At 35.7% G+C, this 114,689-nt stretch overlaps 6 protein-coding genes across 8 annotated transcripts in view; 2 read left to right on the top strand and 4 right to left on the bottom strand.

The window, feature by feature from the left end:
- The first annotated feature begins 18,157 nt into the window (after nt 1–18,157).
- Nucleotides 18,158–21,277, top strand: LOC128216293 (uncharacterized protein K02A2.6-like). Its single transcript, XM_052922858.1, has one exon. It carries the CDS (start codon nt 18,158–18,160, stop codon nt 21,275–21,277), a length of 3,120 nt encoding a protein of 1,039 aa, XP_052778818.1.
- Nucleotides 21,278–24,514: 3,237 nt separating this feature from the next.
- LOC128218213 (uncharacterized) lies at nt 24,515–35,678 on the top strand. Of its 3 annotated transcripts, none has more exons than XM_052925813.1 (6): nt 24,515–24,633; nt 25,427–25,502; nt 26,097–26,228; nt 29,818–29,937; nt 33,399–34,074; nt 35,120–35,678. In XM_052925813.1, the coding sequence occupies exons 1-5, from the start codon at nt 24,611–24,613 to the stop codon at nt 33,795–33,797; spliced, it is 750 nt and encodes a 249-aa protein (XP_052781773.1). In that variant the 5' UTR covers nt 24,515–24,610; the 3' UTR covers nt 33,798–34,074; nt 35,120–35,678. The 3 variants fall into 3 exon arrangements, with proteins under 3 accessions (XP_052781773.1, XP_052781772.1, XP_052781774.1); XM_052925812.1 differs by having other exon boundaries at nt 29,815–29,937; nt 35,120–35,674; XM_052925814.1 differs by having other exon boundaries at nt 24,576–24,696; nt 29,815–29,937; nt 35,120–35,676.
- An 804-nt stretch (nt 35,679–36,482) lies between these two features.
- LOC128216294 (dual serine/threonine and tyrosine protein kinase-like) lies at nt 36,483–68,207 on the bottom strand. The gene is made up of 13 exons (XM_052922859.1): nt 68,192–68,207; nt 67,229–67,314; nt 58,174–58,257; nt 57,450–57,476; nt 51,919–52,016; nt 49,854–50,062; nt 49,026–49,182; nt 47,986–48,138; nt 47,217–47,307; nt 44,904–44,982; nt 43,949–44,119; nt 43,252–43,370; nt 36,483–42,399 (listed from the first exon to the last, which is right to left on the bottom strand). Exons 1-13 carry the CDS (start codon nt 68,205–68,207, stop codon nt 42,283–42,285), a joined length of 1,407 nt encoding a protein of 468 aa, XP_052778819.1. The 3' UTR covers nt 36,483–42,282.
- Nucleotides 68,208–77,990: 9,783 nt separating this feature from the next.
- Nucleotides 77,991–79,816, bottom strand: LOC128216295 (uncharacterized). The gene is made up of 2 exons (XM_052922862.1): nt 79,722–79,816; nt 77,991–79,636 (listed from the first exon to the last, which is right to left on the bottom strand). Exons 1-2 carry the CDS (start codon nt 79,814–79,816, stop codon nt 78,259–78,261), a joined length of 1,473 nt encoding a protein of 490 aa, XP_052778822.1. The 3' UTR covers nt 77,991–78,258.
- Nucleotides 79,817–101,784: 21,968 nt separating this feature from the next.
- Nucleotides 101,785–105,569, bottom strand: LOC128216296 (uncharacterized). Its single transcript, XM_052922863.1, has 2 exons — nt 105,170–105,569; nt 101,785–103,162 (listed from the first exon to the last, which is right to left on the bottom strand). The coding sequence occupies exons 1-2, from the start codon at nt 105,502–105,504 to the stop codon at nt 101,785–101,787; spliced, it is 1,713 nt and encodes a 570-aa protein (XP_052778823.1). The 5' UTR covers nt 105,505–105,569.
- Nucleotides 105,570–112,784: 7,215 nt separating this feature from the next.
- The window catches only part of LOC128216297 (uncharacterized), a 3,625-nt gene continuing 1,720 nt past the window's right edge, over nt 112,785–114,689 (bottom strand). Inside the window, exon 3 of the mRNA XM_052922864.1 lies at nt 112,785–114,165. Within this exon, the coding sequence (XP_052778824.1) occupies nt 112,785–114,165 (1,381 nt within the window). The remainder of the gene's footprint in view (nt 114,166–114,689) is intronic.

Raw genomic sequence — 114,689 nt, forward strand, 5'->3', positions numbered from 1 at the left:
GTCATGGTCGTTAAAACGCCGGGTCGTGTGATGAGAGACGTGGTCGTTGGAGCGCTAGGATCCGGAAATGTAGTCATGGTCGCGGAAACGTTTGGTCGTGTGATGAGTGACGTTGTTGTTGGAGCGCTAGGTCGCGGGATTGGAGTCATGATCGTTGAAACATAGGCTCGTGGGGTTTGAGTCATGTTCGTTCCAGCGCCTGGTCGTGTGAAGACAGACTTGGTCGTTGAAGAGCTGTATCACTGGTTGGGGTCGTGGTCTTTGAAGCGCTTGGTCAGACTATGCTGTCAATATACAAGATAACACTGGGCGGACACTTATTCTTAGTAAATCAATTAGGTAATTGTCCAGATAAGGCGTTGTACGTATGTAAATCAAACAGTTCAATGGAATTTCGCTAGATTTCGCTTATGTTTATTTTATTTAATCAAGTTCTGCCCGTAATCATTAGCTGCATTATGACTTTGAACTGCCATGATGCTATCACTACATGTGTTGTGGTTAATGAACTTAGTAAGATGAGATAGCAGTGACTGCACTTCTCAGTCAATTTATATGAACATTTGAAGAAACAGAGTGATCCGTGACAAGAGATCCGTGTGCGAAGCATGCAACCGCTTGGTTCTTTAAAGCACCGGCACTTTCCTTTGTATCACCAGAACAAGGCAAGAAATGTTTATTTGTAATACACGTGTGTTAACAAATGAGCTATTTTCCGACACGTTTAACATCATAATAAGCAACATCATAAAAAAGTGCACAGCGGGAAAGAAATACAAGATATTAAATTTAATGCCGAAAATAGAATGTCACAAAGGCAATCATAAAATTGATTCCTAAATAGTGGGTGATTAGGAATTAATTGATTCACACAAATAGAAAAATTATCATTTTGGGCCAAGGCATAAGAATAGCTAGCATAAATATAGCCGTGATCCATGACAACTTTATAAATATTCTTATATATGGTTGACTTCGCCAGCATTCTACGATTTTGAATAATATATTTCCTTAACTTTTTTCTTAATTTCGAAATAAATTTAGATAAAACAAATAGGACCATGGGATATTCATTTGAAAAACTTTGTCGCCAAACACTGTGAAATCTACGGTCATTTTTCAAACTTGCATATTTTAAAGCATTTTAATACTGTAATTTGATAGCTGTATTGGTAGGGAATTTCTTATGCATTTTTTTTTCTTTTCATAAGCCGAACTTCAATGAATAAAGATTTTTTTTTTCAATATATCTATAGAGTCGTATATCACCCAATAGGGCGGTGTTTTACCCTATACAGTTATTCACACTATTACCAAATAAGTTTACGGTCGGAACGCTCGAACGAAATTTAACAATGAATTAAGAAATAATAAACATTTTATATGATCCCCGCAAGGGCCGTGTTTTCCGTATACAAATATCATAGGGCCTTACTTGGGCCGCATTTTACACTAGTTTACAATCGGAACACCCTGACCATCTCCGCCATAAAACGACGGCCGAGGTGTTCCGATTGATTACTGTAAAAGGTTGCGTTGCACTAAATTTGTGATGGTTGGCTTATACCATATTTATCGAGTACCGCGATTGATTTGTGTTTATATACGAAGTCGATACATGTGTATTTATTGCAAATATTTACACCATAATAATAACTTAAAAGGTATAAGTTTTAGGTAGGCAAACAAGCTCTGTCTCCGGTCACCTGCCTTAAAGTGACACTCTTATTCAAAATCAACTCATACCCATGTATAAGAAACATACATTTTAAGCGGTAAACCTTTAACTACTTACTGAATAATACATATATGGAAAGTATAACTTACTGATAGCACGATTGTTATCGTGTATTTAATGGCTAAAAACGCAAAAATATTAAATGATTGGTGAATGCTAAAAGATTTCCTGTGATTAACAATAGTCGTATCAGGTTGGAATACCGTGTTTTCTGCAACTTTCTTTCAAATATAACTCGGTATCCTTCATAAGAACCATTGTTTTGACATTTATTCATCCTTTTTGGTATTTTTAAACAATCGTATTAGTTATGGTAAATCTTACATGGGTATAAGAGTGCATCTTTAAAAAAGGGTAGGTTTGACGCCAAATCTTTTTTCAAGTTATTATTTTTATTACCAAAATTTACCCTTTGTGACCCAAAACCATAGATTCTGTGCTTCAAAACATCAGAAATTCCAGCATTAGAATCTTTGACATTATCTAAAGCCTAAAATACTTCAGTGTCCTACTTATGGTGAACCCAAGCATAAATGTATAATGAAACTATGTACAATCCTCCAATGTATATCATTGTCATGGCAAAGGGTTACTTCATTTAATGGAGCGATATCTTGGTAAATTATCGTTAGGGTGCATGTAATGTAAATTCATGCATATAATTATGTATGATTATTAAATTAATGCAAATTAATAACCAGTTCTCTTCATTATAATAGCAGGGTTGCAGACCCTTTAATGCTAAGAAATATCAGCCTCGACTATAGGCAGATAAATTACCCATTTTTTACTTTCAAAAATCCATTGTTCGAGTGCTCTACACTTATTCGAAAAATCATGTAATGTTTGTTCGAGATTTTCTCAGTTTGTTCAGGCGCGTAGGAGCTGGTACCACATGGGCCGTGGCCGCGGTCCCAATATTCTAGCTAGTAACGGCAATTGGGCCGCCAAATTTGATACCATTTTTTTTTAAATTGTATTTCAAATGAAGCTACGCGCATATATATTAATACATGTCTGACACGATATTGAATATACAGGTCACCATGGCATGATTACTCTAATTGATTAAAATGAATTTAATGTGTGTGATTTATTAATTTGTGACTATTTGTGACTGTTTGTATTTGGTACAGAAATAGAAAATACTAGTATTAAATGTGTGCTTACAAACGTGTCCATAACATGTGTATTACTGTTTTATCATATTAGCATTTTCTTTCTCAGTGAATAAATGTTACCAAACGATATTAGTTTTAGATCTAACACCTATTTGAAATGTAAAAAGGTTTAGAGAAAAAAACATGAAAACAAAACCTGAACTCACTGGAAATCGAGTCTTTCAATGCTTACAATTGAAAAAAATCACCCGGGCGTGACACGAGCCCACCCCTTCCGCGGACCAAATGTCATTTGGAGTCCTTTGCGCCTGATGTGTTCGTTTCGAAAGATACCCCGCTTGGTATTTTCCTAACTGTAAACTTTATTTCTATTTTTGTTCCTAGATATGATCGTAAGAAGAACACATGGATTGATTTGTTCGGCCCCTACTCACCCCCCCCCACCACGCCCTTCCATCCGGACTAGTCAGAGCCATTCATGTATCTTAGTTCTGGTCCATAAACGAAATTCAATCCACCAGTGTTAAGTAATGTTGAGGCTCTTTGCTACTTGAAATATTTTTTGTCTTCGGCGAGTAGGATCTGGCTGCCTTCAAATGGATGGAACTTGGAAAGGGTGTTTTAATGTATTTGTGAAATGCTTTTATTATGTTGTTGTTGCTATTCATTGAATATATGATCAGACCATACTTTTTGCATTTTTGATGCATGAAAAATGCCTAATTTAGCGACGCCGACGGGTATCAATCCAGCGAATTCGTACGGTACTACAGAACAGAAATGTTGTCGGTGCGTTTATAGGTCAAGCTGGTAAAATCTTTCTCACTGTTTCTTTCTAAAAAAGTAACACCTCTGCATATTGTAACTCTTATATGGAAGTAAAACAGATAGTCATACTAACTGCCCTTAATTTCAATGGCTATTTCAGCGTGTGATAACGACTGCGTTGAAACAACTGAATCACCCAGTGTGTTACATCGGACTAATACTGTAATGTAATGCGAACAACGCATCATCTTGTGGAACTAAAATGACTCCTTTGCACTTTAAGGATGTGACACAGATATCTGTTTGCATATACATCAAGGATAATGTCAGCAAGTCAGTAAAGTTTTCAGAAGTATTTTATTGGTCTGATTGTAATACTGTAATAGTTAAGTGTCAATTAACAGAAACTTCAGATGGATGGATATATTTATATAGCTGATCATTACAAGACAGGTATTAAATACGAATATATCAATACTAAGTAATCAGTATAATGTAGACAAATGGATACAAATACATGTCAAAAGAACCTCGGATACATAACATGCTCGGATATGTGAAATAAGTACATAATTATCAATAGCCGGAAAGTAGATGATTTTTATCTCCAAAGAGCAGAATTCATACTTTTATTTATATGATAAAATATGTTGAAAGTCCACTTTACACAACAATCACTATTAAAGCTATTAAAGTCTAAACTTGATTGTCAGACTTTCCCCTGTTAGTTAAAATAACTTACAAGGCATATCTTATTTTAACATTGAACCTTGATCTTGCCAAGGTCAACAAGAGCGCCATGAAGAGAACACCAGCGCTTGTCTGTTTTTTTCTCCTTCGAAAATGAGGCATAACTCAATACAAACTAAAGCCAGAGTTATGCCCCTTGATGTACACATGCATATTGTCCCTGGCAACATCTTAACCAAGTTTTATTTAAATATGAAGTGATTTAGTTACTGTCCTAGGTAAAATACTGCATGATGCCCACAGCCCTGACAGGTGCCAAGGCATATCACAATACCAAGATACTTGTTTCTGAAAAATTTTCTTTTACAAAAATTAATGCATATCAAATTTCAGAAATAAACAAATCTTCATTCATTGGCTCTAGATACAATTCAACCAAACAAATACTAAACGTTTTGATAGCAAACAGAAGAAAGTTAATACATTTTTGTTTGACATGTTCATACATGATGATATTTCATTTGCATTTCATCAATTTATCCAACAACACGAAAAACATCACATCACTGAGAAGTGACAGAAGCATTCAATACAAAGCAATACCACACACCATTATTTACCATGGAACAAAAAAAAACAATTGATTACACTGGAGTGTAAATGACCACAAACATCATGGACAATTCTAGCAAAATCACCTCCAATTGAGGACAAGTTATTACCATATTCAATTTCAAATTTTTAATTGTTAAAAAATAAATAAAAATAGAACAATATCCAAAGAAAATGTCAATCACTGATGGTATTTAGATATAAAGCTTAAATCAAAATGCAATCTAGTCTATTCTATAATTTAAAGTATCTATTTGTTTAATTGTTTGCTTTTTGATGAGCCTATTGCAAGGCCAGTTGCCTTGTTCTAATGTACCCTTTCACCATTGTCCTTGATCGCCTGGCAAGAATTGGATACTTCTTTATAAGTTCTTTATAAGTTCAAGACATTCTAACTTATTTTTGGTGGAGTATTAAGCTTAAAACACTTTTTAAGGCCATTTTCTACCACGTCTTCTTCAGCCTAGCTCCAAGGTGTTCTGACTGTGGCTGTTCGTTTTTCCTAAAACACAGAAATACAGGCTATTTTATAGACAAAAAAATCACTATATTTTCATCTATTTTGAGCACTAAAATATGAAAGTGTGTTCTTGATAGTCCACTTTAGGACAAATAACCATAAAATCCTATATTAAAACATGTTTTATCAATTGAAGTTGTCTAGGAATTAGCAACAGTGCCTCTGCAAGTCAATATATAAATATGACCTGTATTCAAGATGATGTGTTTTCACTGATAACCTTTATATTATTTGATTTCTTAATTTGTACAATAAAATGGGCACGGTAAGCAAACTCATTTTTCTGTAGCACTGACCTGAGCAACATGTCTAACAGTGCTATATAATATACATTGTTGTCCATGTTAAACATGTTTGACTTCAGGATTTTATTTGATATGTAGAAATTCAATTCAAGGCCTTTCTGTTAAATACAATTAGATATTTTCACTGTAACTTTTTACACTGATCAGTAACATGACACACATTCTGGCTAATTTAAACACTGAATAGGTTTTTTTAAGATTACAAGTATGGTTGTTACACAAAATTAATTGTACACTAAGGAAGACAACAGAAAAGCCTGATCACAAAAGTGCACTTACTCCTTTACAGAAACAACACTTTTTAAATCAAATTTGCTTTAAGAATAGAAATTTCTAATTGTTACAAATTTCAATATGATTCTTACATGGTTTGTGCCAATTCCAGCATTTACGACTGCTTCGAGTTGACCTATGGAGACAAAAACATATTATATATGCAAATAGGTCTGCTATGTTTCTTAACGCTAACAATTAATGCTATTTATAATAATGAAACAGGTGTCTCTCAACAAGTATTATTTGAATGAAATTGATGTACATTAACAAAACCTCTTTCTGAGGACTTTTCTAAAAATATCACCTCCAATGGAGGCCAGTTACTTTTATTAGACACCATGCCTGTATTGAGATCTCAGGTATTTCAAATTTCCTTGATGCCTATTATTTAAAATGCAGTACTGGTTCTGAAATATTGAAGGTGTAGTGTTTTTAATACAGGAGATAATTTATCTCAAACACACACACACAACTATCTCTACACAACTAGGCTAAAAGAGACATGTTGCAACAAAATGACATAGTATTTTGTCTTTTGAACCTCTGGTATTTTGATTTTGTTCTGTGGTAAGCATAATACTGAAAAGAAGTATTCAGCTTTACTGATTGTAAGCACATACAGGTACATATATTAAACATTTCGGTTAATGATAATGTTATTTACATACAATGATGTACAACCAAGATTGTGAAATGACCTTCAACCTACGACTAGAATGATGTCAAACTGATTTTAATATCTCTGGTGGTTTGAATTTGTTAAGCAAATTTCTACATGTAGTCATCACCTCAAAAGACAATGAATTTGGTCGAACACCCATTGATGTCCAAATGAAGACACTTCATTCCAATCACTTTTAACCCATTATGAAAACTACATTCCAAGACTAATTCTTTTACAACAAGGGCAAATCTATACATGAAAACATCAAATATCAGGCACCCGTTCATCTTATATTATAAAAACGATAAGTGTACCTATTTCAGTCCCTGGTTGATCAACGGAGGCATCAACATTATCAACATCCACATCATCAGCATCCACATCATCAGTATCAACAGTATTCACATCATGGCACTGTCCAGCTGCAATACAAAAACATCACATCACTGAAAAGTGACAAAAACATCAAAAACAGAACAAGATTATACATTATGGTATTTACCATAGAAGAAAAACTACTGAATATAGTGCAGTGCGAATGACCTCCAACTGAGGACAATTCTAGCACAAACACCTCCAATTGAGGACAAGTTATTACCTTTGGACAACACATAAAACTATTTCATAAATATCTCTTGTTTCAAATATCATCCTTATCTAGGCACTTCAAACAATTTAGTCTTTAAGACAGGAGGCACGTTTAAAGAAAGTATTTTAAAGAAAACCCACTGACAACCAATATAAAAAAACTTCTGCAACTTCTAGTTAAGAAACAAGAGCTGTTATAAGACAGCGCGCTTGACTACGCCGCTTTGACTTAGAAGTGAAAACAATAACAATGTTATATGTGCCTGTCAAACACAATAAAACAATCAAATTAAAAAAGTGAACAAGAAGCGGGATGTGATAAAACCAGGTTTTTAATGATAGGCAGAAGAGATTCAGTTTCAACTGCTTTCTTCTATCTTTAGTAGCAGTGACCTTGATGACATGGGCCCCAAACACAATCCCATGGAAGTCCTCCATAAACTCTTCCTACATATTAAGTTTGGTCACAGTATGTCAAACATAACTGAAACAGTAATCTATTTTTAGTAACAGTGACTTTGACCCAAGAGGGCCGAAAGGCAATCCATCAAAGCTCTGCATATTGTCCTATATTCCAAGTTTGGTCACACTATGTCAACCCTTACTTGAGATATTCAGTACCGGTACTTAGCATATTTCTATTTTTAGTAGCAGTGACCTTGATTCCATGGGCCCCAAACACAATCCAATGGAAGTCCTCCATAAACTCTCCCTACATATTAAGTTTGGTCAAAGTATGTCAATCATAACTGAAACAGTAATCTATTTTAGTAACAGTGACTCTGACCCAAGGGGGCCGAAAGGCAATCCATGAAAGCTCTGCATAAACTTGTCCTATATACCAAGTTTGGTCACACTATGTCAACCCTTACTTGAGATATTCAGTACTAAGCATATTTTTATTTTTAGTAGCAGTGACCTTGATTCGATTGGCCCCAAACACAATCCAATGGAAGTCCTCTATAAACTCTTTCTACATATTAAGTTTGGTGAAAGTATGTCAACCATAACTGTTACTACATTTTCCTGTTCTACAGAAGTTCATTACTTTTATTTGGATTGGTTTTTCTTACTCAGCTTAAAGACCGACTGAATTAGTTTCAGTAAGTTATCTGTCCTCTGAAGGTACCTTCACCATTTTTACTTTCCTGGGCTCTGTTAAGGTAGTGCGTGGATTCCCTGTGGGCCACTCACATTTTTTCATATAGGTTTTCCAATTTAAAAACTTGATTATTGTACCTGAGATGTTAAATTTCTCTGATTTTTGATAGTTAGAAATAAGTTACTTGGAGTTTTTTTATACTGTGTTTGTCAATTTTGACACTCGACAGAATTGTTTCAAACTTACAGCCTAAAGTTGCATTATGGCTTGCCTGAGCACCTAGGTATATCTAAGGCATTTATTAATTTCATAGTTAGTTTGGTTTTTACAGTGTTATTTCCATTTGAATTTAATTAATGAACTTGAATAGATTGTATAAAAAAATGCAAACATCTCAGTTGTTCTTCACACCCAACCTCCCTGCCTTTGCCCTGTGTCGAACCTGAGGGTTCTTGTAACCGCCCGTGCGGCTTACTACTACTTGTTGAGGTTCGGTTACACAGTAATCTATTTTTAGTAACAGTGACATTGACCCTAGGCGAGCGAAGTCAATCCATGAAAGCTCTGCATAAACTTGTCCTATATACCAAGTTTGGTCACACTATGTCAACCTTTACTTGAGTTATTTAGTATAAGCATATTTCTATTTTTAGCAACAGTGACATTGACCTAGACCATAACTCTAGGGGCCCAAAACACAATCTCAGAAAAGGTCTCTATAAACTCTTCCTATATACCAAGTTTGGTCTATTTATTTCAAACCTAGCTAAAATTATTCCATTCATAAGGTGACTTTGACGCTGCCTCCCACCAGCCGCCCGAACAATGACGCAAGTTGACATTCAAATAACTGGTTTTCCCTTTATGAAAATGTGGTTAAGAATATATATAAAAATGTGCCTTTCAAAAAATATAAAAAGAAAAATTGAAAAAAAAAATCATTCCCATAATTTGTATTAAGGGTTAAAATGGAGTTATGTTCCTTGTTCTAAGATGGTCGTCAATAATTATGCAAAGTATTAAGGGCATTGAATGAAGGGTATAGACGTTTTTTTTATTAAAATCCCAACTTGCCCTACAACTTTAACCTGCCCTTTAACTTTAACCTGCCCTAAAACTTTAACCTAAGTCAATCAGGGGCCATAACTTGTATTAAGGATAATATGGAGTTATGTAACCTCATTGTGTGATAGTCCTAAACAATTGTGTGAAGTATTAAGTCAATTGAATGAAGGGTATTGGACTAATAAGTGAAAATCCCAACTTGCCCTAAAACTTTAACTTGCCCTAAAAGTTTAACCCAAGTCAATCAGGGGCCATAACTTGTATTAAGGATAATATGGAGTTATGTAACCTCAAAGGGGTGATGGTCCTGAACATTTGTGTGAAGTATTAAGTCAATTGAACAAAGGGTATAGAAGTTGTTAATAAATATCCCAACCTGTCCTAAATCTTTAACCGCAGTTCAATAGTCATTCAGGGGTCATAATTTGTAAAAAGGATAATATGGAGTTATCTAACCTCATTGTTTGATGGTCATGAACAACTATGTTAAGTATTAAGTTAATTGAATGAATGTATTGGACTTCTCTAAGTGAAAATCCCAACTTGCCCTAAATTGCAATTTCTAACCGGACACTGACACTGGGGTGAGTAGTATAGCCCTCCTAATTCTTCGAATAACCAAGCTAAAAACTATATTCCAAGGCTTATCATAAAACAATTTTTTTTTGCAATTTTGCTCAAATATCAGGCACAAATTTATCTCATATTATAAGAAAGATAAGTGTACCTATTTCAGTCCCTGGTTGATCAACAGAGGCATCCACATCATCAGCATCCACATCATCAGCATCCCCATCATCAGTATTCACATCATGGCACTGTCCAGCTGCAATACAAAAACATCACATCACTGAAAAGTGACAGAAGCATCAAAAACAAAACAAGACAATACATTATGGTATTTACCATGGAAGAAAAACTACTGAATACAGTGCAGTGTGAATGACCTCCAACTGAGGACAATTCTAGCACAAACACCTCCAATTGAGGACAAATTATTACCCTTGGACAACACATAAAACTATTTCGTATAAGTCTCTAGTATCTAATTCCTTTAACTCTAGGCACTTCAAACAGTTCTGTCTCATAAGATAGGAGGGACCTCTACTGAAAGTATTTGATAGAAACCCCACTGAAGACCAATATCAAAACACTGCAACTTAAACACTGCAACTTCTAGTTAAGAAAAAAACTATATTCCTCTAGGCTTATACTAGAACAAAAAATAATTGAAATATTACTTTAATTACAGGCACCCATTCATCTTATATTTTAAGAAAGATTAAAGAACCTATTTCAGTCCCTGGTTGATCAACGGAGGCATCCACATCATCAACATCCACATCATCAGCATCCCCATCATCAGTATCAACAGTATTCACATCATGGCACTGTCCAGCTGCAATACAAAAACATCACATCACTGAAAAGTGACAAAAGCATCAAAAACAGAACAAGATTATACATTATGGTATTTACCATAGAAGAAAACTACTGAATATAGTGCAGTGTGAATGACCTCCAACTGAGGACAATTCAAGCACAAACACCTCCAATTGAGGACAAGTTAATACCTTTGGACAACACATAGAACTATTTCATAAATATCTCTAGCATTTAATTCCTTTTATGCTAGGAACTTCAAAGTCAGTTCCATTTCATAAGACTGGAGACACCTCTACTTAAAGTGTTTTATAGCAAACCCACTGACGACTAATATTTAACACTTTGCAACTGTTAGACCTTTAAGAAAAAAACTAAATTTCAAGGCTTATAATGGAACAAAATTAAATTGCAATTTTACTTAAATATCAGGCAACCATTCATCTCATATAAGTAGAAAGGTAAGTGAAAAAGCGTACCTCTATTAGTCCCTGGTTGATCATCCGGGGCATCTACATCATCAATATCCACATTATCAGCATTATATCATCAGTATGAACAGTATCCACATCATCAGTAAGAACAGTTTCCACATCATGGCACTGTCCAGCTGCAATACAAAAACATCACATCACTGAAAAGTGACAGAAGCATCAAAAACAAAACAAGACAATACATTATGGTATTTACCATGGAAGAAAAACTACTGAATACAGTGCAGTGTGAATGACCTCCAACTGAGGACAATTCTAGCACAAACACCTCCAATTGAGGACAAATTATTACCCTTGGACAACACATAAAACTATTTCGTATAAGTCTCTAGTATCTAATTCCTTTAACTCTAGGCACTTCAAACAGTTCTGTCTCATAAGATAGGAGGGACCTCTACTGAAAGTATTTGATAGAAACCCCACTGAAGACCAATATCAAAACACTGCAACTTAAACACTGCAACTTCTAGTTAAGAAAAAAACTATATTCCTCTAGGCTTATACTAGAACAAAAAATAATTGCAATTTTACTCCAATAACAGGCACCCATTCATCTTATATTATAAGAAAAATTAAAGTACTTATTTCAGTCCGGAGGCATCAACATTATCATCATCCACATCATCAGCATCCACATCATCAGTATCAACAGTATTCACATCATGGCAATGTTCAGCTGCAATACAAAAACATCACATCACTGAAAAGTGACAGAAGCATCAAAAACAGAACAAGACTATACATTATGGTATTTAACATGGAAGAAAAACTACTGAATACAGTGCAGTGTGAATGACCTCCAACTGAGGACAATTCAAGCACAAACACCTCCAATTGAGGACAAGTTATTACCCTTGAACAACACATACAAAACTATTTCTTAAATATCTCTGGTATAAAATTTCATTTAAGCTAAGCACTTCAACCAGTTTTGTCTCATAAAACTTGAGGCACGTTTACTGGAAGTTCTTTATAGCACACCCACTGACAACCAATATTATAACACTTTGCAACTCCTAGTTAAGAAAAACACACCATATTTCAAGCGTATCAAAGACAACAAAAATCTTCAATCACTTATGCTTTCTCAAACCAGGGGACAATTCAATCCAATTTAACAGAGCAACCTTGGAGTTTACCAATTGCACTGACGGCAAATAAAAACTTTCTAGTAATCTTAATTGTAAACAAAACATGTACGTTATACCAAAGAATTAATCTTTATTTAAAATAAAGGTCGGGGCATGATGGTGAACAAGCATGCACAGTTTCAAAGCCAGATGTCAATGGACTTTGAAAATATTTGAGGTGGTACGTAAACTTTAACGTAAATTCTAAGAAGAAAAAGGGGCATAATTTTCTCAAAATGCTTGATCAAGTTACCTCTTCCTGTGTACAGGTTGGGGGAATGATGGTGAACAAGCGTGCAAAGTTTCGAAGCCATATGTCAATGGACTTTGAAAATATTTGAGGTGGTACACAAACTTTAATATAAGTGGTCACGCCGACGCTGCTGCCGACGCTGCTGCCGACGCTCGGGTGACTAGGATAGCTCTCCTTATTCTTTGAATAGTCCAGCTAAAAAATCATTGGTTAACACCTTATGCTGGGGCCTGAACTATAACTTTCTGCCAACAAAGTTATGTCCTGTTATACATGTTAAATAGGTGAGTATGTATTTTCCCCAATTCTGCGACAATATTTTCCTTTAGATTGTCCTATTTATGAAAAAAACATTTGATAGAAATCAGGTAAGAATTGGCCAAGAAAAAAACTTTGTCTGCAATAAAATAATTTATTATGCCTCCACTAGAATATGTGAATGCAAATGTTTATATGGCACATTATCACTTACATTCATTTCTACTTTAATAATAATTATATTTTGCATTTTTTTTTAATTATGCTTCCTTGTTTTAAACAGTATTCTATTTTACAATCAATTATTGGTTACAATCAATTGATTAGATATTGGCTGTAATTGGAAAGCTGTTGCTATTTATATACTGTTTAACTGTTATATATAACAGTAAGTCACTCTAAGATGAATTTTATGTATTTTATCGGATATACATGGTAAAGACTGATTTAGACTCTTAGATTGTTTTTTAAAAGAAATAAAAAATAAACATTATATCATATCTTGCTTTCAACCGGCTAGTGGTAACATTCAATCGTATTTGGAGTTTTTTTATAAAGATGAAATTAAACAAAATGTACGCCGTTAAATATGATATTGTTTTGGACTTCTGCTACATTAACAATAAATCTGACTGCAAAACAACCATGTATCTTAAAGATAAGTGTTTAACATCACATCAGTTCACATACAACTTCTGAGCATAAGCGACAGTAAATTTTGGACATATAGATCTATATTATTTTTGATTTTGATTGTTTTAATTCCTTATGACCACACTTGACTTAAACATTAACATTAGAAAGTTAAGGTTAGTCACTGTACCCTAAACAGAATAATTTTGCATTCACAGTCACCTTAACATAAAAAAACATAATCCGGTCATGATTCTTTGTTGGTAGGGTTTGGTTGTCTTGAAAACCTATTCAAATCATATTGTAGTTTATTTTTCAGAGGGCTACAAGTTTGCTAACAGAAGTCGTACCAACACAAACTCGCACCAATACGAGTCGTGCAATATACGGACAGGTCGCCCCACATATGTATTATATAGGCGGTATGGGTAGATTCATATAAGTAGCTTGTCATATAGACTTTATATTAATTTACCATCATCAATTATCAATAAAATACCTTTAAAAAAGATATCCAATAAATATTGTAAAATTTGACAGAAATAATACGTACTACCGTATATAATCCATATGCGGGGCGACTTCTCTCTATATATGGGGAGACTTCATAGAAGTACTAGATTGTGTTGGTACGACGGCTCTTGTAATCACGTGTTTGATGAAGTTCATGCATGGTTGTTAGCTACAAGCATGATTGTATGCTAGTCTAAAAAAATAGACGTGTTATACAGGATTCTTCCAATACCTAACGTCTAAACGGGTTTGTGCAAAAACAGGGGGGTTTTGACACATATTGAAATTTTATTTCGAGAAGAATTTTATGTTTGAAATAGGTAATAAAGGTTTATATTCATATTTTACCATGTAACTTGTGCAAATATATTTTGCACAAAAAAGCATTAAATTGCAATAAAACGAAACTTGACTAACACAGACTACAATTATGCCAAGCTTAACAACAATGCGTTGTTAAATTAAACCACAAAGGTTACACTTGAATTATTTTTAGACAATACCATTCTCTTATTACACTTAATGCACCAGTCAATTGTAACCTCGCCCCCCCCCCCCCAGGTCCGGGGGTATACCGGGGATAGCCGGGGAAAAGGGTTGTGTTTTTATTTTCCAGGTGCCCCCGCAGGGCCGGGTGAGGGCCGGGTGATCGCGATGGTTTAGTCATAACGGCAAATTTAGCGGAGATTGGGCCTTATATAGAGTCTCTGGGGTGCGGGGGCATTTGGTCGGCGTTTAACAATCAGTTCGTCCCCGCAAGGCGGTGATTTTACCCGGGGTTTGCTGAAATGAAAGTCAAAGTCCCGGCTATTCCATTGGACCTGGGGGGGGGGGGGGACCGTGGTTACAATTGGCTGGTGCATAAGTGTTTCATGAAACCAGTCATCAATATTAGACTTTTGGATGAACAAGCCCGAATTCTTAAACTTTGGCTTGGCATCAATTTTTTTAACAAGCCCTGCGCCCTGTATATAAAATTCAGAATTTTAACAAGCCCGGAAGACATTTTTCCAATGCAGGGGTTGCTAATTCATATTGATCTGTCAACAAAGCATCACCAATTTAAACTACCTAGCAGGTGCCCTTTATCTTTCCGCTCAATAAACTTAGCGCTGGGCTCTGTCATTCTTGGCTAGGAAAACAACAGGTGGGACATGGACGCTTAGAGTCGCCAAATAAAAACTGTCTCTGAAGACTGAAGCTATCATTCATCAACGACAACGTACAATTATTTGGACTAAGATGTATGCTATTAAGCATAATGCTTTAATGCACTGCTTTTGTAGATACATAAGCTTTAATAAATTAAACCATTCAAAAATAACTACTGGCGAATAGCTGGTGTTTAAACATAACAGCTGACCAACTTAAATCTTGTTTTGTTCATTTTTACAAGAATACTGTACACTGAATGTCTCCGAAAACTCGTCGTGTTGACATAATTCTTTAAATTAGCATAAAAAATGTAATACATTTCTATTTCAAAGAAAAGTATATAGTTTCTTATATAAACAGCTAATGGGCACATCATAACTGTAGAAACCATCACTGTATCTTCATTTTAATGAAATTTTCCGTTTCCGGGTCAGACATCGCGAAAACATATGACATTCTCAAAAATCAATCGAAGTAAACAACGTATGGTCATGACCGTATCATACTGATAAGATAACACCTTTAAACATATATTTTACGATAAAATATTGTTATAAAGTAAATTAACAATTGAAAACAGATGTTTCACTCACTTGATGATGCGCGTAACACCACCAATCGAGACCACTGGAGTGTGACCAAAAAAGAGGCAAAAAATGGAAATTTACGGACGGTCACGCACTTCCCATACACTTGACCCTTTTGACCTCCAACTGAGGACAGTCCATTTTTATGATATTATTTTTCGTTTCAAGTCATAAAACGAACTTTGAGACTACCTTAAAAAAATGCCAAATGAGACCGTCCTCAGTTGGCGGTAATGGTCTCAATCGTTGCTGTTATTTCTAAGGATTGTCCTCAGTTGGCGGTGTGTGCAAACCCAAACACTCACTCACTCACTCACTCACTCACTCACTCACTCACTCACTCACTCACTCACTCACTCACTCACTCACTCACTCACTCACTCACTCACTCACTCACTCACTCACTCACTCACTCACTCACTCACTCACCAACCCAACTACCCACCCACGCACCCAAACGCACGCACGCACGCACGCACCTACCCACCCACCCCAAAAAAACTTATAATTTCAATAATATTTTTTCCTTCTTTGTCTATATTGTTCTATTATGAAACAGACTATAGATCTATTAATACTTGTACCCTTGTTTAACCACTGGACTTCACTTGTAGAATAAACTTAGTAGCAGACTCACGTCTTGTGTTTGTCTTTCACTGCTATAAGTAAGTAAGTAAGTAAGTAAATTGTTTATTATAGTGACATGTGTATATAACATAATTACATTTTCAATACAAACATATAGTACATTCTACACCCGGTCCATCGGACCTATAAGTCACCTAAATATTAACGTTATGTAAAGCATATATTTATAGATATACATTTTTAAATTTGTATGTTACAGTGCAGTTAATCTGGTATAGATAATCAAGTTTATACATATGTAGCATCTATGAGTTATAAATATGGAGATTGTTCAAAGAGGTAATAATTTCATTCGATAAAGATTAAATGAAAAAAGCGAAAGCAAACGTGTACATGTGCAAAAATATGGAGGCAAAATAAATAAACATTATCATGTATATTGAATAGAAACACAATGTCATTCATGCGTTAAGAATATAACGTATTTCTCCTTATGGTGTATGCCTTCACAATATATTTTGCTAACTGTCTGACATGTTTTTGCATGAGATATGTGATTTTGCCTGTATCAGAGAGGTTTACAAATTCATCGTTGGACATAAGTGGTCCTAAACATGTAGTTCTTGGAGCATTGTACAATTGACATTTCAGGACAAAATGGCACTCGTTTTCCACTTCTTGGGAATCACAAAGTTTACAGAGTCTGGAGTTGACTGGTTCACCTAAATAACGACCTGTTTCTATTCGTAGTGGCAATATACCAGTCCTAAATTGAGCAAGTAATGAACGTTCGTTCTTCTTAAGAGCCGAGCTCAAATACGTTTCACATTTAAATTCTTGTTTAAATTCACGGTATGTTCGTAGTTTTGGCATGGATCCTACATCTGTTGACCAAATGTTATTAATGTAATGATTTCGCACAAGCATATGCACAGTCGGGATTTCAACAGGTAGCTTAGCATTGAATTTATCCAATAATCCGATATGCATCATGATCTCCTTGACCTCGCTTGACCAGTTTGTAGTACATCTGTTATAGTCCGTTTCAAATACTTGCGCGCATAGCCGGTCTCGGTCCATTAGCACGAGTCTATTCCAGAGGCGTAGCATATTACTCCATCTGCGGTAGCGGGTGGGAATCCATCCGGTGTCCCCGGTTAGGGCGGGTATTGGAGCAAATCGATGAACACCAAGAGCGTAACGTAGGGCACGGTTTTTGGACGTTATCCGATGATTGAAATTGCTTGTATCCCCACACCGAACTACAGTAATCCATGACGGGCACAACACATGCGTTATACAATTTTTCATAGGGTTTAAATCCAAGGTCCTTCAGTGTGTGTACTTTACTGATGACACTTCCAAGTGCTCTGCCGGCCCCTTTTGAGAGACCTTCACAAGTGAACGAGAAGTCGCCTTTATCTTGGAAAACGATACCGAGGTATTTGTATTTGTCCACGATTTCAAGGACATTTTCACCGATGTGAAAATTAAACTGTGTTCGTTGAGTACGTCCTTTCCGGAAGTGCATGCATTTTGATTTTGACGTATTAATCATCACACGCCAACGTTTACACCAGCTGTTGAGAACAACTATAACTTGAATACTTGTCAACCAAAACATAAAACATGGTGTCAGAAATTATCGAATTCACGTCAACAAAAATGGATATTATAAAATAAAAGCTCTTATAAGTGAACACTAATCAGCAAAATGGCTCTATCTGGAATATCTCCACCTGTGATGAATTGGGACAGTACAAACTTGCCGACCACGTGGGAAAAATTTGAAAGGCACATAAAACTGATATTCGCAGGACCTTTAAAAGACAAGACCGAAGAAGAAAAAGTAGCATTCTTACTTATTTGGGTCGGAGAAAAAGGACAAGATGTTTCACAATCATGGACATTAACAAATGAAGAACAGAAACAACTTGACACATACTTCACAAAATTCAAGAAACATGTTCAGCCGAAACTAAACCCAGTATTCGCCAGATTCCAATTTAACAACGAAAGGCAAGGAGAGGATAGCATAGAACAATTCGTTACCAGACTAAAGTTAAAAATAACGGAATGCAGATATCAAGAAAATACTGTGGACGAAATGATCAGAGATAGAATTGTATTTGGTATTAGTAATCAAAAACTAAGAGAGAAACTAATCAATGAGGGCGAAACACTCACCTTAGAAAGGGCCATTCAACTATCTCAAAATTTTGAATATTGTAAACAACAGATGAATATTCTTAATGCAAGATCACCCCAAGATGTCAACTACGTCAACAGCCGAGGTCGTGGACGTGGACATGGACGCAGACCTGAGATGCCAAGAGCGCAAAATTCGCCGCAGAATAGGAGGAAAGAACCGACTTGTGGAAAATGTGGGACAATACACAACCAATCAGACAGAAGGAAGTGTCCAGCATATGGAAAACAATGCATACGGTGTAAGAAATACAATCACTGGAAAATTGTATGCCGGTCGAAGAAAGATGTGCACCAAGTGACAAATAACGTGTCGCAGATGAGTGTGCATGACAATTCAGAGGAGGAGGATTCGTGGATGGATAATTACTTTTTAGATACGGTAAGTCATACACAATCGTCCGCCCCAGATCGTGCATTTGTAAATTTACGCATTGGTCCACATTTTCAAAACGTTAGTTTCAAAATTGACACAGGAAGCAGCGTAAATACTTTGCCAAAACGCCACTTTGAAAAGCTCAATGTCAAATCGCCATTAGAGGCCTCCGAATCAAATCTAACGTCTTACTCTGGTAACAAAATACAAGTCGACGGTAAAATTACACTCGCGTGCAAATATCGTTCGAAAACCGTGAACACAACGTTCTATATTGTAAGCAGTGATGCACCGCCGTTAATCGGGCTACAGACATCTGTAGATCTAGGATTAATACAACTGACTTACGCAATTGACCGAGAGCATGGCCAGCCAGTTAACAAAGAATACGTCATGTCAGAATATAGTGACCTATTCAAGGGCGTAGGTATACTACCCGGAAAAAGCAAACTGTATTTACGTGAAGACGCTATACCGGTAATAACGCCACCCAGACGCGTACCGGAAGCTTTAAAGTCGCGTTTAAAAGCCGAACTTGATCAAATGTTCAAAGACGAAATCATATCGCCAGTTACGGAACCTACCGACTGGGTTCATCCAATTGTAGTGGTTGAAAAACCGAACGGAAAGCTACGGATCTGCCTGGATCCAAAACCTCTCAATGACTCGATACGCAGACCGAACTACGCAATGTCAACGCTAGATGATGTGACCGTTAAACTCGCCGGCGCGACACAATTTAGCCTATTAGATTTGACACATGCATACTGGAGTGTACAATTAGACGAAGAATCTTCTTACCTAACTACATTCGCAACGCCGTTTCAAAGATATCGATTCTTACGTTTGCCGTATGGATGTAAAGCATCGTCTGACATTTTTTGTCAGAAGGTCAACGAAATATTTGAGGGATTATCAGGCATTCACCCGCTGGTAGACGACATTTTGATTTGGGGACGAACCCCTGAGGAACATGACAAAAACCTCAATCAAGTCTTGCTACGCGCACGCGAACGCGGGATAAAATTCAACGCACAGAAATGTTCAATCGGTGTGAAATCAGTTCCATTCTTTGGTCACGTGATCACCGACACTGGACTCATGGACGATCCTAAGAAAATCGAGGCAATTACGCAATTGCAAAGGCCGGATTGCCGCGAAAAGGTTGAAACACTATTAGGATTAGTTAATTACCTATCAAAATTCGCCCCGAACCTAGCAGAGGTTACCGCGCCTATCAGAAGCCTCCTGAAAAAGGACGTAGAGTTCCTGTGGGACGCCCCACAAGAGCAAGCATTCTCAAAGGTCAAGGAAATAATAACACAGGCCCCAGTGCTAGGTTATTATGACCCTAAAAAGCCGCTTGTCGTCGAAACGGATGCAAGCAAATATGGACTAGGTTGTTGTCTCATGCAAGACGGAAAACCCATCGCGTACGCAAGTAAGTCATTAACGCAGACTGAAATAGGTTACGCTGTCATAGAAAAGGAACTCTTCGGGATCTTATTTGCATTAAAAAGATTCCATCAATTAACTTATGGCAGAGAAGTTATTGTGCACTGCGATCATAAACCAATCTCAGCGATAATGAAAAAGCCATTGTCGGCTGCCCCGCCGCGCCTTTCTAGAATGTTACTCGCACTGTCAAAATACGAGGTAAATGTTCGCCACGTACCCGGCAAAAACATACCTGTAAGTGACTGTCTCTCGAGACAATCATTACCCGATACATTTCCCGGAATGATCGACGGTTTGGACTATCATGTTCATACAGTGCAAAAACAATTACATGTCACAGACAAACGACTCGAGATCATACGCGCCGAAACTGCTAAAGACCCACAAATGATAAAATTGAAACGGGCTATAAGTCAAGGCTGGTCAGAGAGTAGGTCAAACTGTGATCCAAGTATCGTGGAATTTCATCGCGATGAGATAAGCACAGAGGATGGTCTGATATTTCGAGGTCATACGCTTGTTATCCCGAAATCAATGCGAAATGAGCTTGTAGAAAAGGTTCACTCATCCCACCTGGGAATTACAAAAACGCTTGAACGAGCGAAAGACTCATTATTCTGGCCAGGCATGTCTAAACAAGTTACTGATTATGTAACAACCTGCCCAATCTGCCTTGCCCACAGGGATGCGAATGCTTCGCTACCATTGATCACAACTGAATTCCCGGACAGGCCATTTCAAAAAATCGCGACGGATCTTTTCCATTTTCATGAAAAAAAGAATACCTATTGACAATAGACTACTACAGTAGATTCTTTGAAGTAGATTACCTACCAATCACAAGGTCACAGACAGTAATTCTAAAATTACAAAAACACATGTCGCGAATGTCAATTCCCGATGTATTGGTATCAGATAATGCTAGCCAGTACACCAGCGCTGAATTTAAAAACTTCGCGAAAGAGTGGGGTTTCGAACACCGAACCTCATCTCCAGGTGTTCGGCCTTGCCGAAAGTAACGAAAGTAACGACCTTGCCGAAAAAGGTGTAGGTATCGCGAAAAAGTTAATGCAAAAAGCCAAGGACACTAAATCTAATCCTTATTTAGCGTTACTAGAATATCGCAATACTCCGTTGAAATGCGGATACACACCAAGTCAATTATTGTTAGGGCGCCGAACAAAATCAATCGTGCCGATAACAAACAAAGCATTAAAACCAACTTTGGTGAATGATCATGAAGTACGAAAAAGAATGATCGAATCGAAACAAAGACAAAAGTCAAATTTTGATAAGTCAGCACGATCGTTACCACCATTATGTGAAGGTCAATCTGTCCGTGTAAAATTCGGAAAAATCTGGAAATTAGGAAAAGTTGTGAAAGTTCACAGTGACCGATCATATCAGGTTCAAATGCCTGATGGCAGCAGTTATCGAAGAAATCGGTCAGTATTACACAAAACGCGCGAAAACACGAATGACATTGAACCGTTCCAAGCGCAAGTTTTGCAACATGAGCAAATACCTGTTACCCCTGTGTCTCCCCCAAAACACTCAAATGTTCCAGATAACAATAATGACCCGCCAGTAAACTCTGGATATTCAACAAGGGCTGGACGATTAGTGCGTGACAACCGAAAATATGTAGGAAGTGAATGGGTGAATTGAGAATGAACAATAACATCAGATAGTGAAGTCTAAATAAAAAGACAATGTTTTACTTAAAAATATATTTAGATATAACACTTTAATTAAAAGACACATGTATATGTATGTATCAAATTACAAAGAAGGAAGCTCTTTAAAACACTGTTGAATACTGTTAGTTGATAAAACATATAAATAATGATTTGATGAACATTATGAATATCATATATGTTTTCCTTTTTAAAACAGGGAGATGTTCTATTATGAAACAGACTATAGATCTATTAATACTTGTACCCTTGTTTAACCACTGGACTTCACTTGTGGAATAAACTTAGTAGCAGACTCACGTCTTGTGTTTGTCTTTCACTACTATAACTTGAATACTTGTCAACCAAAACATAAAACATATATGGTCAGCAATTGGTCAGCAAATATCCTCTTTTTCTATATCGTCAGCTAATAGGTCAGCACTTTAGCACGACCCCTCAATATCGGGTGGTGCTAAAAGCTGTTACCCGGTATCCGGTATCGCCCGGTGTCCGGTACCACTTGTCGATACCGGATTGAGTGCTACCGCAATGTTATCAGATGACTAATCTCATTATGACATGACCCGCTTTTGTATTGCCTTCTGAAGGTATCATTATCGGATAATGATCTTTGATGTTGGCGGTATGCTTGATTGTTCTATTGTATCTTGATTGTATTTTTTTGAGTTATAAACAACCATTTAAAATCGTTTACTGTCATATTTTTGAATTGCAAGATAGGCAAACTAGCGACAATAACAAATAATAGCGAACTCTCACACAAAATGCATAGGTAATTGCACGGAAAAAGATGTGCACAACGCATGTTTAATTATTGTTATAATTTAAACACGCATGATTGATATAAGTTCGTAAGCATATAATGAAAATATCAACAAACACAAAAAACATAGGTAATTGCACAAACCATTATGTGCCAAACGCATTTTCAATCAATGTTATAATTTAAACATGCATCACGAGACCATCGGTGGACATTGGATAACGGGCCTATCGATACCGGGATTTCTGAAGATAGTATTTTATTATCCGTTACCGATTGTGATGTAAATCCCGTATGTATAATGATTATACAAGAATTGGATATGTATTAGTCAGACAATGATATTGTCACATCTGAAAGTGTCAACTTTAAAAGGCACTGGACCAATAAACAGATACACAGGAAATTGACCCCATGCCGTGAGACAAGTGCAATAAACAAGGGGAAATATCTTGCTGCTCATGCTTGAAGTTAACATATTATAAGAAATGTATACTAAAAAAAACATGTTTTAAAGGCTTGACAGACAACAAAATTGGAATTTTCTTTTTTACGATTTTTCATACATATAAGATTTAAACCTACCGAGAAAAAACGAATAAGCACGTCGGCGTTTTGAAGATCAACACTGGATGTTAATTCAAATGAATTATTTCTATTCAAATATCACAATAAAAACCAAAAGTCATTTATTATCAAATTATAATGTATTATATTCAAGATTTACAACTTGTTAAAATTGTGAATATTAAGGGGACTGTCAACATATTAATACAGGTTAATCATACTATTCTTCGTTCATCAAACTAACTATTATGTTGTATTTGTGTAACATAATCAACGATTCAAGATTCAAACATATTTATTAAGAAACGTAAACATATTTTTTCTTTTTACATGATAAGTTAAATTTAGATTATATATCATGTGACATAGTAATAATTATTTCTAATCATGATTAATTGCATATTAATTAAGCATATTTAAGTGAAAGAAAAAATAAATAAACATGCATGCATAAATAACAATTTTAAAGGCCATGGTTGATTGTTGGGGACATTGATACCGGGCCTATCGATACCGGAATTTCTTAAGGGAATACATTCGGAGCTCCTCGGCCATTTTTTTCAAAAACAACCTCGGATGTATATGGACGGTTTACATACTTAAAAAGTGGTACGTTTAAGTCCGCTGCAAATAGATCGCGTTGTAATCTTATTTAGTAGTTAAATGTTATGACTTAACTCTTGGGAATCGTAACTATGTTTGCAATAATACACTTCACTGGCAATCAATTTAAACTGAGAGCAATTAATACAACTCTTAAACACTACATTTAATTAATGCTTTTATTAAAAAAAATACGGACTACTTCAACAGATGTACCGGCATACATCCGTGGTTGTTTTTGAAAAAATGGCCGAGGAGTTCCGAATGAAGGGAATATTATATTACCCGGTACCGTTTGTGACGAAAAACCCGGTATCAACATACTCTGGTAGATATCATAAACAGTCATACCGGCTTTTCTCAATATCGACACCGGGTCTCGGCTTTTAGCACCACTCTCAATATCATTCAATTTCGCGAATATTTATTTTCATCATCTGTCAGGATGCTTAGCAATAAGTATAATCCACTGCGGGTCCGTGGTCTGGTGGTATGAAAATTGACTCTCAACCCAGGTAAAAAATAACCATCTGCCTGTAGTGTGGTAACCACAAAAATCGTGTTATTGACGATACCATGTAAGGGAACTTTTTTATTATTTGAACATGCATTATACATATATATATTCCCTTAACATAAGAGTTGCCAAAACCAAAAATACTCTGAAGTACTGGCTTTTTTTAAATGGAATAGTACTTTTGGAGAAACTCACAGGGCAGGTTGCTGCCTAGCTACACTAATGAGAGAACAGGGATACATTTTTATTACTTTGACATTTCTTTTGTTGCTCTGTAACGTCTCAAGTCTGCCATAGTGATAAAATTGTCAAAAGACTCGTTGATAGCCATTTAGGTGGATGAGGCTACAGTCATGCCACTCTACTCTAGCCATGCTTCTTCCAGTGTTGGTATTGGCAGACTTGTTGCATTCATCGCCTTTGTCATTCAATCCAGTTTTATCAATATTCTTAAGCCTTTCAAAGTTAAAAGAGTTAAAAGTTGGATATCAGTCACTCTACTGATCTTCTCAAAAAATCAATACTTATTTCAGTCATGTAAAAAAAGGACTGATGCTTGTCAACATATGCCTGTTATGTGGTTATAGCTACAATAATGTGCCTTCAGGGATACTTTTTTTATTTTGATATAAATATATACATGTATGTACATTGAGGTTGCACATAACTTTTTATTTAATTTGTGGTAACTCTTAATTTGTTATCATTCACCATTTCTGTGTAATAAGGTATACTTATCACTACCCAAGGGAAAGTAAGCAACGCTGACAGGATTTTCTGATATTTTTCAGACTTGAGTCCAATATGTCACTACTGTCTGGAGCAAAATCTGGACCGAGTTTTCAAGTGTATAAAACATTAGTGAAGGTATTTCACTTGTTATTTTCAATTAATTGAGATATATATATATAAATGCATAACTATATAATTGCTAATTTCTCAATGTATGACAACTAATATCACATTGTTTTAAACTTTTAATCTTGTATTTATATACCAATCGGACCCCCACCCCCACCCCCCTCCTTTTGGTCCTGGGAATAGTGGGGACTTTTGGTCCAGCCAATCCCAGGTAAACCTCGCCCTGCGTGGACAAACTGCTGGTCAAATCTCCGCCAAATGCCCCTGCACCCCAGGGACATCCTAGCTAAGGCCCATTCCTTGCTATTTTTTGCGCACCCCCCCCCCCCACCACATTCACTTGGCAATGCAGTGCCACCTGGAAGATAATAACATGGCCCATTTCCCCCTTTATCCGTGGTATACCCCGATCCTGGGGGGGGGGGGGGCATGGTTGCTATTGACTGGTGCATGAGTGGAAACAAAGAAGTTATTTGTTTCCCTAATTTCAAATTTACATGAGTGGTCTTTTAATACGTAATTAATTCAGCTGGGCAATACAACTATATAACATTGATAAAACGCTTGTTTGACTTTATATTTCTTTTCATGTTTCTCCAGTTTGTTAGAAGCTGTCGAAATGAAGCGTTTGATCGATACCCACTGTTGTTTCACGAACAGTTCCAAACTTCAAAGGACAGGCATTTCAGCTACATGCTGCAGAAACTGCGACCCAGAAGAAGAACATCCCAGGTATATGTTCACTAGAGAGTGTGTGAAATATTATGTTAGATAATAAGTATCTTCATTGGTCGAGAGTGTAAGAAAGGTTCATCCCAACCCAAGCATAGGTTTTTTTACAAAAAAGATGTTTACTGATTTTCCGGAGAACACCCTTTTGCAAGAGTTGGTATGAACTATTTTACACAAGCGGCCATGGTGGATGCTATTATTCCCACCTCAGTTAAACTAAATACCGTATAGTAAAAATGTATTTTTTATGCTGGAACTCTTTTTTGTGTTACAAGTGAAGAAAAGGTTGTTCCATGTGGGTATTTTTTATCTTTGCCATTGGGCAAGGTAAGGATATCCAGCAAAAACATTTGGAACTACTTACTGTTTATAGAAATATATAGGGCTACAGACAAGCATGGACATCCTATCTTTTGAAGTTAGTTTGATGGCTATATCCCCCCCCCCCCCCATTCTGTCATAAATTTAACATTTAAATCAAATTTTCATGAAACTTGTCAACATTTAAATGCACAAGTTTTTTTTTTTTTATAAACATAAATCCCAATTGATGCAAGTTAATTATTTCTGCTCCATATACAATTAATGAAAGTAAAAAGCAATTTTTAATTACTGCCCACTATCTATGTAATCTATTAAAAAAATCCATTGTCGAATAAAAAATCTATTTTACTAATATATGGTGTGCCGATTGCCTCATATCTAAAAATATTTTGAAGGCGACTATAAATTAATTTCTAGATTTTCATCCCCGCCCCCTGCTCTTTTTATTCGCTGCTTTTTAGTTTTATTGACTCAAATAAAAAATGTTGAACTCAGTCTGTTTTTGCATACCTGTCTGGTACTGTCTGGAAGTGGTGTTTATTCATACCTACGGTGTCAATGTATAACATTCACATTTGAAAAAGGAGAAATGTTACTATTGTGTTTATGGCTCGTCTGCACATGTTTAAAGTTTTGTATGCAATAAGCAAGAACATGAACACATTTTCAAAGGTGAAACTGTCATCAAAAAAAAAGAAAAAATGTCACCCCCCATCCCCCATTTAAAAAAAATGGATGAAAATCTAGCAAATACTTTTTTTTTTTAATAAAACAGCATGCTCTCACTAAACTCATCATACTGTTGATGTTGCTTCCTTTCTCTGATTGTTTTTTATCCTGTCACTTGTAAACATGTATATTTTTGTCAACTGATGATGTAATGCAGAAGGGTTTAGATAATATTGTGAATGTTTTAAAAAAAAACAATGTGTGTGTGTTTTTAGCTCACCTGTCACTTTGTGACAAGGTGAGCTTTTGTGATCGCCTTTTGTCCGGCGTCCGTCGTGCGTAGTGCGTCGTCCGTCAACAATTTACTTAAAAGACATCTCCTCCTTAACCGCTGGGCCAATATTAATAAAACTTCATAGGGATGGTCCTTGGGTGGTCTTCTATCAAAGTTGTTCAAAGAATTCAATTCCATGCAGAACTCTGGTTGCCATGGCAACCAAAAGGAAAAACTTTAAAAATCTTCTTCCCCCAAACCACAAGGCTTAGGCCGTTGATATATGGTAGGTAGGATCACCAAATGGTCCTCTACCAAGATTGTTCAAATTATGGCCCTTGGGTCAAAATTGGCCCCGCCCCGGGTGGTCATGGGTTTTCTCTATATGTTTATACTGAAAACTTAAAAAATATTCTCCTCTGAACTTACTTGGCCTAGAGCTTAGATATTTGGCATGATTCATTGTCTAGTGGACCTCTACAAAGATTGTTCAAATTATGGCCTTGGGGTCAAAATTGGCCCCGCCCCGGGGGGTTAGGGTATTCTCTATATGTTTATAGTGAAAACTTCAAAAATCTTCTCCTCTTAACTTACTTGGACTAGAGCTTAGATATTTGGCATGATTCATCGTCTAGTGGACCTCTACAAAGATTGTTCAAATTATGGCCCTGGGGTCAAAATTGGCCCCGCCCCGGGGGGTTAGGGTATTCTCTATATGTTTATAGTGAAAACTTCAAAAATCTTCTCCTCTTAACTTACTTGGACTAGAGCTTAGATATTTGGCATGATTCATCGTCTAGTGGACCTCTACAAAGATTGTTCAAATTATGGCCCTGGGGTCAAAATTGGCCCCGCCCCGGGGGGTCATGGGTTTTCTCTATATGTTTATAGTGAAAACTTAAAAAATCTTCTTCTCTGAACTTACTTGGCCTAGAGCTTAGATATTTGGCATGATTCATCGTCTAGTGGACCTCTACAAAGTTTGTTCAAATTATGGCCCTGGGGTCAAAATTGGCCCCGCCCCGGGAGGTCATGGGTTTTCTTTTTATGTTTATAGTGAAAACCTTAAAAAATCTTCTTCTCTGAACTTACTTGGACTAGAGCTTATATATTTGGCATGATTCATCGTCTAGTGGACCTTTACAAAGATTGTTCAAATTATGGCCTTGGGGTCAAATTGGCCCCGCCCCGGGGGGTCATGGGTTTTCTCTATATGTTTATAGTGAAAACTTCAAAAATCTTCTCCTTTGAACTTACTTGGACTAGAGCTTAGATATTTGGCATGATTCATTGTCTAGTGGACCTCTACAAAGATTGTTCAAATTATGGCCTTGGGGTCAAAATTGGCCCCGCCCCAGGGGGTCATGGGTATACTTGATATGTTTATAGTTAAAACTTCAAAAATCTTCTCCTCTTAACTTACTTGGACTAGAGCTTAGATATTTGGCATGATTCATCGTCTAGTGGACCTTTACAAAGATTGTTCAAATTATGTCCTTGGGGTCAAAATTGCCCCCGCCCCGGGGGGTCATGGGTTTTCTCTATATGTTTATAGTGAAAACTTAAAAAATCTTCTCCTCTGAACTTACTTGGCCTAGAGCTTAGATATTTGGCATGATTCATCGTCTAGTGGACCTCTACAAAGTTTGTTCAAATTATGGCCCTGGGGTCAAAATTGGCCCCGCCCCGGGGGGTCATGGGTTTTCTTTTTATGTTTATAGTGAAAACCTTAAAAAATCTTCTTCTCTGAACTTACTTGGCCTAGAGCTTAGATATTTGGCATGATTCATCGTCTAGTGGACCTCTACAAAGATTGTTCAAATTATGGCCCTTGGGTCAAAATTGGCCCCGCCCCGGGGGGTCATGGGTTTTCTCTATATGTTTATAGTGAAAACTTCAAAAATCTTCTCCTCTTAACTTACTTGGACTAGAGCTTAGATATTTGGCATGATTCATCGTCTAGTGGACCTCTACAAAGTTTGTTCAAATTATGGCCCTGGGGTCAAAATTGGCCCCGCCCCGGGGTGTCATGGGTATTCTCTATATGTTTATAGTTAAAACTTCAAAAATCTTCTCCTCTGAACTTACTTGGACTAGAGCTTAGATATTTGGCATGATTCATCGTCTAGTGGACCTTTACAAAGATTGTTCAAATTATGGCCTTGGGGTCAAAATTGGCCCCGCCCCAGGGTGTCATGGGTATATAATGGAAGAATGTGCAATATATGACAGGTGAGCGATTCAGGGCCATTTGGCCCTCTTTTTTTATTATACAAAAATTTTTATACTGGTATATTTTTTTTACATATATTATTTTAGAAGTTCAAAAAGAGCAGCGCAGATCCTAAAGTATACAGACATGACATTAGTCCAGGACAGAGAGACCCTCTTGAAGTCCTGAAAATTCAGTACGAGGTTATGAAGGCTACGGGAAATATACAGGTACATGTATACATGTTCACATCTATTTTATTTTGACTAGAATGATTTCATAAATAATGGCTCCATAGGTAACTCCATAGGTAATAGTTAGCAACCATATTATACTATGTATAGGACGCAGCATAAATAGGACGGGGGCAAAATTAAAATACCTGAACAATTGGGTAAAAAAACATTAATACCATAGGTAGAACTCATTGAAAAATGTCCAAATAAGCAGACACCATTTTTGTTCTTTACACAGTATAATATGCTATTATTTTTATCTTCTAAATGATTAGGTTGCAATTGGCAGGCCAAACACAGCCTGGGGCTGGCTTATCTTTTAGAAGACCAGAAAGAATTGCCTCTTTTCTTAGTGTTCATCATGAATTCCCTATCGAATGCCTCTATTCTACCCATGCGCCAGCTTCTTTGAACATTCACTTAAAATAAAACTTAGAGCCAAATAAAAAATAGGTTTGTTTCTGGTCACATGCCCAAAAAGGTTTAGGTTGAAGGATTTGTTTTTTATTCTTCTAAAAAGGCATGTTTAAAGAAATACTGATTTTTTTTCTATGAAAAATAAAACACAAACAGTACTGATTAAAGTTCCAAATTTGGCATCCAATCTGTAGACTGAATATGTTTGTAAATGACAGTATCTGTATATACTAAGATTTATTTGAATCTTTAATAAAAGCAGGACTAAAGTTTTAATTGGTCCTTTAAATACCAACACGGTCCTGCAATGCAAATTGTGTTGCATGACCTCAAGGCCTGCAATGTCATAAAGACTTATATTAAGACTGATATTACTTCTCCCCCATTCATGGGGAGACATATCGTTTTGGTCCTGTTCTTCATTCCATCAGTCCGTATGTCACACTTTGTTTCCCCTCTATAACGTAGTAGAATGCTTTGACCCAGGAGCTTCAAACTTGTTATGGAGGTTGGTCATGACCAGTAGATAACCCCTATTGGTTATGAGATCAGTAGGTCAATGGTTGCCGTTACCAACAGGTTAAAAAAATATTTTTTTGGTGGGGACCATAAGCTGGAAGATGGTTTTCCTTCTTTTATAAGCTAAAGAATGCTTGCTACCAGGAACTTCATACTTGGTATGCCAGCTGTTCATGACTAGTAGATGACCCTTATTGATTATGCGATCAGTAGGTCAACGTCCAAGGTTGTGATGACATAAGCTGAAAAATGTTTTCAGCTCACTCTAAAGAATGCTTGTACCAAGGAACTTCATACTTGGTATGCCAGTTGGTCATGAGCAGTAGATGACCCCTATTGGTTATCAGATCAGTAGGTTGATGGTCAAGGTTGCCGTTACCTTCAGGTAAAATATGATTTTTAGGCGTTGATCATAAGCTGAATAATCAGGTTTCCGCTTTATTATATCCTGAAGAATTCTTGCACCAAGCAACTTCATACTTGGTATGCCAGTTGGTCATGACTTGTAGATGACTCTTATTGATTTTGAGATCAGTTAAACAAGATGGTACTTCTTATATCCATTAATTTTAAGCTCGACTATTCGAAGAATAAGAAAGGAGAGCTATCCTAGTCACCCGAGCGTCGGGGTCGACGTCGGCGTAACCACTTATGTTAAAGTTTTTGTAAGAGTTTTTGTACCACCTCAAATGTTTTCAAAGTCCATTGATATCTGGCTTTGAAACTTAGCACGCTTGTTCACCATCATGCCCCAACCTGTACACAGGAGGACATAACTCTATCAAGCATTTTGACATGATTATGCCCCTTTTTCTACTTAGAATTTATGTAAAAGTTTGCGTACAACCTCAAATATTTTCAAAGTCCATCGACATCTGGCTTTGAAACTTTGCACACTTGTTTACCATCATGCCCCCAACCTGTACACAGGAGGAGGTAACTTTATCAAGTATTTTAACAAAATTATGTCCCTTTTTCGACTTAGGATTTATGTTAATGTTTGCGTACCACCTCAAATATTTTCAAAGTCCATTGAAATATGGCTTTGAAACTTTGTACACTTGTTCACCATCATGCCCCCAACCTTCACACAGGAGGAGGTAACTTTATCAAGCATTTTAACAAAATTATGCCCCTTTTTCTACTTAGGATTTACGTTAAAGTTTGCGAACCACCTCAAATATTTTCAAAGTCCATTGACATCTGGCTTTGAAACTTAGCACGCTTGTTAACCATCATCCCCCCAACCTGTACACAGGAGGAGGTAACTTTATCAAGCATTTTAACAAAAGTATGCCCCTTTTTCGACTTAGAACTTACGTTAATGTTTGCGTACCACCTCAAATATTTTCAAAGTCCATTCACATCTGGCTTTGAAACTTTGCACACTTGTTCACCATCATGCCCCCAACCTGTACACAGGAGGAGGTAACTTTATCAAGCATTTTAACAAAATTATACCGCTTTTTCTACGTAGGATTTACGTTAAAGTTTGCGAACCACCTCAAATATTTTCAAAGTCCATTGACATCTGGCTTTGAAACTTAGCACGCTTGTTAACCATCATCCCCCCAACCTGTACACAGGAGGAGGTAATTTTATCAAGCATTTTGACATAATAATGCCCCTTTTTCTACTTAGAATTTATGTTAAAGTTTGAGTACAACCTCAAATATTTTCAAAGTCCATTGACATCTTGCTTTGAAACTTAGCACACTTGTTCACCATCATGCCTCCCAACCTGTACACAGGAGGAGGTAACTTTATCAAGCATTTTAACAAAATTATGCCCCTTTTTCTACTTAGGATTTACGTTAAAGTTTGCGAACCACTTTCAAAGTCCATTGACATCTGGCTTTAAAACTTAGCACGCTTGTTAACCATCATCCCCCCAACCTGTACACAGGAGGAGGTAACTTTATCAAGCATTTTAACAAAAGTATGCCCCTTTTTCGACTTAGAACTTACATTAATGTTTGCGTACCACCTCAAATATTTTCAAAGTCCATTGACATCTGGCTTTGAAACTTAGCAGGTTTGTTCACCATCATGCCCCCAACCTGTACACAGGAGGAGGTAACTCTATTATGCATTTTGACAAAATTAAGCCCCTTTTACGGCTTAGAATTTACATTAATGTTTGCTTACCACAAATATTTTCAAATTAAATTTATGTAAATTTCTCAGCACATTAGATTGAAATCTAATTTAACAGTGATCCTTGCATGTTTCCCCAAAACTTTTCAATCCATACACCAAAAAGCGGCAGAATAGTCGAGCGCGCTGTCTCTGTGACAGCTCTTGTTAATATTTATAGGATCATTGATCTCATGCAGTAGATATTCACTATTGAATAGGGGTGAATAGGTCAAACAAGGTCACTATAGGTTTGTCCCAAGTTCAAAATTACCAATTTCATGTCCATCAACGATTATTTTTCAGCTACGACCACACAATGGGGGAGGCAAGCACTTTTACAATCCAACATTTTAGTTATGAATTTCATTATATATTTTTAGATGCCCAAATCTATGAGACCAGAAGATTGGTATGCGCTGAGAAACCTGGATCCAAATGCCAGCAGCTTGCTTTACAAGTCGATCAAACAAGAGGAAGAGATTCTTGAAAGAATTAAACTCGGACACATCCAAAATGACGAAGAGTTTGTAAAAGCTACCGAGAGTGAGACTTCATTACAAAATCCATTTTATCTGGATTTTGAGGATAACACTTCACGTCAACTGTCAGCGAATGTTTGGAATGACAGATTAGCGAATTGTTTTGGAAAAAATGTTGTAGTGAATTGTCAAGGGATTAACTCATTTCGTGAACATATATCAGTTAATAGCATTTGCCGAAATGCTTTTAACAACTACTCAACAAACATTTATACTGATATGAACAGAAGTGTCCTTTGAATTTGCACTTTGTATGTCAGAAAAATATTAACATTGGACAATCGGAAAAGGACTTTCCTTCATCAAATTTTCATCATGTACATCAGGAAAGAGAATTTTTTCCACGGGAAAAGTTGGTCTTCATTTCGAACTCTTTACCCAATGTGTATGAAAATAACACGGACGATATTCCTGTGATATTCAACTTCGGTTTAGAAATTCGGCAAGATCTTGTGTTAGAATACGCCATGAGAAATAACATTAGGCATGCCACATTGCCGATATCAAAGTTTGTAATGTAAGTCACCTCTTTCATTTGATTTGATAAACATGTTTGTTTTTCTTTACTGAAAGTAGCGCCAAAATAGACCAGATTCATTTCATAGTTACAAATATATCTATTTTCATAGTTTGGTCTAAAAATCATTATCGTAAAAATTAGAAAAAAATGACCCCCATCCTGAAATCAAAAAATGTCCCTTTTGCATAACTGAAAAACTTAATACGTAAATATATTGCCATGTACGCTTGTTATTGCAGAATATAAAAATATCTTTATTTAAAGAGGAAGGTTTAAAAATAAAAAATAAAAAAAAATACCCCTCCACAGCATTGACATTTTAGGTGGCATTTCTAAATTTTTCCATGCGGTTTCCTATCAGGGCGGCAATTGGGGGTATCAATCACATTCAGTGAAATATAGAAACAATTTTGCTGAGAAAATATCAGATCACAAGTTAAAAATCGTTTGAAAATTGGTGATTAATGGCTAAAAGCGTGACTAGCGCTTTAAGAAAAAATATTTTTTTGGCATTTTCCAACAGATCTGTTCTATTGTGAGTTATCTTAATACATGTATATGATTGAATTGAAGGCATAGATGTCAAATTGAGCTGATTCTGAGACAAAAAATACAAAAGTCAAATCGGTCGATCTGTGAGAGTGCAGCTTTTACTGTTACTATAATGTGTGCAAGACTCTAAATACCTCATGAACTGTGTGAAGTGCTATAAATATTGAACAATACTTTTTAGTTTTAACATTATATATTTTACAACGATTGTGTAGAAAGTTATGATAAGTTATGATAATTTAAACAGAGTCACTCTCGTTGGCACAATGTTGCGCGAGAGTTTGGTCTTGTGTTGTACGGAAAATTGGAGTGCCCAGAGAAAACCAATTGTCCGGCTTGGTGACCACTAACCAAACTCACATGTGCCCAGGCTGGGATTTGAACACAGGTCGCCTTGGTGAGAAGAGAGTGCGTAAACCACTACGCCAACCACATAGAAAACTCTTTGCTCTATACACATGTAATTGTATATGTGTTTATGCATTTTCAGGTTGACAAATAATCCTAACAGAGATGAGATAGTCGTAACACCGGTTCAACAGTTGGAGATTCTACGGGACGTCGAAGCTGGTATTGACTGGGAAACGGCTATTTTCAACAACCTACTGTACCCTTCACAAAGACTTGTTAGAACTTCAAAAGCGTACCAAGCCATTCGCAAGAACCGACACGCAGATTATTATTTACCGATACATGATTTGGTGATGGATACTTTATTGAAGGCGAAGAAAAAGAAATGTTAAGGAACAAATATTTACAATAAAGCATGTGTGACAATTGCAAAACACATGAGCCGATTATTTGGTTGCAGAAATACTTTTGTGTTATTATACCTATAGAACAATTTAAAAAACAAAACAATTGACTGGATTGTACATTGCATTGTCTTGAATATAGATATGCTGTTTATAATAAACAGACAAACAGTGTTGGAACGTATAAACTTCTTGTTATGACATAAACTACCTGTTATGACATTAAATCCCAGCTTCATAAAGTGATGTAGGGACTACATAGGAATTGTGTGCATGATCATGTTCGTTCGTCCGTCCATCTTTTCCTTTTTGTCCGTTCCATATCTTTCTCATTCAAGGTCAGATTTTCAATTAATTTGGCATGGTGATCACCGTAGCATGAGGATGTGTTGTGCACAAGACCGGTGTTCCTTCTTCAAGGTCAAGGTCACAGCATTGTTCTGAACTTAGTGTGTATTACGGTCCGTCCGGTTTTCATCCACTCCATATCTTTCTAGGCTTCCAAGGTCAGAGTTTTAAATGATTTGGCAGAAGTTACCACCATAGCATGAAGATGTGTCGCTCACTAGATTTTCCCTTCTTCAAGGTCAAGGTCACAGCAATGTTCTGAACTTAGTGTGTCCGGCGGTCTGTCCTGTTTTCATCCACTCCATATCTTTCTTAGTCATGGTTGGATTTCAAAATATGTTGCAGAAGTAACAGTACGGCAGAAACATGAGGACGAATCATGCACAAGACTTGTTTCCGTACTTTCAAGGTCAAGGTCTCAGCAAGCTTCTGAACTTAGTATGTCTCGCTCTATAAGCCTAACTGATAAAAAATAGTGTCCGGTCCATATATATCTTTCTCATTCATGGTCAGATTTTAAAATTATTTGGCAGTAGTGACTACAATAGGATGAGGATGGGTTGAAGACAGGATTTCCTAATTTAAGGTCAAGGTCACAGCAACCTTCTGAACTGAGTATGTTTTGCTATATAAGCCTTACTGATAATAGTTTGTGTCCCTACCATATCTTTGTCATACATCATATTTTAAAATGATTAATCACATTCTGTGATAGCTCTAGTTTGCTCAAAGAATATTGACCTTGGATTGTGAAAGAATATTGACCTTGGATTATGAAAGAATATTGACCTTGTATTATGAAAGAATATTGACCTTGGATTATGAAAGAATATTGACCTTGGATTATGAAAGAATATTGACGTTGAATTATTAAAGCATGTTGACCTTGTATTATAAAATAATATTGACCTAGGAATATGAAATAATATTGACCTAGGAATATGAAATAATATTGACCTTAGAATATGAAATAATATTGACCTTAGAATATGAAATAATATTGACCTAGGAATATGAAAGAATATTGACCTTAGAATATGAAAGAATATTGACCTTGGAATATGAAAAAAAATGATCTTGTATTATGAAAGAATAATGACCTTGGATTATGAAAGAATATTGACCTTGGATTATGAAAGAATATTGACCTTGGATTATGAAAGAATATTGACGTTGAATTATTAAAGCATGTTGACCTTGTATTATGAAATAATATTGACCTAGGAATATGAAATAATATTGACCTAGGAATATGAAATAATATTGACCTTAGAATATGAAATAATATTGACCTTAGAATATGAAATAATATTGACCTAGGAATATGAAAGAATATTGACCTTAGAATATGAAAGAATATTGACCTTGGAATATGAAAAAAAATGATCTTGTATTATGAAAGAATAATGACCTTGGATTATGAAAGAATATTGACCTTGGATTATGAAAGAATATTGACCTTGGATTATGAAAGAATATTGACCTTGGATTATGAAAGAATATTGACCTTGGATTATGAAAGAATATTGATCTTGGATTTGAACAAACGCCCATTATTTTAGTGAGTGTTCTTTATTGTAGAAAATCACACATCTGTAACAATTTGATACGTAAAACAAATAAATAGAGGGAGAATATTGGATATTCAGCTTATAATTACATAATCAAGAGAGTATAAATCATCCTGTATACACAAAGAATATAAAAACATTCAACAAATGTCTTGTTCGATAGACTCTGGCGAAAAACAATGAAATCAAGTGGGTGAAATGAAAATACATTTAAGTACAATTAAAAACAGAAGTGGGCGAAAGCGCACTTGTTTCTCCTATACAATTATTTATAATAATTCATTATATAATACAATTATCACTTTCAAGATATTAAAAATTAAAAACTGTTTCAGCCTTTCTGAAATGCCAGAGACCTTGATTTGATGCCACAAAATTCTTATGGCATTTAAGTTTGTTAATTATTTTTTTAATATAGAACTATTGTTTCAACGGACATTTTTTTCTCGATTTTTTCTTCTGAAAAAACAGGAGCAGTCCTTCAAAAATGTTTATAAACACTTAATTTTTCTAAAAAAAACGGGGATGGTAAAACCATTTATAAAATCATTTGGTGGGGCCTTATGAGGAAAAAAATAATATTTATCAGCATGTGGATTGTATTAGCAATGTTACTGACTTAATCTGACCTATATATTCATATAAATATTTTATCATATTTTCTTTTGAGATTTGGTCTATAAATACACTAAAGCAAGTTGAATGCATCGTTTTAGTGACACTGAGTCAATTGTTCAGAACTTGGTTTAAGTTAACAACATTGTTAACAGCATCGTTGTTAACTTTTAAATCGGTATTCCTCTGGAAGTCTCACTGTAGGCCTATGTTCCCTAGTATTCCTTATATAACACGATTTGAGACAATTGTTTTAAATGAACTTGCCTTTTATAAACTTAGGAGCCCAACATATTATTTTTCACCTTTAAAGCTGCACTCTCACAGATATACCATTTTTACAACTTTTTTATTTTTTGTCTTGAAAGGAGCATTTTTTTTGCGCAAATATCTGCAAACCAATGATAAAAGATTGCTGACAAAAGATCAGATAGCAGATTTTCCTATCTCCGTTCAAAAATTAATGGCTTAAACTGTTACTAACAGCTTAAGAAATATGCATAAAACATCAATTTTAGAACTTACATACAAAAATATGCGATCTATTTTTTGTCAGCAATCTCATATAACTGATTTCCATGGAATTTCGCAAAAATTGGCTATAAAGACAATAAATAAAAAAGTTGTCAAGATGTTCAATCTGTGAGAGTGCAGCTTTAAAAGTTAACAATGATGTCATTCATCATGTTTTTAACTTTAACAAATTTCTAAACAAATGGCCCAATGACCGATATAAGTGGCCTTAAAAAAATAATCTATATCTGTAACTACCTGATTATCGATATACATACCAAAAGAAGTTTTTTTCTTCCCCATATCACCTGCCAAAATCACACACCTACATACAGGGCAGGGCCCGCCATATTTACTAACATTTGAGTCTGATCTTGAGACTTAGACAGGCTCAAAAGAGCAAAATCTTTATTTTGTTGTAAAAATGCTATTATAGGAGCAAGATGGTGAAAATGGTTGTATCTTTTACAAACAAAAATGTACAACATTCAAACAGACATCTGTTTTATAAACAATGTTATATAGTAGATATTTGGAAATAATTAAGATTTCAGTTATCTGAGCCCGAGTCTCAAATTCAGACTTACGATGTTAGTGAAGATGGAACCAGGTTTATTATGGCAATACCCTGATGTTTTTTTGAAGAAACAAGAGTTATATTTCATTGGGAATGGTTAACAATGATTTGTACATAACATAACAATGATTAGACATGAAAATATTCTATGCATATCTTCACTAAAGATTATTATAACATTTCTGATGAGAAAACGTCTGTGACATCATCAAATAACACATCATCAAGTAACATAATATTTTCCAATACAAGTTTAACATGCAGGCTTGCAAACATAGTGGTAAAATGGTAGATCCTATAAAACTAAAAAGCCTGCTGGTAAGCAAATACAGTATTGCACAAAATCATTATCTTGCATTGTCACATATATAGTACAAACATTACTGCATTCCAGCACATACAATGACACTCAAGAACATAAAGTTCCATTCAAAAACATACATTGCCACTCAAGAACATATATTACCATTCAAGAACATAAATTACCACTCAAGAACAAACAGTACCTTTCAAGAACATACATTATCACTCAAGAACAAACATTACCTTTCAAGAACATACATTATCACTCAAGAACAAACATTACCATTCAAAAACATACATTACCACTCAAAACATACATTGCCACTCAAGGACATACATTACCACTCAAAAACATACATTGCCACTCAAGAACATACATTACTACCCAAGAACATACATATGAACTCAAGAACATTATTTTATTAACAAGAACACACAATTACCACTCAAGAACATATACTACCACTCAGACTTTCAATCTCACTCTAGAACACACATATTTACTCCTCAAGTGAAGATAATACATATGACAAGATTCTACAGTTCCCCTCAAAAACTTCACTTCAATTCTAGATCAAACAGCTTCAATCTAGAACATGAAGTTCAATCAAGAAAAATACCTCATTACTTTAAAACAAGAATCTACATTCAATAACAATAATTACATTTAAAAACATATATATATATATATATATATATATATATATATATATATATAATCACTCAAGATCTTCACTGCCACGCAAGAACTTTATTTCAACTCAAAAACACAAATCTTGATTCAAGAAGAACAAACATCAATACTCTAAAACAAGAACCTACATTATCACCCAAGAACAATCTTCACTCAATAACAAGAACATTAATCACTACTGAGAAATAAGAACCTACATCATCACCCAAGAACAGTCTTCACTCAATAACAAGAACATTAATCACGACTGAGAAATTAGAACCTACATTATCACCCAAGAACAATCTTCACTCAAGAACAAGAACATTAATCACCACTGAGAAATAAGAACCTACATTATCACCCAAGAACAGTCTTCACTCAATAACAAGAACATTAATCACCACTGAGAAATTAGAACCTACATTATCACCCAAGAACATACATTATCACCCAAGAACAATCTTCACTCAAGAACAAGAACATTAATCACCACTGAAAAAAAGAACCTTCAAACCCACATCATCAAGATCATTGATTTGTAACCACCCAAAAACAATTATTACCACTCAAGAACATACATTTCCCTTTATTACAGCTCAGTTACATGAATGGTTAATGGGATAATAATTATTTAGAACAGTTGGTGCATACATGTATATGTTTTTCAAAGTCATTGTTCATGCCATTTTTGAAATGTGCAATACTGATGAACTACAAGCATATTAGAACAAACCAACACTGGGTAAATTGTTTCGAACTTTGTTAAAGTTAACAATGTTGTTAATGTTTTCATCGTCAAAATGTTACAAACTACTTCTACCGACGAACCGGCATTCATCCGGGGTTGTTTTTGATGGAAAATAGCTGAGGAGTTTCGAATGCTTTGGTACCATGTGTGCCAAGTTTGATAACATATCTGGAGTCTGGTTTAATAAAGATTTTAGGCATAAAATCCGCTTAATGTCATATTTTTATTATTCTGCAACATTTGTGTATGAAATGAATTGTATTCTGTATTAAAGATGAAAATATTGCAGAAAGAAACAAATGCTAATAAGTCAATACCATCTGTGATGATACAACAGATTTAAGATTTTCACAGCTACTACTAAAGCATTTAACAATGTTGTTAATGTTCTCGTTGTGAACTTTCAAGTCGTATTCTAGACTTGTGATCTGCTGTATTTCTAACAAGATTTGAGACAACTGTTTCAGCTGTACTTGTTCATATTTTAATTTGTGAGCAATTCATCGTATAGAAAAAGTTTAAAATTTAAAACAATGTGGCAATTCTTGTTGTTAACTTTATCAAAGTTCTGAACAATCGGCCCAAAGCTCTAAACATGAATGAAATGAAGAAAAGCGCATTAATGTTAAATTCAGTGCATATTATTTAATAAAATATTGAATCTCATTATACATTATGTTATACATTGTCTATATTGCAATAATACCTTCCTTTAAAACATAACCCAATTAACAAAATTGTCACGTGTATTTAAAATTATGAGGTTATGGAGAACTAAAAATGAAAACAGGAGCACTGTAAATGGTTGCTTATGCTCGTTTCTTGTTTATACTCATTCAAAACTCAATCGTTATTGAAGCCAAAATTACCTGGGGGCCATGGGAAGGGGCAGTGATTATGAACAGTCTCATGTCAGACTTAAGACTCGAGACTCCTTATGGCAAAACATCATTTCATTGTGATTTTCCTTGTATCTATACATTGATGGTGAATTTTGCTGAAATATATAACGTTTTGAATGTTTTACAATTATTTACTTATTTTTTGTAAAAGAAATGTAATAAATATGATTTTTTGTTCCTTCATAATAACGCTTTTTTAGTCTAGACTTCGACTTGAGACTGTTTGTAATCATGGTCCCTGGGCATTTGTGAATACGGGCCCAAGATGAGCCCTGAAATCGAGAGCTAGTGACTTTTATACAGCTGATATTTGCTTGGACACTTGCATCAAAATCAGAAAAGAAATCCTACAAATTAGTATCAATTACATTGGCAACAATTTCATATACCCCCACAGGGTGAAGGCAATATTTTTCTTAGTATAGGGGTGGGTATCTTTTTTCACTTATTTGGACCCCAAAAGGGTGGTTATATAATTCAAAAGTGCCTAAATGTTTTAATGGAAGAACCCTAAGCCCTTTACCCTGCTTTGAACATGAAACCCTTAAATTATGAGACAAGTCTGTCGCAAAGTCAATGATCATGGACAAAAATGGTTCCATAAAGGCACTTGGTTTTCCCATCTGCCTTGTTACTGTTAGATAGTCACTTCTTGTCCTTCAATTTATATTTAACATTCTTTTGGGTCAACGGTTTCGGTGGGGATTCTTTCGCTGTTTTTGTTGGTCCGCCTGGTTTGTTTCGATATCTGTCGTAGATGCCCTGAAAAAACAAATGACATGCCATATACAAATGCACACAGTGTGGATTCAAAGTTCAAGCCAGGAAAGGTTAAAATACAATGAACTTTGATGAATGACCCTTGAGACGTTGACCTTTGACCTACTGACATGGATCTTGCACATGACACACAGACTTCTTATGGTGAACATACATGCCAACAATTTTAAAATCAGCCAGAAAATGACCAAGCCACAGCTCCATAAAGCAAAGTACATGGGTTTTCTTATGAAAAACATTTTTGTACCAAGATATTATAAAGTCCCCATGAAACCCCCTGACAACCCCTAAATTATGGAATTTTGACCAAACATCATTAAGTGTGGCCATGACCTTTAACCCATATACTACATGGTTCACTGGACATGCTGTCTTGTTATGGTGAACATTTGGTGCAGAATTATTTTAAAATCAACTTATGCATAGTTCAGTTACAGCCCATTGGCCAAATTACGAAAAACTTTGACCAATGACCCTTAAGTGTGGCCATGACATTCAACCTATATACTATATGGTTCACTATATGATACATGGTAATGTTACAGCCTCTAAGTCAAATTACAAAGAACTTTAACCAATGACCCTTAAATGTGACCTTGACCTACAGAGGCTGGTCTTTCAGCAACACATAATCTTGTCATAGTGAACATTAGTGCAAAGTTATTTTAAAATCCCCTTATGCATGACCAAGTTACTGCCCAGAAAATGAGAAGTCATCCCAATTGTCTGCCAGATCATAATTCTGTCCACCCAAGGACATACCACAACCGTATAACCAAAGTTTTCAGACAACCTGGTTTATAATCAAAGGAAATTAAAATGGTATTGTGTAACCTGGAGTGTTGCATGCACTTCCCCGAGCAGCGGGCGTTTGGCTGGTTCACACTCCCAAGAATTCGACATCAGGTCCCAACATTCGTCATCAAACACGGGCAAGTGCTCTGGCCTTAAACCTGGAGAAGAAATCAATCAAGTTACGGCTAACCTAAAAAACATTGCTGGCCTAGAACTTTGTAGCAGAATTGGATTTCCTCTTCTTTGGTTGAATTATGTCTTAAAGAAAGTATTTTTTGCAAACTAATACACAAACATCCCAAATTTTAAGGAAACGTGCAATTTTCTCAATGACAAACTTATTTCCACGGCAAAATTACTTGTCACCCTGGAGTAAACTGTGCAAATATTAATCAACAGCAATTGACTGCTTCACTCTTAATAATATAATCCAAGTACATGAACTTTTGGTCCTTCAAGACTTGTTTTTAACATATAAATATTCTAGATATGGCGCTATGCGATGAAAAGGAGTGATGGAGCGGCATACAGATCGGCAAGTGTATCGCTATTTATATGCTTGGGGTTTGTCAATGAAGCGGCAACAATGTAAAACAATGATGAAAGGTTGTTAAATATCTAAGGGTTTTTACGAACATGGAACTGATATTTGGGGGTGTTCCCGGAGACTCGTTAGAGCTAAATAGTTTTTAATGATAACATTTCAAAGCTTTACATAATTCACACACATATGTACCATTTTTTACGTAATTCCAAAGCTGCTCCTTGTTGGCACACTGTTCAAAATTCTGTGGCAGTCGGACGCTACCGGCGCAGATGTACCAAAACAGAATTCCAAATGCATAAACATCCACACTGCTGTCATATCGTCCCGAAAACAGCTCGGGTGCCATATGGATTGGAGTACCTAAAAAAGAATCTTTTTTACAGAACTGCATTTTTGTAGTTTTAGGAAAGAATTTATTTCATTTAAATAGATTACATCATGAAAAGCATTATATCAATTATATATATCTCAAATATTGAAAGACTGCTAGTTAGATAAATATTCTAAACCCCTGCCTAAACCTTAACTGATAACATATTGCTCCCACTAAAACACTCCTACTGACTGATACTCCCACTTACTAAAATACTCCCACTGAGTGATACTCCCACTGAGTGATACTCCCACTAAAATACTCCCACTGAGTGATACTCCCACTGAGTGATACTCCCACTAAAATACTTCCACTGAGTGATACTCCCACTGAGTAATACTCCCACTAAAATTCTCCCACTAGAGTGATACTCCCACTAAAATACTCCCACTGAGTAAAACTCCCACTCCCACTTAAATTTTCCCACTGACTGATACTCTCATTAAAATACTCCCACTGAGTAATACTCTCACTCCCACTAAAATACTCCCATTGATGAATATGAATACTTCCACTCCCACTAAAATACTCCCACTGACTGATACTCCCACTTAAATACTCCCACTGACTGATACTCCCACTTAAATACTCCCACTGAGTGACTTCCACTCCCACTAAAATACTCTCACTGACTGATACTCCCACTCCCACTAAAATACTCCTGCCTAGCTTAAACCAAGATCCGCTTGTCTCCCCAGTTGTCTAAAGTCAAAAGAATGTGAAACATACCATTACTTTATTAACAAAGAACTAGAGAGCAGACATACTCACCCACAATACTCCCGCTCATCATTGCCTCTGGCTTACAGAAACCAAGATCTGTGATTTTCCCACGATTGTCCTTATCCAACTGTAAAGAATTATAATTAGTCCATGCTTAATTTCTAAACAATCAAACGTTAAATGTCTAACACAGTTTTTTATTCTTAAAACTCAAAACCAATGGACTCAATGTTAACACATTTTCAATAACCTTAAACATTATACACATGCCATTGATGTTTATGAATTCAGAAAAACTTTGTCATATAATACGGTGTATATCACGGTAAATAAAACCATAAAGTTAAAGAAATATTTTTGCCTAATATAAAATAGGTACTGGTTTGAATTCTACTTAAGACCAGATTAATCTATCATCAGCCAATTGAATGAAACTAGTTAAATTCTTTGGTACGGTTAAAGTTGTCCAAAATGTTTTTTGGTTGGCAAAATATTATCCAATAATTACAATTAACAAAATAATTGATATCAATTAAATGTGCAAACTGTGTAAAAGATAACACAGCCAATTGTATGAAAACAGTTCATTTTTTGGTTTGGTTAAATTTAGTTGAAATGGTTATAGATTGGTCAATATTTATCCAATAATAATGACTGTTGACCAATTAAATTGCTTAAATGTGCAAACTTACCAAAAGATTATCTGTGGATAAGTTATCCAGTTTTATACAGTTGCCCCCTGTGGATAAGTTACAGAGGTTTTAATCAATAGGCCCTCTGTGGCAAACCTATCCACATTACCTACAATTGGCCCCCTGTGAATAATTTATCTAGGTTTTATACAATTTCCTACGGATAAGGTATCATGTTTTTGTACAATTTGCACCCCTGTGGATAACTTAACCAGGTTTTATACAATTGAGGCCCGGTGGATAAGTTACCCAGGTTTCTGTACAATTGTCTCCCATGTTGCTATTTAATCCAGCTTTTATACCATTGACCCCCTGTGGATAAGTTATCCAGGTTTTTGTACAATTAGCTCCCCTGTTGCTAATTTATCCAGGTTATATACCAATGACCCCCTGTGGATAGTTATCCAGGTTTTTGTACAATTTGCCCCCCTGTGGATAACTTATCCAGGTTTTATACAATTGGCCCCTGTGGATAACTTATCCAGGTTTTATACAATTGGCCCCCTGTGGATAACTTATCCAGGTTATATACAATTGTCCCCCTGTGGATAACATATCCAGGTTTTATACCATTGGCCTTTTGTAGTTTGCTTATCCAGTTTTTAGACAATTGGCCCCCTGTGAATAACTTATCCAGGTTTTATACAATTGGCCCCCTGAGGATAACTTATCCCGGTTTTATACCATTGGCCCCCCCTGTGGATAACTTATCCCGGTTTTATACCATTGGCCCGCTTGTGGATAACTAATCCAGGTTTTATACAATCGACCCCCTGTGGATAACTTATCCCGGTTTTACACAATTGGGCCCTGTGGATAACATATCAAGGTTTTATACAATCGACCCCCTGTGGATAACTTATCCAGGTTTTACACAATTGGGCCCTGTGGATAACATATCAAGGTTTTATTCAATCGACCCCCTGTGGATAATTTATCAAGGTTTTTATAAAATTTGCTCCATATGGATAACTTATCCAGGTTTTATACATTTGGCCCCCCTGTGGATAACTTATCAAGGTTTTATACAATTCGCCCTGTGAATAACTTATCCAGGTTTTACACAATTGGGCCCTGTGGATAACATATCAAGGTTTTATTCAATCGACCCCCTGTGGATAATTTATCAAGGTTTTTATAAAATTTGCTCCATATGGATAACTTATCCAGGTTTTATACATTTGGCCCCCCTGTGGATAACTTATCCAGGTTTTATACAATTCGCCCTGTGAATAACTTATCCAGGTTTTACACAATTGACCTACTGTGGATAACTTATCCTGGTTTTACACAATTGACCCACTGTGAATAATTTATCTAGTGTTTGCTGCATAATTGGTTAACAACATAAGGTTGACTTACTAGTAGTGTTGGGAATCGGTTGCAATTTTACTATCGATGATCGGTTCATCTCAAGTAACTGATTATCGATAGTACAATCGGTTTTTAAAATACTAGATAGTACCTGAGTTGTAGTTTTATTCATATACAGTATTAAACTCTTAATCATTATATGCATATACCTTATGTCTATGATTGAAGTTATTAAGTGTTATTAAGTTGTTTTTTTCGATAATCGATTATAACTAAATACTATCGATTGTCGCTGATTTCAGGCCCAACCAATCGATTTTCGATTATAAGCGATCATCGGAACATCACTACTTACTAGAACATTTTTCAGTTTAATATCTCTGTGAACAAGGCCCTGACCATGAAGAAACCGTATCCCCTCGACCACATCGATAGAAACCTGTAATCTGAAATATGGAAAATTGTTGATGATCATTACCTCCACAGAACTCATTTTGGCTGACATCGTCGCATTTGTAAACATCACCATTGTTTACAATAACTGTACGCTATTCGGTAAAACATATTATTTTTCAAGGACTAAATAATGACTGGTATCATATTTCTAGTCCCATTTTAAAGATATCCAATTATTAATATTTTTCTTCTAACTCAAGCTATTTTAATCAAGAAGAACAAACCAGTCTATTTAGTCTAACTTTGAAGCACAATCTCGATTCTGTTGATTGCCAAGTTCATAATCTCCAGTTGTTGTCAATTTCTGGCATACAACTGATACCGCTTTCCTAGGAATTATTAAATAAACCAGTCTATACAGGCTTACCTTCAGACCCAGTTCAGAATTTGCTTGATTGCCGAGAACAGATCTCTCTTTTGTAGACAAAAGATGATGAGCAATAATGCCGAGATACTGCTTTCCTAGGAATAATTGAATAAACCAGTAAACCAGTCTATCCAGCCTTCCCATGAGACCCAGTCCAAAGTTGTTTTGATTGCCAAGTACAGATCTTTCTGCAGTAGATCCATGAAAGGTAAAACCGCTGGGATACCGCTTCTTTAAGAATAATTAAATAAACCAGTCTACTCAGCAAACCTTGAAATCCAGTCAGTCTACCCAGGCTTACCTTGAGACCCAGTCCAGATTTTGTTTGATTGCCGAGTACAGATCTCTCTGAAGTCGATCCATGATGAGCAGTACAGCGGGAGTACCACTTCCGTAGCTGTAGTCGATCACGGAGCCACGTAACATAACAACTCTGTCATGGTCGGGGATATTCCTGAAAATATTTCAAACCAATAAATTAATTGTCAACTTTCATCTCAAAGAATATGAGTGAGCTAGGACGACTCTTTACCTCTTGGGAACTTCGTCAAGCTCTGTAAATCATTGAGTCACACCGCGTTACAACTTATGTATGATTAGGGATGTTCCTAAATCTATGTCTGAAAACAATAATAATTATTATCAGCATAATTTTCATTGAATGTAAATCAGCTAGGATGCCTCATATACAGCTCGAGTACTTCTTCCGTAGCTGTTTGAGTTGAGAAGAGAGCCACATAACAGTGTACACCTCTGTCATGGTCAGGATTATTCCTTAAACAAATTGGTACGATCCCTACTTTATAGATGTCACTGACAGTAAGGTCTGTTTTTCATTTGTTCATGGTGAGTATACCATGCACTCTCACATTTTTAGGGATTTAAAATTATTTTGTCTATTTTTATTTCCATGTAAAAGGCATACTGTGAAATCATTTATATTGACGGGCATGAAATTTCGTAGTTTTTCGAAAAAAGGACAATTTTGTGGGTACTTAATTTCGTGGATTTTCATTTTTTGAAAAAAAAATAATCTAAACTGGAATCCTGAATTTTCTGTAAATTCACCAATTTCAGAATAAAGGTAAAATTTTCGTTGGGGTCTTAAATTCGTGGATAAGCCAACCCACGAAATCCACGAAAATTAATGCCTCACGAATATTAATAGTTTATTTGAAAGAAAGGGAAAGGTTACTTATTTCACAAACAAATGAATGGAATACCAATGTTGTTTTTTCTTAATAGGGGAATAACTAAATTATTCTACAAAAACGGACGAGTCTATGAACAGATGGGCCAATGAGCAGACGAGCTAATAATGAATAAAGAGAACTTTCTTACTTTGTGTAGAAGAACTCGAGAGCAAGATCATTCCAGTGTTTTTCATCAGGGGGAACAACCGACTTTATGGCACAGGGGGTGTAACTTGCCCATGAGTCATAAGAGTAGACAACTCCATATTGACCACGGCCGATTTCACGTCCCATCTGTGGCATACCTGAAGGAAATTGTGACAGAAACAATGACGATATCGATTTGTTAATTTTTGATAAAACAAAACAAAGTACAAAAAGGCAGGACTAATTTTCTTGGAAGACTGAACATTTTTAAATTATTATTCATTCTTTACAGCTCTGTGAATGTTAAAACTTGTTAAGTTTCTGGTAGCTTAAAAGGACAATGAAGTTTTAAGAAACTGCATCTGATTTCTTGAAACTTCTTAAGTCTGTATTATCTTGATTAATCTTAGCTCACTCTTTTTGTTCTTCAATAATTTGTGAAATATTTCCTTTTTTTAGAAGTGTTTTGAGTGTATATTGAAGGTATCTGTCTGATTTTCATGAAAAAGTAAGTTTTAAATTTTTATTTATCAAAATCAGGTGTAAGTACGAATTTTGCTAATCGACATATAAAGCTACTTATGTCTCTAAAACTTAAGAACTTTCGAGAAATCAAGGCCTGTGAAATAAATGGACTTAAAATAATAACTCTGCGACCACATTAATTTTAATAAATAAATTGTTAAGAATAAACTCATAATAATAAAAAATAAATAAATAAATAAATAAAAATGAGGCCTAATAAACGATTTTAAGTGGGTATTTTAGAGAGTTGGCAGAAAAACACCAAACACGCTTATAACACGCTTATAATCGATCGTAGCCTTACCATAAAGTATGACATCTTTTAGTGAGGTGCTTTCCAGCGCAACCTTGGCAACTCTCGGTGCATGCACTTTCCGTAGTTTCAACCGCTCCTCTTCGATCTTAGTAAGTCGTCCCGAGTGCTTCATTTCCAGTTGCTTGAGTGCTGTCAGAAAGGCATCGTGGGATTTGTTAAGACGATCTTTGATCTGAGATGATATGCTCTTTGCTAATCTGAAAATGTAATTTTTAACGGTTTAAGAAAAATGCATAAAACATCCATTTTTTAACTAACTAAATATTAAATCTGCGATCTAATTTTTTATCAGCAGTGTTATATAACTGGATTCCATGGATTTACGCAAAAATTGGCTTATTAAAAGACAAAAAAAAAAGTTGTCAAATTATGTTCAATCTGTGAGAGTGCAGCTTTAAATACATTTACGTACAATTTGAAGGAAGAATCTACCTAAAACATCTTTCCAAATCAAGAATCTACCAAAAGATTTCAGGAGAATTTTTCTTAAAAAATGTTATAGTTGGACATAAAAACTTAGAATAGGTCAGGAAAACAGAAAAAATAATTTCATTTTGCTATGCCTTAGGAATGACATCATCATCTCTTACAATGTAATACTTGCCTACTAACTATTTATTTCCTTTTTCAATACATTAAAGAAAAGATTTTCCCATTCAATCCTCAGACTGTAAAATGCTTGGACAGAAACGCGCCTATCTGTCTGTCTCTCTGTCAGTAGGCCTCTCAGCCACAAGGTTCAGGTTAAAAGGCTACTTAGCAGAAACTTCTTAATTTTCATGTATTCCTACATTTTCAGAACCCATGCTTTTTTTCTGCTTTTACAGAATATTTCATGGGGAAAATAGGCTAGCGATCTTTGAATTTAATAACACTTTTTAGAAAAACCCGCCTATTTGTATGTGCAAGTAAAGTCACTTTGTAAATTGAGTCATGGGCTAAAATTTCAAAATAGTGAAAAATATCAAATTGATATTTTCAATGTTTGAAACAATGAAATATCAATTTTATTTCACTGATAAATATCTAAAAATCACTGGAAAGCATAATTATAATAAAACTTTTATAATAATTGTTATCAACTTTATTATAAAAGGTCTGTGGCTTTTAACCTGGTTGAGCCAAGACCCAGGCCAACCCCTCGTTGGCAATCTTTTTCTTCCGGTCATTGTCAATCCACTGACTCTAGCTCCACAGTATCATTATATTATAATTATTATCATGTCTCCATGTCTTCATTTAACGGGAAAGCAGTTTTGATAAGGGGGTTTGTTTGTAGTTTTTGTTTTTGTTTATGTAGGGTTAGTTTTTTTTGGTGTTTGTGTTTGTGTTGTATGGTCTAGGCATTGTTGAGTTATCACTTGGGCAAGCTTTAAAATCCTTTTACCATTAAAGGTCTCTATGACCTTGACCTTTGGCCGGAAGACCCCTCAAATCAATAGCGGTCATCTACTAGTCAGGCCCAACGTTCATGTCAAGATTGATGACCATAGTTCCAGGAATTGTAGAGTTTGCATCCAAGGTCACTGTAACCTTTGACCAGATGACCCCTAAAATCAATAGGAGTTATCTACTAGTCGGGCCCAACCTCCGAGTCAAGTTTGAGGGCCATGGGTGCAGGCATTGTCAAGTTATCAATCGGACAACCTTTTAGCATTCAAGGTCAACTTGACCTTGACCTTTGACTTTATGATCCCTAAAATAAATAGAGGTCATTTCCTGGTCAGGTTCAGTCTTCATGTCAAGTTAGATGACCATAGGTCTAGGCATTGTTGAGTTATTACTTGGACAAGCTTTGACAACCTTTTACTTTCAAAGGTGACCTTTCAACCGATGAACCCTAAAATAAAAAAGGGTCGCCTACTGGTCAGGCCCAACCTTCATGTCAAGTTTGATGACCATACCTCCAGGAATTATCTAGTTATCACTCGGACAAGCCTTGGTCTACCGACGGACCGTCTGACTGACTGACATGTGCAAAGCAATAAACCCCCTCTTCATCGAAGGGGGGGGGGACATAATATTTATTATAACCATAGCCTCATAGACATACCTGGTAGCACTTAGACTGGCCAACATCTCGGCAGCAACTTTTTTCTTCCAATCATCATCAATACGGGGACTCTGGCTCCACGGCATACCCTGGACAATCTGATGGAAAGTGAAAATAGTTTAGTGTTCATACATCAAACACATGAATTATACTAACACACTCAGCTAACATGTTGTTTTTTTCTTATTATACTTCAAACACATGAATTATATTTATAAACTGTTAACATGAAAATCGTTTAGTTTTAATTATATCTGAAAAACACAACTTTTACAAACAATCATATGGGAATCTTTGCATTTTTAGTGTGCTTCAAAACACTAGATTATACTAACAAACTGTTCTCATGGAATTTTTTTAGTTTTTATCATTCCTGAAACACATGAATTAGACTAATCAACTGTTAACATGGAAATCTTTTTGTTTCTTTTATACCTCAAACACATTAATTATACTAACAATCAGTTAACGACATCTCGCAACAATTATTAAAATCTATGATGTAAAATATAATTTTATCATTGTGTTCTCTATATTATAAGTTTAGCCATGATTAAAAAAAAAAATTCCATATCAAATTTCTATTCCTTACAATCATGCTTCTCATATTAATATGAAAAACTAAAGAAACAAACTCAGTAGCCAATATGTTCATAACAAATATGTATCAATTTATTTAAAATTAACCTTAAAATGAATATTTTTTATATGAACCTCGAGTGAAGAAATGATTATGTAATAGACAATTGTTAAGCAAGTTTTGAAAGTACACGTATAATATCAATTGAAAACATAGAACCTCATATGATATATAAGAAACAAGAGATATATATTTAGTTACAGTATTAATTCTTATATATAAACAAATAATCTCCAAAACAAATAGCTTATGTTTTAATCTCGAGGAAACAAACGATGGACCCATTTATTGTTCAGAACTTTGTCAAAGTTAACAATTATGTTAAAGGGGCTATTAATTAAAATACACCAGATGATACAATAAATTTATTGCAAGATAAAAAAGACAAATTGTTCAAAACTTAAAATTGACATCGTTGTGTACAACGCATTGAATCTTACTTTCTGATGTATCAGCAGCCATCACTTAAAACACAAACATTCATGGATCTTTCGCAGTTTTTTAGCATAAACAAAATTCAATTCGAAATTTACTATGGTTGTCTACCATGTAAATCCCAGTAAGTTTAAAAATAGCATCAGTATATTTATCTGTACTCATAAACAGATATAAATTAAACTTGAAAACCAGTATACGCTTATTTAAATGTGAAAACACAGATGAGACAGCAATTTTTAACATATGATTTTTGCTTTTTTTTATTTTAACCATGTAATTTAAAAAGTGACATTTCATTGACCCCTTCTAGCTGGCATTGACAATTCTAGGCTTGATTTGAGGAAATACGGCATTTGCCGATTTTCGGACAATCTGGTGTCTAGCCGCTTTAATGTCATCCTTGTTAACTTTCAAATCTGTATAAATCTGGAAAATTCACAGATACGTTTATGATCCGCAGGAAGATTAACAAGATTTGAGACAATTGTTAAACCGTATTTGTTTTAATTATATATATATGAACACATCATAAAATATTTCACATTAAAAAAATAAGGACTATGTCGTTTATCACATTGTTAACCATTGTTAACTTTAACAAATTTCTGAACAATAAATTATTGGGCCTATGTTGTTGTTTTTTTCAAGAAAATGTAATGCTTAAGGGTTTGTTTTTATAAACAATTATTATTTACTATGAATTGGTACACAGAAAGTCATGCATATATTTCCATAACATTTAAAAGATGATTTATAAGTTTATGCACTCTGTACATTGTAAATTTAATTACCATATAGTAATTTATTTTTAAAGGTGCACAAATTAAAGGCTTATGCCCAAACAAAATCTTTTTGATATTTTTAAATTAATGCATTATCATGTTTAACTCATTGACTTTAATGATCTGACATCAAAAACATGGATATGATTTATTAGTTACAGATAAAAAATAATAGTAATATATTTTGGTGTTTTTTTCAACTGTGGAATTTGTGGCCACATAGCTGAATAAATATAAACAAAAATAAAAAATGGTTCATATTTTTTATATGTACCTAAATGATATGCGTTTTTTTTTTTAAATTTGATCTTTTATGTAAGACCAATGAGTTCAACATGATAATGCATTTATTTTAAAGTTTGTTTGATTTTTTGAACACCCTATTCTGTGCCCCTTTAAGCAGAAAAAATGCATCAAGTGCATACATATAACCAGATTATATTATTTTCTTCTAAGAAAACGCAAGGCTCTGTAAATATTTGTAGACGTTCCAAGAAGGCGCCGCAGCAAATGCACAGCGCAGTATTTTTAAACATGCCCATCGGCTTCAATACTTATGGTGTACCATTAGGACTTGTATTTTAGTCTCCGCAAAGTTTATAATGTACATCGATATAAATAGTGCTAAAAAATTAATACAATTATTAATCTCTCACATTAGTGAGGTATTGTGTTGCCAGTGTGTGTATACCACGTGATAAATTACATCATAAACGTCGCAAGGCAATACTTTGGTTTGAATAATGCACCAGTAAATTGTCACCACGCCCCCCCCCAGGTCCGGGGGTATACCGTGGATAGCGGGGGAAATGGGCCGTGTTTTTACCTTTCAGGTGGTCCCGCAGTGTCGGGTAAATGTGGTGATTTTATCTTTGCGCCAAAAATAGCGGGGAATGGTCCTTACCTAGAGTCCCTGGGGTACGGGGCATTAGGCAGGGATTTTACCAACAGTTCGTCCCCGCAAGGCGGGGATTTTACACAGGCTTCGTTGGCTGGACTGGAAGACTTAAAGTCCCCGCTATTCCCTGGACCTGGGGGGCGGGGGGGGGGGGTTACAAATGACTGGTGCACAAAGTCAAAAATAGCTTCTCTTTATCTTCATTATTTAATATGAAACGAAGGGCAGTCTATGCCATTTAAAGAGCCCCGCCTTTGGCTTATTAATAGAGTTTGATGAGGTAATCGTTTCCTCAAACACTTCAACAAACCTCCAAATTAATGTTTTGACAGTGCTCCATTAGGCGGAGGTTTTGTGAAAAGGTTCGTTTAGGAAAAACTTAATGCTTAATCAAACTTTGGTAAAAGACCAAAGGCTGTGCTCTGTGAGTGGCGTAGACTGCGATATATGTATCATTTAAAATGGTGAAGTTATATTTATTTCAAGTCTTCATTTGAAGCAAAATATTGCCTTGGAAGAAATCATTTATGACGAAATTTATCACCTGGTATACACAGACTGCGTTGTGGAGTATTGGAAGGAAGCGCTTTGACCTCGCTAAACTCACTATTAAAAGACTTGTCCCAAAGAGTACACCATATCTTTCAAACCGATTACCTTCCTCATTTTACGGCGTATTGACTGTCTGCAAGTGTTTTCCATTTCTATTTCAAGCCTATAGGCTGTGATTATCATCTGATGGAGCAAAGCAGGTTAATATATTCGGATTACCTCGGCCATTTTCTATGAACAACAACCTCAGAAGTATTTTGACTTCTTTACATTTTACTACGCTCCAAGTAAAACCGCTTAGCTCCAAGTCAAACCACATAAAAATATCAATTTAGAAGTTAAACATAATGACTTTACTCTTGAGACTCTGCCTTATTTATACAATAATACAATAATAGTTTGCGATTGATTCAAACTGAGTCATACAAAATACACTATACACTGAATGAATACTATTATTTAAAATTTTATAAACTTCTTCTACTGATGTACCTGCATTTTTTTTAATAATAAGCTTGTTTTGGATAGAAAATGGCCGAGGTGTTCCGAATGCAGGTTAATTTAGAAATATTCTTCCACATTTACTTAAAGTGTTGAAAAATAAATAATGAGAAACAATTGTTTTCCGAAGTTGTAATCCCAAGCAAAGCATACAAACATCATACACAGTACATAATAACTGTGGAAGCTGTTTGTTCATGAATCATAGTAGGTATACACTGAGCCCATATTCATTCACATTTTGAGTCTCTGTTCAATATCATTTTAAGTCTCTGTTCAATAAAATTTTGAGTCTCTGTTCAATAATTTTGAGTCTCAGTTTATAAATGTTTTAAGTCTCAGTTTATGATCATTTTGAGTCTCAGTTCTTTCACATTTTGAGTCTCAGTTCATTAACATTTTGAGTCTCAGTTCATAAATGTTTTAAGTCTCAGTTTGAGGATGAGACTCAGGAAAGTAAATTTCAAAATGTTAACTGTATCTTATATATAATAGTTCTTAACAAATAGGGTGTATTATTATATTAACAAAATGTTATTTTCAAAATATGCAGCAATTTTTACTATTATTGCCCTTCAAGTAACAATTTGATAATTCATTAAAATTTGCAATTAAGAGTCTCAATACTCTAAATCAAGACAAGAAGAAGAAGGTCTTAATCCTGGCAAGATTTAAAGCGCCATGATTGCCTGTTTTACGCCTAGTACTTTTTCCACCATTTTGGGTCTCACTTTCTGATTGGGAATCAATTTTTGACTCAATTTGGGAATTTCATTTTTCTTTAATAATGAACAAAATTGTTAAATAATTATACAAAACAAATATATAGACACAATTTAAACATAAAGGTTGATACAAGTTTGTTTCTTTCAAAATACACCAACTCAACTTCTCGGTACTGTTGAAATTAGTGTACTTAATAAGAACCTTTCTGGGTTAATGATGACTTACATAAAATGAAATGAATGTTTTGTGAAAGAATGATTGTCCAAGTTGTAAGGCATGGATGGGTTACCTGTACCCGCAGGCTGGGGTACGTTTTGATGGGAACCCGCTGGCTAGGCTACATTTTGGAGGCCTGCCGGCAGGGGTATATTTTGGTAGGTAAACCCGCCAGCTGGGTACATTTTTGAGGGGTCACCTGGGAATAATATGAGTACCCGGAACCCAACAAATACAGCAATACCATCTAAATGATTTGTGATTTTGGGTCTGTAACGTTAGCTATTTCACCTGCTGCTTGTTGAAATTATAAAGCTATTTCTTTAATCCATGTACTTTTTCATAGATGACATAACCACCACCACTCTGTCACAAAGACAGAGCTCATATGAACAGAAATGACACAAGATAAAAAGACATCCGAACCATTTTTGTTTCAGACAACATGGTTTCTGTTATATGACATGATTATTCTGCTGAATGTATGTATATAATTAATAGCCCATATCCAGGTAACCATGGGCAGTTGATGATCAGGGACCCGGTACCAAATTTTTTACCCCTCCATGCCCTCACTTGGAACTAAGTAGAAAGTGGAAGTCGATTGCAGATAGTTTAAAGACTGTTAAAAGTTGGGATGCATGCCTGGACAGAAAAGAATAACGATTTTGTCTCATTAAGTTTGAGGTCGTTTTTGGCTGTTTTAAGCAGGCTTTATATAAGCTGTACATAGCCAAGATTGTCCAAAGCTTTGATCATTCGATGCACATTCAATCACCTTATATATCCATCCATATCGAGTAGCCTGCACATTTACCATTGATACAGTTTCAATCATATTATTTCCATTTCAAAGTGACGTACATTTTAGCTCAATTAATATCAAATACCAAAGCTCATAATTATTATATATATTTGAATATGCTCAAATCTAGCAGACCTACATGATTTTTTTCTTATGAATCTCAGATATCTAATACATATACCATATTTTTCAAAATAAACGCACCCTGCAATGTCATTTTTATGAACGTGATTAAAAAATATTCTCCAAAATTGGTGTTGTGTAACTTAAAATTGGTGTTATTTAACCTAAGAGTTGTACACAAGCGTATAAATTAAATGTCAACAAAATGACTGACTGATATATCATCTAACAGCCAAATGAGCTAAAACAAGGTTTTTAATCATGAAAACTTTTCTTATTATGTTGTGTGATAATACCAAAAAACAGTCCCCCTGAACATCTATTAGGGAATGTACGTCTATGTAGAAAAATACAGAATTTTATGCATTCAGTGTTAGTCTACAGCTAATGTCATATATGATTCTTGATTAAATGAAAATACATTATTTCTATAAAACTTTTATTATTGTGCGTTCATTATTGCACATGCTTATTGATAAGTTAAAGCACAACAGGCATTCCCTGACTGCAAAACAACATCACCAGGCTGCCCAGTCACATGACTTGATCACATGACCAGGTCACATGGTATTACCTGCTTCATTCTTTGGAGGAGTAAATGGATGAAAGTAGAACTTGATCGGACTGTTATCTCAACTTGGTACGCAGCATTGAGTATCTGAAATTGATTACATTCATGCTCCATGCAAAGAAGGTTATGTAAAAATACAAATGATATTTACAATGTTGGATAATCATATTCAAGTGACTCGCTCATGTTTTTGGACCAATAATTAGTTTTTCCGATAATGCATCTGAAAACACTTATTTAATAATTACCTTACTCTACGGTATTGAAATTGCAGAAAAAATATTTTGGTTTTAGTGGGGTTTGAACCATTGCCAGTAAAGTCAAGAAATAATTAGAAAACAGCCTGCTAGTCCACACAGCCACCAGAATTTTACAAAAGTGGTGGATATGTAAAACTGTTAAGAATACATTGATAACATCACGTGATAATGTCAATCAACCAATCACTCAACACCACAGCCGTAATTAAATTTCAATGGCATTATATACGCTAATGAAAATTATGGTCTTCAAAGACGATATTCGAGCAAATATCAACATTTGCTGAAAGGTTCAATTTTTTGGTATTTTTGTTTTAGCACTCTTTGTGATTTGCCACACTTTATTTTGTAAAAAGAAAGAACATTTTAAAAACCATGAGCGAGTCACATTAAAGGCATTAAAAGAACAGAGAGCCGTTTCACAAGTTTACTGCAATTTTTAAAAGATACATCAGGAAACACAATCTTACAGAAAAGTGCCTTAATATTAAAATCAGAAACAAACAATTTATTTTTTTGGGCCTGAATAAAAAAAAATCCAGTAGTTCTCAAGACATGAACAGTGGTAATGATACAAATGTGAAAGTACTTGAACTTTAACCAAAGAAGAATATTTAAAAAAGACAATCATAAACAATGAAAGTCCTTCTTTTAAAGCTGCACTCTCACAGATTGACTTTTTTGTCAAAACGATCAATCTGAGAGAGCTGCACCCTCATGAAAAAGTATGGTCTGAATATCATCTGAATTTAGCTGAATTTTGCTGAAAATTTGTCTGAATACCATCTGAATCATTGCTGAATGTGTGCAGATAACCTGAAATTGCAAAAGCTGAATCAAGTCTGTAACACTAATTCAGAAAAAATCAGCGTTGTTATATGTTTCTGAATTATGTCTGACAACACTGCTCAGTTAAATTTCAGACTTTTTATTCAGACTTTTATTTCTGAATATTGGCTGAGCTGCTGAAAAATGGCTGAAAATGGAACAATCCAGACATAATTCAGACTGGTAAGACAATATTCAGAGGGTTGTTCAGACAAGTTTCTCAGACAGTATTCAGAGAAATATTCAGACATTGTTCAGGTGAGGTCCCCAGTAAAAAGTTTGGCAGTATACCACTGGAATTTCAGTGGTATATGAGCGGTGAATTTTGGTGGTCTTCCACTTAAGGTTTAAGGCTGGTACTCCACAATACCACTGGAATACCAGCCGTAAACTTTGCGAGGAATACCACCAAAATATATCCATGGTTTACCCCTGGAATAAAGTAGCTAAAAATACAAAATCATTCCAAAATTAAGAGCAGATATAGTAGGAAATTCATTAACATTTGTTGACTTATATGGAAAAATATTTAGTCAGGAAAATAATTGAGTCAAAACATTAACTTAAAGTTCTAAAATATTTCCCTTTTAATATTGAGTGCTTAGCACAAGTCACAACACATTTTTTATAGCTCTATATGTTTGCGTTGGGCAAGATCTGTAACATTAATTAGAAACAATATCCATGTTACAACTTATTTACTTCGAGGTCAGTTAAAACAACAGATTTACAGAACAAAATCTTACAAAACAAAAACATTTGAAAGATATTAAAAAAAATAAGTTATGCAATTGAACACACATAAATCTATAACACCACTTCACTAAATGTTTTATAATGGTTTAAAAATTTAAAATGAAACAATACCAATCATTACAAAATATGACATTTCTATGGTTTTGTCAGGAAGTCCAGAGTCCATGTATAACAGTTTTCACTTTTTATGTATACTCCTTGCCGGGTGATGCAATCATTAAAGATGATTCTTCTTCTTTAGGGTTCTTTTGTAAGTTTCAAATTTATTTATCACTGCAACATGACAAACTTTTTAAGCATCTAGTTTAGGTTAACCTACCCTATACAGGAACTGTTTTTCACTTCTTCTTTAATTAAGATGGCATAACTTTTTTAACAGTTTCCAAAATGGCATCTGTATCAATGTTGATGCCGACAGCAACTCACATGGAGGTTGTAACACAGGGTTGATTCTATACTGCAGTGCGGTAATATGTTCCTCCTATTTCCTCATTTTCTTTCTCAAATGGCGGTTGTCTTACACAATAAGTAAGGTCCCAGTATATTGCTTTATTCAGTCCTTGACATTCACAATTAGTCTCTGAAGACTGCAGTCCGTTTCCTTAATACATTTGATGACAAAGATGATTCGACCATGACATTTTCTTAACTGTTGAGGCTTATGTCTGAGACTTTGACATCCATCTTCCAACCTGAAAAATATTTCTAATATTGTTTTTTACTGCAAAAAAATGCCAATAACCTAAGGTGAGTTGGTTATTAAATCAGTGCGAATTTCAATGTCACAGGTATATTAATTAATGACCGCTTACTATATTTTTTTCGAACCAAAAAGCTCATTTTTATTGAGTCTGATTTTTTTTTAAAGATTCTCATTCCTGTCTGTCACCACCCACTCCAAAATGTTTTATTTGATGAATAATGGTAACTGCAAAAATAACCAAACTATACACAATAATCATGTTTAATTTTATTGAATTTGATTTTGTCATGGACAGTACATTCATAGGGTGTCACCTATGTGCATAGCAAATAAGTTCCACACATATGCCATATTTGTTTTTAAATCAGGATGAGAATCTTTCAATGTGCTTTAAAAAAACATCAACTTACTGAGGGATTTGGCAATTTATGGCTTAGAATGTTTTTCTCATTCTCTGTTTAATTAGATCTCCTTCACAGTAGTCTAGTTGATTCTTGTGTGGACTGACGATTTGTTTTTGCAAGCTCCTATAGGCTATAGGCTGGCTAAAATAGATGAAACAACACTTCAGTTTATTTGGCTGAACAGGTTAACAAAAATGTGAAAATAAAAGACAAACATGGCTCGTTAACTTAGCATCAAGTTTCTGAATAGACAAATTTATTAATTGGCAACACAGGATAAGTGATTTGAGATCATGAAAAATGTGATGTTTTGGTAAAAATATTGAAAATAATAACTATCATAAACTATGAAAGATAACTGACAACTGTTCCTACTTCTAGACAAAAACTAGCTCAACAGAAGTTTCATTAACAATTACCTTAAGAAACATATATAATAGTTGTTAAAAAATATATAACAATGAAGAATTAGCTGTATGCTACTCAAAAACACTCGCTAAACTGTGTTTCTACACAAACGTATTTTGTACATTTGTCGCGAAAACATATAACAAAGAACTTATTTGCTCACAACTTTTAAATGTTATAATGTCGTTTTAAACAATAATATTAGTGTAAAAGATAGTTATGAAAGTTATTTAATAACACCAATTACTTTGTTTTAACTTACCGAAAATCGAAGAAATATCACTTAATTTATTTGGCGCGTTGTCGAACACGGCTGAAGTTCGAAATTACCTCCGCCAGTGAAGAGCGTTCTCTAAAACGCGTAACCGTAAAAGAATAAGACTATTTTGTTATATATGTGAGGCAATCGATAACAAGTTGTCAAATTAATTGCAATATTTTCACATTCATAAAGATCGTTATCCTTTCAATTTTATTTTAATTTTATTTATAATTAATAAAGACGTAAGCGATCCGTAAGCGATACCGGAAGTGGGTGAGAAAAAAACATCAACACCGAACATTGGACATCGGATTGTGTCATTTTCAATGATTGTAGAGTCGTTTTAAGTTTAGTGAACCTGTAAACAATATACCTTAAACCTGTTTGACAACTAATTAACCAATGCTGGCAAAGATGTTTTGTAAATTAAAGTATTTTAGCAAATAGGGCAATTCAGGATATCTCTATATATTGCGTCAACCATCAAATTCGGACAGCCACAAATACGTATTCAATTAGACCATCAGCATGTTTTTCCTGGATTAATTTAATACTGTACCCTCACTGGTCTTCAATTCTATTAGTTGAAGTGTTATTTTTTATAACACTGTCTAATAGTGAGATCAATACCAGCTCCCATTGTGATTATCTCTATCTTGGACGATCTGATAAAAAAAAAAACAGGTAATAATATTTAATTGTTTATTTAAACAAATGTTTCAAACCTGAAATTTGCTGGATTTTTTTATTCCAGTTGATAGATACGCATGGAAACCCCACGTATTTATTGGCTATTGCCCTTGAATTATCCTAAATGGCTTTTTAAGTCTTAAGTTTTCATCCGATCTTCACCAAACAGTCACCACTTTCTCAATTCTCAACAGCCTGCCTTTTGCTGCCGCACCCTTCTGCTGGACGTCTAATATTTTGAATGGTTTAACAGTTCATCAAATTCATTAAACTTCAATGATTCAGGTTCATGAACTTAGGTTCATGAACAGTTTCATGGACTTGGAATGTTTTGATGAATTCTGTGCAAGAAAATTGATGATTTTTAATTTTAAATTTGACAATGTTGTAGAATTTTGTTAGAAGTAGAATAAATATTCAAGAACCTAAACATGTCCAGAATTCTGATTCTAGAAATTGAGCAAAGTTCCAGAATTTTAGAATTGTGTGGGTTCTTGAACTAGTGTTCTTCAAGTTTTCAGAATAAGCATCATTAAGAATTAATATTCTTGAATTGCTGGGGTTCTAGAACGTATGTTCTTGAATGTGTAAGGTGATTCTTGAATGATTCTAGAACTTCTAGAATAATTCTAAAACTGAACAAAATTCTAGAACATTTTTCGCAGGTTTTTTTAACCACATCTTAAAGTAATGTGTATATAGAACTCTTAAAGTACTTGTCATTTTAAAAGTCTGAATTGTTCAGTATGATACTTTTAAAAGTCCAGTATGATAATTAAAAGTCTGAATTTTTCAGACATTTAAATTACATTTGTCATGACATGTTGTATGATTTGTTTATTAAATATTTTCTAACCATTGCTCATATTTTATCTGGAACATAACTACAAAAGAAGTGAATGTAAATCATTCAAACTTTACGCATTGATAATGGTTATTATATTGAAGTATAATGCCCATATATTGTCTGTTCTGACCAATTATTTTAGAATGTCTTGTCTAAATTTAGTTGTAGTGGACATTAAAGGACCTGGTGAGGTTCCTTTTTTAAAGTCACAATTGTTTGACTGTGTTTTTGACATTTTTTAGTGTTATAACTTAACTAACATGCAGAAAATGAGTCTTGAATATGTCAGAAACATCTCAGACAAGTTTCATTTTAGGTGATTTTAAAAGTCTGAAACAATCAGAATTGAAACTGGTTGCATCTATTTTCAGTCTTTCTTCAGACATCCATTGAAGCTGAAAGAAGACTGAACCTTTGTTCTGAACATGTCAGTTTCTTTTCAGTACTTTTTCAGACATATTCTTTGAACCTGAAACAGGTCTGAATCTTGTCAGCACTGTTCAGCTTTTATTCAGACATCATTCAGATGCTAGATTTGGTTGTTCAGCAATGATTCAGTCACCAATTTTGCCGTAAGACTGAATTCAGCCTTCATTCAGCTTAATTCAGACAAACTTCAGACTTTCTGTTTCATGAGGGTGTGCAGCTTTAAATAGCATCTACGGCCAAAACAGTGTTCTAGTTGTAAGGTTCTGGTTGTAAGTTGAGATTATAATCTTAATGTCCAGGGGCGGGTTCAGGAATCAGCGTTAAAGGGGACATAACTAATAGGGGTGCAAACTTTTGACACCCATTTTAACCCTATTACCATAATTTATATGGCTTAAAATGTTTCAAGGAGGGTGGGGGGGGGGAAATTACTCCCCATAGAAATGTTTAACAATCCAAATGGTGCATTTTGACGGTATTTTATTACTTTTATTCTCAAATATCAACATATAAAAAAAAATTGGGGGGGGGGGGGGGGAAGTGGGCGCAGGGTAATATTTTGCACTTTTTCAAGTGGTGGAATAATGAATGGAAAACCCCATTTAACAACAAGGTCATATTGTTTTGTTTCCTTAATCATGGTTTTAACTAATTAATTACTAGCTTAAGTGTAGTACTTATAAATATTTCACAAAATAACAAAACTATGACATATTAAAGCTGCACTCTTACAGAATGAACGTTTTGCCATTTTTTTTTAATTTTTGTCTAGGAACAAGCAAATTGTAGCAAAAATTAATGGAAACTAGTTATATAAGACTGCTGAAAAAAGTAGATCACAGATTTTTATATTTTAGTTCAAAAATTGATGTTTTATGCATTTTTACTTTAATTTTCAAACGGAAATATGAAAATCTACAATCTGACTTTTTGTCAGCAATCTTATATCATTGGTTTGCAGATATTTACGCAAAAATTTGCTCTTTCCAAGACAAAAGAGTTGTAAAATGGTATATCTGTGAGAGTGCAGCTTTAAGTTAATTTCTCTTTACCATTTAAATTTCATTTTTTTTTTGGCTCATATCAACAGGGGCTTATAAGTAAAAAGAACAATAATAGTTATTTCCTGATATTTGTTAAAGTTGCACTTTCACAGATTAAACGTTTTGACAACTGTTTTATTTTTTGTTTTCGTACGAGCCAATTTATGTGAAAGTGCAAGAAAACTAGTGTTATAAGACTGCTGACAAAACATCAGATTGCAGATTCTCATATTAGGTTCAAAAAATGATGTTTTATGCATTTTTCTTAAACCATCAGTTACACTTAGCCATAAAATAATAATTTTTGGACGTAAATATGTAAATCTGCCATCTGATATTTTGTCAGCAGTCTTATATCACTGGTTTACAGATATTTACGTGGAAATGGACTCATTCCATGCCAAAAAAATAAGAAGGTTGTCAAAATGGTAAATCTGTGAGAGTGCAGCTTTAAAAGAAACCAAACATGTTTTTTGAAAAGAAGAACAGATTTTGGAATGTATGTACATTGAATAGAATTGAATTGATTACAGAAAAAACAGTATGGAAGAAATAAATGCCATAATGATATTGTAGTATGAAATTAAATAATCATAAAAAACGGCGCATTGATTTTAAAATATATATATAACGCCTCCAACATAAATGACGCAACGCCATTGGTCCAGGACTGGTCACATGGTGACCCCATATTATTACATATATTGGGTCACCAAATTCATATCTTACCAAAATGGCGTCATTATTTTTCCGATTCCAATGAATGAATGAAACATTTCACATGTAAACAGATTTTTCCATATTGGGTCACCAAATTTATATCGTACCAAAATGGTGTCTATTTTCTGATTCCAATGAATATTTTTATGGATATTAATGAAACATTCAAACATGTAAACAGGTTGTCAACACGATATATATGTTATGGGGCTTATTAAATAGGTGACGTGATATGGGATATTCTGGGCACATGAAACCATATTCGGGTTCGAGCTTTGCTTTCATCCAATATGGTTTCCTTTTCCCCGTATATCCCATATCGGGTCTCCTACTAACCCCGTAACCTATATTACATAGACAGGTCAGGTAAAATTATAATAAAACCTCCAAGGCAATTTTAGATATATGGCTAATCACCTTTGTCATTTATATGTATTAAGACTTTATGCATCAATTATCAATAATATACAACTCTTTAATTAAAATGATAACAAGCAATGCACGAAACTTGTCCAAATATTGGGTTAATTTGTTAGTGTGGTAATCACGCTTGGTGATCAGACCTTGTCCAAATGCTGGGTTATACAGCGGTCAACACAACCATGGTCAATACTGATGGACAAAGAAAATAGTGGCTTAAAGCTGCACTCTCACAGATTGACCATTTTAACAACTTTTTTTCTTTTTTGTCTTGGAAAGAGCAACTTTTTGCGTAACTATCTGCAAAACAATGATATAAGATTGCTGACAAAAAATCAGATCGTATATTTGCATATTTCCTTTCGAAAATTAATGTTTTATGGCTTAAACCGATAGTAACGGTTTAAGAAAAATGCATAAAAAATCAATTTATGAACTTATATGCGATATGATTTTTTTGTCAGCAGTCTTATATAACTGGGTTCCATGGATTTACGCAAAAATTGTCTCGTTCCAAGACAAAAACTAAAAAAGTTGTCAAAACGAACGTTCAATCTGTGAGAGTGCAGCCTTAAAGGGACTTAATTCACAGTCAGAAAAACGACAACAAAAAATAATAATTCATGTGAATTGCTAAGTTCCCTATACGAGCATAATTGTGGCTAGAATGGTCTCCTGCTCTACTGGTGTTGTTTTTTCAGTCAATAAAGGGAAATAATTCAAACTTTACTAAAGCCAGAGTTTAGCCCTTGCTACCCATGTGCATATTGTTTCTTGCAACGTACGGTCTAAGTTTCATGTGAATAACTTAAATGGCTTCACAATTCTTTGTGTTATTTCGAAGGTGAAGGTTTATGTATTTGCAAGCCATTACGATGACACCTTGAATGCTATCACCAAAAACTCGACTGTTTTCTTCGGAATACCAACAAGCTAAGAATGTTTAAACAAATTACATAAACTTTAGTTGCACTAATCGTTTTAGAGGGGTCTCTTTGTTTTTGGTTAACACATTAACTTCCCATATCAGAGTGATAGCAATATTAGAATGGGCTGATCAACCATTCAATAACTACTATGCCAATAAGTTACAATGCTATTAAATTTAACCCACAATTTTTTTTGAACTTTGTCATTTAAAACACAGCATAAAACAGTTACATGACATTCACAGATCACGTGAAAGAAATAATATACTTGCACTAAAGTGCTTGTGAATAGTCTTATTATCGCAGGCTTTGGGTGCCTCAACTATTACGAGTAAAATATGTCGCATGCGATAACATACCTGTTTGAGTGCCTCTGTGGTGGAGTTGCTATCCGGGTGTTCCTGTTCGACTCTTTCGAGGCTTTCAAGGCATCGGGTCACCGTACCTGGAAAAAACAAAGATGTTACGATTTCATTTATATTTTCAATGAACATTTTCAGCTTGCGTTTGATTAGTATATTTGTTTTTCTTTTAAATGTTGTTAACATATCGATTCACTTTGAAGTAAATTTTAGGGTTTTAGGTACATCAATTGATCTGTTATAGATGTGCTACTTTAACCATTTTCCCGATATCGTACAATTTTCCCTGACTTAGGGGTTTTGGACAAATTTCTGACCGATTTTTAACCATTTTCTGTTACTGAAATTGGTCCGGCATGGTCAAAACCGGTCAAGACAGCAAATTGTTGGTTTTTTGGAGGCCTGATTATTATACTTATAGCTGACGGTGTTGGCATGTGAGAACATTGATGTTCAATAAGGCTGTTGCTTTTACAAATTTATCTATTATCAAAAAGTTTGAGCTAATCTCATTATTTTTGGTTTTCAGTAAATTGCGTAATATAAACTTCTTTAAGAGTGTTTATACTTAAGATATAAATTATCTTTATGATAATTACATACACCATTTTTCATCTATCAAAATTCAATTTAAGTATTATTTTGGCTAATTGAAATAAGAAGTTTCGAAGAATTGCCAGGGGCCTCAGGTTTAGTCAGCAACATCTGTCATCTGACTTGTAATTATAATTTCCTCCAACCACAAACGTGCAGTATATTTTTTATGATAGCACTGTAATTTATCCGCATGCTAGTTACTGAATGCTTTAACTCCACCTCTGCATGCTAGTTACTGAATGCTTTAGCTTCACCTCTGTATGCTAGTTTCTGAATGCTTTAGCTCCACCTCTGCATGCTAGTTACTGAATGCTTTAGCTCCGCCTCTGCATGCTAGTTACTGAATGCTTTAGCTCCGCCTACGTGTTTCCATTCCCATATTGATGTTGTAATAATGTAAAGATTGTACAACAAAGTTACCCTATTACCAAGGTTGTGAAGTGCATTGTTAAGTGTATACTAGTTTAGGCCGATAATCCATGGGCACACTTTCCATGTCTACTGTCTGCATCCATTGGCTGCTGTCGACATTTTAAAATGGACACCATTTGCCATTGTGTGACTTAAGCAGACACAGATCAGACTCTGGTCGGAATTGGGCAAGTAAAAGCAGGTACCATGAACAGACCCAACAGTATTAATCTGGTTTGATATTATTCTATGCAGACAGTTGACACGAATAGCGAGTACTTGGAATATCAGCATTAGTCATCAACTTCTGGTTATTTAACTTGGACATGTTATAGCTATGACATGCGATGTCTCACGTTTTTTTTAGCAAAAAATGGAAAAAGTCTTTAAAAAAAGGGCTTTCATTTCTGAAAAATCAGACGCGTAAATAATTCAAACAATACAAAACAAACATAATTAAAGCATCAGCACAAACATTCATATTCCATAAGATTCATTTATATTTATTTCTTTTTCTTTTTGGGGAAAAAAATGTCTCAAAACAGAGCAAAAATATACTTTTTTTAAAATAAGGTGGAGCTGAATTCTAGCCACTGTTAACAAAGGTGAACATTTAAGCCCTGGGTCAACATGTGCACCAAGTTTCATATTGATATCTTATTGTCATTTCAACATGTACACCAAGTTTCATATTGATATATTATTATCATTGTCAACATGTGCCAAGTTTCATATTGATATTCTATTTTCAAAGTCAACATGTGCACCAAGTTTCATATTGATATCTTATTGTCAAAGTCAACATGTGCACCAAGTTTCATATTGATATCGTATTGTCAAAGTCAACATGTGCGCCAAGTTTCATATTGATTTCGTATTGTCAAAGTCAACATGTGCACCAAGTTTCATATTGATATCTTATTGTCAAAGTCAACATGTGCGCCAAGTTTCATATTGATATCTTATTGCCAAAGTCAACATGTGCGCCAAGTTTCATATTGATATCCTATTGTCAAAGTCAACATGTACACCTAGTTTCATATTGATACCTTATTGTCAAAGTCAACATGTGCGCCAAGTTTCATATTGATATTCTATTTTCAAAGTCAATATGTGCACCAAGTTTCATATTGATATCCTATTGTCAAAGTCAACATGTGCACCAAGTTTCATATTGATATCTTATTGTCAAAGTCAACATGTGCGCCAAGTTTCATATTGATTTCTTATTGTCAAAGTAAACATGTGCACCAAGTTTCATATTGATATCTTATTGTCAAAGTCAACATGTGCACCAAGTTTCATATTGATATCTTATTGTCAAAGTCAACATGTGCGCCAAGTTTCATATTGATATCTTATTGTCATTGTCAACATGTGCGCCAAGTTTCATATTGATATCCTATTGTCATTGTCAATATGTGCGCCAAGTTTCATATTGATATCTTATTGTCAAAGTCAACATGTGCGCCAAGTTTCATATTGATATCTTATTGTCAAAGTCAACATGTGCACCAAGTTTCATACAAATATATTATTGTCATTGTCAACATGTGCGCCAAGTTTCATATTGATATCCTATTGTCAAAGTCAATATGTGTACCAAGTTTCATATTGATATCCTATTTTCAAAGTCAATATGTGCACCAAGGTTCATATTGATATCTTATTGTCAAAGTCAATATGTGCACCAAGTTTCATATTGTTATCTTATTGTCATTGTCAACATGTGTGCCAAGTTTCATATTGATATCTTATTGTCATTGTCAATATGTTTACCAAGTTTCATACTGATATCTTATTGTCATTGTCAACATGTGCGCCAAGTTTCATATTGATATCTTATTGTCATTGTCAACATGTGTGCCAAGTTTCATATTGATATCTTATTGTCATTGTCAACATGTGCACCAAGTTTCATATTGATATCTTATTGTCATTGTCAATATGTGCGCCAAGTTCCATATTGATATCTTATTGTCATTGTCAACATGTGAACCAAGTTTCATATTGATATCTTATTGTCAAAGTCAACATGTGCACCAAGTTTCATATTGATATCTTATTGTCAAAGTCAACATGTGCGCCAAGTTTCATATTGATATCTTATTGTCATTGTCAACATGTGCGCCAAGTTTCATATTGATATCCTATTGTCATTGTCAATATGTGCGCCAAGTTTCATATTGATATCTTATTGTCAAAGTCAACATGTGCGCCAAGTTTCATATTGATATCTTATTGTCAAAGTCAACATGTGCACCAAGTTTCATACAAATATATTATTGTCATTGTCAACATGTGCGCCAAGTTTCATATTGATATCCTATTGTCAAAGTCAATATGTGTACCAAGTTTCATATTGATATCCTATTTTCAAAGTCAATATGTGCACCAAGGTTCATATTGATATCTTATTGTCAAAGTCAATATGTGCACCAAGTTTCATATTGTTATCTTATTGTCATTGTCAACATGTGTGCCAAGTTTCATATTGATATCTTATTGTCATTGTCAATATGTTTACCAAGTTTCATACTGATATCTTATTGTCATTGTCAACATGTGCGCCAAGTTTCATATTGATATCTTATTGTCATTGTCAACATGTGCGCCAAGTTCCATGTTGATATCTTATTGTCATTGTCAACATGTGCACCAAGTTTCATATTGATATCTTATTGTCATTGTCAATATGTGCGCCAAGTTCCATATTGATATCTTATTGTCATTGTCAACATGTGAACCAAGTTTCATATTGATATCTTAGTGTCTTTGTCAACATGTGCGCCAAGTTTAATATTGATTTCTTACTGTCAACATCAACATTTATACTAAGTTTCATATTGATATCTTATTGTCATTGTCAAAATGTGCACCAAGTTTCATATTGATTTCTTACTGTCAACATCAACATTTATACTAAGTTTCATATTGATATCTTATTGTCATTTGTCAACTTGGGTACTAAGTTTTATATTGATATCCTAATATTTTTACATTTTCAACATTGTTATTATAATCAATATAAAACAATTTTCACAATAATGATTAAGACACAATAACCAGTGACTGCAGGCTACGAAAACACTTATTTAACATTTTTTGTCACAACATCTTAAAATAATTTTATGTGCCAGTACTTTATATCATGCTTTACAAAGGCAAAATAAAAAGGGCTTTTTGCAATTTAAAATCTTATCATAAACCTAAGAGTCTGTAGGTTTGATCCCCACCAGGAGATCAAGCTTTCTCCCACCTCAGATAAGTAGATCCAAAAATTTTATCATGCTAGGAATTCTTATCGTGCCCACGAACTCCTTTTTAATGGTCACCACTTTGTAATTACCTCCCTTTTTGAAGACTGTAGTATCATAGAAACTTTGTCTCGTGGCAATATTTACAATGCTTATTAATTATATCTTGCTTCAAAAGTCACGCACCTTTCAAGAAATAATGCTTCACTCTCCTCAAAACTAATTAAAGAGCGATTTGACTATTTACATAATCTGAATCACTGCGCACATAACCATGACAACCACGAATTATCACATATCCATACGCATTTATTTTCACAAAGCAGAGTTCCAGCAAAAATACATTTTTACCTAATTTTGTTTAACTGAGGTGGGAGAAACCTCGTTTCCGCAAATCACCCTACACTCGGGTTGGAATGAACCTATCTTACACTAACGGCCATGGAAGATACTTATATTCTCATGGCTTCGTGAAATGTACACCAATAGTATGTTTTAACCAAGGAAAGGGTCCATGGAGTAATTCTATAAGCGAAACAATTTCATCGAAATCGACCATAAAATAAATTAGTATAAACTAAACTAATTGAACATTTACTGAACATAAGCTTTTCAGCAACTGCAACAAGTTACCAATCATTGGGTCCTCATTTGGAGATGGCAGTCCTGGTGGTAAAATTGAAAAAAAAAATTAAATAAGGTTAATGAGACGATGTGGCGAAGATGTTCACGACATGAGAGCAAGCGCAGTCACCATGAAACAACTAATTGATTTATTATTGTGTTTTAAATGTTGCACTCTGGGAACTACTATACAAAACTGTTCTTAATAATGCAAAAGATAATGTAGAATATTGACATGGGGATGGGGGGGGTATATTTTTTCATCCCACTGGATATGTTCTTGCTTGTTGCACCTTTCAAAATATAAACTTGACAATTTAAGGCTTCTTTAGAGGAAATACTGTATTTGCCGATTTGAGACCATCTGGTGTCTATTCCCTTTAAAGGTCTTAGTAAGTATTTACTAAAATAGATTAAAGTTTAATGCTACGCAGAACCAAACTAATTTTGGTAAATGCATACTAAAAAAAACATAATGAGCTGAGCATATGAAATTATATATTCTTACCGGCCCAGTCTCTTTTTGAATCTACAAATTCACCTGATTAAAATCGATAAAGGCTGACTTATTGATCTACAAAAATAACTTTACACAGATTTGAAAATTAATGCCATCCCATTAGACAAAATATAATTTCGGACACTAATTAGGGCCGAGACTGTATTTAAGTGATACTCAAGATGTCAAGATTTCCTTCCCACACACACAAGTATTATGTCATGACTTTTTTTAGATCATCTTAATATCATGATTTAATGTATATATCATTGTATTTACAAGTGGCAAACACTGCAATTTGATATCATGCACACTCATGGCATAAGTTTGACGTTTATTACTATCATAAACATAATGTTCAAATAAAAATAAAGCTTTGATCAGTCAAAATTGACAAAGGGTAAAACACTAAAAAATTCTTTTATATTTAAGTAAGCTATCATCCTCAAAAGCTTTTGCAATTTTTCAAAAACGACAAAGTTGTTTAAATTTTATACATAAACTTCCGTAAATTTCAACCAATTAAGGTGCATAGAACATTTGCTAATTACAATTGGAAGGACGACTTCTGAATTGTATGTTATATTTTAGTGTTTACATCCTCAAAACAGGTGCTTTCATAAGATAAGTGGGGATAAATTGAAGATGTAGATGATATTGAACTTTTAACCTATGAACGAGGAAAAGCAATAAATTGTGTGGTTATGTGTTAAACAAGACTGTTTACCGCCTTTAAATATTGGTTAAAGCTGCACTCTCACAGATTGAACGTTTTGACAACTTTTTTTAATTTTTGTCATGGAACGAGCCAATTTTTGCGAAAAGTTATGGAAACCAGTTATATAAGACTGTTCACGCAAGTTTATTCCTGATTAAACTGCTTTAACAGCAATGCGGACAGTACGTGCAGCCCGCGCTTACCCCAACCACATTGTTTTTCCTTATAACACTGCTTTAACAGCAATGTGGACAGTATCTGCAGCCCCCGCTTACCCCAACCCCATTTAAATTCCTGATTACACTGTTTAAACAGCAATGCGGACAGTACCTGCAGCCCGCGCTTACCCCAACCCCATTTTTATTCCTGATTACATTGTTAAAACAGCAATGCGGACAGTACCTGCAGCCCCCGCTTACCCCAACCCCATTTTTATTCCTGATTACACTGCTTTAACAGCAATGCGGACAGTACCAGCAGCCCGCGCTTACCCCAACCCCATTTTTATTCCTTATAACACTGCTTTAACAGTAAAGCGGACAGTACGTGCAGCCCCGCTTACCCCAACCCCATTTTTAATCCTCATTACACTGCTTTAACAGCAATGCGGACAGTACCTGCAGCCCGCGCTTACCCCAACCCCATTTTTAATCCTGATCAGACTGCTTTAACAGCAATGCGGACAGTACGTGCAGCCCGCGCCTACCCCAACCCCATTTTTATTCCTTATAACACTGCTTTAACAGCAATGCGGACAGTACGTGCAGACCCCGCTTACCCCAACCCCATTTTTATTCCTGATTACACTGCTTTAACAGCAATGCGGACAGTACCTGCAGCCCGCGCTTATCCCAACCCCATTTTTATTCCTGATAACACTGCTTTAACAGCAATGCGGACAGTACGTGCAGCCCCCGCTTACCCCAACCCCATTTTTAATCCTCATTACACTGCTTTAACAGCAATGCGGACAGTACGTGCAGTCCCCGCTTACCCCAACCCCATTTATATTCCTGATTACACTGCTTTAACAGCAATGCGGACAGTACCTGCAGCCCCCGCTTACCCCAACCCCATTTTTATTCTTAATTACACTGCTTTAACAGCAATGCGAACAGTACCTGCAACATTAAACGCACATTATTGTCTCCGACGGTACTGATTTATGACCTAGACACGCTTTATGGATGTGACCCAATTCACAAGTGCTTTTTTTCCGGACAACATTGCTTATGAAGCAAGAGTGGCATTTTAGAACAATGCCCACAATACCCGCTCTATTTGCACACACCATTGTTCCTTGGGGGAAAACCCCTAAACCCCCAACCCCCACCATGCCAACACTTCAAACCAAATAAACGTCTCTTCTGAAGGAGGGGCGCAATTTAAAAGATTGCGAACCTAAGTTACGCAACCTAACGTCAAATCGTGGATTCGCTCCTTAATGATGCCTTCTCAAGACATGTGGACAATCCTTGCAGCATTTTACGCCCCCCCCCCCCCCCCTCTCGTCCCATCGACTCGAATAATGAATTCCGACCCGGGCGGATACGCTGTGCGGCTGGTGACAAACCCCCATTATTTTTCTTTCGGATCACTTTGCTAATGCAGCCAGAGTTGCCTTCTTGCGGGTTTTGTTGATCGACCTTTATATACTAGTACCTTTATTTCAATTACACATGCTTATTATGTGTATGCATCCGCACAAAATGTGGGAGTCCCTTAAGGATTTCGTTTAGATCAGCAGACTTGTTTTGGCGACATAACTGTAGGTGTAATGCCTTTAAAATGTCTTTGTAAAGGGATCAAAGTTCCCAAACTTTCTTTTGAATCATAATAATCGTTTTATATAATAAATCCTTGGTTCAATATCATTGTTATATTTATGCATAATTATGTATAATTAATTATTGCCTTAATTGATTAAAACTAAGAGTACACATTTGATTCGTGTACAGATCATAAACGACATTTTGGCGCTTTTTAATGGCCACGTAGCTATTAATTAAAAATATATTATGTGTTTAAGAAATATATTTGTTTTAAGTGGACACGTATCGCATGCTGTTTGTTTATGTGTTGATCATCAAGACTTATGAATTCAAAACAATTCAGCATTTGATAATAAAAAAGTATTTTTGCATCAACCTTTATTGTGCGCCTTTAACTGAAAAACCACACGAAAAACTACATGTATTATCAAGGTAACTGCTGTTTATCTCTGCTTGATTCTTCCACATATGAAGAAGACCCTTGCTTACAGGGTTTATCTAGGTGTCCAGTGAATGTAGTAATCATATAACTGAGTCTTTTGAAGTTGTAGTAAAACTATTGAAGCTTCTTAAAGGCACATGGATAAAACGGCCCGTATACTTTTTATTTATTTCCACATTAAAGAGAGAATAATTCATACATACACTTAACAACTTTTCTAACGCTACCAGTAGCATTTTCGCAATAACTTTAAAACTACCGAAAGGAATTGAATAATATTTTCAGGAAATATAGATTAATACAGAGGACATTGTTTGATATAAAATTTACAATAAAATAAGTCTAAAAGTTAACAGATTTTATTAGTTATCCAATGAAACCCCTTTTTTCAAAGTCGCAAATTTAGCCAACTATTCAGTACTCCACATTATTAACTGTATTCTTGCAAATTTATAATAAATAAATTTCGTTTTTATAATCGCTGTTATTATTATATTTTAATGTGATTTTATATTTATTCCCCCCCCCCCAAAAAAAAAAACAACAACAAAAAACCCGATAAATAACTGTTTAATTGCTCATGTGGGCATCGATTTTATTTTTCCAAGAACTCGTTTTTAGAGGCGCAGTGCACGTGAAACTTGTGCTTACTGGTAAGTAATACATGTACTTTCTAAGTAGTCTAAAAATAAACGGTTAAATTCATGGACATTGACATTTGCATCAGTTATTAGGAAATATTTTTGAAATGCCGAAACTGTCAAACCAAGAAAGAGCAAGAGGGATTGGTCTATTTGAAGGTGGTGCGAGTTACAATGTTGTAAGTGTTCGTTTACTTATTTTTTGCCAGTCATTATAATTTCGTTTTCGATCAGACTTTAAAAAAAAAGATATTAAATATAACTTAGGCCATTTTCAGAAACCTGCAAATTTCGTTCATTTTCAGGTTGCAAGAATGCTGAACGTGCACCGCACATCAGTTATACGTTTGCTTCGTAAATACAGAACGACAGGCTTTGTCCGAGACCTGCCACGCCAGCCAAGAGGACGAGCTACTACAAGAAATCAGGACAGAAACATTCTGAATACACACCTTCAAGACAGGCGACGTCGAGCTACTGATGCATCGAAGGTAACAGTTGGAACGCATGGTCGCCCTTTCAGCGCCCAGACTGTGCGAAGGAGGTTGAGGGAAAATGGTGTACGCTGCAGACGCCCATTTCATGGGATTATCTTAACTGATCAGCACAAACTAACCCGTTTACGATGGGCTCGTCGTCACTTACGAATGACCAGAGCGGACTGGGCGGCTGTATTATTTACCGATGAATCACGCTTTAATTTATACGATAAAGATGGTCGTGTACGAATTTACCGAATGAGAAATGAACGATTCAGAGATAGCTGTATAGTCGGAAAGACACCATTTGGCGGGGGTTCCGTAATGATTTGGGGAGGGATGTCAATGAACACAAAAACTGTTGCCGTCAGAATTCACGGTAATTTAAATGCTGACAGGTACATTAATGAGATTTTGCTTCCCGTTTGTATTCCTCATATACGGAATAATAGAGGCATGCGATTGTTACAGGATGGGGCACCATGCCACACAGCACGTCGCACAGCAGCTGTTCTAGCTGCTCACAGGGTAAATGTTCTGCCAATGCCATCCCGCTCGCCGGACCTCAATCCGATTGAGCATATCTGGGATGTAGTCGGTAAGGCTGTCAAAAGAAGAGCTCCACAGAATCTGAGGCAACTGGAACAGTTTGTCATGGAGGAGCGGAACCGTGTTTCTCAGGCCACTTTTCGAAATTACGTCTTGTCCATGCGCAGCCGCTGCAGCAGGGTGGTCATGCAAGCAAATGGTGGTCATATCAAGTATTAAATAATGCCGAGAGTACATGACTAAAACACTGGATACTTAATGTAATCGAGCTTGAAAAAAGCTTTAAAGATGGTAATTTAAGTACAAATACACAATTTAGTTAAGTGTGTCATACAAGGTGGACAGCGTGTTGTTGCGTTTCTTTCAATGTGTCGGAATGACACGCGTCATGTGATATATATTTTTACATTTACGTTATACAAAGATGGTGATAACAATTTACATGTTTATTAAATCTACTGATAATTTTGTTCTTAGCATTCCAAGGACTTTTTCAAGATTGGGGACCTTGACTTTCATTTTATTAGTAATTGTATTTATCCGATAAATTTTGCAACTTTGCAAAGTGGGGGTTGTATCGAATAAAATACAAAATCTTCAAAATACGGAAATGTCTGTTGTTTGTTTTCCACCAAACACTGTCTGGTACATTTCTTTAACTGCCCTGAAAATTTCACGCAATTATCCTCAGTAGTTTTTAAATTATTGCGAAAAGGCTACTGGTAGCGTTAGAAAAGTTGTTAAGTGTATACATACGCACTCATACTAGATATATAACATATGTGAATAACATTTTGAAATCAAGATTGATATAGTTGAATAAAATGCGCACGATCAACATTATAACGTTGTAGCAAAAAGCAAGCGTAATACGTAACATATAAATGTATATGTATGTTAAAGCAAATATGACTCGTGTGTTAAAGTGAACAATCTTTATCCGTGTTAACTAATACTAACACAAAATGTTTAAGTTAAAAAAAAACAGTTATAATAATGATCTCTTTCGTTACTTGTAAGTGAATCTATTGTTATTGTTTATCGTACGTTGATAACGAGAAGCGTGTCTTTGTATCCGCCGACAACCAGGGAGGAAGTACGACTGCTGGAGTACACAGCTCGAGGGTAGTGCACTCCGTCTTGTTTCCTTGCCAGTGTGGCCAACTTCGTCTTCCCGTCCTTGTCAACCTGCAGCACTGTGTCGGAATTATAGCAGCAGACGAACACGTGTCCAGCAGTTGTCACGTGTACTCCCCAAGGTCCCCTCAAGTCAGGATCAGTGAATGTGGTCAGCTTGTTGCCGAGGTTGTCCAGGGTGATAAGTTGATCGTTTGAGAAGTTTGTGATGTAGATAGTCTTCCCGTCGTTACTGATGGCAATTCTCTCCACCGTGTCACCACCGGTCTTATCCTCGTACAGCTTCTTCACCTGCTTCCCCGTCATCGTATAGACGTACAGCGCGGTGCGTGATGAAATGTAAAGGTTGCTCCCGTGATGAGCTGCGCCGTAACATTCATGGGAGAAACTTAACTTTCTCGTAGTCACAAGTTTCCCTTTTGTAATGTTAATGAAATGAAGTTCATGTCTATCATCATTGTTAACACAAACGGCAACCTCATTCCCGCCAATGTGGCACACGTCAAATGGATACTTAGGAACATCACAGTGGTCGACAACCCTGTACTCCTGGTCCAGGAGTTTCACTTTACTGTTTTTTGGGTCTGTAATAACAATCTCTCCACCAGGCAGTCCACATATCCCTTCAATATCACAGTTATATTTGTCTGAACTCATCTTCACGTTGTACTCCTTGTAACCTTCTGTAGCAAATACATGATCTCGCGGGAATAGCGATGAACGTGGTTGTGCACCAAAAACATTCGATTCATTTAACTCTCCAAATGTCTTCATCGAAGACAAGTTATCTTCTATTCCATTATGTTTACCAAAAGTTAAATCGTATTTGACAACACTTGACATGTTTTGCAGAATTTCTTTTGCTTGTTTGATTTTTTCTTCACATTTTTTGAAACCAATATATAGGGGTGGTTCGCCTGATGAGTCTTTGCTTTGTATGTCATCTATGATGTTCTTTAATTCATCGTGCATCTGTGTGCAGGATTCCATATCTTTCTTAATGGACAGCTCCTGATCAGCTACCAGACGGTCTAATTCTTGAACGGTTGTTTTCTCCATCTTGTCAAGAATGCCGTTGATCATTTTACGAATTGCTTTGATTTCATCAACAATGGCTGTTCGAGTCTTCCTCAATGAGGAACTATTTTTCTTTCGGTCGTTTTTCATATCTTCTATCTGCTTCCTAAGAACAGCAACCTGTTGAGGTAGTTGGCGAAACCCGGGATCTTTGCGGATGTCCCTTGCAACGTCTGGAATGTGCTCTATTGATGAACATAGTCTGCAATGAAAGAAGGAAAACTTGTTTTTCATGAAGACGCTTGTTTATAACATTTTTCTGAAATCACTTCAATTTAAATACTTACATTTCGTCGTCGTTTTCGTCGTCTTGCAAACAGATAGACAGGCCTCCAGACGGTAGGTAATCACGGTCAAATACCGGCGTTGCCTGTATCGACATACGCAGGCGATGCCGTTCAGTGGCAGGCGCTGCCTGTACCGATTCAGGAATTCATCGATAGCTTAAATCATCGTTTTTTTGAAGAAAAAAAAATGTTTGTTGTTAATTAAGACTATATTCATTAGAATAAAAATATGAATTTGAAAGGAATAATATTTAAAGATAAAAATATATAATTGCATGAACAGCTACTACCACGTCTGCGTGTCTTCAATTTGTCTATGAAAATTTACTGCGGACAATTTCGAGGGAATAATTGTTGTATTTAAAATAATTTTAAAAAATTGCGAAAATGATCATGTTATTTTCGAAATCACTAACAGAAGCTGGTCATAACAGTATACAACTTGCTATGATTAAAAAGACCCGTCAAATAATGTATCGTTTTTGCACTTCTATTTAACACTTTGTCATATCGCATGTACCGATTGCTAAGTGTTGGAATCTTTCTAAGCATTTTGACATTATATCAACATCATTGAAATTAAATTAACAAGGTACTTTTCAATTCAATTTACCTTATTTCAACATATAAAAGTACAAACACTGCTACTTTTCCACTCCTATTGAATATCCTATTTATATACAAGAACATTGCAAATTCGCGGGCCCGTGTACATCTCCACAAAAAATGATGGGTGCATAAAAAATGAGATCTAAATGAGCAAATTACTGATAACAAAACTGTGCCATACACTTCATATGTATATATAGATTGATTTCCATGTTTCACGCGTATGCGGCTTGGTGTTTTACTGTACCCAATTTCCATAGACCGGAAAGGCGGTAAAGATCATAAAGCACCGCTTACAGATAGTGATCTTCAATTCTTTAAAGGGTCATATAAAAATTGGTTGACGGGAAATATGTCAGCATCAGGCTGTATTGTGTTTGGTACTGAAATTGAAATCTCGGATGACATGCTACATGTTGAGAATGTTTTTAATACAGTTATAATTGGTTGTAATTTTAAACAAAATATTGTTTTTGTTGTTTGAAACATTCTGTAACATAAGTTTTCACAATTCTAAGGCTATCTTTTTATTTCAGTTTAAGATAAAAAATAGTTTCACCCACAGATCACCATAATTAATAATTTTCACGAGTAAGAATGTAAATTATCATGTTCGCGAGTGAAATATATTTTGAATATTTCTTATGTATTTCAAATGGTTTTTAAGAAATTGAATCCATTTACCAGTGCTTTGTGACGTGATTTTCATCACGCCATGATGATTATGGTGTTTAACTGTGAAATGTATGACAGTTCATGACTTCTTTTATATCTAATAATGACTTAACAATTACCTATTATGTAAATATTGATAAAGTTACGTACCTTTACCTCAATTAATTTTGAGATGAATGTTCTATTGTTCAGATCTCATACATTTTCAAGTATAGCTCCGTAATAGTGAAGGATAAAAATGGGTGAGTAAGTGATACGAACAAAATGATTGAATGAACGAACGAACGAATGAAGATGGATAGATGGATGATTTTATTTTTGTAAATTGATGCCATTTCAAACAATACAAACCCCCATGTTTTTATTTAGACGCGATAATGATGCACAAGTTTCACAAGATTTCATTTGATTCATATCTGCCAATCGGACTGAAAAAACAGTACTTGCCATTTTATAGCTAAAAAGAACGTGTTTGGTATCAAAATTCTTAAAATGTGCTCAATCTCTATATTAAAATTGAAAAAAAACTATGTGGTTTTAAATGAAATCCGAAAAAGTACATTAAATGAAGTTGAAATGTGTCGGAAACTAAAGAGATTGGTAAGCCCCTCCCCCAATCGATCCGGCAGACCTTTCTTTTTTGAATCTTCTCTCTGATTGGCTCTGATTGGCTGAGGGCAATATTCTGGCATATTGCGATTTAATTAGGTAGTCACGCCCACAAAGTTATACGTTCGAGGCATATCCTGTCCCCTTTTAATAAAATCACATCTTGTGTATATTGTGTACATCCTAAATATACAAATTTGAGTTAAATTTCATATCTTTAATTGTTAAAGAAATATCAAGAAATTATCAATATCTTTTCGCAAACAATACAAATTGAATGTTTAGCAGTAAAATAAACATATTCATTTTTGTCATAAAAAAGGAAACCAAAATTAATGAGTTTCCGTTTAAACGTGAGATGGCAATGCAGTATACACCAGAGCCCCGAAATTAAACTTTGTTGAATCCGGTTAAATCAAAATACTTCTACATGTTATTTCCAATTTAGTTCAACTAAAAACAAAAGGTTAATGAACATTAAGACTTCCAAACAAATAATTACTGATTATAAGAGAATGATTTTCTATTTCATAATATGTTTTTGCAAGCAGTTGAAAATTCGACATATACAGAATTCATGTATTACGATCATTTTATTTCTTTGTATTAAGCCGATACAAGAAAATTAATATACTCTATATAAAATGATGTTTTTCTATCCCAATAATATATGTAATCGCATGGATTGTGTACAAATTTAGGGTGTTAACTCTATGATTCTACGAGGATACAGAACAGAACAGAACAGAAATTTTATTCGACTTAAGCATAAAAAGCTCATCGTCACAACAATATGTATAGAAACAATGCATGGCATGTGACAAATATAACATAAGTTCTATTAATAAATCAATCATAAGTTTGATATAGATATTGTGAGAGTGTGTATAACAATAACAAGAATGTCATCGATATTAAGGTATAATATGAAAAGGTAATGATTTCGGTGTTATAAAAATCTATATGAATTTCTCTGTATATATAAATACTTCTCAACGTTGATTAATACAGCCGCAAGGTTCAAGTTGCGTGATACATACAACTTTGTGGCTACTGTTTAAGGATATGAATATTACAAAAAAAAGACAACAAAAACAACAACAACAATAACAGCAAAATGAAAAACACGCAAACAAAAGGTAAAAGAATATGTACATCTCGTATGTCCTAAGGATCTACAGATTTATGTTTAAACACTACCGTTTATGATACAATCAAAATACCAAAGAAACATAGCAAATATTTATACTATATTAAGGAATCACGTAATACAGCTGACTAAAGATCATCCACACTAACAACACATCATTCAAAGAAAATATATAATTGTACAATTAAATTCAATAAAATGTCCGTCATTGTCAGAATCTGTGAATAGAAAGGTGTTTAAACATAATTACATGTATGTATAATAACTTTGAAATAAAACATTCAATTTGTTTGTTTATTTGCTATAAACATGTAATTTGTTTCTCAGCAATATGTATTGTATAATATAAAATAGATAATTGATGCACTTAATTTGTTATATACCATTATTACAGTTTGTTGTAAAAATATCAATCATCTTTTAATACATTAATCTATTAATTGGTTTGTTGATATCATTGTTCTGTTCATTAAAGTTAATTATTAAATAACACCTGCACACCATTGAATATTTTTTGTTTGTTTTTCTTTTATTTGCTTTAAAGTATTTCTCAAAAAGTATCATTTTTTTCAATTGTTATTGAATATTTTCTAAAAACATTCTGTATCACATTGTTTTGATTGAGTGTTTTGGGTATAATATTTGTGTCCGGATGTTCAAATATCCAATGTTTTTTTTCATGTGAAAATGTCAAGTAACGTTGTGTATTTCAATTACTGCATGACACTTGAGACTCGTAAGGGTTACTCAGATTAGGAGGGGCCTAACATAACCCCAAAACAACGAATGTCTATTAGTGTCAGACGTCAACACCTTCTATCAACACACACCATCCTCTCTATAAAACCTAAATATTTTCTAACTCAAAACTACTATGATCTGGAATTACTAGGTTAAAATTGCATTTTGCATTTCAAAGCTAACTTGTAATATTTTTACGTTTCGGTTTGTGAATCAAAACCATGGCCGCATTCAAGAGAAATCACAACAAGTAAGGTTTATTTTATGCTGATATAAGATATGATTTAGAAATCGTTCTGATATATTTTATCAAATTTATTGTCTATATGTTGACCGAAGATCTCTGCCAAAAGTTTGCAACCAGATTGGAACATATTATCAGTTTGAAACGGTTGAGTTATATTTATTAATTATAAATTATTATTAAAACGTCGTTAATTATTCACATAATGTATCACATCGTTTAATTAATTCATCCAAAATAACATTATACAAAAATAGTACAAAATATCATCATTTCGAGCTAGTGTAATATTTAGCCCATGACAGTGTTGGATTCGAAACTATGACTCTTCGGGAATGTTTGAAATAGACTAGAAGCTACTAAGATTTGAATTTCTGAAAAAATATGATTATTTAGCTATTTAGTTAATGGCTGCGAACCTCTGTTTTCACACGATTTTATTTCCTAACTATTTTATTTAAAATTAAAATTAAATTATGAAATAACATGCGTTTCTCTATAATTTTGAAAAGAGATTCAATTTGGTTTGTCTGTCGGGGCGGCAATTCTGGGTTTTGCACATTTATGTCTCCTGAAGACATTAATAAAAATAAAAGAAAATGCATGTTTTGTTTGAATTCTAGCTAAATATCTTAATCTCAAATTCTGAAATAGCATGAATTTTCCTAATCTTGTAAAGAGAATGAATCTGGTTTGTCTGCCAGGGACGGCAATGCCGGGTTTTGCAGACATAAGTGTCTTGAAGATATAAAAGAAAACCCAAAGAAATAGCCTGATTTGTTTGAATTTTTGCTAAATAATACAAATGTATATTCAATCTTTAATATATTTTGAAATAGCATACATTTTTCTATAATTTTGAAAAAAATATTCAATTTTGTCTTCTTGGGACGGCAATGCTGTGTTTTGCAGACATAAGAGTTTAGAAGACATAAAAATAAAATAATGCATAATTTGTTTGAAATCTAGCTGAATATTATACCCAGTATTTATGCATACATTTGTCTATAATGCATACCTTTCTCTATAATTTTGAAAAGAGATTCAATCTGATTTGTCTGCCGGGCGGCAAAACTGGGTTTTGTAGATACATATGTCTTGAAGACTTTTATAAAGATAAAAAAAATGCATGATTAGTTTGAATTCTTGCTAAATATTATACATTTTCTTTAATTCTAACACGACAAGTAAATAGCCTATATACACATAGTAGAAAACTAAAGTCAGGTTATTCTGCAATATACCACGGGCGTGCAAATGAGATGACGTCAATCCTTTTTGATCCAGGCGCGTAAAAAAGTAGTTACCATTATTCTAACATTGTTCTTTAAAGATATATCGTGTTAGAATCGAAATAAATAGTTCCGAATTGTGATTTATCGTAGAATAACCCGACGTTTTCGTTCTTATGCATAAGAACTCATACCTCATTGTTATTCTACGATAAACCACGCTTCGGAACGAATTATTTCTTAAATTCTAAAAAGCATGATTTTTTCTTTAACTTCGACAAATGATTAAAGACACATGTAGGAAGACTTTTTCAAAAACCAAAGAAAACACACAATTCCAGCTAAATTTAAATGTTTATTAATTCAGAAGTTTGGTATAGTTGTCTTTGATTTGCACTGTATTGTAATGTAAGAATTTGAACGGGTCAGTTTTTCAAATTTCACCAAACTCGAATTCAGGCAAAAGTCAGTGATATTCGAACACACGCTTATTGTGAAACCAAGTCAAAATAGGTATTGAACACTCTTCAAAAAGGAGAATTACTAACATTATGGTACTTAATGACCTATAAATCACCAAATATCACAGAAAATGATCATGTGTCTTCTAAGAGAGATTTTTCATCTGCCAGGTCAACACTAAGGACTATGTATTGATTTACCGCTCAAATATGAGTATGAATATGAGTAATGAGGTTTGTTTATATTTCTACAAATGCAAAAACCTCCTTGAAATTGCTACAAAAATGTCAAGCATAGGTCTACAATGACATAAAAACAGAAACTGACTTAAAGAGAACATGATAATGCCACTAAAACTGGGGAAACATTGGGTAGTCTTCTTCCCGCCAATGTCTGATATCTATTTAGTACTTTTTAACCTATATAGAAAATCTTGATATAAATCATACACCTATTTTTGTGAGAGTTCTACCGCACACCCCGTATATCCGTTTTTTTCAACGTACGGGATGTAAAAATAATTATGTAAAAACTTATTTGGGGAAATAAGCATCCTTTTTCTTTGGACGGCCTCACTACCGAATTACTGAATTTAATCTTATATCTCTAAGCGGTCACTTCTTGGGGTTTTGGTGTTATAAATCCTTATAGCTGTGTTTCTTCTTAAGACTTATTTTAATAATATTTTACACCGCCTGTGTGTTTGTTAAAAACGACTGCGCACGTGATCAATTAAAAACTGTGCATGCAACTGTAAGTTTTCTAACATGACTGAAGTGATACATGCTCATAACGTCTTTTTAACTAATTCGTGCGCAATATTATAGCGCTGGTGAATTAGAAGTAATTCATGCATGTTCATTTATTATAAAGAACAAAATACATAAATAAATATTTTTGATTTTAACTAACGTTTCCACTGTAAAAGGTTTTCTTCACTGGGTGCTCGTCCAGATATATCTCCATACTGTAGAGTACAGAACAATGATAGATAACATAATACAATTTGTAGACATTGTTTTACAGCCTCCAGAGGGCGACCATTTAAGATTCGCCGGATCTCAGAGCGAGGTCTTAGTTTTCCAGAAACACTGGTTAAGTAAACTGCATCCGGTTTCATATAAATGTGTGATTAATCCGAATTACATGCAAACAATACATTTGAAATTTTGTTTGTCTGCTAGTGGCGTCAATTTCCATTTGCTTAGAAACCAAATACATGATTATTTTTAACATGGACAAACATTTGCAATGAAAGATTATTCCAATGCGAAGTCTTAGTATTTCAACAGCCAGATTAGAGTTATTCACCTTTATCAGTATGTTATTCCCAGTTTTACTTGCACAATTAGTAACGATCAATCGATTACCAAACTTACACAATGATTATGAACAGAATCCATAGGACAAATTCGGAAAAATAAACAGATCATAGATTATGCCCTTTTTAACACTAAACATCTAAATATATGCTGGGCGTAATTACTATAATAATAATAATTGAAAAATGTTTATGGAATGGGGTCAGTAATTCAGTCAAAAAATGTGCTTCCATGGTATAGTCGAAAGAAGTTCGTAATAAATAGATCCTTATTTTCCCATTGTTTGCGTAAATTCATGTCGAACGTTTTCACTGCTACAATACATCCGGCATGAAATGAGATAGTATCCATGAGACACTTTGTATGACAAATTCTGCAAATCGAAACCGGAAGTAGGTGTTTACTGCTCGGACAAAAGCAATTATGCGCCATATTTAGGGAAGCAGACCATAACTGACTGGCATTTCACTAGGCACAATTCAACCCCACTTTTTACTCTCTTTTTTTCAATACTATTATGAAAGAACGGAAAATAGGAATAGGAAAAGGTGATGTTTTAGAATAAATAATGAATAAATATGAATTACAGAGGAACAATAAAAATGCGCAAACATGACGTCAGCACCCGTTTCTCTATTGTGAGATCGGAATACATTTCACTGGTGAAGACTATAATTTATATTTTCACTCGTGGCACTATATTTCACTCGACTAATTTCGATCTTACACTAAATGAAACAAATAGAGCATCATATTTTTAGAAGATTATGTATATAATTAAAACTGTAGGTCTTTAGGTTCCGATGCACATTTTATTTAAGAAATAATTTATAGCAAAACTATTCAATGCTTACTGGTGAAATACTGTGTCTTACCAGTAAGATGTGGTCCTTATCACTCAAAGTTATCACTGTTGATCTACTGGTACAGTGTGCATGAATTCTAAACGATTAAATGATCTGGTGCATAGCTCGATTCAAATTCAATTATTAGAATTAATTAGAATTCCATATCATTATACAGAAAGAAATTAGATGAAATGGAACGATACGTCTCACGTCGTGTATATATATACTCGTTTCTGTTTCACGTACTGAGCTAAATTTTGTAGCATATCTCAACGTATTTATTCATAAAGTAAAGATTTTTTGTCAGAATAATTTACACATTCCACTCGCGCCATGAGCTTATGAGAATTTTCCCACTAGCTCAGTGAAATAGATCTCATAACATATTCTCTACGTGTATAGCTTAACAAAACTGACATTACGTACAGTATACATATATTCTCTACGTGTATAGCTTATTCTAACAAAACTGATATTACGTACAGTATAAATGTAATAAAGCCTTGATGTCGACGTCATTTATAAGATACGTTGACCAATACAGAATATTAAATGAGTTTTATTTGTTGGATTTGTTAAACAAGTTAAATAAAATGATGAAACGCGAGGCTCTTGAACTCGTTAAATAGAAATGATAATATGCACGACATAGGCTTAACATCTTATCATTGTATTCAGCTCGTTTAATAAATTCAGCTGGAAATGACACTCATGTAATATTTTCTATTTACAAGTCTGTGTTTGAATGCATATTAACAATATCATATCTATTCTTCGCCAAACTGTATACAATGCTTATCGGCAGAACCTCTAAACCAACAGTTACTAGTATGCATTATCAATGTTGTGTACACAGAAGTGTTCCTTCACTAGTTTTTACCCTTTCTTTTCAGGAAACACATGTGTGTCTCTTGCGGTGAAGTACGTGGTAAGTTTCATACCCATGTTGTATCTTGTAGGGGAGTGCGTAAGGAAAGTGCGAGTGATCTGTTGAGTGAGGAGAATGCGAGGATTGATTCGTTACGACAGACAAGCTTTAGTGTGAAAGAACTTAAGTCCGAATACGGTAGGGACTGGCCGCGTTTTGCCTACTCGTATGTTAAAATAGGCGTCCCAGTAAGAGTTGACAATAAGAAGGCTGTGTCTTCAATTGAATATTTAATGTCTTATGTAGAAAGGAACAACCTAGGAAAATTTAATCGTACGGTTCAAGGTGTTCTTAACTTTCAGTGGAACGCTGAATCATTTGCTCAAGAAGTGTCAAATGAAACGCTAGGTAGCAGCGAGACATTGCTTTCACCATGTGTGAATCGTGAGCAAAATATTCAGTAGCAAGTGTCCGGCATAGAATTGAATGAAACTGCAAACGTGCTTTCCAGCGGTTAGGTCATTGAGCAAGGTCAAGGGAATGATCAGTACGTGTCCGGTGAGTATCAGAATTTCGGTTCTCCGGAAAGTATGCAAAATTAAACGTCGCAAAGTGCATCCGTTTCTAGTTTCTCAACAGCAAGTGTCTGCTAACGATTTAAATGTTTCAAATGTGAACGCGCACGAGTATTCCGATAGTCAGGACTATGTATTAAGTGCTAGACCCCTTGAAATGGGAAACAAGCTTGAAACGTCCGTTGATATAGGTGAACTTATAGATCATACGGTAACTGATAACAAAACAGAGCTTGACTCACCAACTCAAAAACGAAAACGCGTCATAAAATCATCTCCAGAATCCGACACATCACCTAGGTCATTGGTTCGAATGTCAGATGCGTCTCCTCCTTTGGTCACACGGTCAAAGTCTGGCAGAATTAAACAAACACAAGTTATAAAGACAGAAAATGACGGTTTCTTGATCGGGGACGATGATTTTATTGAACTCTCATATAAACCAGAGAAAAAAGTAGGACTTAAGGCACGTATTGAAAAAATGAAGACAAAGCGAGCTAAGAAAATGAACTCAAGTACATCTGATTCTGACACCAGTATATCGGATTCAGAAAGTCAATCTAAGAACAATTCACCCACTGGGGCTTTAACTAAAAAAACAACGTGATATTCAGCACGAAATGAAAGAAGTAGGTTTGCAAATTTCAAACACCACAATTTCATACGCATTAATTTCAAATGAGCATTTGAAAAGGTACTCTTTAACGCTGAAAACTAGGTCCTATTCAGATAAACATCAATATGCGTGTCTGAAGAATATGCTGAGAACCATGCAATTTGTTTCGAATGATAAAAAACAATTATGACCCGCGCAATCTGTTTGATACGAAGCGAAGACATGACTTTTATGATGCGCTTAAGAGTGGTACCCCTTAAGAGTGTATGTGTAGCTTCTGAGACAGTAAACAATTATTGTTTCGCTCTCACGTCTGTATTCAAGGACGAGAGTACAAACATTCAAAATCCGCCCAAATTAAGGGACGTGTTTCAATAATCACATAAGACGTGTATTGATGAGACTAAAGGTTTGAAAAGTACATATGCGTCTTCATTAAAAGAAAGAAGACGGGAATCTGAAAACTCTCCTGTCGACTATACAAAGACTTTAGCTGAGAACGCGTCTAATCATGAATACTTAAAAAAAGAAAGCCGAAAAAAATCTTAACGAAACTTCAGACTTTCCAGACGCTACAGATCTCAGAACTGTAAACATATTTTTCTATTCGCATTTTCTGCAGTCCGGTCAGCGACCGTCCGCGTTCGAAAACATGGCATTAGACGAGATTAAGAAATGAGATAAAAGAAACCAAAAAAATAAATAAATCTAGGCTCTAATCCGCTAAGTCGCTACTTAGCCACGGACGAACATAAAACCGGCACAACATTCATAGCGAGAGTGCCTTTTAAAAAAAATGATGGCACATGTCAACTCCTTCTTCTTTACAAAAAGAGCAAAATACTATTGTTTCTCAACTCTAAAGGAAAGCGTATTCGATCCGCGTCGAGCGATTTTCGTGACATTTGTGAGCAAGAAAACTTGCCTCACCATTCTTCTACGGCAATAAGACACGCGTTGGAAACATACAGTAAAATAAATTTACAGATCGTCTACAGGGTTGTATTGCAGGGGTATTAAGTCATTCTTTAAAAACCGCAAACAAGGTATACGTTGACGACCGGAGAAGTGAATTCTATGACGGCATTCGTGCTCTCGATTCAATGTACGAAGTCACTGGGAAGTCTGGTGGAAAAACTAATGTCTGTAAACAGTTCCCTAAGCCATCAGATACTGTAAGTTCTACCACCGAACAAACACCAGGCACATCTTACCTAATCCCAGCAGGCTACGAAGGTTTATTGCCGGGCAACACAACTAGCTCACAATCTCCTTCATTATCTGTCTCGTCTGCGGGTTCGGATACAATTCATGGTACTTTGGTTGAAAACAGAAATTAATTCATAAAAATATTTTGGCCTGATATTCAAGCAGACACGGAAACGCCAAGTGCTGACGAGTACTTGTTAAGAAACTTGTTAAGAAAAATCCACAATTCAGACTAGGCACAACGGTTAATGACAGAAAAAAATTCAAAATGCGTTTCTAGGATTAGTTATTAAAAAAGAGCTGTCGAAATAGTTGGTCGAGAAAAAATAACTGATGTCAATTCTAAGTTCGAGGCACTTAAAGAAAGAAATTGGTTTTCTAAAAAAAGCTTGTCCGAATGTATAAAATTGTATGAGGAAAATAGTCCAAAAGAAACGGAATCAGCGAAAAGACTGAAAACGCCTTATTACGGACAAAACCATTTTGCCCTCTATTGAAAAACTAGAATGGCCCGCAATTTCCCAATGTAAAACGGAGTTTAAAGGTACTGGCATCTAATCAATCGCTGATATAAAGGCGGGAACAGTTATTTGTAATTATCACGGAGAACTTCTGCCATTCAAAGATGGCCATTTAAGATATTTAGAAAATACGTCTGACCAAAATGTGTACATGTTTAAATTTGATTTCTGCGGTAATATATATTATATTGATGCAAATGAGGATAAATGTAAATGCCACCCTGGCAAGACTCTGAAAAGTCGGCTCATCAACCATCCGGAATCTAATCCAAGCATAAAGCCAGTTGTATATCATTTAGAAGATGAATATCCTATCATATTATTTATTTCCCTCAAGCACATAAAACGCAAGGAATTATATTTCAACTACGGTTGCAAAAATGACAGTATGTCGGCAAAGTTAGACTGGATGCCAGTGTAAAAGTAAAAGAATTACAAGATGCCTGCACCCAGTACTCAAACCTTTTTGAATCAGCTTGCGTTTAAAAATGCCCCTAGCCAGCCCAGCATATCCCCAAATGGATATAAAATTATAGTGTTATGACACATTGTATTCGTGATTTGAAGTCGCTGCATGCACTTTGCAGGATTTCGTTAAAATAAATATAAGGGTCTTTGTATTCGTGAGCTGCATGCACTTTGCAGGATTTCTTTAAATTAAATATAAGGGTAATTGTATTCGTTAGTTGAAGTCACTGCATGCACATTGCAGGATTTCATTAAAATAAATATAAGGGTAATTGTATTCGTTAGTTGAAGTCGCTGCATGCACTTTGCAGGATTCCATTAAAATAAATACAAGGGTCATTGTATTCATTAGTTGAAGTCACTGCATGCACTTTGCAGGATTCCATTAAAATAAATACAAGGGTCATTGTATTCGTCAGTTGAAGTCGCTGCATGCACTTTGCAGGATTCCATTAAAATAAATATAAGGGTCATTGTATTCGTTAGTTGAAGTCGCTGCATGCACTTTGCAGGATTTCATTAAAATAAATATAAGGGTCATTGTATTTGTTAGTTGAAGTCGCTGCATGCACTTTGCAGGATTTCATTAAAATAAATATAAGGGTAATTGTATTCGTGAGTTGAAGTCGCTGCAAGCACTTTGCAGGATTTCATTAAAATAAATATAAGGGTCATTGTATTCGTGAGTTGAAGTCGCTGCATGCACTTTGCAGGATTTCGTTAAAATAAATATAAGGGTAATTGTATTCGTTAGTTGAAGTCGCTGCATGCACTTTGCAGGATTTCGTTAAAATAAATATAAGGGTAATTGTATTCGTTAGTTTAAGTCGCTGCATGCACTTTGCAGGATTTCAATACAATAAATAAAAGGGTAATTGTATTCGTGAGTTGAAGTCGCTGCATGCACTTTGCAGGATTTCGTTAAAATAAATATAAGGGTAATTGTATTCGTGAGTTGAAGTCGCTGCATGCACTTTGCAGGATTTCGTTAAAATAAATATAAGGGTAATTGTATTCGTTAGTTGAAGTCGCTGCATGCACTTTGCAGGATTTCGTTAAAATAAATATAAGGATAATTGTATTCGTTAGTTGAAGTCGCTGCATGCACTTTGCAGGATTTCGTTAAAATAAATATAAGGGTATTTGTATTCGTGAGTTGAAGTCGCTGCATGCACTTTGCAGGATTTTGTTAAAATAAATATAAGGGTAATTGTATTCGTTAGTTGAAGTCGCTGCATGTACTTTGTAGGATTTCGTTAAAATAAATATAAGGGTAATTGTATTCGTTAGTTGAAGTCGCTGCATGCACTTTGCAGGATTTTTTAAAAATAAATATAAGGGTAATTGTATTCGTGAGTTGAAGTCGATGTATGCACTTTGCAGGATTTCAATAAAATAAATATAAGGGTAATTGTAATCGTGAGTTGAAGTCGCTGCATGCACTTTGCAGGATTTCATTAAATTAAATATAAGGGTAATTGTATTCGTAAGTTGAAGTCGCTGGATGCATATTGCAGGATTTCGTTAAAATTAATATAAGGGTAATTGTATTCGTTAGTTGAAGTCGCTGCATGCACTTTGCAGGATTTCATTAAAATAAATATAAGGGTAATTGTATTCGTGAGTTGAAGTCGCTGCATGCACTTTGCAGGATTTCATTGAAATAAATAAAAGGGTAATTGTATTCGTGAGTTGAAGTCGCTGGATGCATATTGCAGGATTTCATTAAAATTAATATAAGGGTAATTGTATTCGTTAGTTGAAGTCGCTGCATGCACTTTGCAGGATTTCTTTAAAATAAATATAAGGGTAATTGTATTCGTGAGTTGAAGTCGCTGCATGCACTTTGCAGGATTTCATTAAAATAAATATAAGGGTAATTGTATTCGTGATCTGAAGTCGCTGCATGCACTTTGCAGGATTTCATTAAAATAAATATAAGTGTAATTGTATTCGTAAGTTGAAGTCGCTGCATGCACTTTGCAGGATTTCTTTAAAATAAATATAAGGGTAATTGTATTCGTGAGTTGAAGTCGCTGCATGCACTTTGCAGGATTTCACTAAAATAAATATAAGAGTAATTGTATTCGTGAGTTGAAGTCGCTGCATGCACTTTGCAGGATTTATTTAAAATAAATATAAGGGTAATTGTATTCGTGAGTTGAAGTCGCTGCATGCACTTTGCAGGATTTCATTAAAATAAATATAAGGGTATTTGTATTCGTAAGTTGAAGTTGCTGGATGCATATTGCAGGATTTCATTAAAATAAATATAAATGTAATTGTTTTCGTGAATGGAAGTCGCTGGATTTCTTCAAAATACATCAAAATGCATAACCTGTTCAGATATTGAATCCATCTTGTATGTATGTGAGTATGAGAGAGATGAACATGGGTTGAAACTTATGACGTGGTTGTGGTTTTGATTCTATTCTTATCAAAAGGGTTGCATAAATTGTCAATATTTAGATCGAATTGTAGCAGGAATTTAAAGAAAACACAGCTTATAGTTACATTCAGTTCTTTTTGGTTGTTTTTGATTGGTTACAAATGGTTTTTGGCACTAACCATCTAAATTCAAAATTATGGCCGAAAAGGGTTTGCCTCCTCGTGGCTCGGCTGGGAACAAAACACACAAAGTGCAGACTGTCAAAAACAGCAAACAAGCTGGGGGATCATTTTCTTGTATAGCTGACAAAAATAAACTTTATCACTTAAAAAAATGCAATGATCCTAAGCTTGGCTAATATTATTACACTGTGTGTGTGTTTTGGCTAAATAACCCGTTGCAGATTTCTATTTCTCTAAAAACATGAACACATTTTATAGTTATATAAATCATAAATTGATTTAAACAATGAAGCCACGTGCCCCTCCGTACATTATTTCATCACGAGCGGGCACACAGGAAGAACCACCGACGTTCCATAAGCCAGCTGGATGGCTTACTCACATGAAGAATTCTTCGCCACGCTTGAACCCAGTTTAAAGAATCTAAGCACTAGGTCACGGATGTCCCTCAAATGTTAATGTAGACCTACAGGTCTCTTCATTACCAATTCATTCCACCTTCTATGTCATTTAAAACAATACAAAAAAATGTGTGATCAAGGAATACATGCGTATTCTATAAACAGAATGACCACTTATATACATGATTTTGCATGACGTACATTAGCGACATATTTCTCAGTTTTTGAATAAAGTCATAATTTAAAAATGAGTTAGATCAAGACGGTCTACATATTTCTGAATGCATTAAATGTGATTTGTATCAGTTTGATCACAGCTTCTATCGATTCTATGAATTATTGCACAAAACTTTCTCTGGTAAAATAGAAAATATAGCATTTCATATGCTCTAAATAGCTTTCTGCTAATAGTATTAAAGTCTTTGTAACTTACTGATTGAGGAGCTTTGGTTCAATCCCTACTATACTGATATTTTTTGTGAAGCAATAGTATACATATAGTTATACATGTGTCATTTGAGTGATCAAAAACTGCATAGTATAGTTGAATAAGTAGCACCTGCAAAACGTGCGCTGACCCACGTCTGACTCCAGCTATGCGTATTGGAGCATGAATTTGTTTTGTGCGTGTACCAGAATCATGAAATAAATACATCATTGACTTTAACTTAACAATTCAAAGAAACATCTTCTCCTAAACTTCTTCATCAATTTTGTGAAAACTTTACGGTAATGATCCTCCAGTCATTGTTTTATTATCATTTACCTTATTTGTATACATACTTGCAGTTACAATTCCACCATAAAACGGTTTCTTAGTATTGTAGAAACCCTTTGCCTCGATATCCCAGGGACCGGCCAAACTACTTTGAGCCTCGCAAATATCGAGCCAAGCGGGAATGCTTACAAAGAGTAAAACAAAAGCGGTCCTTAACATCCAGTTCGTGCCAACGAGAAAATCGAGCCAAGCGATATCGAGCCAACAGGTTTCGACTATATACTGTTGTAGAATATTTTTACTTAATTATGTTAATGATAGTTCAGCGTTGTCATGACGTCATATTTGGCTTTCGCTGAACGTAAAAAAATCGGCTTGATTCGCAAAGGAAATTTGCTTTTTTATATTTTTCTACGATACCAGGCCCCAATATCAGGAAAATACTGAAGTCTAATCTCAAACTCATTCTCAACTCATTTAACCATATACATGTACTTAATTCCATTCGTATGATCTTCGATTCTTGTAGTTCATTATTTAACATTTTGAAAATCAGCGTGACTAAGCCAAATGCCGCGTATAATGTGATTTTTATATTTTTTACTTGTTTTGACTTCTGGAAATCAGAAATTACTTATGGTGATGATTACAAGATGGTTTTATTAGTAACATATTGTCATAGGCTGTGATTGACAGTACTTCTATGTTTTAGCTGCGATTGACAGTACATGCATGTGTTAAGCTGCTTTCTGAACTTGACTTCACTCAAATTTTCAATAAGAATCTGCTCTTGATAGGTTTAAGCCTATACATTCATAAAAATGTACAATTTCAACATGACATCATTTCTTAAACTGTTTCACGTGTGCAAAACAATTTTAAAAACTTAGTCTAAATTAAATTGAATTAACTATCTTGTCTTGAAAGAACATACACCAAGCAGCTATTGGCAGAATTTTGTAAATCCAAGCCTGAGGTCATTCCATGTTTAATGCTTGTCGGCACAGGGGGTATTTTCTGTCATATTAAAAAAAAATATGAACAAAACAGCTTCAACATGAATATTATCATCATTTTGTGGATATTTAAAAATAAATGGATGTTTTTCTGTGATGTTTAAGCCTTAAAACGTGAACAAGCCTTTAACTACTCTAACATTTTATAAGATGTTCTTGCAATAATGTGTGTGTCTAATTGTATGTGTTTATTATTACTATTAATCAAACAAAATAAACATAAAAAACATGTTTGAAATATTTTATTTGTTCATATTTTATACAGTGTGCGCAGGTCATGAATGCATTGTTCCATACAAAACATACTGCCTTGCAATTTCTCAATTTTGAAATGCCTGTATTCATAGTTGAACAATGTAGTTAATAAATAATTGAATGCAACTTGGAAAAATTGAATATATCTGTTGGTACACATGGATACTTTTAGGTATGATGTGTATGAACACACTATTTTACATGTACCAGTATTTCAAGACCATTTCGAATGAATAATTAAGGAGAAACAGATCCTAATCAAAATGATGTAAGTATCTATCATGTGTTTCCTGTACACACACTTGCCCGAGGGTCGGATTTTTCGCCCAGGACTTGAAAAACATGATTGATATTTTTTTCTTGCATATCTAAAATTATAAGCTTGTGGAAAAGTTGACGTAGAAAACGCACTTTTGTACAGTTCACCGAAAAGGGTTTTCATCTGTCGTGATTCATCACCGTACTAGCCTTCCGGTACACATGCGTATAGAAGACTTAGCCCTCCATGTGACAAAATGTCGATTTCAGGGGTCCGTGTTTTAAGTCCTTGCATTATGTCTTCAACTGAAGATTTTATCACGTATTTGATATTGATCTAAAATACTGTTTATTTATCATCATCATCAGCAGCAGCAGCAGCAGAGCAGCAGCAGCAGCAGCATCGACATCGTCACCATCATCACCATCGTCAACGTCAGTCGTCGTCGTGATGATCATCATGATCATGATCATGACCATCATCATCATCATCATCATCATCATCATCATCATCATAATTATCATTTACTTTTTGTTATTTTTACCATTTCTCTTGTACAAAGAATTGAATCGTTGTTTATGAAACAAATCAATACACGTAACTCAAATCAACAAGCCACATCTTTCCGATATCATTTCAATATCATTATATATTCAAAACATGTCTATACATCTTTTCTCAAAAATAAATGCATTGACAACCCTGTATAGAATTTGACGCTTAATTGCTCATGACTTTTAAGTTTTAACACATTTTTGGAAGAAAAGCATTAGTGTTTGAGTCACGTCTTTGAAGATGAAAGGCTTATAAGAATCGATATGTCTGAAAGTCATTAAATTTATATCACTTATAAGCAAAGATGTTTTCCAATACCTGTCATACAGACAGATCGCAATTCAGTATGAATATAATATAGTAAGACTTAAAGGCCCAACCCTTCTTTTAAAGGGACTCACTCATGGACTGTAAAATGCAATTTTTTAATTACGAAATAAAGTGTGGCAAATCATTAGGAGTGTTAAAAGATAAAACAACCAACTACCAAAAGCTCGAACCCTTCACGAATGGCGATTGAAAATTAATTACGGCTGTGGTGTTGGTTGATTGACATTATCTCGTGATGTCATCAATGTATCCTTAAGATGTTAACATATCCTCATCACTTTTTAACGTCCCGGTGGCCGTTAGGACTAAACGGGTGTACTCTACTTTTTTCTTGACTTTACCGGTTTGGGTTCGAACCCCACTAAAGCCAAAATACTTTTTAATGCTATAATTGTATTTTTTCTGCAATTTCGATATCATAGAGTCAAATAATGATAAAATTAGTGTTTCCTGATGCATTAACAATAAAAGTAATTTTTGGTAAAAAAGACATGGCGAGTCACTTTAAAGTGCACTCAGTAAAACAGAATGTCCTAGCCAGAGTGTTAATAAAGCTAACAGAAATATACCTGAAGTACTTGAAATCAGTCATATCTTGCATGCAAATTGCTCAATTGACTATACATGTATAATAAATAGGAAATGTATTTATTGGTGCCTGAAGTTTATGTTTAATGTCGCTGTCTGTTGGTAACCATACACAATACGGTGTACTTTAAGTATTTGCTGGCTGATTTCTAATACATTCAAAAAAAAATTACAACCGACAACATATCATACATTAAGCTATGTACAGTTTGTATATTTGCTATTTTGTTTCAATTTTAATGGATGTTAACGCCATATTTTGCAATCTTTGAAGGGCCTAATAAAAAACATTTAAAATTATTTTTGGTAAAAAAATAATTCTGGACACAAAACCCTATCAATATAATATTGATAGGGTTTTGTGTCCAGAATTATTTTTTTACCAAGAAGTCAAAATAGACAGCGACATTAAACATGGTAACCATACACAATACGGTGTACTTTAAGTATTTGCTGGCTGATTTCTAATACGTTCAAAAAAAATTACAACCGACAACATATCATACATTAAGCTATGTACAGTTTGTATATTTGCTATTTTGTTTCAATTTTAATGGATGTTAACGCCATAAAAAATGACGTAACGTGTGCATACAATTGGCATGTTTTTCTAATTAAATGACTTCTAACTTATATAACGATATTACACTGATACAAACAGCTATCCTCTATTTCATTGATGAAACCCCCTTAACCATTTTCTCATGCATTTATGATCAACTTAAAACTGTTTATACACAATTTAATGTTTACCATAAATGTTCGCAAATTAAGTCAGTTTACTTTGAAATTAAACCTTTTTTTAAATTCAAATTTTCAAATTAAAGTTGGTTTTTAACTGCGGAGAGTAGTTGAATAAATCGGAATGAACGGTCCCGTATATCTTGAATGTACGGGCTTGGCTGGACCCGTACACTAAACGTGTATTTCTTAAATAATTTAACACTTATGATGAAAAACATATTTTAACCGTTAATATTGGCCAAAAAATAATATATAAATAGACATTTGGATGTACGGAAGCCGTATACTGGCATGCTCGGGATAGAATAACGGACTCCATACATACAACGTGCACACGATGGATATACGGACCCCATACACGTAGCATGTACGGGATGGACAAAGAGACCCCGTGCATGAAACGTGTAAGCTATGGGAAGACGGACCCCGTGCATCAACGTGTAAGCTATGGGAAGACGGACCCCGTGCACCAACGTGTAAGCTATGGGGAGACGGACCCCGTGCATGCAACGTGTAAGATATGGGGAGACGGACCCCGTGCATGCAACGTGTAAGCTATGGAAATACGGACCCCGTGCATGCAACGTGTACGCTTTGGAAATACGGACCCCGTGGATGCAACGTGTAAGCTATGGGAAGACGGACCCCGTGCATCAACGTGTAAGCTATGGGGAGACGGACCCCGTGCATGCAACGTGTAAGCTATGGAGAGACGGACACCGTGCATGCAACGTGTAAGCTATGGAAATACGGACCCCGTGCATGCAACGTGTAAGCTATGGAAATACGGACCCCGTGCATGCAACGTGTACGCTTTGGAAATACGGACCCCGTGCATGCAACGTGTACACTCTGCATGCAACGTGTAAGCTATGGAAATACGGACCCCGTGCATGCGACGTGTACGCTATGGAAATACGGACCCCGTGCATGCTACGTATACGCTATGGAAATACGGAACCCGTACATGCAACGTGTAAGCTATGGAAATACGGACCCCATGCATGCAACGTGTAAGCTATGGAAATACGGACCCCGTGCAAGCAACGTGTAAGCTATGGAAATATGGACCCCATGCATGCAACGTGTAAGCTATGGAAACACGGACCCCATGCATGCAACGTGTAAGCTATGGAAATACGGACCCATGCATGCAACGTGTAAGCAAAGGAAATACGGTCCCTGTAACGTGTAAGCTATGGAAATACGGTCCCTGTAACGTAATAGCTATGGAAATACAGACCCCATGCAAGCAACGTGTAAGCTATGGAAATACGGACCCCATGCATGCAGCGTGTAAGCTATGGGAGTACGGACCACATGCATGCAACGTGTAAGCTATGGAAATACGGACCCCATGCATGCAACTTGTAAGCTATGGAAACACGGACCCCATGCATGCAACTTGTAAGTTATGGAAATACGGACCCCATGCAAGCAACGTGTAAGCTATGGAAATACGGACCCCGTGCATACAACGTGTAAGCTATGGAAATACGGACCCCGTGCATGCAACGTGTTAGCTATGGAAATACGGACCCCGTGCATGCAACGTGTAAGCTATGGAAATAAGGACCCAGTGCATGCAACGTGTAAGCTATGGAAATACGGACCCCGTGCATGCAACGTGTAAGCTATGGAAATACAACCCTGTATCGTGTACGGGGAGGATATACGGATTGTAAACAGACTCCGAACACGTTGGTGCAATATTATTATTTTATAAATGCAGTATTATGTTTAATTCATTTGATAATAATTACTAAAACAAACAATAAATATAATTTGTGTAAAGCCGTTTTTGCGCGTTTTAATGGCCACGTAGCTATTAATTAAAAATATGTTATTTTTTTCTTAAAACGTGTCGCATTATGTTTGTTAATGTTTTGATCATACTGTCTAATGAGCTCATAATTCTGCATTTAATATAAAAACAAAATGTTTTTGAATCCATCTTTATTGTGTGCCTTTAATTGAAAACAAAACCAACTATAATCAAGGTATATGTTGTTATTGTTTTTACTTTAAAGAAACTCTGCATAATTAATGCACCTATGTTCATCTAGGTTTCCAGTGAAAATAGTTAACATATAACTGGCTCTCTTGTAGTTGTAGTAAAAGTATTGAAGCTTTTTAAAGGCACATGGACAAACGGGACGTATTATATATTTTATTTCAAAATTAAATAAAGAATAAATATATATATATACATACACACAACATATAGAATATATTTGAAAAACATTATACAATAAACAGTCATTAAGTTGAATAGCATGTACACCATAAACATTATAACTATGTAGCTAAAAGCAAATAAAATACGTAAAATATATATAGACATGTATGTTTAAGCAAATATGATTCTTGTATTATATACATTTTTCATCCGTGCTTATACTTACGAGAAAAGCTAAAGTAAAAAAACAATCAATTATAATAATTGTATTTTGGCCACTTGTAATTGGATCTATTATTTATCGCACATTAAGGACGAGGAGCGTGCCTTTCTCTCCGGCGACAACCAGAGAGGAAGCACGGCTGCTGAAGAACAAAGCTTGAGGGTAGTGCACTCCGTCTTGTCCCCCTGCCAGTGTGGCCAACTTCGTCTTCCCGTCCTTGTCAACCTGCAGCACTGTGTGGGAGAAATAGCAGCAGACGAACACGTGTCCAGCAGTTGTCACGTGTACTTCCCAAGGTCCCCTCAAGTCAGGATCAGTGAATGTGGCCAGCTTGTTGCCGAGGTTGTCCAGGGTGATAAGTTGATTGTTTGAGTGGATTGTGATGTAGATAGTCTTCCCGTCGTTACTGATGGCAAATCTTTTCACCGTGTCACCACCGGTCTTATCCTCGTACAGCTTCTTCACCTGCTTCCCCGTCATCGTATAGACGTACAGCGCGGTGAGTGATGAAATGTAAAGGTTGTTCCCGTGATGAGCTGCGCCGTAACATTTATGGGAGAAACTTAACTTTCTCGTAGTCACAAGTTTCCCTTTTGTTATGTTAATAAAATGAAGTTCATGTCTATCATCATTGTTAACACAAAGCGCAACCTCATTCCCGCCAATGTGGCACACGTCGTATGGATACTCGGGGACATCACAGTGGTCGACAACCCTGTACTCCTGGTCCAGGAGTTTCACTTTCTTGTTGGTGCCGTCTGTAATAACAACCTCTCCACCAGGCAGCTCACATATCCCTTCAATATCACAGTCATATCTGTCTGAACTCATGTTCACGTTGTACTCCTTGTAACCTTCTGTAGCAAATACATGATCTCGCGGGAATAGCGATGAACGTGGTTGTGCACCAAAAACATTCGATTCATTTAACTCTCCAAATGTCTTCATCGAAGACAAGTTATCTTCTATTCCATTATGTTTACCAAAAGTTAAATCGTATTTGACAATACTTGACATGTTTTGCAGAATTTCTTTTGCTTGTTTGATTTTTTCTTCACATTTTTTGAAACCAATATATAGGGGTGGTTCGCCTGATGAGTCTTTGCTTTGTATGTCATCTATGATGTTCTTTAATTCATCGTGCATCTGTGTGCAGGATTCCATATCTTTCTTAATGGACAGCTCCTGATCAGCTACCAGACGGTCTAATTCTTGAACGGTTGTTTTCTCCATCTTGTCAAGAATGCCGTTGATCATTTTACGAATTGCTTTGATTTCATCAACAATGGCTGTTCGAGTCTTCCTCAATGAGGAACTATTTTTCTTTCGGTCGTTTTTCATATCTTCTATCTGCTTCCTAAGAACAGCAACCTGTTGAGGTAGTTGGCGAAACCCGGGATCTTTGCGGATGTCCCTTGCAACGTCTGGAATGTGCTGTATTGATGAACATTGTCTGCAATGAAAGAAGGAAAACTTGTTTTTCATGAAGACGCTTGTTTATAACATTCTTCTAAAATCACATTAATTTAAATACGTCGTCGTCGTCGTCGTCGTCTTACAGACAGACAGACAGACAGACAGACAGACAGACAGACAGACAGACAGACAGACAGACAGGCAGGCAGGCAGGCAGACAGACAGACAGACAGACAGACATACATACAGACAGACAAACAGACGGACCGAGACACAGACAGAGAGATACACAGACAAACACACAGACAAACACACCGGTAAAGAGACAGACAGAAATACAGACGGACAGACGACCATACAGACAGCCATATAGAATGCCATACAGACAGGGATACAGCCAGCCAGACAGACAGACACAATGAAATATGGCATATTAAAAATAAATAACAATTAAGACAAGTAAAGACAAATAAAAGCATAGCATATGTTTTAAAAATACCAGATGATTAATATCTAAATTGAAAGGTAAATGGTACATGCATAGGAATGTTGGGAGGCTAATAGCATAAATTACTTTATAGTCTAAGTCTTAGTATTTATAATAACATTTCTTAGAAGAAAGGCTTGGTTTAAAAATAACTTAGATATCTTGTTATGACGATGTTTTGCGAATTCATTCATTTAGCGTCATACAGTTTGTATTCAGTATTCTATAAGTCGCAGAGAGTTTATATTCAGTATACCATAAGTCGCATACAGTTCAAATTCTGTATACCATAGGTCGCATAGAGTTTAAATTCTGTATACCATAAGTCGCATAGAGTTTAAATTCATTGTACCATTAGTCGCCGACAGTGGCAGTATTTGTAGTAAAGCTCATAACTCTTAGAATGTGTCGAGTTATGTCCATTGACTATCTGAGAAATAATGAAGAGCATTAGAACCATTCGGAACTCCTCGGCCATTTTCCATCGAAAACAACCTCGGATGTATGTCGGTACATCAGTAGAGGTAGATCATAAAAAAATAATAATAGTAAAAATGAATCGTTGTGTTAAGCTTGTATTTTGAATCACTAAGTTTTTTTAATTGATTGTCAGTGAAGCGTATTATTGCAAAGACAATTAAGATTCCCAACAGTCAAGTCATTAAGTTTAACTTCTGAATTGAAAATACTACACAATCTACTTACAAATTACTTAAATGTAAAGAATTCTGTCATTGTAAACCATCCATATACATGTACATCCGAGATTGTTTTTGATGGAAAATGGCCGAGGAGTTCCGAATGCGTTGGAACATAATTATTACGCATTATTATGTTATTTACAGCGTCATGTTATGTACGTGCACGACATATTCATCTAGTCAAACCGCACAGCTAGAAATTTTGCCCAAATCATCGTGAGTTAATAGGGAGTACTTAGTTTAAGTGTTCCTCAATATTTCTCCATTCGAATAAAGGTCTTATAATATAGGATCTGACGCGAATAACGAGTCTATATATCATGGTATACAGGGGCGGTTCCAGAATTAGACGTTAGATGGTGCGTTACTTAGGGGCGGAATTGCCCATTTCACTCAGAACCGAAATCTGTTTTTTTGTAAGTGCTGGCAGGGGGGAGTTTGGGGTAACCCCCCCCCCAAAAAAAAAAAAGAAAAAAAAAAGAATAATAATAATAAAAGAAAAGACAATTTTAGTTCAAATTGTGCACTTTGGGGGTATTTTATTATTTCAACTATTGAAATGTAAAGAAAAAAATCTTGGACGATTTCAGAGGGGGTGGGTTTGCTCCCCCTTTCCCCTCCCCGATCCGCAAGTGATATTTAATCAACGAGTTCAAAAAATTTGTTAGTAGGCAAGGCTTTGTTGTCAGTGTTGACCAATAAAAAATAAAGCATAGTCTAATAATAAACATATGTAAAATACAATTTTGTTATGCTTGTTTAAACCGGAGAAAATGTTAAGCATGCTTAAACTATTTTTGATCAGTATTAATACTGTGATTGTGTTATTTTAACTTAAATCGTCTTTGAAACATACCTATGACCCACGGCAACGCACACATGGCAACACAGCTGGTCATGGTCACCACAGACCAGCTTGAGCGCCTCCCCGGGGTGCCTCTCGCATCTCTCAAGGACGTCCACCGTCCCTGGTGCTGCTGCCCATTTCTTAACGTCCTTCCGGTCGAGTACCGTGTGTCTCTTGTATAAGCCATAATGTTTTATAACACAAATATCGCAGTAATATTTCGTGCACTGATTACAGAAATGTTGAGCTTCCGTGTTCAATCCATCTTCTTCACAAGCGGAACAGGCGAAATCATGGATGAAATCACACCCCCTCTGAATGGAGGATTCAAAATTTGATGCCATAGTCCAGCCACATTTAGGGTTTAAACTTAAAAATGTCCTATCCCTGGCCTTCACTACCAACAAGGAATTTAAATAAACAGTTTGTATCTCTCCTACGTAATAGGTCACATGTTTCTATTTTCACTTGTTTTTATTGATTGACTTCAGATTGACTAAAAGCAGATTTGTATTGAATATATTAAGGTTTGGGTATGATTGAATTACTTGTGTTGCGATACATAAAGACTTTATAATTGGCGTAGCAATCAAACTGTAACATAATAGAACTTAACTGTACAGGGTCAACGATTTACGATTTACGACAGTTTAACCTCTATTATTTTCTCACTTTTAAGTTAGAAATACTATGCATTTAAGTAAAATATAATAACCCTAGCATTAGCCTTCACCCCCCCCCCCCCCCGTGCACGCCCTAATGTAAGTACACCATGATAAGGGTTACGAAATCGTTTTCCGGTAATAAACTAAAGAATTTGAGACCTTTTTTTATAAACCCTTACCCCCCACCCTCCCTCCGGCTTCCCCATCCTATTGAGAAACACCTCACCAACGGCATACCATCCACACCAACAGTTTAGTATGAACCGAAGCTTCTTCCAACCGTTCGCGCACAATACTATTAATAATGTTGAAAATGCAAAGCTTTTTTGGTGAATAGCTGTTGCATTTATGAGATACCTCCACTCAAGGTATATCCTATCCTACTCACACATAATTTAGTATTAGCCCCCACCCCCAAGCAATAATGCATATAATAGAGAAAATGAAAGTGTTTTCCAATATTAAGATAAAGTTTTAAAGGCCATTTTCTGCCCCCCCCCCTACTTGTCGCTTACAACCCACACCTCCTAACACAGCAAATCCCCAAAACACTAAACAAAACAAAATCATCCTTGACCCCAGTTTTCCATACAATATAACCCCCATCCCCTTTTCACCTTCTCTCCTCTCCACTCGTCTCCTCCGCTCACCCTCCCGTCCCCTGCCCTCCTCCATTCCTTTCCTCTCTCCGCATCTCTCCCCCATCCCTTCCTCTCCACCCCTCTTCTCCACTCCGCTCCCCTGCCCCTCCCTGACCCTCCTCCCGTATCCCCTCCTGTTCCCTCCCCTCCCATTCTCTCATCCGCTCCCCTCCCTCCTCACCTCTCCCTTAATATCCTCTTCTCCCATCACTTCCTCTTATCTCCTCCCCTACACCCCCTCTTCCCTCCCCTTCTCACAACTCAGCTCCTCTTCCCTCCTCTACTCAACCTACCCTCCCCTACCCTCCTCCCATGTCCCCTCCTCTACCCTCCTCTTCCCTCCTCTCCTCTCCCCTCCCCTCCTCCTCTCCCCTCCCCTCCTCCACTCCCCTTCCTCCCCTCCTCTCTCTTCCTCTTCTCCCCTCCCATCCCCTTCTCATTTCTACACATTTTTATAGAAACAACAACAGCAGCATCAGCAGCAACAGCAGCAACGACACCAACTTTCCACATAGCAATTTCAAAGACAATAACCCGATAATGGTGACTAGGGCTACACAAAAGAGGCAAATGTAATTTTGTTTGGAAGAATTTAGAACCAACAAGAACGAGGCATTGTTTTTAAAAGCAAGCAAAATGTTAGTCGACTGGTTAATTATCCACTTATACATACTTTCACAGTCTCCATATCTACTACCGACCGGTCCGCCTCTCGCCGGCCCAGGGTTTGTACGGCCGATTACGACATCTACTTCCGGGAAGTCGGGGGCGGCATCCGCGACTACAGGTCCGCTGGAAACAGACTGAAGCGTGTCTACCAGGGAAAACCGACGCTCGTTTATGACGGTTTTAAAATACTCAATACGTCATTTAGAGGTATTCTATTTTTAAGAGAGCTTTCCTATAATGCTTTAAAGGCTTTAAAGGCTTTCTGTCACCTTCTACATACATATTTAAATATCTAAATGTATAAGGTAAAGAAGTGCTTGTTTAGTTTATAAGGATTAAATTTAGTATGATTGTGACGAAATTTGGAAGCTATTATAAAATCTAGCTCGAAATTGTTTCCTGTGTACTGGTGTCCATTCTGTGAGGTAATCGAACCCAATACCTCTTTGGTGGGAGGCATACATTTATACCATTAGACCACTCTTACCTTGGTAGGAACTACGCAACCTCTTGGGTGAGAGGTGGACACCTATACCATTAGACCTTTGTAAAACTATGAGTTTCAAACTCAATACTTCTTTGGTGAGAGACGGACATCTATACCATTAGACCACTCACACCATGTTGGAGATCAACTCAAAACAATTGGGTGAGTGAGTGAGTGAGTGAGTGAGTGAGTGAGTGAGTGAGTGAGTGAGTGAGTGAGTGAGTGAGTGAGTGAGTGAGTGAGTGAGTGAGTGAGTGAGTGAGTGAGTGAGTGAGCAAGCCAGACAGCCAGCCAGCCAGCCATCCATCCATCCAGCCGTCCAGCCATCCATCCAGCCAGCCAGTCAGCCAATTAGTCAGTCTGGCAGGCAGTCAGTTAGTCAGTCAGTCAGTCAGAGAGCCGGTTTAGTCAGCTAGTCAATTACTTAACTATTTATTTAGTTAGTTAGTCAATCAGTCAGTCAGTCAGTCAGTCAGTCAGGTTTGTCAGTCAGTCAGTTAGTAAGTTAGTCAGTCAGTCAGTCAGCCAGCCAGCCAGCCAGCCAGCCAGCCAGCTGTTAATTAGCTAGTTCCGTATTATAGCGCTGTATTAAAAACTCATAGGCACGGTTTCATACTTTTATACTGGGTTCGTATACATCAAACTCCTTTCTTAAGCCTGTCTCACACAGAACACGGTTGGGCACACGGTTCCAATACGGTATACTCGGTTATACACGGGTTGACTGGTACGAGTATTGAACTCCAACCGTGCCTGGGGATGAGTTAGTACGATTTAGACTCGAATGTAGCACGAGTATGTACGAACAAAGCACGGATATACTCGGTCAAGCAAGGTTTGTCACGGTTTGAACACGATTTGCAAACGATTTTCATACGATTGTTGTACGGTTCCAAGTACGGTCTAGTACGGTCTGTTACGGCCTAGTACGATTTAACACGACTTTTACTCGATTAACTGGACATTTACAGGGTTTACATACGCTCCCACCGACTTTTGTTCGAGTTATGCTCGAATTTATCACACATTCGTGTATGTTTTGATATAAATTGACTCGTTTTGATGGCTTGGCTTCATAAACTTTCGAACTTTCAACAATGTGGCCCTTTTTGTATTCTCGCTGGTAGAATCTTACATGGTGGGGATTCTTTTGGGGACCTTCTCCTTCTTTGGAGGCATTATGTAGCAAGTACTCTGTTGTTTCAAGGTGGCAGCAGGTAGTTGTGTTTTCTGTTGTGTTCGAGTGCTGTATGATCATACACGAGCTTTGAACAGACGTAGAGACCGTGTCTGGTCGTACTTGACCATGTATAATTCGTACTTGAACCGTATTGGTCGTATGGCGATCGTATGAAACCGTATTGGTCGTATGGCGATTGTATAAAACCGTGTGTACACTCGTGTGAATCGTACGGTGATCGTGTGACATTCGAGTGTTAATCTGGGTGTTTGATGTAGGACTTGGGAACGGTTTCACACGATTCCATACGATTTATATACGATATTGACACGGTCGAGCTCACTCGTGGAGTGGACTTCATGTGCGGTTGTATATACGGTCTCGCACGGTCTCACACGGTCTTGTACGATCGCTAATACGATCATACACGGACATGGCACCCGTGCTAGTTTTTTTAAAAGTTTTAAAATTCATACACGGCTTTCACGGATACACTCGAATGGCCCGAGTGTATCTCGGATAAGGCCACGGTTGGTTCGGTTGTATGTACGGTTTACACGGGTGGCCAACCGTATAAGCCGTGTGTTCTGTGTGAGACAGGCTTTAAGTTCAGTCATCTTAAGTTTACCCTAGTGGCTAAACAAACTTGATATATCTCAAACACTTTATTTTCAATGATTTTATCAAACAATTGTTTTTTAAATACATGCACATATGTGAAACACACTTATTCTTTTATTTTTTATTATACTATGATTATACAGAATTGCCTTAGATTCGTAAATACGATCAATGGACTATTTAACACCTCTCGTTGTAACCAAACTGTTCATAGGATCCTTAAGGAAATTGCTATATTGGGGTAAAGTTGTTCCACTTATGAGACTCGAAGTGATTGGTTGACTTCTACAAACCCAAGATCACTCTCACATCTGTTTCTGATAATATGCCCTCAGTTTGAAACTGGGTTACCCTGTACCTGATAGAATGATCTAAATTCAAACTGGGTTCCCCTCTGCTTGATAATAAGATCCAAGTTCAAACTGGGTTTAACCCTACACATGATACTGTTTTCATAGATCAAACTGGGTAACCTCTGCACCTGAAAGTGAGATCCAAGTTCAAACTGGGTTACCCTTGTACCTGAAAGTAAGATCCAAGTTCAAACTGGTATACCCCTGTACCTGATAGTGAGATCCAAGTTCAAAGTGGGTTACCCCTGTACCTGATTGTGCGATCCAAGTTCAAAGTGGGTTACCCCTGTACCTGATTGTGCGATCCAAGTTCAAAGTGGGTTACCCCTGTACCTGATTGTGCGATCCAAGTTCTAACTGAGTTACCCCTGTACCCGATAGTGCGATCCAAGTTAAAAGTGAGTTACCCCTGTACCTGATAGTGATATCCAAGTTCAAAGAGAGTTACCCCTGTATCTGATAGTGAGATCCAAGTTCTAACTGAGTTACCCCTGTACCTGATAGTGAGATCCAAGTTAAAAGTGAGTTACCCCTGTACCTGATAGTGAGATCCAAGTTCAAACTGGGTTACCCCTGTACCTGATTGTGCGATCCAAGTTCAAAGAGAGTTACCCCTGTACCTGATAGTGAGATCCAAGTTCAAACTGGGTTACTCCTGTAGCTGATTGTGTGATCCAAGTTCAAACTGAGTTACCCCTGTACCTGATAGTGAGATCCAAGTTCAAAATGGGTAACCTCTGTACCTGATAGTGAGATCCAAGTTCAAACTGTGTTACCCCTGTACCTGATAGTGAGATCCAAGTTCAAACTGTGTTACCTCTGTACCTGATAGTGAGATCCAAGTTCAAACTGTGTTACCTCTGTACCTGACAGTGCGATCCATGTTCAAACTGTGTTACCCCTGTACCTGATAGTGCGATCCAAGTTCAAACTGAGTTACCCCTGTACGTGATAGTGAGATCCAAGTTCAAAGTGGGTTCCCCCTGTACCTGATTGTGCGATCCAAGTTCAAAGAGAGTTACCCCTGTACCTGATAGTGAGATCCAAGTTCAAACATAGTTACCCCTGTACCTGATGGTGATTTCCAAGTTAAAACTGAGTTACCCCTGTACCTGATAGTGATATCCAAGTTCAAACTGAGTTACCCTTGTACCTGATAGTGCGATCCAAGTTCAAACTGAGTTTCCCCTGTACCTGATTGTGCGATCCAAGTTCAAAGAGAGTTACCCCTGTACCTGATAGTGAGATCCAAGTTCAAACATAGTTACCCCTGTACCTGATAGTGCGATCCAAGTTCAAACTGTGTTACCCCTGTACCTGATAGTGAGATCCAAGTTCAAACTGTGTTACCCCTGTACCTGATAGTGAGATCCAAGTTCAAACTGTGTTACCTCTGTACGTGATAGTGAGATCCAAGTTCAAAGTGGGTTACCCCTGTACCTGATTGTGCGATCCAAGTTCAAACTGAGTTACCCCTGTACCTGATTGTGCGATCCAAGTTCTAACTGAGTTACCCCTGTACCCGATAGTGCGATCCAAGTTCAAAGAGAGTTACCCCGTACCTGATAGTGAGATCCAAGTTCAAACATAGTTACCCTGTACCTGATAGTGATATCCAAGTTCAAACTGAGTTACCCCTGTACCTGATAGTGATATCCAAGTTCAAACTGAGTGACCCCTGTACCTGATAGTGATATCCAAGTTCAAACTGAGTTACACCTGTACCTGATAGTGCGATCCCAGTTCAAACTGAGTTACCCCTGTACCTGATAGTGCGATCCAAGTTCAAACTGAGTTACCCCTGTACCTGATAGTGCGATCCAAGTTCAAACTGGGTAACCTCTGTACCTGATAGTGCGATCCAAGTTCAAACTGTGTTACCCCTGTACCTGATAGTGCGATCCAAGTTCAAACTGGGTAACCTCTGTACCTGATAGTGCGATCCAACTTCAAACTGGGTAACCTCTGTACCTGATAGTGCGATCCAAATTCAAACTGGGTTACCCCTTTACCTGATAGTGCGATCCAAGTTCAAACTGGATTACCCCTGTACCTGACAATGAGATCCAAGTTCAGACTAGGCTAGAGTTATTATGAGCATTGCCGGCATTGTTCAAAGCTGAAATGGCTACATTTTTCACTGTTGATATATTAAAATAAGCAAATTGAAACATATATTTCTCAAGGGCTTGGCTCTGGACAAAACAAAAGAGTAGGTCGGGAACCCGGCCGCAAACGCTTTTTTTACGCCTGAGTGAATAAGTACGTTGTACAGAACCATTATAATCTGTGTGTGATTCCCTTTCTGACGGCCAGGTTGCAGAGGTGGTCGCGGCTTTGGTTTCCATAACAACGCTTATTCTTGTAACCGGGGTAATAATCATAGCCGTCAGGCGGGTTAAGAAGAGGTCAAGCATTTCCTTTCAGACTTCTTTTCTATTAAAGTATTGATATATCGGTCCCCTAAATATAAATCCAACGTTTGCTGACAAAGGTTAAAGTGACATTCTTATTCAAAACCAATACATACACATGTATAACAAACATAGATTTTCAGTGATAAATCTTCAACTTCTTACTTAATAATGCATTTATGGCAAATATCAATCACTGTTAACAATTTTATAACCGTGTGTTAAATGGCTAAAAATGCAAAGTTGGTATCTTTCATAAGTACCATTGTTTTCGACTTTAAAGAGAGAATAATTCATACATATATACATACACACTCATACCAGATATATAACATATGTGAATAACATTTTGAAATCAAGATTGATATAGTTGAATAAAATGCGCACGATAAACATTATAACGTTGTAGCAAAAAGCAAGCGTAATACGTACCATATAAATGTATATGTATGTTAAAGCAAATATGACTCGTGTGTTAAAGTGAACAATCTATATCCGTGTTAACTAATACTAACACAAAATGTTTAAGTTTAAAAAAACCCAGTTATAATAATGATCTCTTTCGTCACTTGTAAGTGAATCTATTGTTATTGTTTATCGTACACTGATAACGAGAAGCGTGTCTTCATATCCGCCGACAACCAGAGAGGAAGTACGGCTGCTGAAGAACAAAGCTTTAGGGTAGCACACTCCGTCTTGTTGCCTAGCCAGTGTGGCCAACTTCGTCTTCCCGTCCTTGTCAACCTGCAGCACTGTGTTAGAGTTATAGCAGCAGACGAACACTTGTCCAGCAGTTGTCGCGTATACTCCGCAAGGTCCCCTAGAGTCAGGATCAGTGAATGTGGCCAGCTTGTTGCCGAGATTGTCCAGGGTGATAAGTTGATTATTTTCAAAGTTTGTGATGTAGATAGTCTTCCCGTCGTTACTGATGGCAACTCTCTTCACCGTGTAATCACCCGACATGTCCTCGTACAGCTTCTTTACCTGCTTCCCCGTCATCGTATAGACGTACAGCGCTGTGCGTGATGAAATGTAAAGGTTGTTCCCGTGATGAGCTGCGCTGTAACATCCATGGATGAAACTTGATTTTCTCGTAGTCACAAGTTTTGCTTTTGATATGTCAATGAAATGAAGTTCATGTCTTTTATTAAAGTTGTCAACACAAACGGCAACCTCATTTCCGCCAATGTGGCACACGTAAAATGGATACTCGGGGACATCACAGTGGTCGACAAACCTGAACTCCTGGTCCAGGAGTTTCACTTTCATGTTGGTGGAGTCTGTAATAACAAACTCTCCACCAGGCAGTTCACATATCCCTTCAATATCACATTTTTCTTTGTCTGAACTCATCTTCACGTTGTACTCCTTGTAACCTTTGGTACCGAATACATGATCTCGGGGGAATAGTGATATCAGTGGTTGTTTACCAAAAACATTCGATTCATTTAACTCTCCAAATGTCTCCATCGAGGACAATTTATCTTCTATTCCATTATGTTTACGAAAAGTTAAATCGTATTTGACAACATTTGACATGTTTTGCAGAATTTCTTTTGCTTGTTTGATTTTTTCTTCACATTTTCTGAACCCAATATATAGGGGTGGTTCGCCTGATGAGTCTTTGCTTTGTATGTCATCCATAATTCTCTTTAATTCGTCTTCCATCTGTGTGCAGGATTCCATTTCTTTCTTAATGGACATTTCCTGATCAGCTACCAGACGGTCTAAATCTTGAACGGTTGTTTGCTCCATCTTGTCAAGAATGTCGTTGATCTTTTTACGGATTGCTTTGATTTCATCAACAATGGCTGTTCGAGTCTTCCTCAGTGAGGAACTATTTTTCTTTCTGTCGTTTTTCATATCTTCTATCTGCTTCCTAAGAACAGCTACCCGTTGAGGTAGTTGACGAAACTCGGGATCTTTGCGGATGCCCTTTGCAACGACTGGAATGTGCTGTATTGCTGAACATTGTCTGCAATAAAAGAAGGAAAAACATATGTATTTTTATGAAGACGCCTTTTTAACAATCTTCTTTAATCATATCAATTTAAATACTCATATTTCGTCGTCGTCGTCTTCGTCGTCACACAAATATACTCAGTCAGACATGCAGGCAGGCAGGCAGGCAAACAGACAGACACACACACACAGACACACACAAAGATACCCAGACAAACACAGACAAAAAGACAGTTAAACACAAACACAGACAGACAAACAAAGAGATATACATGGATACACACGTACAGAAAGACAGACAGAGAGACAAACACACAGACAAACAGACAGACAGACAGACAGACAGACAGACAGAAACGCTAACACATAGACAGGCAGACACACAGACAGACGGACACACAGACAGACAGACATACATACAGGCAGGCAGGCAGGCTGGCAAGCAAACACACATACAGAAATACGCACATACAAGAAAATACAGACAAACAGACACACAGAAAGACAGACACACAGTCAGACGGGACACACAGACAG

The sequence above is a fragment of the Mya arenaria genome, chromosome 14 (assembly GCF_026914265.1).
Source record: "Mya arenaria isolate MELC-2E11 chromosome 14, ASM2691426v1".
NCBI classification, from domain to species: domain Eukaryota; kingdom Metazoa; phylum Mollusca; class Bivalvia; order Myida; family Myidae; genus Mya; species Mya arenaria.

Coding starts and splice junctions, on each gene's coding strand:
- LOC128216293 (XM_052922858.1), top strand. CDS start 18,158: ATGGCTCTATCTGGAATATCTCCACCTGTGATGAATTGGGACAGTACA.
- LOC128218213 (XM_052925812.1), top strand. CDS start 24,611: ATGAAAATTGACTCTCAACCCAG. Junction 25,503..26,096: donor TGTATAAAACATTAGTGAAG/GTATTTCACTTG, acceptor ATGTTTCTCCAG/TTTGTTAGAAGCTGTCGAAA. Junction 29,938..33,398: donor AGGCTACGGGAAATATACAG/GTACATGTATAC, acceptor ATATATTTTTAG/ATGCCCAAATCTATGAGACC.
- LOC128216294 (XM_052922859.1), bottom strand. Junction 58,258..67,228: donor CCACAGAGGCACTCAAACAG/GTATGTTATCGC, acceptor AATCAATTTCAG/ATACTCAATGCTGCGTACCA. Junction 49,183..49,853: donor AAAAGATGTCATACTTTATG/GTAAGGCTACGA, acceptor AATTTCCTTCAG/GTATGCCACAGATGGGACGT.
- LOC128216295 (XM_052922862.1), bottom strand. CDS start 79,816: ATGTCGATACAGGCAACGCCGGTATTTGACCGTGATTACCTACCGTCT. Junction 79,637..79,721: donor GACGAAAACGACGACGAAAT/GTAAGTATTTAA, acceptor CTTTCATTGCAG/ACTATGTTCATCAATAGAGC.
- LOC128216296 (XM_052922863.1), bottom strand. CDS start 105,504: ATGGCATCAAATTTTGAATCCTCCATTCAGAGGGGGTGTGATTTCATC. Junction 103,163..105,169: donor TGCGTTGCCGTGGGTCATAG/GTATGTTTCAAA, acceptor CTTTCATTGCAG/ACAATGTTCATCAATACAGC.